Source organism: Lactuca saligna, chromosome 3 (assembly GCF_052625555.1).
Source record: "Lactuca saligna cultivar CGN05327 chromosome 3, ASM5262555v1, whole genome shotgun sequence".
Taxonomy (NCBI): domain Eukaryota; kingdom Viridiplantae; phylum Streptophyta; class Magnoliopsida; order Asterales; family Asteraceae; genus Lactuca; species Lactuca saligna.
This window is the reverse complement of record NC_136419.1, coordinates 5,440,693-5,584,871: the sequence shown is the minus strand read 5'-3', so window position 1 is coordinate 5,584,871 and position 144,179 is coordinate 5,440,693. Positions and strand designations below refer to the sequence as shown.

At 35.4% G+C, this 144,179-nt stretch overlaps 4 protein-coding genes across 6 annotated transcripts; all 4 read left to right on the top strand.

The window, feature by feature from the left end:
• Nucleotides 1–35,312: 35,312 nt before the first annotated feature.
• Nucleotides 35,313–37,044, top strand: LOC145035146 (zinc finger BED domain-containing protein RICESLEEPER 2-like). Its single transcript, XM_078983738.1, has 5 exons — nucleotides 35,313–36,046; nucleotides 36,131–36,435; nucleotides 36,509–36,599; nucleotides 36,692–36,758; nucleotides 36,850–37,044. Exons 1-5 carry the CDS (start codon nucleotides 35,313–35,315, stop codon nucleotides 37,042–37,044), a joined length of 1,392 nt encoding a protein of 463 aa, XP_078839864.1.
• Nucleotides 37,045–38,483: 1,439 nt separating this feature from the next.
• Nucleotides 38,484–39,319, top strand: LOC145035145 (zinc finger BED domain-containing protein RICESLEEPER 1-like). Its single transcript, XM_078983737.1, has 3 exons — nucleotides 38,484–38,936; nucleotides 39,155–39,197; nucleotides 39,294–39,319. Exons 1-3 carry the CDS (start codon nucleotides 38,484–38,486, stop codon nucleotides 39,317–39,319), a joined length of 522 nt encoding a protein of 173 aa, XP_078839863.1.
• Nucleotides 39,320–79,588: 40,269 nt separating this feature from the next.
• Nucleotides 79,589–82,717, top strand: LOC145033376 (uncharacterized). The gene is made up of 3 exons (XM_078982012.1): nucleotides 79,589–80,548; nucleotides 81,685–81,805; nucleotides 82,023–82,717. Exons 1-3 carry the CDS (start codon nucleotides 79,805–79,807, stop codon nucleotides 82,529–82,531), a joined length of 1,374 nt encoding a protein of 457 aa, XP_078838138.1. The 5' UTR covers nucleotides 79,589–79,804; the 3' UTR covers nucleotides 82,532–82,717.
• Nucleotides 82,718–84,001: 1,284 nt separating this feature from the next.
• LOC145033375 (UDP-galactose/UDP-glucose transporter 4-like) lies at nucleotides 84,002–86,393 on the top strand. 3 transcript variants are annotated; one of them, XM_078982010.1, is made up of 7 exons: nucleotides 84,002–84,141; nucleotides 84,321–84,474; nucleotides 84,635–84,663; nucleotides 84,752–84,953; nucleotides 85,074–85,316; nucleotides 85,448–85,747; nucleotides 85,844–86,393. In XM_078982010.1, exons 2-7 carry the CDS (start codon nucleotides 84,349–84,351, stop codon nucleotides 86,060–86,062), a joined length of 1,119 nt encoding a protein of 372 aa, XP_078838136.1. In that variant the 5' UTR covers nucleotides 84,002–84,141; nucleotides 84,321–84,348; the 3' UTR covers nucleotides 86,063–86,393. The 3 variants fall into 3 exon arrangements, with proteins under 3 accessions (XP_078838136.1, XP_078838137.1, XP_078838135.1); XM_078982011.1 differs by lacking the exon at nucleotides 84,002–84,141 and having other exon boundaries at nucleotides 84,148–84,474; nucleotides 85,448–85,549; nucleotides 85,640–85,747; XM_078982009.1 differs by lacking the exon at nucleotides 84,002–84,141 and having other exon boundaries at nucleotides 84,148–84,474.
• The last annotated feature ends 57,786 nt before the right edge of the window (nucleotides 86,394–144,179 follow it).

Sequence of the window (144,179 nt, the reverse complement as noted above, 5' to 3'; positions counted from 1 at the left end):
ACACAACCCTGGATGATTAGGGTTTCCTCTCACAGCGCCAACTCGTCAAGTTGGTCATAAAACTCATGCGGCCAAATCCTTCTCTACTCGACGAGTTGGGGCCTCCAACATGTCGAGTTGCTCAATAAAAAACATGAAAAATATGAAAAATTATAGTTGGGATTCGGGATGTTACAACAAATCTTCAATATTAATCTCTTTCGTGAAGACAATAAATCGAGTCATGTAAAATTTATTCCTCACAAAAGTGCTTCCGATTATGGGTTCGGTTGTGAAAAAAAATTGGTGTTAAAATAAAATAATTGGTTTTAAAATAAAATAAAAAAATAAATTGGTTTTAATAAAAAAAAAGGCTAAGGTATTTGTTGGGTTTCAGCAAAAAATTGGCCGAATAAAAAAAATTGGTGTAAAAAGAAAAATAAATGAGTGTTAATTAAAAAACTAAGGCCGAGAGGGGCTGATTTACGAGAAAGGGTTTGGGTGAAAGGGGTACCACGGAGGAGAAGGGACACGAGGAGGGAGGGATGAGGAAGTAATACCTAAGGAGTACAGGTCTACCGAGGAGATACTACCTAGGAGCCAAGGGTTAAACGCCGAGGACCAAAGTCTTAGGGGATGGCTAGTGGTGAGAGGATATGTGGTATGCGAGGGTCACCCAAGGATTGAAGTCAGAATGTGAGGTATTAGGTACTAGGTCAGGTCTCCATGTACGAAGGTCTTCCCGAGGATGAGAAGTCGGCTACTCCTCCATGTAAGGCAGTGAGATGACCCGCATATGATGTGCACCTGAGGTCCTCTCAGCAAACTTCAGTGAGGTTTTTGGTCCTCGGTAGGCTTTTTCCTTGTTAGGTTTTAGTCCTCGGTATTGAGCTCCAAGGATGAGAGGGATGACAATCAAAAAAGCTATTTTTCAGGTTCTGGGATATTGTTGATGATTTTTCTAGGGTTTAAAGTTTCGGTTGAAAGGTGGTTTAGTGAACCGTTGGTTTTTACAAAAAGTGGGTGGTGGGAGTCGATTGAACTGATGACTGACAAAGGTTATGGCATTTTGGAATTCTTCCTCATCATCTAGTTCAACATCTGCGTCATATGACTGCAGTGAGTTGTCATATGAATGTTAATGCCATGACTCTCCGGGATATGGATACTGAGGTGATTTGATGCCATATTGAGGAGTTCGAGCTATTAAAGCAAGTGATCCACCCATATCTGCACATTCTTTTAACACCGTGGATTCTTGAGCCTGAAGTTTACCGTAAAGTTTGTAAAGTGAAAGAGTTTGAATCTTCCTGTCTCCTTGAACCATCATTTTTGAAGTCACCAATGTCTTCCTAATCCATTCAGGAACTGCAGGTTCGTTTCGTGGTTTCTTCTAACATTATTAACATTTGAGAGTTTAGTGATGATGAGGTTGAATCTCTTGAAGGAGTCATCAAGACTTTCACCGGGTAGAGGTTTGAAGTTGGTGAACTCGTTGAGAGCAGTAGTGAGCTTCTTGTCTTGGGCTTGTTCAGACCCTTGGTAGATATTTTTCAGTACATCCTAAATCTATTAGGCAGATTCACAGTTGATGACGATGCCAAATTTGTCTGGAGCAACGCCATGAAATTTCATAGAAGGCAGTTGTATCTTTCTCCATCTTTTCGAGATCATCATTGGTAGGTCTATTTATGGCCACTGGACAACCTCCAAGTCTTGCATGTGCACCGTCAGCTGCAATGGGAGTGAGCATAAGGGCATAAGGTCCTTTTTCTACAAATCTCCAAACATCTCTTTTTGAGTCTTTTTAAATATCTTTCCATTATTTGGAACCAATGATGATATTCACTTGCAACAAATATTGGAGCTTTGTTAGACCCTCCAACAATGTTTGGAATGTTTAAAGAATAAGTTTGTGCCATTTTTCATTATTTTAATGAGCTTTAATGGTATAGAAGGCCTTTTAAATAAGAGCTTTTGTTGAAAAAGAGTTTCGCTTTTCTGAAAGGGGTTCAAAGGCAACCACTTTAACGATCAAAACTCATATAAAGAACACAAAGATGAGTAATCTGATAATTTTTCTAGAAAGAAAGGGATAAAAATATTACAATGACGTTCTCTTTAGATGGGGAGAGTCCCCATCCTCTCTCTCTCTCTCTCTATCTCTCTCTCTCTCTCTCTATCTCTCTCTCTCTCTCTCTCTTGATGACTACATTATGGTGCACACTTATAGCAATGACCATCTTTCTTTATTTATAGAGAGAGATACCTTATAATACAGTAAAGGAAAAATAAAATAATATATTACTCTTAATTTGTAGAGCATTTCCGTGCTCCAACACGCACCCTACTCTCTCTAGTCTTAGAGTGTGTTTGAGATTTCATTTTGAAGTTAGAAATGATTTTTGTCAAAAATGATTTATTGACTTATGAAGGTGAGAAAATGAGTTTTTTAAAAAGTGTTCGGATTAGTATTTTATTGGTAAATGTCAATACTTCGATAAATTAAAAAATATTTGGCTAAAAATTATCTTTTGTTTGGTTTTTACCTTAATAAGTTCTAAGTCATTTCAAAATGTTACAATATGTTACTTCTTAAAAGCTTCTTTTGAAAGGCTAAACAAAAAAGAGTTTTAAAAGTCCTTGTAATCCAAACACTTTTTTATTAACTTATTATTTTTTTTTTTTTTAAAATCAGTAAGCTAATAAGATGGTTTTAGATGAACACTCAAACACCCTCTTAATGACATCAAAGTAATAGTCAAGAAGAAAAATGGGAGAACATCAATTTATCTTGAATACATCTTGAGTTTTTTACTTCAAATTTCAATCCAAATCTTAAGGGAGACAATTAACCATATTCTATTATAATCTTAAAATTTCAATCCAAATCTTAAGGGAGACAATTAACCATATTATATTATAATCTTATATAAATCAACATCAACTAATTATTATGTCGTCGATACGAATTAAATATTATTTTTAAAAAGAACTTAATGATTATTTATAAAATTTATATATGAAAGAATAAAATATAATCTTTCAAAATCAAGAAAATAGATTTTCATAGCACCGCTTCTTATCAAACCATGTGAAAGAAACATATAATTAACGTGGACTCTTGCCTTTGTTAATAAGTAGATGAACCTGTAGTCTCTAACCTAAAAGGCATAACGAGTGTCGCTCTATATCCAACAGAAAACTAATTTGTTCTTATAGTAAGTAGATCAGTTTTATGAAAATTTAAATATCTGCAGAAATCGACTTACTTTGTTCATAAATCTTATGGTATAAGGAACCAAAGATATTGAATTACTGATATCAAGAAAATATATATCAACTTTTATTAGGGTTTTGATTAGCAATATTTGGTTCAAACGTTGTTGGTGAAAGTATTCCTGTAAGATCGAAGAATTGAAAGAGACACGGTGAGTGGGCTAAAAGCGTAAAGGAAACATCATCATGACATATGACAAGCATCGTAACCGATATTTTGTATTCATATAGAGTGGACGAATTCAGGCCTACATATATATTTAATTAAGCTAAGGGGCCGGTTGAAACAATCGAAAAGAAGAAAATCCATGTTTTTCGAATACGACCTTTTTCATTTGTTTAATAAAGAAACCAAGTGGTGCTTTCGTCTCATACAAATCTCTCAAACGAACGTAAGATTTTGTTTCACTTTACGTCCACAATCTTTGAACAAACATTGCATCATTTGACATTCCAAAATACGGCCGACATCTTACCAATATATAAGGATGAAACAGTGCATTTATCAAAATGTTTTACCCTCCCTGTCTCCGATCTTCATTCAATTTAGGGCCGACATCAGCAATGTTTATTTTAGGGTCTTCCATTTTAATAATATTTATTAGATTTACAACCGATTAATTATCACATAATTAAGAAATTCCTTGTGTTTAGTAAAAAAAATTATATACGTTTTGTAATTAAAAAATTACATAAATAAAAAATGTATAAAAACGCAACGCATTATGGGGAGAAAAACTCATATTTTTTTCATTCACAAAAAGACACATGACTTTTCACGACCTATTTGATTTATCCTATTTCCATTAAAAGCTTATTAAAAGCTTATTAAAGGGTTTCATTTATATGATGCCGCTTATTATTATTATTATTATTATTATTATTATTATTATTATTATTATTAAAAAATTATAAATTTAGCCAAATACACTAAGTACTTTATGGAAAATAACAAATAAAAAACCAAATTTACAATTTTAGCCGTTAAAATCGCAGATGGAAAGAAGCCATCTGCGATTTCCCTACCCCATCTATGAATGTACAAGTACCTGAAGCACGGCTGTGCTTTAGGCACTTGTACACTCGCAGGTGGTTTTTTTTTTTTTTTTTTTTTTTTTTTTTTTTTTTTAATTTCACTGTATATATAGGCCATTTTGCACCCTAAAATCGCAGATGGACTATGTTCATCTGCAATTTCCTCTGATTAACATCTGCGTTTTTACTTTTTTTTTTTTTTAATATGAAATTGATAGGGTTTGACTACGAAACAACCTTACTATATATTAACTTGTTCAAGAAATTTTCATTTTTGTTATTATTTTTTTGGAAAATTTGTTAAAAACCTCTCTAAAAAAATGTATGAATATTTTGTTTGCATTGTAATTGGTGGGAGGTGGAAAGTTTCTGAAACAAATCTTGAATACATATGTCCATGAGGAGGTATTTCTTAATTTTCTTTGATATTTCCTGAGTATATTACTTATAGTGAGTTTGTATCATTGGTGAGAATGAAAACCGATTTGTTAGACAAATATAAAATTAGTCTTCGTTTCCATCATCCTGAATTGAATCATTATATAGCCATAGTTGAAGACGTACATGTTAGAATGTTGGTCAATGTAATCAAATCGAGTGGAGGAAGGGTTATGAAAGTGTTTGTGGTGGTTGATGAAGGTGATGCGGTTACTGAGGGTGGTCAGCGTGGAAATGAGTCAGTTGGTAATTCATGCAGTGATAAAGGGAGCAACAATCCAATAAGTACTATCATGACTCCTAGTCATAGTGCTGAAAATGTTAATGTAACGTATTCACCTATTCACTATGTGGATCCTGAGAATTACAACTATGCTGGTGATGATGATGTTGGTACATATCTTAATGACGTGGGCGGTCGTTGTGTCGATGTTTCCGAACAAGTGAAAGTTATGAATAGGCATGTAGTAGGTAAAAGTAAAAAGAAAAAGGTTATGAATCAGACAGATAAAAATGTATATGGTTACGGGGATTATGTTGATGTTGCTGATGTAGGTTTAGATATAACCGACTTAGAAAGCAATTCTGGTGGAGATGAGCTCAGTGATGAAGTTAAAGTAAGATTCCCGATAGCATTTTTTTACGGTATGCCCCCTATACCAGCATGTCCAGTTGATGTCAATGAATATATCCTAGCACAGGTCAGATGGTAGATATCAACATTCAAAAGATTGAATGTCTCACTATATTTAACAACAAAGAGCTTCTAAAACGGGTGATTCAGAAAAATATCTTCGAGAAGGTTTTCAGACGAGTACAAATAGATCAACCAAATCAAGGTATGAGGTTGTTTGTAGGGAAAATTGTTCTTGGTTACTTAGAGCAAATGGAATTTAAAAAATTGGCGGACTTTTCCAAGTGAAAACATTTGTTGACGTACGCACATGTTCTTCAACAATTATGCAACCTAATCATCGACAAGCAAACAAATATATTTTAGGTGAGTATCTTGCTGAAGTTTTGGCTGAAGATTATAGTAGAGAATATATGGGACAAAATATTATTAATGAAATGAATGTTTAATTGAATATCAATATCTCATACCATCAAACTTGGTGTGCGAAGCAATATGCATTGTTGTTGTTAAGGGGTACGAAAGAGGATTCTTTTACCAAAATATTGTTTTATTTCCACAATTTTGTCCAACATAATCCGGGTACCGTGACACATATTCAAACAGATGGTGATTATCGGTTTGAGTTCTTGTACGTCGCACTTGGTTGCTCGGTTAGCATTATTATATTTGATTATTATTTGTTTTATTTCGGTGTATTTTAATAGATATACAATGTATTGTAGGTACGCGCTTTTGTTAAGTATTGTAAATCGACCCTTATAGTAGATGGAGCCCACCTAAAGGGCGAGTTCAAAGGTACCATGTTACTTGCAGTTACTAAGGATGGACAAAACCAAATATTATCGTTTGCATTTGGTATATGCAAAAATGAGTGTACAGATTCTTGGACATGGTTTTTTCAAGAACTATGTGATTGCATAGGCTATATGGAGCAGCTTAAAATTATATCTTATAGGTCTCCATCTATAGCAACATCTGTTGCCAACATTTTTCCTCGCGCTCATCATGGAATATGTGGTTTCCATTTGTATTTCAACATAGTAGCTAGATATGGGAAGAGTAAAACAGTCAAAGCAATTTTTTGGGAGGCCTGTAAGTGTATACAATTGATGCTTTTAATGCTGCCATGGACCTAACGCAAAAGACAAAAGAACTTGTATGGGAATACTTAAAAAGTATAAATCCTGCAACTTGGTCTAGGGCACATTTTAGAGGGAACAGATACAATCTTATGTCTTCCAACAGTGAGGAGTCTATTAACACATTATCTACACATGCATGTAAGGTGTCGATACTGACGTTAATCGACTTTTTTCATGCAACAATGTAACCGTGGTGGTTTCAAAGACGTAACTTTGCAGGTACTAAGTTTTAATATTAATGTTTTTATTAAATTTTATTCATCCTAACTGTATAAATTTTTTTATATTTTTTAGCGGAAGCAATAACAACATTCACCCATTGGGCCGATGATATTGTAAAATAAAAATAAAATAAAATTTCTTTTAGTAATTGGAATGTTCACATGATCTCAAGTATCAGATGTGAGGTAAAACAGAGGGCACAAAACGTGATTGTAGATTTCCAACAAAAGACATGTACATGTAGGCATTGGCAACTTTACGGCATACCTTGTGGTCATGTCTTACGAGCGTTAAGAGTCAGCAATTATCAAAACTGCTCGATGTTTGCATTAAATGTGTACCATACCGAAACATTGAGGAAAACATATGAGGAATAATTAAACAATTTTCCAAAGCCATCCAAATGGGAGATCCTCAATGATTTGATGATTGTTAAGCCACCTATAATGAATAAACGTCAGCCAGGCAGGCCAAGAAACACAAACTGCATTCTATCCCAAGGTGAGGGTCCAAGTAGAAAAGAGTGTTCTACATGCGGTCAAGCAGGACACACGAGAAACAATTAAACTGAAAGGGCGTCCGGTAGTTGATCACGTCACACGACATTTAATATTGGGGCTTGAGTGAGTTTCTCACAATCCTATGATGGCGATTTTGATTTAAAACAACCTTAAATTGAATGGATGTTAATTTTTTATGTATTGTAATGTTTTTTATTAAATTTTATAAGATGTTGTTATCTTTTATACTTGGAAAATTAATGGTAAACAAACATGTTAATATAAAATAAATACCAAAGCCAAGTCAAGATAATGTTACAACAATTTTTTAACTAATTATTAAACTCATGGAATTGTAATGGATACTTCTCTTTCTCGATTGTTATATAGTCATCCCTAACTCTCATTTTATCTTCCAAACGATCCTTTTGCACCCTAATTTGTATCATCTATGCGTTCTTGTCAGCAAGCCATTTTTTAGTCATTTTAATTGTCTTGTTAGTCTTTTTTATCCATTCTTCATGTTCTTTAATTTTCTTTTTATTGAGATATATCCATTCTTGAGCTTGTTTGCATTCTAATGCAATAACTTCACAACGTTCACTGAGAAGGCGGGATGCCTCTTTATCCTGTCACTTCACGACATACTATAACAATTTTTCAGCTTAAACGACAAGTATATACATTTTTTCAAATTATACGACAACTATACAAATGACCACTAACCAAACATATTGTAACCATTATTGTAAACAAAGAACATGCATTTAATTATACATAATTTGGAACAATTTTTTTTTTTAAATTTCAACTTAAAAAAACATATCTAACCATTTTACTAAATGTACAACAAGCCAATGCAAATTTTACGCAGTCTATACTTGTACATTAATACAACCACTAACAAAATACAGTTAAAACTTCAAGAATGCTAATAAATAATATTATATCTATCAAATACAACAAAATTACCCAATAACACACAATATAGTTTCATTTTCTTTTACAAAAACTAATAGAATAAATAACAAATAAATAAAACATACACTAAATAAATGTTGATTAAAAAATAAGATGCGTTAAAATCTTACCATATTTTCGGGATTGTTGAAAAAATCGTCCATTTTGTTGAAGAAATCGTCAAAGGAAATCGCAGAGAGAGATCACTTTGCTAAATTTGAGAGAGAAAAATGAAGGGAAAAAAACATTTATACAACATATCATTATAGCATTCTACTTTCCTAATATACTTAAATATACTGTTGGATTAGTGTCTAAGTCCATAACTATTTTGGTATGTACTTGACCCGATGGTGCATGGTCCTTTTGGGTTGCCTTCACCAAAGCAACTTGATTGGAGAAATGAATAAAGAGAGAGAGGATAATATGATTTATTAATATGTTATAAGAATAATATATTAAAGGAGAAATCATATTTGTTTAATTAATATTGGTCAATAATTAATTAAGAATTAGTTTTGTGATAAAATGTAATTAATTAAACTAGAGGGGCTGATTTGTAATTATGTGATAGTTACAAAATAAGGTAAGAATTATCTTATATATATGGTGAACGAATTTGAGGTGTAAATCCCTTAGAATTCGAGTATGATAAGGATTCAAGGATTATCTTATTGGTTGCTTAATGGATAATCAACTAGATAAGGATAATGACTGAAACCCTATCTCTACACCTATATAAACACCCCTAGGGCCATGAATTCGTATATCCCTTCCCAAGAGGTCCTAGATACGAATTCTAACCTCTCACCTCTCTCCTTATACCTTCTCCACTTGCTTATGGTGTTTGTGAGCCATTAGAGGAGTGACACTTGTGACTCTAAGCCTTCCAAAGTCAATACAAGGAGATTTGGGATTGTTATTGCTACATAACAATCAAGGTAACACTATAAACTTATTCTCATGTTAATATGATTACTTGTATGCTAGAATTAGGGTTTATAGTCTTGGATTCAAAGCATGTACAATAGAGAAACCTAGATCCAAGCATTAGGGTTTGTATGAGCACATAGGATGTTTTATGACCAAAACCCAACAGTGGTATCAGAGCCTAGATTGGTTTCAATTGTATTGATGCATATTTGATCGAAATAAGCACTGAAAATCGATTTTTTGAGTTTCTGAGTGTTTGACTCGCCGAGTCACTTGGTGAACTCGCCGAGTCAGCTGTACTCGACGAGTCCAGGTCCAGACTCGACGAGTCAAAGGGTCTGACAGCTCAGATTCGCGATTTTCTTCCTGTTTTGGTTTTGGATAATTACCATAAACTTGCTTTTGTGATAAAATCCGAATTTTTTCATTATTATGTGATTATCCTTACCAAAATAGAAGATAATTGTCAAAATTTAGATAATCACTTGTTTTATTAGATAAAGTTTGATTATTTGTAATTTAGATTTGAATTATCTCGTGAAATAATTTCAATTTATCCCTTTAAGTTTTATAGTTTAAATTTGAACCCCAAAAGTTTTGTTGTTTTGAAATTTAAATAGTTAAAACCCTAATGTTTTGAAATGTTTCAAAACTTGCCCTCAAGTTTTGGAATTTAAAGTTGATTAAAAGGTTAATTAGAAATGTTAAATTCTAAAACTCTAGTAATGTTTTGAAAAGTTCAAATCACACCTACTTATGGTTTTATTAATTAATTAAGGAGTATAATTAAAAGAGGTTTAATAAATCCATAAAAGTTTAGGTTAACCTTTTAATGGAATTAAAAGTGTAATTGTTAAAGTTAACCATATAGTATTTTAAAAGTATAAAGTACACCCTATACTATATATAACATTAAAAGTCTAACATTATATATATGTATAAGTAAAAGTCAGTCTTACCGTTAGTAGGCCTCATTCACGAAGCTGGTCTATAAGGGGTGTTTAAGGAAATTGCCTATAAAATGGCGATTGAATGGGTATCCACTCTTACCCACCGCACTCTTGACTAGTGGAGGGTCGTTAGCCGAACGGGTAGGATAGGACGAAACCTTCCATTATAAGTATAATGAAATACAAAGTAACTAAATGTTTCGCAAATTCCCAATCTTAGTTACTTAGGCAAAAGTGAATTGATGCAATTCCATGAAATTACACTTTGTGCCCTTGCGAAGACGTTAGTGGAGCGTGTGTGGTTTACCGGCACACTAAATGGTTCTAAGCAAAGGTAGCAAAGGGTGACTCAATGTTTGTCATAGTTCGGTGGAGCGTGTGTGGTTTACCGGCACATCGAATAGGTGATTGTAACATGTGAGGGCACCATGTAGTTTGCATGGTTATTCACACCCGCTTTGTGATCCTCGGCATCCCAGTCACAAACAAGAGGGGCATATCGAGATTTAAACATGCCATTGAAATGTTCAATGAATCTCAAAGGATCTAGGAGTTTTCATAGATTTAAAACTTAAATTTCTTTTTCGTTTTTCATGGTGAAAACTAGTGAATCGTCATTCACTTACCTTCAAATGTTCTGGGATTTGGGTTACGGCATCCCTCTCCCGAGTTGTAGGATATTGTGTTGGGTCCTAGCCTTGGAATTTCATTTGGGTGATTTACCAAGGACTCAATCAATCAACTAACTTGAATTCGTTTTTCTCCCGATGTCAAAGTTCGACAACTATGGTCTTCTCAATCCCGTGGAACAAGCATTCCACATGAAGATGATATTCCACGATTCGATCGAGGAACAAGAAATCATGCTTCACTTCCTCCTCCTCCTCCAATTATTCTCCCTAACCCACAAGATTGTAAAATTGAAAAGTTCAATATCACTCAAGCCCTTTTGGCAAGTAAACATAAAGAAGGAAAGTCGGTGTGTGCACACGTCCTAGGGATGAAGTCGCACATTGATAGACTAAGAATGATAGGATCCATTGTCGGTGAAGAGATGGCTGTTGATTGGGTTCTTCAATCACTTCCTAACTTATATAGTGAGTTCGTAAGAGAGTACTATATGATGAACCGTGACGTGACCCTTATAGATCTCACCTATATGCTTATTGCTGCTGAATCAGCAATGGTTTGGCGCAATAGAAAAGCAAAGTTGATTGGTGAATCTGCCTTCGAGACCTCTGTGGATATAGACAATGGCAATGAAAGACATGCAATGATCGAAAAGTTTGATCATAAGAGAAAGGCGATGTCTGAAGTAGTTCCATGTGTTGTTCCAAAAAGAGTCAATTTGCTTTTATTGCCAAGAGAAGGGGCATTGGAGACGAAGCTGCCCTATTTACCTAAGAGATCTAAGAGATGGGAGAGTCGAAACGTATGGCTCTAATTTAGGTAAAATCCATTGACTAACTCTTTTAAGCTTCATTCTAGGTTCTGAATACATAATGTGATAAGATTACAATTGATGTTTAGAAGGATCAAAGAAAAGAAAAGAAGCTTAAGGGAAGAAGTGAGCAGAATCTAACCGTGAAGGAATGGATTTCGATTGCGTTTCTCGAAGATTAGATTCTTGAGCTACTACTTAGAGTTAGAATTAGATTGCTAAGAAAGATGTATTCGCATAAGTTTTTCAATGAGTTGCATTGTGAAGGACAAATTTTTCCGCAATAAAATAAATTTTGATTTTATTTATTTATCCTTACAATGGCGTGTATGAAAAATTGATGTTAAAATTATTAGCAATAATGGATTTGTTTCTTATTGTGTTATGGAAAGTCAAGAATTTACCAAATAGGGAGAGTTTCTCATCGCCCAAGTTTCAATTGGACAGAAACTTGGAATCATGCAACTTGGTTGCATGATGAATGAGAAATTTCATATTTGATAATTAGACTAATTCGTTGACAAAGTGTCAAGTGAAGGACTAGGAGATCAAGTACACAAAGTTGTGTGTTGATCAAGTTCACCATAAGAATAACAAAGATATTCGTCATGATTTACTAAAAGGCTTAGTAAATATGATTATACTTACAAGATTAAGTGTAATTCTAAATTGATTAAAGGGTTTAGATCAATAGTAGAACGAATAAGAAGAATCATGTAGGCAGAAAGATAAGAGTTTCTCCATTCTAAGAAGAAGGGAGAGTGGCTTTTATGCTTTATGATAGGTCTTAATGATTAAGAACCATATCTCAATTGATCCTCTAAGTGAGTCTTGGTACAATTGTATGTCCAAGAAGAGGAATCAAAGATTGATGAAATGGTCAAATCAAGAAGACAATCATACTTTGTTCCAATAACAAGTCTTAAAGTTAAGATTGTGACAATGAGTAAAAAGTATTAAAGGTTTATAACATTCATCAAATGTGGAAAGTTGTGATGTCTTGGATAAGACAAAGACCAACTATGACCAATTTATGAAGTGTTTTGATACAAGCTACACTAACTCTTGAAAATTTGTTTGTCAAGAAATGTTTATTGACAAAAGAATCTTATATGTCAAGGAGTCAGTGGGAGTCTTAATGGTCTCAAAAAGTTTCAAGAACAAATCAAATAAACCTTATCGATCATCACTAGCACACGAGTTGAGGTTTACAACCTATCGTAAAGACATTATTTTGTTTCTGTGCCAATCCAATCGAGTTAATTATGCATGTGAGTCCTATGAGTTCTCATTTGAATGCGTAAAAGGCAAGGACCTTGATCAATGAAAGGTACATTGATAGGAAAAAGGTAAGATGCTTAACTACTTGGAAGACGTGGTGGGCAGCTGTGCTACCATAAGGCAAGAAATCAAGATTAAGAAATTTCGATCCATATGAGTTTGAATTTGTCGTAAACTTTGGTTTTAACAAATTCGCATGGATAGGAACACATACACCGTTTAAATCTAAGTGTCATAAGATTTCCTCCTTCATGAAAATGATTGTGAGAAAATGCTTTCACTAAGAAAGATTTTAAAAGATAGTGATTGTAAAATTGCATTCTCAAATTCGATCATGGTTACGGCATCCCTTTCCATAATTTGAATTGTGAGGTTTGGCAATTAGTCTTAATTGTTAAGACACACATATGAACTATCTAAGGCAAAAGTGTATAAGTTCAAGAAGCCTTGATAAAAGATTATCAAAGCACTAAGTATTAGAAACATGAACTTAAGAAATTCAATAAGTATTGTTTTTCTGAAAGTTAAGATGTTTATGAATACATGTCGAAGCTAGTGGGAGCATAAGTGTTATGTTTTATAATAATCATCATGATAGTGGGAGCATAAATGTTATGATTGTATGATTATTAAGGCACGTATTGCATAGTTAGCAATATTAATTATAGAAAACAAGAGTCATACTTTGCAAAGTTGTAAGAGTTGAAAGGTTGTTTTGCTATAATTAAGGGAGAGAATATTATGCTTCATTTCAAATCTAAAGGATTAGGTTGTGGAATGTTAATAAATTTAGTCAAAGGTACATAGTGTGTTCTTAAAATTTTGATTGTGATTACGGCATTCCTCTTCGCAATTCGAGTTTTGAGAACATAGCAAATAAAACATTATGCGTCGTGTCCCATACGCTTCGGGTATAGGATCGATTGCGAATGCTTTAATGTTTGACCATTCTAAAATTTTCCAAATGTATAGTGCATTTAGAGGGAAAAGGGACTAGAATTGGTTTTGACTAAAATAATTAAACAATTATCAAAGGACAATCCAAAGTTCGACGAGGATTGGTCGCTTGCGAGTAGTTGGAAGTATAGTATTGGAAATTATGGAAGTGTTTCCATATTGGATGGACGATATCGACATCATTACGAATAGATAAGATTCTATTAAGAATGAGTTGTCATATAGAAAATATGGAAGTGTGTCCATGTTGGGAAGTAAAATCTATGTCTAGATTAGAAACTTTATGCGAAAGGATGTTCAAAGGAATGTACTTTGAGTGAGAGACATCATATCTAAGGAATTGTCTTGTAACAATTTTCGATAGAGGAATTTGTAATATCATTGGCAATAGTCTTTGAGACTTTGGTGCAGTGACATTACAAAAGGATCGTTGCATAAAATGTTAGAATCTAGTGTATTCTATAAGTAACAAGAATTTGACATTCTTACACTTAAGAAAATGGATTTGGTGTTGTAAAATGAGAATGATTGGAAATGTGTTCAATTTGTCTATTTCGCAAAAGTAAGAACCATAGGTAAACATTGTGTGCATGCTAGGAGCATGGGACAAGTGTTGGAATTCAAATGCGAAGTTGATTACCCGAAACGACAAATAATAAGTAATCGATATGGTGATAAATAAAACGTGTTTGTTTATACTCAAAGGTTTGAGGCCATATGGGATTAGTATTATTCTTGTGTTTCACCTTGCATGTTTTGACTTCCAGAATAATTGAGTTTATTAAGAATAATCGAATTATTCAAACGGGCCACAGTCGTTCATATGTTGGAAGTAGATATGAATGAAGACTGTCGTGAATTGGTGTGTGGATTGTCTAGAAGAGTATTAGACATAAGCAAATGTTTGCTGCAACGTTCATGAGTGCTTATGAATATGATTTGAGCATTGGATTAAACCCACGCTCACTTGGATCACTCCATGAATTGTATTACGAGTGATTGGTGAGACGATAACATCTTATATTCTTGAAACCGAGATGTGTGAGTTGTATCTTGCGAATCGGTTGCACATTGATAATATGTAAACGCACTAGTAACTTGGTGTTATAAAACATATTGTTGTGTGTAATTCGGTGAGTGAGTGCAAGCAAGCATTGTATCAAAGTTTATCCGTTCCTTTTATCCAAAGTAGGATAAAAGCGATATCTTTGGGCCCCTCGATGGTTTAGTGATGACATACGTAAATGCTCGGCCGGGCTAGGGCTAATTTGATTTGTTCAATTAGTCTGCCGTCATAAATCGGAAATCGAGAAGTAGTACAAAGAGAATGATTAGATATCATGTCTCAGACGATATCAAGAATGGAGGAATATATGATCCCTTATCTAAGGACACGCGTATCTGATATGATCAGAGTTGACAGCGGCTTTGGAAAGCTACGATTGCAGATCAGGATCTGAAGTCATACGCATAATAGTTGTTAGACTTATCCAAGTGGGAGACTGTTGGATTAGTGTCTAAGTCCATAACTATTTTGGTATGTACTTGACCCGATGGTGCATGGTCCTTTTGGGTTGCCTTCACCAAAGCAACTTGATTGGAGAAATGAATAAAGAGAGAGAGGATAATATGATTTATTAATATGTTATAAGAATAATATATTAAAGGAGAAATCATATTTGTTTAATTAATATTGGTCAATAATTAATTAAGAATTAGTTTTGTGATAAAATGTAATTAATTAAACTAGAGGGGCTGATTTGTAATTATGTGATAGTTACAAAATAAGGTAAGAATTATCTTATATATATGGTGAACGAATTTGAGGTGTAAATCCCTTAGAATTCGAGTATGATAAGGATTCAAGGATTATCTTATTGGTTGCTTAATGGATAATCAACTAGATAAGGATAATGACTGAAACCCTATCTCTACACCTATATAAACACCCCTAGGGCCATGAATTCGTATATCCCTTCCCAAGAGGTCCTAGATACGAATTCTAACCTCTCACCTCTCTCCTTATACCTTCTCCACTTGCTTATGGTGTTTGTGAGCCATTAGAGGAGTGACACTTGTGACTCTAAGCCTTCCAAAGTCAATACAAGGAGATTTGGGATTGTTATTGCTACATAACAATCAAGGTAACACTATAAACTTATTCTCATGTTAATATGATTACTTTTATGCTAGAATTAGGGTTTATAGTCTTGGATTCAAAGCATGTACAATAGAGAAACCTAGATCCAAGCATTAGGGTTTGTATGAGCACATAGGATGTTTTATGACCAAAACCCAACATATACATCATACACAACATATCATTATAGCATTCTACTTTCCATTATAGCATTGTACTTTCCAAAAATTACCAAACTATAAAATATCAACATATCAAACCATAACCAACATATATCATTATAACATTCTACTTTCCATTATAGCTACTATACACTAAACAAACAATTACCAACATATCCTTATAGCATCCTAATTTTTTCGTTTTTCCATTATAGCATTATACTTTTCAACTTAAACTAACAATTACATGTGATTGTGGTGTCACCGGTTGTTCCGGATCATACATAGACACAATGATAGGAGGTTTACGCCCAATGCCTCTGATATGTCTGCGTCGAACAAACAATATTCTTTCAAAACATTTTCTTATATCAGTTGGTCTTGCTTCAGAAGAAGCTTAGGTTTGTTGGTTGATCTCCTGGAGTAAAGCATTATGTACTTTCAAAAAATAATAAAAATGAAAAAAAAAATAGATTACTAAATACCCTTGAAGATATAAACACTTATATGAAAATACAAATTAACCACTTACGTATTGTTGCTCAACTGCAGGACTATAAAATACCCCTTAGCGATTAGAATTAGCCTTACGAAAAGCTTCAATTTGACTGATATCCTATTTAACATTAAAAATCATATTACTTATACTTTAAATAAACCTTTAAATATATATCATAACTTACTTCTTTGAAACATGCATTGATGTACGAGCTCGACCCCCTTCTGTTTACAACTAGTTGTTTTGCATGGACTTCTGTGTTTGACGCCGAACACCTTCAAAATTCTGGCATTTGAAAATGTTCGACTGCCTTCGCCCAATTTTCGTGTGACATACCATTGGAGGGTTGTCTAATGCGGCTAAGATATATGCAGGCCCTCAATTTGCTTAAAATAAGAATGGACTTTACTTTTTCAGCCTCTGTAAACATTTACAAGACTTGAATCAATGCTCTGCAACAATTGAGCATGCTCCAGATCCAAGGTAACCTTATCCAAATCAACTTATTTTGCAATAAAAAAAAGTTAGTTAATTAAATAAAAATCACAACTAAACTTAAATTTTTATCCAAGTTACCTTTAGATGCACAACTGTTGCATTCCTTAATGCGGGGGAAACATTATCCCAACCAGATACGTTGAAAGGGACATTATTCCACAAATACCTTCCAATTTCATGTGTAAACCAATTATCAGGTTTCCCGACAGGGGAATATGTAATCTCACTATCGAAATCCAAATCCAAGGGCTTTCCCTTGTTTTTCCGTATCCACTTTCCTAGCTCGATATTTTTTGACAAGCCCCTTCTTTTTTTCGGAAGCTCGGCTGAAAAAATACAATTAAAAATATTATTCACGATAACTTATAATAAATTAATAAAAATAGCTAATAAATATATCATAATAAAACTTATCATCCTGTTCATGTTGACCACAACTAAAGCCTACTATAGGTGGTGGATCCCAGGCTCCATCACCTCAATGTCCAAGCCTCATAACATTGGCGATAAAGGCAAAGAGTATCGCCCAAGTAAACCTCATATGTAGCCTGTAAAATTACAAGATGTACAATATAGAAATACCATATAAATAAAAGTTAGTTACCCTGGAAAATTATAAGTATACAATATAGACAAACAACATAAATAAAAGTTAGACAAACAATATGAATAAAATGTACTCTTCAAATAAAGTCTTTATCAAAAAAAAAAACATTTGATTTTTTTAATCAGAATCTCCATCATATACTTAAGTGTCTTCTTCATCAGTATCATAATCAGAATCGTCATCATCATAATCCATCTCTTCCTCGGAAACATTATTGATTCTACCCGTTGGCGGATGTACTTAAGTCTCGTCCTCATCATCATAATCAACATTGTTTTGAAAGTATTATGAGAAATCGATAAAAATTCTAGCTCCAGATGAAGAGTTGTTTGAACTATGTCAACATTTTCGGCTTCCACATTATCGACATCTTGGACAAAGTCACTATAAGCATTTTGGACACGAGCATTGTCAGAGGGTAGATCCCAAATACTTCGATGATTAACATGCTCGACAACACAACAAGGTTAGTTGTTTTGGTTTCTTTGATGATTAACAGGCTCGCGGATGTAGAACACTTGTTTGGTTTGCGAAGCATATATGAGTTGATCATCTTGGTATGCTTCTTCTTCTGTGTTAATAATGATGAAATTATCATCAGGAATATCTCACGTATCGAACCACTTGCACCTAAATATTACAGTCGAATAATCATATGGATATCACACCTCCATAATCTCTTCTAACTGGCCATAATATTTCTCTCCATTCTCACCAACCTCACGACTAAGTACCATAAACCTAACACCATTGACTATGCATGCGGTGTAAGTATAAACATGCATTTATGAACCCATTGAAATGGCCAACAACTCTTTGTGGAATTCTAAAGAGTTTTCTTTTTTCCATCTGAAAAACCTATTAAACATATGTTGATGTGTTATGTATTCTTGATTCGTTATATTTATCAAACATATTTATCTGTTATATATTATTACATTTTCAAGAAACCAGTTGGGAAATTCTGTCTTTTCGTCACTTTCAGGATGTTCATATTTGAATTTTCTATATTGATAACAAAAACATATATATATATATATATATATATATATATATATATATATATATATATATATATATATATATATATATATATATAATTGATTGATGAATGGAAAAAAAATAATGAAAAATAATTAAAAATAAGAACACTTACTCGATGTATTGTCTGACTTCTGGACAACTATTTAGTATAAAACATTTTATCAAGATTTTTGATTTGTGTTGGATTGGCCGGTTGACACTTGCACTCAAACATCCAAAACTTTATTTTTTCAAAGACAACGTCGTTGTTTTTTAGGGCGATTGAATTGAGTATGCGCATCTCGATGGTACATCAAACAAAATGACAAAACTTCTTCAGCAACATAACCTTCGGTTATACAACCTTCCGGTCTCCCCTTCTTTCTGACATATTTTTTTAGTTTTTTCATATACATTTCGAACAGATACATCCATCTCATACATATCGGGCCTCTAATAATCACTTCATCATGTAAATGCAAAACTAAATTAATCATAATGTCGAAAAATGTTGGAGGATAAATCAACTCTAACTTGCACAAGAGTCTAATTATGTCTTCTTTTGCTTTTCTCATATCCTCCACCTTTTCTATTCTGGAGCAAATTTTCTTGAAAAACATACAAAGATTTACAATTGGTGTAGAAGTTTCTTTTTCCAATAACGCTCTAACTCCAATCAGTATCAAATGTTGCATAAGAATGTGATAGTCATGAGATTTAAACCTAATAATGTTAGTATCATTATCTATCACTTTCTTACTAATGTTAGATCCAAACCCATCAGGCAATTTAACAGCTCTTATAAATTGACAAAAGATTTTGCTGTCAAGTTTCTTGAATGAGTAGCTTGCATGTGGTCTAGTGAACTTGTTAGCCTTTTTTGCAACCCTTGATTACGCCGGATATTTAGATTTCTCACGTCCTCACGTACATTTGATGTGCATTTACTCTTATCATTCATCACAGAAGTACCCAAAAGACTCTAACCCATATTTTACTCGATATGCATAACTTAAAGTTGTGCTTCAGCTGCAGAGAAGACCAATACTCGAGCTTGAAAAATATGCTACGTTTTGACCAGTTCAACATGAATCCTTGCCGATCCATGTTTTCCTTGAGAGTGTTAGGATGTTTACCCAGTTTACAAAGTAGTAGACGACCTATTCGATATTGTATGTCTTTATTAGTAAAGTGTCTCGGAGCAGGTCTTATCTCTGGTGTCACGTTAAATTTCAAAGTCATCCTTAATGGATCATCAACATCTAAGAACAACGATGACTAATATAAACGAATTTATTTACTGCACGGTACAAGGGAGTGTCTTCATTGCAAGTCAGACATGCTCTATACCCTTGTCCGCTCTAACCCAACAAACTACTACGAGCTAGAAAGTCATTTATTGTCCATAACCACATAGCTTTCATCATGAAGAATGTGTTTGTCGTTGCGTCTTTAATACATATGCCTGAGTGCCACAAAACTTAAGCTCTTCGACTAACGGCCTAAGGAAAACATCTATGTCCTTTCCAAGCGCTTTAGGGTCGGGAATCAAAAAGGCCAACATCAATGATGACTATTTCATACAAAGCCATGGTGGTAGATTTTATGTGATGAGTACAACCGGCCACGTACTATGCAGATTACACATGTTACCAAATTGATTAAACCTATCAGCTTCTAACCCCAGGCATATATTGCAAGGTTCACTCGAGAAGTTAGTGTAATCCACATCAAATTTTTGCCAAGACTCTCCATCAACGAGATGACGCATCACACCTTCTTCCGATCTCTCGGTACTATGCCATATCATATTTTTGGAGGTGTACCTTGAACAATACAAACGTCGTAGTTTAGGGGTGATTGGAAAGTATCGTAACACCTTATGAGCCACCTTCTTACCCTTGGTGTTTTTATCAAACCACCGAATCTCTTTTACAAACGGGACAAATTTGCAATAGCTTGTGTTCCTTCCAGCAAAGAAAACAATCATTTTTGCACACATGTATTGACTTGTACCGCAAACCTATCTTTTTTAGTTTCTTTTTAGCTAGATAACATGAACGGGGAACCTTGCTATCTTGTGGAAATGATGAATGCAACAAATCAAGGAGTTGATTAAATGAATTATCAGTCCATTTTTTGTTGACCTAGATATGTATCACCTTTGCTAAAAATCAAGGAAAGAAAATGTACAACCATGATATAAGTATAACTTGCTTTTCATTGCCTCTAACAACTATTCAAAGTCATCATCAACACCACTACCCCCTGTATTCGAGTTTCCTTTATTGATATTGGTATCATTTTCTCTCGACTCCCACATAACATCGTCAATAACTTCATCCATCTCTTTACTTGGCGATATGATATCTACAACCGGAGATATTAAAGGTTCACCGTGATATATCCACGTTCTGTATGACTGACTGAAACCATATATAAAAACATGACGTCTCATTGCTTTTGCATCCATGAAGTAACAATTATTTTTGGGTTTTGTATACTACAACATCCTATGGTGCACATACAACTCTAAATGCTTTGGATCTGTGTTTTCTCTAATTATACATGCAATATTGTTTCCAAATCATGAAACCTATAACTAGCATACAACTGACATAAACAACATATAATTGATTTATAGAATCACCTCTGTGTTGTAGCTTGTAGTTTTGGCCTTTAAGAACTTAGCACCTCAAATGTGATGAATCAAAAGGTTCACAAACACCATTAACAAATGGAGGACTTTTGAGAGAGAATATAGAGCACACATAGGGTTATATGAACTCTTAGAACACATAGGGTCACAATTTTGGCTAAAGGGCAACATTTATATAGTGTAGGATTCCAAGAGTCATGGTAAACCCTAATCCATAAACTTGGGTTATGATCCATATCTCATGTGGGCTAACTCTTATGGATGCTTACATAAACCTAACCCAACATTAATCAATAGCAATCACTATATATCACTAATTTACATAATCAGTCCCCGTTAATTTAAGTAGTCTCTTTTGATCATTCAATTTCCAAATTAATTTTTGATCAATACTAATTAAATAACATGATTTCATATTAATTTATTATACTTGTAATATATTAATAAATCATAAATAACCTCTTTCTCAAATGTCCATCCTATTGGTGAAGGAAACCTAAATGGATCATGCTACTCTCGGGTCGAGTACATACCAATTATAGTTATGGGCTTAGACACCAAATCCAACAGTCTCCCACTTTGATAAGTTTAATAACTATTATTACAAGTATGACTCCAAAATTCCGACTAGCAATCGTAGCTCTTAAAAGCCACTGTCGAACGCTGACCCAGTCAAATGACGTGTCCATTAGATAAGGGATCATATATTTCTCCATTCTAGATATCGTATGAACTAAGACATGGATTATAATCATTCTCTTTGTTCATATTTTGTTTCTCGATTTCAGGTTTATGATAACCGACAAATTGAAGAAATCAGATCAGTCCGGGCTTGGACAAGCACTTAGGGTTGTCATCACTAAATCATCAAGGGGCCTACAGATATCGCTTTTATCTCTCTAAAGGTAAAAGGAATGGATAAACTTAAACTCAAATTCTTTCTTGTACTTACTCATCAAATCACACACACCAATATGTTCTATAACACCAAGTTAATGGTGCGTCTACATATGTCGATGTGCAACCGACCTGTAAATTACAACTCACATGTCTTAGTTTCAAGAATATAAGATATTATCGTCTCACTAATCACTCGTGATAAAATCTATGAAGTGATTCAGATGAGCGTGGGTCTAATCTAATACTCGAATCTTATTCTAGGATTACTCATGAACACTGCAACAAAATTGTGCTATGTCTAAAACACCTAGACAATCTACAGTTAGATTCATGACAGTCTTGCCTCAATACCTACTTCCAAAGTATGAACGATAGTGGATAGTTTGAATAACCTAGTTATTTGAGAAGTGAAAACATGCAAAGTGAACAAGAATAATCGAATCCAATATGGTCTCAGAAGTAATGAATATAAATAAAACACCTTTTATTTAATCACTATATTGATTACACATTATTCATTGTATAATGTTTTGATTAATCAACTTAATACTTGAATTAAAACAATAGTTACCCCATGCTCCAAGCATGCATACTATGTTTGCCTATGGTCATTTCTTTGTGAAATAGATTAATTGAACACATCTTCAATGAAACTCAGTTCACAATTCCAAATCCTTACTATAAATGTAAGAATATCAAATTTTGTCATCTACTGTAATCTGTGAGATTACAAACTTATATGCAATGATCCTCTTGTAATGACTATGCACAAAAGTCACGGAGACTTGGCAACAGACATTACAAAGTATTCCAATGGAGAGAAATCCCATGGAAACGAAGTCTCACATTTAAAGTACATTCCTTTGAACATCCTTCTTTAATTAAGATTTCTAATCTTACACAGATTTAAAGAATAACTTCCCCTTATGGAAACATTTCCATATTCCCATTTTGACTATCACTTCGGAACAAGAGTTACCTCTTCTCAGAGTAAGCCAACATGGCCCTTCGAATTTTACACTATACTTCCAACTGTCTATAAGCAACCAATCTTTAGTAAACCTCCTATTATCCTCGACAATTGCTTAACCATTTTAGTCATATCCAGTTCTGGTCCATTTTCCCTCTTAATGCCCTAGGCATTTGGAAAGTTCAAAGCACATAAATATTATAGCATATGCAATCGACCCTATAGCTGAAGCATATGGGATACAATCCATAATGTCTCACATAAAGACATGATACTTTACCAGTCTCTTGCTATAATATTTCCATATATATAATTTTCCTTATGTTAAATCTTTTCAACATAACATTCATATATATCCTTGACTAAATTTGATTAAAAACTCAATCTAAGCTTTTAGATTTGAAATGAAGTATAATTCGTCTCCCTTAATTATAGAAAGACAACTTTTCAACCCCTGCAACTTTGCAAATTGAAACCTTTTTCTATAATTAATATTGCTAACTTGCAACACTTACTATAATAATTGTGCTCCCACTAGCATAATAATTACATTCTAATGAGCATAACACTTATGCTCCGACTAGCTTTGACATGTACCCATAAATAAGTTAGACTTCTAGAAATCAATACTTATTGACTTCCTTACCAAAGTTCAGATTTCTGATACGAGATGCTTCGATAAGACTTTATCTAGGCTTCTCAAACTCATACACCTTTCCTTAGATAGCTCACATGTGTGTCTAATCAGTTTTAGAACTTACAAAAATAAGTCTCAAATGTTTAGACCTTTTTCATTTCTCTCACTTCGAACTATGAAGAGGGATGCGGTATTCATAATCAAATTTGAGAATGCAAATACCATAATTTATGTCTCTATATAATGTACTTGGTGAAAGCGTTTCCTCACAATCATTTTCATGAAGTGAAGAGAAACCTTATGACACTTAAATTTTATGGTGTATGTGTTCCTATCCATCTAAATTTGTCATAACTATAATCACAAGACAAGGTTAGTGACAAATCCAAACTCATATGGATTGAACTTGTTCAATCTTAATTTCTTGCCACTTGGCAGCTCAAGGGCCTACCATTGCTTCCAAGTTTTTATGCAAACAATTTAGCACTGATAGAACTCACATGCATAGTCATATTTAACTGGAATAGGCACAAAAACAAGAATATGTCAACACGATAGGTTACAAACCTCGAGTCATATGCTAGTGATTAACAACAGGTTTACTATTGATTAGTTCTTGAAAGTTTTCAAGTTCTTTAAGACTACCACTAACCTCTTGACATATAAGATTCTCTTTGTCAAGAAACTTTACTTGACAAACAAATATTCAAGAGTTAGTGTGGTTTCTTATCAAGACAAACACTTATGACAATCAGTCTTAGTTGGTCTTTGTTCACATCCTACCAATTTCAAATGTATAAGCATAAGAAACATTTTACTCTACATTTGACAAGTGTTATAAACCTTTCTTAAGATTATGTCACTCAAGGATCGATCTTGGAGTGTTACTCAAAGACTTGATTTTTGGAACAAAGTATGCTTCACCTTTTTTATTTAAATGTTTCAATAATTCATGATTCCTCTTCTTAGCCATACAAATGCACTAAGATGACCTTAAAGGATCAATTGTGATACGGTTTCATAATAACTAAGATAATCATAAAACACGATACTCAAGTACTCTCCCTTATTTTCAGATTGGAGAAACTTTTATCTTTCTACCTAATTTGATTCTTCTCATTCGTTCTGCTATACATTGAAACTTTTTCAATGATTCAAAATAATACTTAATCTTGTAAGTATAACCGTATTTACTAAACTTTAGCAAATCATAACAAATAATCATATCGTTCTTTGTGGTGCAGCTGACCAGTGCACAACCAAGTGTACCTGATCCCCTAGTCCTTCACTTGACTCACATATACATGTGAATAAGGGCATAGTCTTAATTTCCCAAAGATGAAGGTTCTCATTCATCACACAATACAACTTGCATGATTCCAAGTTTCTATCGAACTGAAACTTGGGTGATGGGAATCTTTCCTTATTTGGTAAATTATGACACTACCACAAACGAAAGAATCAAATCCACTTTCCAATATTGCTATCAGTGGGAACATATAAGCAACAATTTTCATAAATGTCATTGTAAGGAAACTTAAAATGAAATAAAATCAAATTTTTTTCTTTTATTTATAAAACTGCAGAAAAACTTTTCCTTACAATGCAAATACAAATGAAAACTATGTTGTTATCTATTCCGAAGCAATCTATCATAACTCTTAAGCAGCACCTCAAAATTATGATCATCAAGCCATGCGATCGAAATCCATCTCTTCGCGATCAGAATCAGCTTACTCTTCCATTAAGCTTCCTTTCTTTTCTTCAATTCTACAAAACATCAAAATGTAATTACAATACATCATGTATTCAGAATCTCCAAATAGGAACTTAATAGAGTTAGACAGTGGATTTACCTGAAGTAGAGTCAAACATTTTTACTTTACCATCTCTTAGATCTCTCAGGTAGTCAGGGCAGCTTTGCTTCCAATGTCCTTCTAAATGGCAGCAGAAACACATGGCTTCTTTCGCATTGGCACATGACACAATTCTAGAAATGGTCATTCTCTTAAGTTTAAACTTTTTGACTTTAGCCAATTTCTCTCTCCTAGGAGAAGAAATCATTTCTGGATTATCACGGTTGTCCATGGAAATTTGGGAAGTAGATCTTCTAATCAACTTTGCTTTACCAGTGTGCCAAATCATTTCTGATTCAACAACAATAAGCAAATAGGTAATATCAATAAGGGTCATGTCACGGTTTGTCATATAATAGTCCTTAATGAAACCGCTATATGACTCAGGAAGTGATTGAAGAACCCAGTCAACAGCCAACTTCCTCGAGACTTTGACACTTAACCCTCCCATCCTATCAATATATAACTTCATCTCCAAGATGTAAGCACATACATAATTTCCATATTTGTGTTTGCTTGCCAATAGGGCTTGAATGACCTTGAACTTTTCAAGTCTTTGAACATGTGGGTTAGGGAGAATAATTGGAGGAGTTAGAGGAAGTGAAATATGATTTCCCGTCCCACTAATGCACGACAATGGATTAATATTTCACCATGATCACCATGTGCGATATCATCTTCATTAGGAAAGATTTTACCAAAAGGATAAGGAAGACCATAGTTGTCAGAACTAGATATCTATTAGGGAGAAATTCAAGTTAGTTTATTTAAGTCCTTAATATAAAACCCAAATGAAATATTAAGGCTAGGATCCAACACAATATTCTACAATTCGGTAGAGGGATTCTGTAATCCAATTGTAAAATATTTGAAGGTAGGTAAATAACGATTTACCAATTTCCACCATGAAAAACGAAATTGATTATTAAATTTTAAATGAATTGAAATTCCTAGATCTTTTGAGATTCATTGAACTTTTCAATGACATGTTTAAATCTCGATTGCGCCCTTCAAGTTTGTGACTGAGATGCCGAGGATCACAAACAATCTGTGAATAACCATGAAAATTAGCTTGGTACACTTAATGTTACAGATCACCTAATCAGTGTGCTAGTTACCACACACACTCCATTTATCTATGATTAAAATCAAGCTACCCTTTGCCACACATTGTTAGTCCCATACTAGTGTGTCGGTTAACCACACGCGCTCCACTAACGAGTTAACAAGGTGCAAAGCGCAATTTCATGGGTTAGCACCAAATTCACATTTTTCCTAAGTAACTAAGATTGGGAATTTATAAGTGTTTAGTTACTTGGTATTTTCATTATACTTTTAATGAGAATTAATGTCCTATCCTACCCGTTAGGCTAACAACCCTCCACCAGTCAAGGAAAGGTTGGGTGAGAGTGGACACTCATTAAACCGCTATTTTATAGGCAGTAACCTTATACCCCACTTATAGACCGACTTTGTAAATGAGGCCTACTAACGGTAATACCGACTTTTTACTTATACATATAATATATTAAACTTTTAATATTATAATAGTATAAGGGTGTATTTTCAACTTTTAAAATACTAAGTGGTTTAATCTATTAATTAAACTACACTCTTAATTTAATTAAACTTAAACCATATCGTTATGGAATTATTAAATCGCTTTTAATTAAACACTTTAATTAATTTAATAAAGTCCATAAGGTGCAATTTGAACTATTCAAAAACATCAAGATTCTAAATATAAAAATTCAAAATTAAAAACTATCTAATTAATTTTGAAGTTATGAGCCCTAGAGTTGCACCTTTTAATTACAAGAGTTTTAGAAATCAATGTTTCATAATTTGAGACTTTTCAAATACCAAAACTTGAGGGCAAGTTTTGTAACTCTTGAAAACTTTTGGTTTTTCCATAACTTATGAGTTAATGTGGTTTTTATGAAAAATATTTCATGTTCCATAACTTTAGGACAAGTTATGGAAGACTTTAAAAAACATTTAAGATCAAATTTTTACCAACCAAAATTATCATATAAATTTTTTATGATCTAGTTAAACTCGTAAGTCACAACAACTCATATCAATAATTTACAAGAAATTAGTCTATCATATAAACTAATACAAATCTTTAAATTTTGACAATTGTCTTTTAAATGGATAAGGATCATCATTACCCAATCAGAAAATACAGTTTTTATGATTACAAAATAGTTTGCAGTAATGATCCTAGTCTAATTTTTTTTCAACTTTGAAAAATTAACAAGCATCAAATATAGTAGAAAACAATCCTAGACTTTGATACCACGATTAGGTTTTGTATACTACAACATCCTATGGTGCACATAGAACCCTAAATGCTTTGGATCTATGTTTTCTCCAATTATACATGCAATATTGTTTCCAAAACATGAAGCCTACAACTAGCATACAATTGACATACACAACATAGAATTGAGTTGTAGAATTACCTCTTTATTGTAGCTTGTAGTTTTGGCCTTTAGGAACTTAGCACCTCAAATGTGATGCCTCAAAAGGTTCAAAAAAACCATGAACAAATGAAGGACTTTTGAGAGAGAATATGGAACACACATAGGGTTATATGAACTCTCATAACACATAGGGTCACAACTTTGGCTAAGGGGCAACATTTATATAGTGTAGGATTCCAAAAGTCATGGGTAAACCCTAATTCATACACTTGTGTTATGATTCATATCTTGTGTGGGCCAACTCTTATGGATACTTACATAGACTAAGCCCAACATGGATCAATAACCCAAGCACTATATATCATTGATTTACATAATCAGTCGTCGTTAATTTAATTAGTCTCTTTTGATTTCTAAATTAATTCTAAATTAATTCTTGGTCAATATTAATTAAATAACATGATTTCATGTTAATATATCATACTTGTACTATATTAATAAATCATAAATAACCTCATTCTCCAATATCCATCCTATCAAATTGTTCCGGTGAAGGCAACCCAAATGGACCATGCTACTCTGAAGTTGAGTACATACCAATTATAGTTATGGGCTTAGACACCAAATCCAATAATTATCACATTGCTCACATGGACATCTGGTATCACCTTTACAATCTAGGTGTAACATGGATCTATTGACAAAAGAGATGAGTCCTAGCTGGAACTCGGGAGATTGACGATGTGAATTAGTAGTCCAAATTTTATTAATAGACATGATGCAACTGAAACATAGTGTAGTGGTTAAGGTTTATTTTATGGTAAACAAAAATCAAGTAGAGTATTTATAAAGTCGATGATTCAAAAAGTATCCCCAACACGGGAACACATGAAAAAATAATTAGAAATGGATAGATTATTCACAAAGGTAGGCTTCTAAACCAACTTTTTGAATACCTTATCTCATATGTAAACGTGTATTACATGATTGTATGTTTAAGAAAAATTCAGCAGCATTGCCCCTTAGCTCTCAAACATATATATATATATATATATATATATATATATATATATATATATATATATATATATATATATATACTCGAGGAGCAAAGAGAAGATGACTACCAAATATTTCTTAAACAAACAATCATGTAATACATGTTCACATCCTAAATATGATAAAGTATTCAAAAAGCAGTCCCAAAACAGGGACAACCCAAAATTAATTTCTAAATCAATTTCAGCTGGGTATTTCTAGGCTCTTGATGATTATGAAGAAGAATCTTAAACTAAAGTACGATGTTATGATAAAAATAAAATAAAAAAGTATAATGTTATAATTAAGAAAAGTATCATAATTGTGTTAATTATAACATCACACTTTTGTTTATTTTCTATTACATAATATTATGGTTTACAATTAATTTAATATTTTCTTTTTATTGATTTTTGTTAATTATAACAACATAATTTGATTTTCCAGTTAATTTAATATTTTCTTTTTATTGATTTCTATAAAATTAATTTAACTTTACTTTATAATTAAATTAAAATTACTAAAAGTATGTTCTATTAATAACCTAATTAATCTAAAGTTACAAGTACCAACATTAAGTTACTAACAAAATTAAGAGCATTAATTTTAAAATTAAATTAATTTTATTTTATAATTAATTTAAAATTTTCTTTTTTGATATTAGTTTTTTAACATTAATTTAATTTGATTTTTTAATTAATTTTATATTATTTTAATATTAATATTAATTTGATTTTATATTTATTTTAATTTAATTTTATAATTAATTTAATTTGATTCTAAACGTAACTTAATTTGATTTTATAACTAATTTAATATTTTCTTTTTTGATATTAGTTTAATTTTCTAAACTAATTTTATTTTATTTTAATAATAATATTAATTTGATTTTAAAACTAATTAATTTGATATTCAATAAATTTATTATTATTTTTAAATTAATTTAATTGTATTCTACAATTAAATTAAAATTACTAGAAGTACATTGCTATTCATAGCCTAATCAAGCTAAAGTTGTAATAACCAACATCAATTCACTCACAAAATTAAGCACTTTGGTTTTAAAATTAACTTAATTTTACTTTATAATTAATTTAATATTTTCTTTTTTGTTATTAGTTTTTTTAACATTAAATTAATTTTATTTTTATTTTATTTTATTTTATTTTAATATAAATATTAATTTGTATTTATAATTAATTTAATTTGATTTTAAAGGTAACTTAACTTAATTATCCAATTAATTTACTATTTTATTTTTTATTATTAGTTTATTTTTTAAACTAGTTTTATTTTATTTTAATATTAATAGTAACTTGATTTTAAAACAAATTTAATTTGGTTTTACAATTAATTTGTTATTCTTTATTTATTGATCTTTTAAAATTTAATTTAATTTTATTATATAATCAAATTAAAATTATTAGAAGTATGTTGCTACTAGTAACCTAATTAAGCTAAAATTGTAATGAACAACATTAAGTCACTAAAAAAATTAAGCACTCTGATTTTAAAATTAACTTAATTTTAGTTTATAATTAATTTAACATTTTTATGTTATTAGTTTTTTAACAATAATTTAATTTTATTTTATAATTAATTTTATTTCATTTTTATATTAATATTCATTTGGTTTTATAATTAATTTAATTTAATTTTATAATTAGTTTAATTTGATTCTAAACGTAACTTAATTTTATTTTCTAATTAGTCTAATATTTTCTTTTGTGTTATTAGTTTAATTGTTTATATTAATTTTATTTTATTTTTTTATTATTATTAACTTGATTATAAATCTAATTTAATTTGATTTTAGAATTAATTGATTATTATTATTTTATTTTTCATAATTAATTTCTTTTTATGTTATAATTAAATTAAAATTACTAGAAGTACATTGCTATTAATAACCTAAATAAGCTATAGTTGTAATGACCAAAATTAAGTCACTAACAAAATTAAGTACTTTGACCTTAAAACTAACTTTATTTTCTTTTAATTATTAATTTAATATTTTCTTTTTGTTGTTAGTTTTTTAGCATTAGTTTAACTTTATTTTATAATTAATTTATTTTGATTCTAAATGTAACTTAATTTGATTTTCTAATTAATTTAGTATTTTCTTTTTGTTGTTAGTTTTATTTTTTAAACTAATTTTATTTCATTTTAATATTAATATTAACTTGATTTTAAATAATATTTAATTTGATGTTACAATTAATTTATTATTTTTAATGATATTTTGTAAATTAATTTAATTTTATTCTATAATTAAGTTAAAATTACTAGAAGTTTATTTCTATTAGTAATGTAATTAAGCTAAATTTGAAATAGCCAACATTAAGTCACTAACAAAATTAAGAATTATTATTTTAAAATTAAATTAGTTTTATTTTATATCTAATATAATATTTTCTTTTTGTTATTAGTTTTTTAACATTAATCTAAATTGATTTTATAATTAATTTTATTTTATTTTAATATTAATATTAATTTGATTTTATAATTAATTTAATTTGAGTTTATAATTAATTTAGCTTGATTCTAAATGTAACTTAATTTGATTTTTTAATTAATTTTATATTTTCTTTTTTGTTATTATTTTAATTTTTTAAACTATTTTTATTTCATTTTAATATAAATATTAACTTGATTTTAAAACTAATTAAATTTGATTTTACAATAAATTCATTATTCTTTTTATTGGCTTTTTTAAATTAATTTAATTTTATTCTATAATTAAATTAAAATTACTAGAAGTACGTTGCTATTAATAACCTAATTAACCTAAAGTTGTAATGACCAACATTAAGTCACTAACAAAATTAAGCACTTTGATTTTAAAATTAGTTTAATTTTATTTTATAATTAATTTATTTTCTTCTTTTTTCTTATTAGTTTTCTTAACATTAATTTAATTTGATTTAAAAATTAATTTTTAATTATTTAAATATTATTATTAACTTGATTTTATAATTAATTTAATTTGATTATAATTAATTTTATTTCATTCTAAAGGTAAGTGAATTTGATTTTCTAATTAATTTAATATTCTTTTTTTTTTGTTATTAGTTTAATTTTTTAAACTAATTTTATTTTATTTTCATATTAATCTTAACTTGATTTTAAAGCTAATTGAATTTAATTTTACAATTAATTTATTATTATTTTATTTATTTTATTTAAAATTAATTTAATTTTTTTCTATAATTAAATTAAAATTACTAGATGTACGTTGGTATTAATAACTTAAGATAAAGTTGTAATGAACAATATTAAGTCACTAACAAAATTAAGCATTTTAAAGCATGTACAATACATTACTAGATGCACGTTGCAATTAGTAACCTAATTAAGCCAAACTGTTAATCCTAAATATCACATAATCATACATGTATACAATACATTCAATTCCAATTTTCATTTCATTTTAGACGTACAATACAACTTGCATATTCTAATTTCATACAATTAATCATACAATTTCAAACAAATGTATACATCTAATTTCAAACAAATTTTTATATCCAATTTCAATTTCATACAAATATATACATCTAAATACAAAATCAAACAAATGTATGTATACATCCAATTTCAATTTCATGCCAAATTTCATTTCTAAGCCAATGTGGTATAAACATAAATCTGAAAAGCATATACAAAATGTTGCATAAAGCTGAAAAAACATATATAATCCCACAAAATGCATAAACCTTTCCATACCTCAAAATACAAAGATAATCACTCAATAAAAAAGAAGAATACTACCGATATATCACCCAAATTAGCACTAAAATAGAAGAGTGATACAAACTAGGGAGGAATTCGACATTTAATCGTCAAAATTTTGGAATTACAGCTATAGGTCGCTGATAATCGATCTCTAGGTCATCGGTAATGGATGTTCGGTATGGCGGTCTTATGGCAGGAGCAGCTTGGGATGTAGGTCGCCGGATTGTAGCTTGGTCGCCGGGTTGTAGCTTGGTCATCGGTTGGGAGATTTCACAGTGAGATGTGATACACAGATACACACAGGAAAGAACGAAGCTGAAAAGGAAGCTGATGGGGGTTATCTGTAAAGACCTTTAGTGGCGACAAGAAGTTAATAGCGGCGACAAGTAGGTATTAGCGACGACACATTGGACGGAAAAGTCAGCGCGTTTTTTCGTTCCTTTACAACCTTTGGATTGAAAACAAATCGGACGGATATGGATCCTTTTATGCGAATCACTACTAGGTTTCCATTAAAGGCGACGCCTAGCGTTAGCGGCGACATTCACGTTAATGTCAGGGGTCGCCGCTAAAGGCGTCGTTGGTAATGACAACATTTCTTGTAACGATCATTAGACTAAAAGGTCTTTTAAGTTTGATATCTTGTAATGTATCAAGAGTTAAAGTCAATAAAATTCTGATATGGATAATAATCGGATATTACATTTTGATATATAATTGTTACATCATCTAGATACTTTATTAGTAATTTTTACCATAAATTTTGATAAAATTATTAAGTAAAAATAATGTGTTTCACAAAGAAACAAAATTATATATATATATATATATATATATATATATATATATATTTATATATATATATATATATATATATATATATATATATATATATATATATATATACATACATACTATGTAAGTTTTGAGACTCGTGATAAGCATAACACGTGGAGGATAATTTTTGTTATTTCGTTCATCATTATCTAAATGTTGGTAAACGTATGTACATAGTTATTATGGTAAGGAACTCTAAGTGTGCAGGTGTTATTAGTAAACAAACTAAGTTTATTGCTATATTGGTTAAGAAATGAAGGTACACTACTATTATAGATAAGGAAATGAATTCACATTGCTATTTTAGGTGAAAACTAAAGTACATTTTCTATACCATTAGAATAGTAACACATTGCTACCTAATCATACTTTCACAAGTTGAAGAATATCATGTGATTGGGGGTGCAAACGAGCCAAGCTACTCACGAGCTACTCGGGATCGACTCGGTAAAAGCTCGACTCGAGATCGGTTTTTATCGAGCCCGGGCCTAATTTTAAGCTTGAATATTAAACAAGCTCGAGCTCGAGCATGTGTAACAAAGATCGATTAGGCTTGCGAGCCTAAACGAGCCTATATATAAATATAATATATTTTTTATTTTTATATTTTGTATATTAAAATAGATATTAGGAAAATTATTGAATTAGGGTACGAGGGACTTTCATTCGTTTCAAAACAAAAGAAAAAGAACTGGAGCGGCACTATTCACGTCCTTTCCCGACTTCCCCCTTATGGTGTGATTCGAACAATCAGGCGCTTGTTATCGGCGGCGAGCCGGTGAGCACGTACCACGAAGGCACGATACCACCAGACGACGATCTCCCATCGTCTCCCATCGACGTATGCCTTCCAATCGAGTGTCGTTCTCCCTCATCGAGCACCATCATCTGACATTAAGCACCATCAGTCCGTCCGACCGCCAAACACTCATCTTTACTGCCATCCCTAACTCCGATTACCTCCATCGTGTTCTGAATATTGATGTAAGTTACAGTCATTTGTTATTCTGTTCCGTGATTATTAGTTTATTACTGATTTCCAATCATGTGTTACGATTACTTGAGTCTCCTGGGATATACAAACAGTGAATTACAGATATCATATGCTTGATCTACAGTCTTGTGGTTTGGATCAATATATGTTTCTTCGTGCTTCTTTTTGTCTTTTCTTAAACTGATAAAATAGTTAACATCTGTTTTTTTTTTCTGCTCAGTTGAAGATAGCTTCTGGGATATATGGGATTGTTGTCAATCTCTATTTTTCTATTTTTTGATTGTTAGTCTGGATATAATAACTTGATTTAATTGAAATACTACTTTTAATTGTTAAGTTTAGATTCTTATGAGATTGTGTTGTGGGTTCATATCTTTCTACTTGTTGGAATTATGAGTTCTAGTTTTAAGTTTGCATATTTATTATTTTGCTGAAGATAACTCATATTATTCATTGCTTATTAATTAAAAGATCCTTATCAGGAAAATTTATTGTTTAATGCTGATCAATTGAGAATTCTTATTAAATGTACATATTTTAACAAATGTTTTTTCATAAACCATGCTGTAGATAATATGGATGGTAATGTGAGTTCAGATCCAATGGAAGGGGTTGAGAATAAGGAGCAATCTGCTCCCATAAATGTACATGTTGATGAACAACCAACTCCTCAAAATCATATTCCAAGTGAAAAAGCAAAAATACACGCGGGAGAAGAGGAAATAGTAATGAAACGAAAACGAAAAAAAACATCAAAGGCATGGGACGGTTTCACTGTAGTGACTCTATCTAATGGTACCAAAAAAGCTCAGTGTATTCATTGTAAAACAAAGTTAACTTATGGTGATAGCGGGAGTACATCAAACTTAAAAAGGCATTTGCTTATATGCAAACCACATAAGGATTACGAAGAAAAACAGAATTTATTGAATTTTCCACTTATTAAATCTGATGGAGATGCAGGACATGAGAAGCTTCCTTCATTGATCAGGCCTGATGCAAAGTATGATGGTAACAAAATGAGAGAAGCAATAGCTACTTGGGTGTTGGGTACTGAGCAACCTTTTTCTGTTGTGGAGGATGATTTATTTGTGCATATGATGAAGATAGCTACTCCATTATTTGAGAAAACAAGTAGGACTTCAACCAAAGCAGATTGTTTTAAGATATATGAGCATGAGAAAAAAACACTGAAAGCTCTTACAAAAGCGGCCTCAAAAATCAGTTTGACCACTGATTGTTGGAAGTCATCTCATCAGAAGATTGAGTACATGGTTATCACAGGGCACTTTATTGATCATAATTGGAGGTCTGATTTCTTTTTCTATTTTTTAATAAGACATGTCCATTTTATTTAATATATTCATATTGGTATCTGGACTTGTTTTTGTAGATTACAAAAACGTGTCTTGAGTTTTGTACATGTTCCTCCTCCTCGTACCGGACTTGATATTGCTGATAGTATTTATAAATGTTTGAAGCATTGGGAAATTAAGGACAAGATATTCACGATATCTGTAGATAATGTTGCATACAATGATAAGGCGTTGAGAAGACTGAAAGAAATTTTTTCTAGAGTGAGAAAACTCACGTGTGGTAGGACGTTGTTTCATGTTAGATGTTGTGCACACATTTTGAATCTTCTTGTGAAAGATGGTCTTGCTATGATTGATTCTGTTATCGGGGAAGTTCGTGAGGGTATCAAATATACTAACAATTCTGGCGAGACTTCAAACATTTTCAAATATTGCACATTAACTACAAATACAAGATAGAAAGTTATTGCTTAATGTTCCAACACGATGGAATTCAACCTATGATATGTTGTCGGCTGCATTAAAATTTAAAGATGTTTTCCCAAGGTACACATTAGATTTTAATAAAATAGTTTTGAATGTTGTGATTTTCAGATTTTCAAATACTGCACATCACTAAGTTTTTGTGATTTTCATAGATTTGCGGAGTACAAGCCACATTTCCATCACCTGCCTAATGATGAGGAGTGGGTGCATGTGGAGAGTGTATGTGAAATCTTGAAGGTTTTCAAGGTGCATATTACCTTTATTTAAGTATTATTTTAAATATTTTATAACTAAAGCAACTTATTTTTAGGTATGCACAAATGTCATTTCTGGAAGTGATTATCCAACATCCAATATGTATTTGATTGAGGTGTTTAGAGTAAAAGAAACTTTGGATAAAGGTGTTGTATCAAAAAATGATTTTATTAAGACTATGGTGACTAAGATGAAGGAGAAGTTTGACAAATATTGGGGGAAGTTTGATGTGCACGAAAGTACCCATTAATTTTAATATTTATAACCTAACAAAATTAGACTAACTATGCACTTATAGGCAGTGTACCTAGTCAGATTACAGTATAGCTTAGGTAAGTCGGGTGTCGATCACAGGGAACGGTGGATTAATTTAATATACTTAATTATAAGTTACAGGTCACACAAAAAGAATAAAAGAAATAATTTAATAAATCTCAAACTAATAATTAATTGACCATTCTTGATAAACTAACAGGGAAGCAAATCTCTTCAGGTACTTCGGTTTAGACAAATTACACTTTAAAAACATAGACAATTGCATATACAAATTCATTTATTCATGTTCACCGATTCCTAAAATGATTAGATTTGCGTTCACTATAACTAATCCTTTAGCAAACAAGTCAATTCAAACAGTGATCAATTGGTTAAACTAACATGCTTCCTAGTGTTCAGTTCGTATCAAGCAAGACTTGTAAATATAGTTAACCAAATTAAACATTCAATTAACCTCTTGTTGATGGTCATCAAACAAGGCTCACACATTAACTTACTTATTCCCATGTTAATCCTAGTTTCACATTCGTTATTCCTAGACTTATAATCTCGATGGTCATCAAAATCATAAGAGACAAGCAATCAAGCATATGTTCATACAACTCAATTTACTTGGCAATTAACAGCAAATAATCATCATTAATACATAAGGATCTTTTAACAAGCTTGGCAAGATAAATTAAACACAAACAAACTATTTAATATAGCAATTAGTCTAATAATCAAAGCTTCATTCAATCATAAACACAAAGTAAAAGGTTTTTACACCCAAGTCAGAAACTAAATACAGGATAGTAACACAATGGAATGCTAAACATGGTCACGTTAACAGCCCATAGGATTACCGACACGTATCCGCTCTCCAACCCTTCTGATTTCCGTTCCCGTTAGCTTAACGGCCTTCCGGCCGCCTTCTAGACCCTCAAAACGGCTTAACAGAAGTTAATTGTCGACTAAATTAGGTTAGAAGTCGAATCCTCCTTCCTGGTTAGCTGAAAATCGACATTTATAGTCTTTGTAGCCGACCTAAGTACGTTGGGCGTACATAAGATTATGCGGGGCGTACACAGGATTACTACGCGATTTGGAGTTATCTGAAGGCACCCAGTACGCGGCGCGTACTCTTTAATTACGCGGGGCGTACGACGCTTTTAAGCACTACGCTGGGCGTAATGCAACTTTACGTGGGGCGTAATCCACTTCTTCAGCATATTTCATTCCTTTTAGCTCCTAAGTCTGGTTTCCGCTTCAGTCTTTTCTTTTGTGCTTTATTGACAACGAATAGCTACAAAACATAATTCAAAGTATTATGAGTACTTTTTAGTTCTAAAATAGAATAAATAAGGCCAAAATATTAAGATAAATTGCATAAAAATATATATAAAAATACACATATCACAGTTCCATCTTGTCATGGCTATAGCTTCAGTGTTAGATCCAAGATTCAAAATGAAGTTAGTAGAATTTAGTTTCCCAACCATATACTCTAATGTTGAAAAGAACATTGAAGAAGTGAAAAAAGCACTTTATGAAATGTATGAAGAGTATTTGGAAATACATGATGCATCAGTCCGAGAAGCTGCAACGCCTGCAAATGGATATGGAGGAAATGAAGTGTCAAAAAAATCACTCGGGTCCGGATGGGAGGCTTTTGGGGAGTTTATAAAAAATACAGATTTGGAGAGACCAGAAAAGTCAGAATTAGATATGTATTTGGAAGAAGGTGTTTATAGGGACCCGAGACAAAAAGGAATGGATTCATTCAAGGCTTTGGAGTGGTGGAATGTTCATAAATTGAAGTACCATGTTTTATCAAAGATGGCTATGGATGTGCTTGCGATCCCGATTTCTACCATTGCATCTGAGGTAACATTTAGTGCTGGGGGTAGAGTAATTGATCCATACCGATCTTCATTGGCACCAGACACTGTTGAAAAGTTGATTTGTGGAGGAGATTAGATTTGACATCGTTATGGAATCAAGAAAAAATTAAAGGTACATTTGATAAACTTAAAACACGTGAACTAACAGTTGATTATTTAAATTTATTAATATTTGATCATGTTGGTGGTTTCTTTTTACAGAAGGAGGAAATGATCATTGAGGTTTTATTACCTACAGGGACAAGTAATACTTAAAGGTGTAAGCCAATTTAATCTACTTGTAATCTTGTTGTTTTAATTACATTATATTGCACATCTCATAAAATGTTTTAATATGCAGATTTTGCTGGATTGAATTTGCTTTAAGGAAGATTAGCTTTTGAGTTTTGATAATATGTTATGTTCAAATTTAATCGTTTTTATAGTATTTTTGTAATTTGAACGTCCATGATAGGAAGACTTTCTTTTGGATGATTTAATTACATTTTAGGTTTGTATGTCGGAGTTTAAAACTTATGTAATTTGAAGATTTTATTTATGCATCTTGGTTGGAATTTAAGTAGTCTACTAGTCTGCACCTAGTTGAAAATTAAATAAATTCATGTTTATTATTTTTTTTATTTTATTATTTTTTTATTATTATGGAATTCATTTTGTAAACGAGCTTTTAACGAGCTCGGGCCAAGCTTAAGCTCGTTTAAGCTCAGTTAGACAAAACGAGTCGAGCCCGAGCCGATGTATTACTTTACGAGCCGATCTTGAGCTCTATTTTTGGGGCTCGAAACGAGCCGAGCTCGTTTGCACCCCTACATGTGATCTAGAATATTCTTTTATTTTTCCCTATTGTCCTAGTGTTGCTGGTGGTATTACCCCTCTTTATAAAGAACCATGTACCATTATAATTGACTCCGAAATTGACCATGGGCATCATACTTGCAAGAACTACAACGTAAAAAAAAACTAGCATCCTATTTTCAATAATCTAAGGGCGTACTTGTAATAGTAACATAAGAAGAGTATTGCCTCACCATTACAAGTTGAAGAGTAGTTGAAGGATTTGAGTCTTGGTGTAACACCCATAAAATTCAAGCCAAATTTAAACTTTTTAATACATTTTAAAACCATTAAATTATTACAGTTTATTTCCAAAATAGTTCAGACATCAAAGTATCCTCAGAATAAATCATGAAAATATGAGGAGGTGCACGATCACGCCTTCGCTTTCCCGCGATCATCAGAAATACCTAAAATAAAATCAACAACTGTAAGCCCGAAGCTTAGTGAGTTTCCCTAAAATACCAACGCCATACTAACTTAACCATATCATATAACCAACATAAAACAACATGCATAATGAGTCGTCAGCCTGACTGGACCGCCTCACAGGCCTTCAGTCTATATGGACTGTTCTCCGAGCCTTCGGCACATCTGGACCGCCTCGCAGGCACGAAGCAAGACCGCCTCAACCCAACCCCCAATCAAACTAACATGTGCACATAAATATCATACGCTAGCACATATCATATAACAGTCAAACCCATCTAACAAATCACTAATCATTGCAACATCCTAATAATGGGGATACGGACCTAACCGGTCACTAACATAGCATTATCCTATAACTAGGACAATCATTACACATAAATATCATATAACACTAGCATGTATATAAGGATCAAACTGATCTAATAGATCACAGAGCGTAGCAACAATCCATAACCAGGATACCGACCCAACCGGGTCACTAAAGCATAGCATATCACCATCCTAACTACCAGGATGTAAATCAGTAAGCATAACATGCAATAATCCGAATACAATCCATAAAGGGCCGGCCTTGGTGCCTTTGACCATGTTAATATAGTGAGGATAACTCACATGGACACTGCTGAAGTCTCGCCGATAAAACTCCAGCTGCTGGTTGACAGATTCCCGAACTGTCAACATCAAACAACACCCAATTAATAATTAGGTTCCAAGCCCAAAGTCCAACTCACACACTAAAGGCTCAATAGTCAAGTAATGGTCCAACGCCCAACATGTGGCCCAATTTTTCCAAATTGGGCCCAGACCTCAAAATGGTCTTTCCTTAAGGCCTAGTATCACATAATCACAAAGGCCCAATTATGGCCCATCTAAGGCCTAATTTTCCAAATTGGGCCCAAGTCTCTCACATGGGCCTTATCCTAAAACCCATTCATTATTCTAGTCCATTTTCTTAATCTTGGATGGCCCATTAATAATCTAATCATCAAGGCCCAAGAGAAGGCCCAATAATAAACCCAAGTAAAACTAGGGTTTCTCATAAAATGATGATTAGGGTTAAGTGTTTCTCACATAATCCATTAAGGACTTAATCCATTAAGTCCATTATTGCCTTAGGTTAATTTACCAATGATTATTATCTAATATTTCAAGTTATTAAATAATATCGTGTGTATCCCGATTAATTCTCAAAATTAGGGTTTTACGCCATTAGGTTTTTCCAAACCCTAATTAGGGTTTTCTACACCATACTAGCCCATTAGTTAATTGGTTGGGCTTCTAGGTCACTTTGGGCCTTATTGGACCCATTTGGGTTTTATTAGGTCAATATGGGTTTTTCTTGGGCCCATTAGGGCTTCATTGGGCCCATTTTGGCTAAGCATTCCCTAAACGAGGGTCCAAACGTGTAGCACTTGGTTTCCGGTATGTGAATTTTATTTGAGCATTTCCCTATTTTAGCCTTGGACTCGGCGAGTCATAAGGTCCGACTCGCCGAGTAGGGACAAGACTCAGGACACGTTTAAGTTGGCGACTCGGCGAGTCCATATCCCGGACTCGGCGAGTCACCGCTGCTGGATGAAACCCTAAATTTCAAGGGTTTGCACCCTATTTAAACCCTCATTCCGCCCCAACCTCGTCCCCATTCACCCCCAGAACTCCCAACCTCGCTTTTCCCTTATTTCCTTGAGAGATTGAAGTGTTTTTGGAGTGTTCTTGAAGATTTTGAGGAGAAAGAAGAGTAGATCAAGAAGAGGAGAAGGAGACCAGGCTTCTTTGTGTCATCCCAACGTTTTCCTTGAGGTATAGCTCGTTTCCCCCCTATTTTCAAGCTTGTAATCTCTTTTAGCTTCATAGGAGTCCTTCTTGGGCTCTTCCCCAAGCTTTTTTGTGCTTTGTGGGTTGTAATAAGTTGTTAGCCTTTAGATCTAGGCATGATTTAGTCCCTGGAACTTGGATCTAATGCCTTTATGGGGTCATATTGCATGAAAGCCCTAGATCTACCTCTTTTGGTGCACTTTGAGCCTTAAAATCCATATTGGTGAATATCTACACGTAAAGTTGGAAACTTTACGTGTGATTTGTGTCCTAGAAGCCCAGATCTGTGAATGGCATGGACTGGAATTGAGCAAATCGGCGTATTTGATGGATGCATGGCTGCGACTCGGCGAGTCGTATATGTGACTCGACGAGTCTGGTCGCGAGTCACTGGACTGGTCCCTTCATGATGTGTCGAGTTGAGCCGTGAGCCACAGGGGGTGACTCGGTGAGTTGGGAGCTGAACTCACCCATGTTAGGACTCGGCGAGTCAATGCCTTGACTCGGCGAGTCCAAGGCAATCTTCATAAATCAAGAATAGACTCGGCGAGTTGTTCATACAACTCGGCGAGTCTTAGCATATGTGTTCTTCGGATGAAGATGAACTCGACGAGTTGTTCATACAACTCGGCGAGTAGGATGAAGGAGTTGAATGACAGATTAGAAGGTGAGCTCGTCGAGTCATAGCCCAACTCGACGAGTAGAATCAGGGACCCAGGACAATAGTCTGGACAGGGACTCGGCGAGTGGTGATCCACTCGGCGAGTTGGGTCAACTAAAAGTTGACTTCGATTTGACTTAGGGCTAGACCAGGGGTAAAATGGTCTTTTTACCCAAAGGACAGTTAGCAGTGTATGATTAAGTATATTGTGGGAATTACAGACGGGGAGTTCCGGAGCAGCAGCAGAAGTAGTAGGTGATCAATTCCCACACAGACCAGCAGCTATTTCGAGGTGAGTTTCCTTCCAGTAGTAACGGGTCTAAGGCACCAAGGCCGGCCCGTATAGATGAGACGTTAGTATTATAGTGTGGGTCGGGCTCGTATCTATTAGTTGAGCTGATTATGATATATGCCAGTATGATAGCATTATTTACACTTGTTGTCTGTGCGATACTTGTATGATAAGAGTTGGCGGTTGAGTGTGGGCGAGGCCCGTATCTCTCCGAGAATGGAGTGTGGGCTAGGCCCGTATCTCCCAGATAGCGAAGTGTGGGCGGGGCCCGTATCTTCACGAGTGTGGGCGGGGCCCATATCTCCTAATTGCATGTTATTTGTTAAATGCTTGTATGGTATGGGGTATTATGGGGGAGCTCACTAAGCTTTGTGCTTACGGTTTCAGTTTTGGTTTCAGGTACCTCCTCAGCTAGGGGAAAGGAGCCGGCGCGATAGCAGCATGTCACACACACACCCTCTTCGGTTTCCGCATTTACGAGCTTTTCTGGGATTGATACTCTGATATTCCGAGTAGTTGTATGTTTTGGTTTTCGAACATGGTTCAGTTTATATTATGGATGATCGGATGATGTTTTAGTCATTAATATTTTCTAAAGTAATGTTTTTAAACAAATTTTTTTTTGTGAAAATTGGGTCGTTACAAAACGCAATCAAAGCACACCGCCACCCGACATGGCGGCCGGTGGCGGCAGTAGGCATCAACCACCACACTACGGTGGTGGTTTAGACTTTTCTTTCATTATTCCACTTGTTACATTATACAACACCATCCGCTTAACACACACACAACCACTAATAAACACACATACAAAAAATATTAACACCCTACAGAAACATACACACCCTCCATGGCAGTTCTTCAGGCGGCAGCCACCATGGCCGGTGGCCATGGTGGTTTTTCCTTGCCTTTCTCCGGCAGCAGCAGCCCGAGACACCCACCAGCTTGTAAGATACGGATGAGCACACACACCCATGAGCTTGAAACAACAACACACATAAACTCATGTTCACATGCACCCCGACTTCTGCTTGGAAAAATAAACCCATCACCCACCTCACGTGGGTGGCAACGACAACAGCTCAAGAAACGGGAAGCAACGGCGCTACACCGGAACGGAAATGGAGAAAGAGAAGAAGGACACGGTAGGGGGCTGGTTCCAGTTGGCAGCAGCAATTCCTAGCGGCCACAGCGGTGGTGGAGTGAATCAAGCATCTGGGAGCGATGTTGAAGCAGTTGGCGAAAAGAAGAAGCAACAAGGGAGCGACGATGATGGTGGCTTGTTCGACGGCAGCCTCAGCCTCGCTAACGGTTGTTGCAGTGAAGGAAATATGGTGGTTGTACCCCCACTGGGAAGCGACCGCAGTAGCCAATGCCCTCGGTTCCGCCGAGCGTCGATGGTCTCAATTCGCAGCAAGCATCGTCGGTGGTCTAGTCAGCCGGAAAACGGAAGTGAAAGGGGTGGCGGCCGAATACTTAATAACATCGTTCGCACTCTTCTTTTTCAAGCAAGAATTCCACCCACTTATTGAGTAGAAGCTCTTCACCTTGCTACTCACCTCTTGAACATTCTCCCATCTACCACCATAGCTAATGACACACCCTTTCATAAACTTTATAAGAGACATCCTACCTATGATCATTTGCGTGTTTTTGGATGCCTTTGCTTTCCTAACCTTATCACTCCTCACAAACTATCCCCTCGTTCTACACCTTGCATTTTTCTAGGATACCCCATAAATCATAAAGGGTACATTGTCTCAATGTTGACACAAATCAAGTCATTATCTCTCTCCATGTGGTCTTTGATGAATTTGTTATTCTTTTTAGATCAATGACACCAAATATTGCTCCATCCTATTGTTTTCTGGAAAATATGGAGATGGCCAACCCTTTATCTATTCCATCTCCTCCTAACGGTGGATCTCTTCTCGAGACCATCTTTCCCTCACAAATTTTGTCTGCTACCTCATCCCCGGCTCCATCTACTCCTAATCACTCGAATCCATCCTCATTGATCCCCACCACATCATCTCATGTCATTCCCAACAGCTTCACCAACAGTCCTCCAAATTTCTCTCCTGACTCTTCCACTATTTCTCCTAATGTCACTCACAGTTAGTCGCAACATCCTATGCTTATTCGTTCGAAACCTAGTATTTTCAAACCAAATTGAAAACTTAACCTTTTTGTTGATTCCTCTTCTCCTGTCCCTAAAACTTATTTTCAGGCATTTAAAGATCCTAATCGGCTCAACGCAATGACAGAAGAATATACTGCGCGCTCTTATCAAAAACAAAACTTGGTACTTGTGTCGCGACCACTACATGCTAATATAATTAATTGTATTTAGATATTTAAGAAAAAGCTTAATGCAGATAGCACTCTTTCTCGATACAAAGCTCGTCTGGTTGCTAATGGTTAATATTTTGCCTAATAAAGTCCTTTCAAAGCTTAATGCAGATGGCACTCTTTCTCGATACAAACCCGGTATAGACTGTGATGAGACGTTTAGTCTTGTTGTTAAGCCAACCGCTTTTCGCACCGTTCTCAGTATTTCCATTACTCATCAATGGCCTATTCGACAACTGGATGTCAATAATGCTTTTCTTCATGGGCATCTTCACGAGACAGTATATATGCAACAACCCCCTGGTTTTCGTGAGTCATCCAAGCCTACTCATATTTTCTTACTTCAGAGATCTCTTTATGGTCTCAAGCAAGCTCCTCGTGCATGGTTTCATCGGTTTGCCTTATTTATCTCACGTATTGGTTTTGTTCATAGTAGATGAAATTCATCTCTTTTTATCTATAGCCAGGGCTCTCATAAGGCAATCTTCTTTTATATGTGGATGAGATTATTCTCACTGGTACTTCTACTCCACTGTTGGCTCATATCACCTCATTATTAAGTGTTGAGTTTGAAATGAAAGACCTTGGAAATCTTCACTACTTTCTCGGTATTTCGGCTACTCGATCTTCTACAGGTCTATTTTTGTCTCAACATAAGTATGTAACCGAGATTCTTGATCGTGCCTGTATGCTTAATTGTAAACTGGCTAGCACACCGGCAGATCTGTCTGCCAAATTTGATGGATCAGTCCCTCCTGTTGCAGATCATACTTTATATTGCAGTTTAGCTGCTGCTCTGCAGTATCTCACGTTTACCAGAATCGACATTACTTATGTTGTTCAACATATTTGTTTATATATGCATGATCCTCGCAAGCCTTATTTTACCGCTCTTAAGCGAATTTTGCGTTATATCAGGAGTACTATTGATCATGGTTTTCAAATGTTCTCATCTCCGAATCATGATCTCATTGCCTACTCTGATGATCACTAGGCAGGGTGCCCAGTCACCAGGCATTCCACGTCTAGCTATTGTGTTTTCTTGGGTCACAATCTTCTGTCTTGGTCTTCTAAATGATAGAACACGATGTCACGTTCGAGTGCCGAAGCTGAATATCGTGGTGTCGCTAATGCAGTTGTTGAGACATGTTGGATACGTAACCTTTTGCTTGAGCTTCACTACTCTCCTCTCAAGGCCACCATTGTTTATTGTGATAATGTCAGCGCCGTATACATGTCTGCCAATCCGGTTCAACATCAACGGACAAAGCGCATTGAAATTGATCTTTATTTTGCTCAAGAAAAGGTCGCTACAGGTTATGTTTGTGTGCTTCATGTAGCCTCTTCCTCTCAATATGCTGACATATTCACGAAGAGTCTACCTTCCTCGTTATTTCTTGATTTTCGGTCTAGCTTGAACGTTCGGGAGTCCCCTCCCATTCTCACTATGAGGGGTTGTTAGTGATATTTATGTTGTATTTGTATTCTTGTATTCGATAGTTGGCTAAGGTACGGGCGTATGGCTCAATTTTTTATGCCCTCTTCTCTTGTAAACCATTTATACCCATTCGTTTAATGATACTAGAGATAGGAATTTAACAAAATAACTGTTATTTACTATGACAAATATTTAAAGTGAGGTTAGATTATGAACTTTTTATAGTAAATTATGTACGATGCGAAGATATGTGCTTCAGATAATGTTTTACATGATGGTTATAATGTAAACAAATGGTAAAGATGGCTTGATGAAAACAATTGTTTAGGCCCGAAAGTCCTTTCAAATTTACACCTTTACAGGTTTGTAAACTATCATGCCTTTATTTAAGACAACATTATAAAAATGGTCCCTGTGGTTTACCAAAAGTCACAAAGTCAGTCCCTATTAATTTTTTTGATGTAAATGGTCCTTGTGGTTTGCGAAACTTGCAAAGTTGGCCCTTTATACTAACACCGTTAGGAACTAAATCTGTAAGGGCATTTTCATCTTTTCAAGTATAGAATGATTGAATTCGTGACATTTGAGAAACCACATGAACCATTTTTGAAATTTATTTGAAAAAATAAATTAATTTGTTGAATGTACCCCCTTTATTTTATCAAAACCCCAGTTGAGCTGATTGCTCACTTGGTTATAACACCCTAAAACTAATTTATATAATAACAAAACGTTAATATTTAAATAATAGATAAATTATAAAAAATATTTTTTTACATAACTTTTTTTAAATAAAACAAAAGGTATTTTAGTCGTATTATAAAAAAATTGTTTTTTACAAATAATTTATAAGTATTTTTATGTATTTATTTTACATAAAATATATATTTTTTTTCTTTAAAAAAGAAGTTTTCGTATAAAAAATATGTTTTCATATATTATATTTTTTTTATATCTTTGAAATAATAATAATTAACACTACTCGTGATTTAAAAAGTATAGGTCGCTAGTTCTAAAACCGTTTCTCGGTTATATGTATTAAAAACAACTTAATAACGATTATATCTAAACAATTTATACGGTTTTTTTATGTCAAGAGTACTATTTATTATCGTTATTTTAAAAAGATGTATCATAATTTAAATAAGATATATAACCGAATAGGTTTTTTATGTTTTTCTAAATACATATAACCGAAAAACGATTTTCAAAAAACCGATTGGAATCAGTTTTCTGAAAATCGTTTTTCGTTATATGTATTTAAAAAAAGATGAAATACGTTTTTCGGTTTATGTCATGAGTAGTGTTAATGATTATTATTTCAAAGATATAAAAAAAATATAATATATGGAAACATGTTTTTTATACGAAAACTTTTCTTTTAATGAAACAAAATAATATTTTACGTAAAATAAATACATAAAAATTATTTGTAAAAAACAATTTTTTTATAATACGACTAAAATACTTTTTGTTTTATTTAAAAAAAAAAGTTATGTAAAAAAATGTTTTTTATAATTTTAATATTAACGTTTTGTTATTATATAAATTAGTTTTAGGATTTTATAACCAAACAGCTGGTTTAGGTTTTGGTCAAATAGAGTTTGGGGAGGTCGTGAACTTGAGCTTTCCCCTACGTTCACCAAATTAATTTATTTTTTCAAATAAATTTCAAAAATGATCCCTATGGTTTCTCAAATGTCACGAATTCAGTCCTTTTATATTTGAAAAGACGAAAATACACTTACAGATTTAATCCCCAACGGCGTTTTACTAACGGTGTTAGTAAAAAGGGCCAACTTTGCAAGTTTTGCAAACCACAAAGACCATTTGCATAAAAAAAAAAATTAATAAGGATTGATTTTATGACTTTTAATAAACCACATGGACCATTTTTATAATTTTGTCTTTATTTAAAGTAACAAAGTTTTAATTTCATTACATTAAATTACAGTTTTTGATCCTGAGTATTCATGATTCAATTCTTTCAATTATGGTTCAAAACTTTCTCTTTGAAATTTTTATCATCGTTTAAGGTTTTAGTGGCGTCTTTTGTTTTATTCCAAGTAAAAATGACTTTATTTTTGCTACCAAAATTGTAAAAATCAGTTATATTTATGGAACAAAATTACTTATTTTACTTCGAACAAGGACAAAATAGCTCAAATAAAAACCAAATTGCAAAGAAAAAAAGTATTAGGAACATAATTGCAAAAGAAAAAAAAATGCTCTACTTGGTATTGAGAATTTAATTTACTTTTTTCTTTGTCATTTAAAGTAAACAACTTTTAATTGTTATTATTATTTTTTTCAACTTGGTTGGTAGCTACTTTCAAGTTGACTAGCTACTTTCCAAAAAGACCGTTTGCGTATGTCAAAATATTGCTTACAACCACAAGATAGTAAAAAGTAATTCTAATAATAATAATAAAATAAGTGTTTTTTACAATAAAATTTTGTTTCTATGAAGTTAGTTACCTTAAATAGGAAAATGATCAAAGTAGTTGTTTTTTTTACAGTTTTCCTTTTATGAAATTAAAGTGGTCAGTCTCAACAAGTCAACAATCACAACACAGTCAATTTACATTAAATAAAAGAATGCATTATATTTCTGGTTCCGAGTATAGGAGATTTTTGCAATTATGGTGCCAAATTTTTATAGTGTCGGTTATTTCTGAAGTTTTTGTAACTTTTTTAGTCCCTATTCCATGTAAAATAACTATATTTTTGATCAAATTTGCAAAAATTAACTATTAGGTATACTTGGGGACAACAAAATGGTTTTTTTACTTGAGACAGAGACCAAAAATGTTACAAACATATCAAGTAACGACCAAAATTGCTAGAGAAATTTTAGGGATGAAAATAGACTGTGTTGCAACAAAGTATAAAAACTGAAAAAATATATGAAAGAAACACCAAATGGAGGCCTCTGTAAAAATTGGAAAAAGATATGAAAGAAACACCAAATGAAAGGGACAATGCATTACAACAACTAAATCGGTTTAAACAATATTTACTGGAAAAGGTTTTCACTTTTTATTTTCTTTAGATGTTTAATCTAATAAAAGTTTGATTAATAACATTTTTTGGTCACTGATTATAGTTGATTTGTTAACTTTTTTTTTTTTTTTTAAAGTTATCTTTTAATGCTGAAATAGAAGCTATGGTAATTTAGTGTTCTGTTTTCTATTCCTTTTTAATTTGTGTCACATATTTGAATTTGTGTTTATCGTTTGTACTTGTATAAGAATCATTTGGAAAAGGAATTGGCTTCTGCAAGAGAAGAATTGCTAAACTTTCTGAGCTTTTGAAGGTTGGTTTTAGAATAGATTACAATTTTGGTCTCTGTTGTTTAGTTAAAATTACAGATTTAGTCCAAGTTCCACTTTTGCTTCAACTTTGCCCGTAAAGAGATTTTTTTGAGGCCATTATGCTCGGCTTAGCATTGAATACACTAGATATTCACCTTATCAATTGGTATTGTCTTTTTTTGGTCCCTCATGAATTAATGATTTTCTCTATTCATCCCTATAAAATAGCATATTCTTAATTTTAGCCCATATATTTTATTATCTACCTTCATTGGGACCGCTAACTTGTGTTTTTATCCAAAACAATTAGAAATGAATTATAGGCTGATTTAAAAAATTATGAATGTTAATGTTTGAAAAAAAAATTATCAAGTAAATTCTGCAAGAGGTTAACCCCTCCTCCGGCCTGACTTTTAATTTAGTTTGTTGTATTGTGAATATGCTAATCATTGTTTCTTTTTATAATAGAATTGATGCTTTTATGGTTGGTTTTGTGAATTTTTTGTGAAGACATGTTTTGTTTTTATCTTTAACATAAATGAATGTTTTTTTTATCTTTTTTAAATTGAATAAACGGAATACACTGACCGATAGTTTTTATTACATTATATAACTTGAATTTGTTTTAAAATTATTAAATAATTTCACTTGAATGCCAAATAATAAAAATAATCAAGTTTTTGACCAAGAGGGAAGAAGCACCCCAAACATGGCCGACATACCCCCACTCCCAAATTTCTCGGTGTATAGCTTTAGTGTTCACTAGTTTGTGGCATGTCTTTACCCTAATTGATTGGCTTTTTGAAGTTATTTTTTACTTTGTTAGTTAATGGGGTGTTTGGATAGCGAAAAAAGTGGTTGTTTATTATTTATTGTTTATTCTCACAACAATAAGTTGAGTTGAAGTGTTTGGATAGGAAACTTAAAAAATCAGTTTATTATGGTAGAAATAAATTAAATAAGCTGATTTTAATAAGTAATGGGAAGAATGTTTATTGCTTATTGTTTATTGTGATAGGAATAAACTAAATAAGCTAATCCAAACATTTTTTAAAAAACTGTTTATTCCCACCACAATAAACTAATAAACAATAAACTAATAAGTTCAAAATATATTTGTCCAAACACCCCCTAAATAAGCCTTTTATTTTTTTAAAAACCTTCAAAAATACTTGGTTATAAGGTCATCCACAATAAGAGTTATATGAGGTTTAATAGATTAAATGTGAATATAATATAGAGGAGAGATAGTATGGAGTTTAGTGACCATTGAACAGTACAATAGAATTGTAATGAAAATTTATAAATTATTTAAGAATTAAATTGAATATGTATATCTTATTTCCTACATGACAATTCATACAACCTTTCGTGTGAATTTAATCTATTGGAGATGGCCTAATTATTACAGTTTATAATAATTAATACTCCTTCCGTTCCAAAATTATAGTTCATCTTTCCTTTTTGGTTTGTTCCAAAATAATAGTTTATTTCTAAAAATAAATAACATTTTTATCAAAATACTCTCTCATTATTACTTAACCAACTAAGCATTTAATGGAACATTAAATGCAAAGTAAGGACAAAACTGTCATTTATTATATAAATTTAGTGGTTTTTAATGATTTTTTTAATCTGTGTCTTTTTTATCTGTGGACAATAATATTGGGACGGAGAGAGGATATGTTAAATTCATACTCAAAAATATATTAAGGTTATCTATAAAAAGAGAAATTAAGAGCAACAATGTTACAAATAAATTGGTATGAAATGAGTATAACATACAATGAATATAAATTCATGTCGCAAAGTCCAAGGTTCTTTTATTATTTTACTTTTCCATAAAGGGTCAATAATTAGTGCTGCATCATATTAAAATTGGAAATTTTAGCTAAAGTATGGTTATTGTAAAGGGATTATTCCATTTTAGGTAGGACACATACTTTGGCCACCTTACCATAATTGAGCATATTATTATATTCGTATAAAAATAGATTTATGGGTGAAACAATTGCATGATTATATACCTACTTGTTTGTCCATATGCGAATTATTTAGTAGTTTTTTTCGTTTTATTTTTAGTGTTATTTGTGTTGAAAAAAAAAAACTCAAACCCTAATTATCTAGTCCTACTGCAATCTAAACTATATTCTAAAAGACTTGTTTTGATATAATTTTAAATTAAATTTTATATTTTTATGTTTTAACTTTTTAACAGCATAAAACTCCAAATCCTATGATATTTGGAAAGTCAACCCTATTATTGGAGTGTAATATCAAGTGATAACTACAGTGATTACAACTACGTTATCTTGATTGATTGTGGTTATCTTTTTTATGTTTCTTTTACTTTGTTGTTTGTAATAGGGTCATGTAACATTCTTAAATTTTTATTTAACAATTAGTTAGTCTATGATGATCAGACCGATGGTTGGCGATTGATTTCTAGGTCGATGCTTCCCCTTCATCGATCGGTGAAGGTGTGAGGTTTTCTTCCAGCTGCATGTCTTCTTTCCTTTTTTTTTTTTTTTTTCCATTGTTCGATGGCATATATGAATGAATTTTCAATGATCAACATAAAAGTAAACAACATGCTACTATACGTGAACAATGTTTGATCGACTTGGGCCACAAGGCAATCCTTTTTTTTTTTTTTTTTATCAACACAACTTCTATAAAAGGCACTCCTAGGAAGGGGCTAGGCATGCTAACAGAACACATACAAACCCCCCAGGGAAAATGGCTAACCTTTCCTTTGTCTTAGCATGATCATTAGTATAAGTGGAGTGTTGTAGTTGTACGTGTATATTTTCTGTTTCTATGAATGAGTAATACATAGAAAATTGTCCCACTGCACCTTGGATGCTATGTTGTTACTCTTACTGTGAGTATTGGTGTGTGTTTGATCCTGTGCAAAGCATGTTCCAACACTTGGTATCATAGTCATGATAGCATGGGAAGATAGCAAGCAACAAGGGAGATCATGTTTGTTGATCAGAAGAAAGATGCAGCAGCAGCAGCAGAAGTTTGTTATCTGTTAGCAGGCATTAATAAAGAAGAAGCAAATAGCAAGCGATCACTTTTGATCGAGAAAGAAAGAAAAGAAGCGAGCAAGGAGAGAAAGCAGAAATCAAAGCAAGAGACAGCAACAAGACCCGGATGAGATTTTAGCAAGAATGGCCGGTGGAAAATAAAGACGTGGGAGAAGAAGTGATCAGTCAGCAAGGGGGATGTTCCAACAATACGTAAGCAGCAAGAAGCAAGAACGAGATTCATACCGTTTTTTGGAACTCAAAAGTTTAGCAAGAATTGCCAGCAAATCAGGGCCGTTCCAAATATATTTTAGGCCTACGGCGAGAGAAAAAATGAGCAATTAAAATCATCAAGTTTTTTATAATAACTTAATAATTAAAAGAAAATTATTTTTATTATTTTCTAAATATAACAATTTCCATAAAAAATTTGAACTCTGGACGGTCGTCCCTATCGCCCACCCTTCTGGGACGAGCGTGCAGCAAACATGAGAACTATGTCAAAAGGAAGAACCGACTATGTTGTGGTGAAGAAACGGGTCATGAATCATCAAAATTTATGTGGTAAATGTTGGGTTATCTTAATGGGTTAAGCTGGGTTGGGTTACGGGTACCGGTTCGAATGGGTCGGTCCAGTTTCTTTATGCACAATTTAATAATGAATACTTAATTAGTCTAATAAAAGACCTGGTTTGATGGAGTTTCAATAAACGGAACTTAGTAGTGATCTTATCTTTGTGGTTTTAGCTAATAGTTCTCCTTTTTCTTAGCATGATTATTAGTATAAGCGAGTAGTTGTAGTTTCTATGAATGACTGATACACAGAAAATTGTCCCACCTTGGATCCTACGTTGTTACTCTTATTGTGAGTATTGGTGCGTGTTTGATCTGTGCAAAGCATGTTCCAACAGAGTAGTGTGATTTTTGGTATGGTTGCATGGAGTATAGGATTTTACAATATAAATATATACCACCAAACCAATTACATTTGAAGGGAGCAAGAAAAAAGATCATGGTGGGGCAGAGACTGATAAAAGGTGAATTAGGGTGGGATACGTGTAGGGGGAATATGCGACTGTCGAAGGCATATGCATGTACCCTAGGATTTTTCACATTAAGTCAGGACAGGCAAACATGTTTCAAATTGGTTTGCAAGAAATTAGACCACCAATTAAATAATTAGGCAAATGCATAAATTTATATAAAATATTATTTTTAACACACATCTCATAATTCTAATCATAAATCAACATATTTGTCCACGACTTGCAACCTTAATTAGTTGAAAGGCATTCATCCAATACACCAGATGCTATCGAGTAAAAGTATTTTGATATAACACTTTCTTTTTGATATTATGAAAATTATATTTAATCTGACGTATAAATTAACCATGCAAATATTAGGAGGAAAACTGCACTCAAAAAATTTGAGGTACCTATATATTTAATTATCCAGGGCCGGCCCTGAGGGTGTGCAAGGTGTGCATCCGCACAGGGTCTCGGAAAAAATAGGTTCCGAATTTAACAAAATTATATAGTTATAAGTATGTATATATCGTTTTGTTCAAACTAAAGTCAAAAATGTAAGTGAGCTTAGCTGGCAAAACCACATTCCTTAATCGTGCCTATTGTTGTTTGATGTGGGTTTGATCCCACGGTTATTCATATTTTCAATGAAATCAATCTTTTTTATTTATTTAAATAAATGGAAGTTATATATCAACCCCTCAAATTTAGTAGTTAATTCTATTTAATAAATCAATTTCCTTAACTTACAAGTTTGGTCTTCCAAATTTTTATAATTTCACATTTTGAGTAATTTAACAATTTTGTTTTTCATTTTTTAAATAAATAGAAGTTACATATCAACACTTCAAATTTAGTAGTTAATTCCATTTAATAAATCAACTTCCATAACTTACAAGTTTGGTCTTCCAAACTTTTATAATTTCACATTTTGAATAATTTAACAATTTTGTTTTTACTCGTACAATTTCATTGTGACATTTAGATTTATTTTATATATATATATTATTTTTATATAAACTGTTTTTAGGGTTTTTTTTCGTGTTAACCTTTATATATATATATATATATATATATATATATATATATATATATATATATATATATATATATATATATATATATATATATATATATATATAAACTTACTTTTAGGGGCTTTTTTTTCCGTGTTTGCACCGGGCCTAAGATAACTCAGGACCGGACCTGTAATTATCTATAAACATATAATTATTTATAAAATAATATATTAATTATTTAGATTTAGATTTATGTTGAGAGAGAGAGAGAGAAAGAAAATTGCGAGAAACCGAGAATTAAATGTACTGTTCCAAAAATACCAAGTGAAAATTTTATTTTCAAACATCAAAAATCATACATTCATTTGTTCAAAAGACCATCAGAGTATAAAGTGTTTTCAAACATGAAAGTAAAATTATAAGTCAGTACTGCGGAATAAAACTAAAGGTGATGGAGTACAGTCAAGCTGGACCTTCCTTTTAGAACCAGAAGTACTTGAGACATTTAAACATAAAACCGTAAGCAAAAAGCTTAATGAATCCCTCAAAATACCAAATAACCAAATAGGCCCTACTCACAAACATAACAAGCCTCTCCCAATTAACATAATGGGCCCTACCCAACTCACATATCAAGCCTCACCCATCGTTCATATCGTGCCCCCACCCAATTCACATAACAGATATCGCACAACATATATAACAGGCTCTGCCCAATTCACATGCAAGAGTCACAATGACAGCTAGCATCACACATAGTATATTGAGAAGACTCATCTCTGTTAGGACAAAAAAAATTGAGAGAAACACTTGAACAAATGTTAGTATAAGATTATAGTTGTGGAATAAGTTAATCTCAAATTATCATAAAAGCTCAACAATAATAAGAAGTTAGATTGTTAGATAGTTAGTTGTGGAATTAAAAGTCATGTAAAGTAAAGGAAATGTAAATGACAAGTTATATCAAGTATACACCAAACTGATTAATAACAAGGTTTGCACTCAAACATAAGTTAGTATGTGAGATCAATTTAAAGTGAAGAGGATCTTCGATGATGATCAGTAAGATAGAGATACGAGAAAAAGATATTTATATTTCAGAGAGAAAGATCAAAAGATCGCAGTGAAGAAGTGATAAGAGATGAGAGTGAATTTGATACAAGGCATGAGCACTCTATATATAGAGTCTCTAAAAGTTACATCCAGAATAAACAAATGAGAAAACTATTGACTAGTATGACCATGCAATGTCCATTGGATACATAAAGGTTATCACGCTAGTTGGACGTAACTAAGTCTTCACTATGGTGAGCAGGTTACGGTAGGGAGACTATTTGTGATAGCATAAAGATAGTTGCGGTAAGAGAAATAGTTGTAGTATGCAAAAAATTATTGCGGATATCCAAGTTTAAGATGGTCACTTCTTTGTCTTAACATTTTCCCCCTAAGTGACCTCTTCAACTTCTCCTTCATTACTTATTGAGCTTCAGAATTTTGATAAGAAGCCACCAAAACCTCCTCACTTCTCCTAACCAAGTGATTCTTCTCGTAATCTGATACTTCACTTCATCAGTTGTATGCTTAGTCCTCTGAACTGAAGCCAAGGTGACTTCAAGTTGTTTGCGGGTTAGTCGATGTATTGCGGTGATTGGGATGAAGTATTTGATATCATTGTTGGCTCTTTTTTACACAACTCCAAGTTCAAGGAAGTTGGTTGCTACTAAGGACCTTTCCTGAATCCATCAATGAATACTGGTGCAAGTTCAAGAGCTCGGAGATTGAACTTTTGGGAGAGTACAGGATGAATGTCTGCATCAATCTTAGCAAAATCACATATTGTTGACTTTAGAAATTCACAGGCTTTCTCATATGCAATCTTCATCTCCGGATGTTTCTCAAACTTGATTTGAAATACCCTTGCAATCAGAAACACTTCCTACGGAATCATGCAAGGAAAATCTGCTTGAGTCCTAATGCAGTCAGAAACACTTCCTACGGAAGTTGGTTGCTACTAAGGACCTTTCCTGAATCCATCAATGAATACTGGTGCAGGTTCAAGAGCTCGGAGATTGAACTTTTGGGAGAGTACAGGATGAATGTTTGCATCAATCTTAGCAAAATCACATATTGTTGACTTTAGAAATTCACAGGCTTTTTCATATGCAATCTTCATCTCCGGATGTTTCTCAAACTTGATTTGAAATACCCTTGCAACCAGAAACACTTCCTACGGAATCATGCAAGGAAAATCTGCTTGAGTCCTAATGCAGTCATCGCCTCTTCTTGTAAGCGTATATTGAATGATGTCTGTCTTCATGAACTTCCTTATCTTGAAACTTTTAATTGATGAAGGTCTATCATTAGACCAGATGCTCTCAAATTCAGATCCATGCTTAGCATGGAACCTATTCAGACGTTCAAACTCAAGAGGTAGCCTTTGATCATCAGGAAGGTTGCGGTCAAAAGGTTCAAATATAGAGAAACCTTTTGCGTTGGGAGAGATCAGAATATCCCAGTATCCATGCGAAGGTGGTTCAGCATAGGTTAGAATTGGCCTATAATCTTCATCAAGTAATCTTCAAGTGGGGTTAACCTAGGAATTGATCAGGGTTTTCATCCATGGTTGTGTCGAAACCATGTTCTCTCCAAATGGAGTGCTCAGAAGACATTGTTGATTCCAAATTCTTGAAGTGATGAGGAGTTTCTTGACGAGGAGGGGATTGATGTTGAACTTATTGTTGCGGGGAATCTTGTTATAGTGAAGGAGAATGATGATATTGCACCAAAGTTGATGTTTTAGGATATGGTTGCGGTGTAGATTGTGGAGTTAGAGGCTTGTTTTGATCCGAAGTTGGAGGAGTTTGATGATGAAATGGAGAGTGAACCGAAGTTGTCTTGGAAGACAGTTGTGGCGATGGTTGTGGAGTCACTATTCTTTGATGAGAATGACCAACAGTTGAGATTCTTGGAGGAGATTGATGTTGATGAGAGTGTTCACTTCGCCATTTTTTGGAAGAAACAATTTGTTGCTCCTCAAACCACTGTCCGAGGCCATCACTCTTTGAAAAAGTCTTGTCAAATTGAGACTTGATCAAGTAATAGATTTGAACGTTAGAGGGAATTTATGTGTTGAACTGCATGTTGTAGATCTCTTTGGTTAAGCGCATAATCTCGTCAACACTTGAATTTGTCATAAGAGAACGCCTCATGCCATTGATGTTTGATTGCAGAACTGAAAGAGCAGACTCATAAGCATTGTGATTCTCTTATACCAGTTTCTTTGAATGAATAGCTTGACTTTCAAAAGTAGACTTGATTTTTTTCTTTGATTGTGGTCACCTCTTTGATGAGGTTTCAGTAGTGGATAGGAACTATTTGTAATCCGCAGTACGACTGTTATCAAGGGCTCTAATACCCATTTCCACTTTCAATGATATTCTCTCTACAGCCAATCGCCCTCTGGTTTCTAATCATTCCACTCTTTCAGCCAGAGGCTACGGTCCAACTATATTGGATTATTGTTGTTGATGAATGGTGACTGCGGCCAAAATTTGGTCGACTTTGGATTGTAAAGAGAGAAATTGTTTTCTTGTCACTTCCAGCTTCTTCTTCTTCTTCTTCTTCTTTTCCTTAGGCTTTGAAGTGGAATGTTCAAATCCACTTGATTCATCTTCTTCAAATATCATCATGAACTCATCTAACTTCACAGGTTGATCAATTTCATTACCATCTAGATCATGAAGACCAAACATCGGTTATGATCTTATCTCGATTGCGGTTCCATCCTCATTTGATACTTGATTTTCAGTAGTAGAGGGAGGTTGAGATGGATCAGCACCATCTTGGAGATTCTGAGCTTGCTGCATCGTGGCTTCCATTTTTGACATCTATTCTTGAATCTTTAAGATATCATGAGCAATCTTCGCATTGTTAAATGTATCAGCCTAGTACTTAGATACGATTTGAATATCTTTCTCCCATTGCTGAAGTTTTTGAGTTTGTTGAGCCTTGCGTGCCTGAAATCCCTGCGAAAACCTTCATATTTCCTTATTCCGGATTCAGTGCTTGGTTAATATTGAGTCCAGGAATCATCAGAACGTATCTATCAAATCCTTTGGTTCACACCGGGGTGTCCCCCGGGTTCGTGGATCCTGACATAATTGTGCTTACCACGCCTAAACCACTTATATGTAATGGTGGTGGAGTAGGATTTACCAAGCTTCCTTGGTCTCCTTAAACTAAAGTCAAGTTTTGCCTCGGCTCGGTTCTGGCAGGAGCTGAAGAAGTGTCGTGCATTTGGTCATGTGTTTGTAGTGTTTGGGTTAAAGAAAGAAGGATGGAGTGCAACTCCTCAGGCTCGAAGACATGTATGTGACTGGCCCTGGAGACCTTAGGGCGATTTGTACCAATGGGATCCCCTTAAGATCTAACTGGGGGTGTGTCTCCATGTTCCGATGAAACAAATATATTTTCCGTATCTGAGTAGTTGGATAGGGTAGAAATGAGTAAGCCTGTGGGGGCTCCAAGGACTACCGGAGTCTTTTGAGAGACTACGATATACGTCCCGTCACACATTTGGTTATGTCTAGGGGTAAGTTTGAGTTTTTTGCGTCTGAAAACATCACTGGAGTCATGATAAGAGTCTTATTCAACATTAGCATGTATGTCTTGAGTTTTGGAGGGGGAAGGTGGTGCTTCATCCGAAGATTCAATGATTCTGGTCTTACATTTTTTTTGAGGGAGCTTCTCCCTTGTTAACAATGTTACGGGGAGCTTTCTTGGACGATACAATTTTCTTGACACGTTTGATTTTTGGTTGACTGAATGATTCTTCGGTACGAGAGACCGAAGTTGAGATAGGAGTTGCGGTACCAGTTGGACCTTGGGTTTCAGTAGGAGCTAGGATAGACTCACTAGGAGGAGGCGGGGAAGAATGGTATGTGTCAATACCATCCGTAGCCTCAACATGATCTGTGACTTCAAGAGAATTGAGTCCAATGGACTCCAAGATGTGTCTAGATAATCTCCTAAGGGGTCCAAAATAGATTGATCTTTAGAATGGGTGTACCTTTTTAAGTCGCGGGTGATAAAGAGTGTAGAATCATCACCCATGTCAAGATTTGCCTCCATGTGAAGATCAGAAATGCGCAGAGACCAAAAGCAAGAAAAGGTAAGCTCAGTTGCATCTTGTCGAGGAGTCTACTTTGGAATGTATTATAGGAAGTCATCCCACAAAATTTGACAAAAATGATTGTGTTTCTAGTGAATATACTCTATGCAAGCTCGAGAAGCTTGATCCCCATGTTTTCTGTGCCACCAGTTCTGCCGAACAAACTTTTGATGACAAAGTGGAAGACAAACTACCACACCACCGGTAACTAATTTTTCATAAATTCTCCGATCCCCTTCAGATTCTTTTGGTAACCCATCTGGTAAAGAGTGGTAATGATGTCTTGTCTGCTCGGAGAGAAGAAATTGGTATTGGAAGGAACCCTAAGGTTGATAGCTTCCAAAAACTTGTTCTTGGTGAGCACAACCAATGATTTGTCAATCAAGTGCAGGTGCACTTCCTGAAGGTTGTGGAGGGGACGATAGGCTGAAAAAGCGCATTTGAATAGAGTAGAGAGTGGAACAACATCATTGAAAGTGTCGAATTCACCAAACAGTGGATGGGATGGAATGAACTCGATCATCAACCAACTGGGATGGAATGAACCGCAATCATCAACCAACCGCAATCATTGATAGCTACCCCTAATGCCTTGGATTTCTTCTTGGAAATGTCGGATTTTACCATTTTTGAAAAGATTAGGAACTTGCAAAAAGCTTAGAGCAAGAAGATGAAAGAGAGAAGGATCATCATAAGGGTTTAGAAAGCGTAAAACCTTCTTGGGAAGAAAAGGGGATTTTATATGGCCGGATTTCAAAATTTTATCCAAATTAACTTATCTACAGTTGTTAAAAGTAAAAACCATTGGGTTTTAACCATTATCAGCTACACGAAAAATTAAATCAAAAAGAAAATATTTGCTTAGAGATCGGAGCATTTAATGACTGTCAGGCCCATGATCACACGTTTAAGGAATATGTGGTAAAGGGGGTTTATCCATTGTAAAAAAGAAGAAGTTGAAATGGAATTGATTTGTTTCATAGCCTAAAATAGGTCTGACACAGAAAAGTGATTTTGAAAGAAAATGAAATGATGTATGCTACAAAATGATTGTTTTGCTTTAATGAGTAATTTTATTTAATGAGAACCATTAAATAGCACACAATGTTATCCAGAAATTTATGAAGTAATTGTGGGATCCTTTATTGTGACTGTGGTGGAATGATGATGATTGCGGTTAAGATATGGTATGGTTGCGGTAGCTTGAGCTGAGGAAACACTTGATCAAATAGTTAGAAATAAAAGGAATTAAGGACCCGAAGAATATATAGATCATATGTGATTGTGGTATACAAGATATACCAAATGGACATATGATGAATATATTGTTCTAGAACCGCAATGAAGAGAATGCTTCAAGAGTTTTGTTTTTGAAAAGAAAAGAAGCATGTTCTTCACAGGAAAATGATTGCGGTAGCTATCAATTCAAAAGGAATTACGGGTCAGGATTCATCATTCCTAACATTTCTAGAAAGCTATTTAATTTTGTTGTGTCAAGTTCCTTTGTAAAAACATCAGCAATTTCTTGGTTAGTTGGAACAAAAATTAGTTTGATGTTACCTTTAAGGATATGATCCTTGATAAAGTGATACCAAAATTCAATATGCTTCATCTTTGAGTGGTGAATTGTATTGTGAGAAATTGCAGTGGAACTCTTTGAGTTACAGTAAAGTGGTTCTCGCAACATTCTGTAAACGTAGTCCATCAGTTAAGTCTTCATCCAAAGAACTTGAGAACAACTACTGGCTGCGGCCACATATTCTGCCTCTGCGGTAGACAACGAGACACAATTTTGATTCCTTGAAGACCAACTGACTATCTTCCTCCTAGAAATGGGCAGCCACTGGAAGTACTCTTTCGATCTAATCTACAACCGACATGATCTGCATCGGTGAAGACTTGTAGGATGAAGTCATTTCATCTGGGATTCCAGAGGCCTAGAGTTTTGCTTCCCTTGAGGTATCTGAAGATTTGCTTGGCTACGGTCAGATGTGATTCTTTAGGGTCATATTCATATCGAGCACATACGTCTGTAGCGAAGACAATGTCCAGTCTACTTGTGGTTAGGTACATCAACGACCCAATCATTCCTGGATAAGTATTGTGATCAATTGATTCTCCGGTAGTATCAGCAGAGATCTTGTATCCAAAGGCCATTGGAACTTTGGCTGAGGAGCAATTTCCATTTAGTACTTCTTCAGCAACTCTGAGGTGTATTTTTCCTGATGAATAAAAATCCCTTGAGGGACTTGTTTTACTTGAAGACCTAGAAAGAAATTGATCTCTCTATTCATGCTCATTTTGATATTTGTTTGTCATGAGCTTTGCAAAATCATCCACCATATTCTGGTCTGTTGAACCAAATATGATATCATCCACATATATTTGGACGAGCATTAAGTGGTTACCATTTGCCCTTCTAAATAATTTGGGATTAATCACACGTCTTTTGTACCCAAACATGACAAGAAACTCCGAAAGAGTCTCATACCATGCCCTTGGAGCTTGTTTGAGACCGTAAACCACCTTTTCAAGTTGTATCATTGGTTAGGAAATTCTTAACATTCGAAGCCTGGAGGTTGTTAAAAGTAAACCTCCTCCTTCAGTTTACCATTGAGTAAGGCACTTTTTACATCCATTTGATGAAATTTGATGTTCTTATGTGCCGCATACGCCAAGAAGATGCGTATGGCTTCCATTCGGGCTACAGGGGCATAGGTTTCATCGTAGTCAATGCCTTCCAACTGATTGTACCCCTTAGAAACAAGTATTTCTTTATTTCTCACCACCGCACCAGATTCGTCAAGCTTGTTCTTGTAAACCCATCTAGTACCGATGATTGTGTGGCCTTTTGGCTTTGGTGCTAGCTTCCATACCTTGTTCCTTTGAAACTCAGCTAGTTCTTCTTGCATTGCGGTGATCCAATAGGGCTCCATGAGTGCTTCTTTTATGGTTCGAGGCTTGCTTGCGGACATGAAGGCTGTGTAATGGCAGTGGTCAGTTAGATCCCTAGAAGATCAAGTTTCTAAGCCTGCGGACGGGTTACCAATGATTTCACCCAGTGGGTGATCCTTTGTCCAAATATGAAGGAGAGATTATCGGTGATCAGTTGCTACGGTGAAGGGAATATCTTCAATGTCAGAGCATTCTTCGGTTGGAGAAGGTAGTTCCCCCTCGACTTGAGAGCAGCCTGTAGAATTGTCTTAGACTGTACGAAGTTGATCCGCATTTGATTGAGGTTCTATTTGAACTGCGGATGGAAGTTCCTCTTGAACCAAGTATGGTTCCCCCTGGATTGATGATGGAGTGATAATTCTTGAATCTGTTCTTGTGTCTATTTTCTCTATTTCTTCATCATCAAAGTCTGAAGAGACATTTGATTGAGTTGTGACTCTGCAGGTAGATAGCAGAGCTGCGTCTTCAATAATTGGAACCTCAATGGTTGTCATTTGAATCAGAGTTGAGCTTTCCCCCTCAACCGGCAAGGTGGAAGTTTCATTCAAGAAATCTTCGGACAATGATGGTCCAAATAGTTTAGCATGTTGCTGTTGAGCTACCAGAGACACAAGAATTTCAAAGAGATGAGCCGTCTCTACGAGGTCAAATAGATCATCATAGTTAATTTCAACTATATTTAGGGGACCCGAAGAGACTGGGATATCACTTTCTAGGAGCAGTGTTGCGTACATAATAGTCATCAAATTTAACATCGAAGCTTTTGACTACCAGCCTTGTGCGTCTAATGAGAACCCGATAGGCCACTTTATTGGTGGAATAGCCAAGAAAAATGTCTTCATCTGATTTAGGTGCAAATTTGTTAAGATGATCCGTGTTGTTGATCACAAAACATTTGCATCCAAAAATATGGAAGAATCTGACATTTGGTTTGCGGTTGCTCAGAGTTTTGTTTAGACTCTTGCAAATGATGCTTCGGTTTTGAACAAAGCATGCAGCTGCAACTGCTTCTGCAAGAAGTATAGAGGAAGGTTGGTAAAATTTAACATTGATCTAGCTGCTTCAACCAATGTACGATTTCTTCACCCTACAACTCCATTCTGTTACGGTGTGTAGGGAGCTGAAAAGTTGTGACTGATGCCCTTAGAAACTATTCAAGTGTTGATTAGTAAATTCGGTTCCATTGTCACTTCTTATTCTTCTTACTGGAAGCTTGATTTAAAGCTCGGTTTCTTTGATGAAGTTAATCAGGACTTGCGGTGTATCCGATTTGAGTGTCAAGAAGAAAACCCAAGTGAAACGGGTGTAGTCATCAACTATAACCAGTATGTATTTCTTATGATGAAGAATGGATATGGTAGATGGACCATAGAGTTCAATATGAAGTAATTCCAACGGCTCCATAATTAAAGAACTGATAACTAATGGATGCCTTCCCTTTTTTATTTCCACACTCACACGTTGGGCAAAGAATGTCATTGTTATATTTCAGAATAGGAAGACCACAGACAAGTTCTTTGGTGACCAAGTTTTTGATATACCGGAAGTTGATATGAGCTAATTTGCGGTGTCACAGCCAACTAACTTCGGATACGAATTTGGATAGAAAACACAATTGAGGTTTGCCAATGATTAATGAGACATCCATAGGATACATTGTGCCCTCGGATTTAGACTTAATCAAGCAGGTGCTTCTATCACTTGTCAATATGTGGCAATACTCACTATCAAACTCAACTTTATGACCGGCTTTGCACAATTGACCCACACTTATCAAATTATGCTTGAGTCCTTCAACATAAGCAACCTTTTGAATTGAGAAGTTTCCCGTAGTCAGAACATCATAACCCCTGATGATTTCATTTGCATTATTACCAAAAGTGACATGTCCACCATTACAAATAGGGCTAAAATCGCGAAGGTACTCTAACCTTCCGATCATGTACAAGGAGCAGGCACTATCAATTAACCACTCTTCTTCTTGTTCCTTCTTGCACATTGCCTACAAGATTAATGGGTTAGTTTGCGTTTTGAGCATTCTAACACTCCTATGATGTACATGCAACCCTAGAAACCCTGGATCTATGCTTTCTCTAATATACATGTAAATACGAGTTTTCCAAGGTTCTCATTCTAACTAACATACCATGGGGTACTTGTAATATAAAAAAAATAGTAGAATAACATACCTTTCTTGTTTCTTGGATTCCTAAAGACCTTGTGATCCTAGCACCCCAAATGTGATGCCTTAAATACTTCACACAACACCACAACTCTTGGAATAACTTTAGAGAAGTATGCTTGAGCACATGATTTGGCTAGCCCTCACTTCTTGTGTCTAAGATGCCATTTTGATCCATATGAGGTTCCTTATATAGTGTGTTGCATGTAGGGTTACACCATGTAAACCCTAATGTGCATGGCTTTTCATTTCCCCCATGATCCATGGGTTTTAACCTCCATGGAGCATCCATGGAGAACCCATTGGGTCCTAGCCCAATCTAGTGAATCATGGATCATAAGCCCAATATATAAGAATGAAAGATTTACATAATCAATCCCCATATATTTAATTAGTCTCTTTTGATCACAAAATTAATTCCAAATTAATTCTTGATCAATACTAATTAAGTAATATTATTTCATATTAATATATTAGAATATATTAACAAATCATAAGTGTCATTATTTTCATATTATCTATCCAACTGTTGAGATGCCATGCAACCCAAATGGACTATGCCAAGTCAGGTCAAGTACATACTAAATATAGTTATGGACTTAGACACCTTATCCAACAGTCTCCCATTTGGATAAATCTAATAACTATAGTTACAGGTATGACCTCAAGATCCGACCAGCAATCGTAGCTCTTTCAAAGTCTTGCGGAACTAGGATGATGCGCCATTATAATACCTTAGAGCCTTGCATGCATGTAAAGTTTTCAATTTTACATGATAAACATGTCGTGGGAAGCTGGATCTGCAATATGGAACTTTAAGATCACTTAAAAAGCATCTGAGTGGATAATGGACTGAAGGGACTTGGTGAGTTGCATGGTTAACTCGGTGAGTCCGATGAAGATTGTCGTGGACTCAGCGAGTCAGTAGGGTGACTTGACGAGTCAGTTGGGGTTTTGCCGGTTTTTGGCACGCATGAACTTGGAGAGTTGCAAGGGAAACTCGACGAGTTGGCCAAGGAGTTTATGGCTGCAAACATTAGGAACTCGAAGAGTCACTCAATTGACTCGGCAAGTTCAAGAGTTATTCAAGGAACTCGATGAGTGGATAGTTGTACTCGACGAGTTGAGGTCAACATGAACTGTTGACCTTGACCATTGACTTGGGCTTTAACCAAAGGTTCACTAGTTGACTTCTAGGGGAATTTTCAAAAATTAGAAATTTATAGATATGGTTTTATGATGAATATAGGTGGTGGAGTTGTGACAGTGATCCGAGAGTGGAGCTTATCACTTCAGCGCATCATTTGTCAGGTGAGTTATCCTCACTATATCAACAGGGTCTAAGACACCAAGGTCGGCCCTTTATCGGATTTGTATCAGTGTATTTACTTGATACGTTATTAATCTGCTATATTTGTATCCAGGTAGTTAGGATGGTATTATGTTAGTGACCTGGTGTAGGTCGGTATCCTAGTATATAGGATGATGTTATGTTAGTGATCATTTAAGTCGGTATCCTAGTTATAGGACAGTTTCTAGGCTAGTGATCTGTTATATCGGTATGATTATTTGTTATATACATGCTAGCGTATGATATTTATGTGCACATGATTGTTTGATTGGTATGGGGTTGGGTTGAGGCGGGTCTTGCTTCGTGTTGTAGGCCAAAATACCCAGGGCGGACCGAATAAACTACAGGCTCAAGAGGGCACCTAGTCAGGCCGAAGACCCAGTGATTGGTCCATATAGTCTGAAGGCCCCTAGAGGGCGGTCCATACATGCCGAGGCTCGGAGAATGGGCCAGATAAACCGAAGGATCGGTGCGGGCGATCCAGTCATACTGTAGACTCAGAGAGTGGACCAGGTGGACTAAAGGCCCGATGCAGGCGGACCAGTCACACTGTAGACTCGAGATGCATGGCTATTCTATTGCTTATATGTTTATATGATATGGTTATTTGTATGGCATTGGTATTTTGGGGGTAACTCACTAAGTTTTCGGGCTTATAGTTTTAGTTTATTGTTTCAGGTTCAGCGGATGGCCGCAGGAAGGCGAAGGCGTGAACGTACACTTCCTTGATCGATGATAATGATTTCTGGGAACTCTGATGTTTAAACTATTTTGAAAACTATTTGTAACAATTGAATGGTTTTAAATGATTTTAAAGGTTTTAAATTGGCTCGAATTTTATGGGTGTCACAAGTTGGTATCAAAGCCTTGGCTTGAGTGAATGAGCGGAACACTCGTGTGAATCCAGTCTCGAATCAAGGAAAGATTTTCAAAATGATTTTAAATAGTTTTCAAAATAAGTAAAAGTGGATATGATGTGTACGATCAGCTAGAGCCAGTAAGTAGACCCCAAAATACCATATGGTTATTTAATATTGTGATATGTTAGAACAACATGCTAGTACTAAGCTAGGGATCTTCAGGAATAGCATGATAGAATTGCATGATTACACGATGCCTGCTAACCTAGGGTTTCCTTTATATAAGATTAACATCATTATTGTAGTTGTTTAGTGTATGCATCACGGTTATACATAATTAAGATTGTATAGCCTAAGAATGTTTGATTTGCCCTTATGTTCTGTTCTTATCTGATTGGGGGCTTAGGGTAGGATTGGATATTCGTAAGTCTATAGGGTCCAATGTTATGTATGACTAGCATACACTAGTACTATAAGGATGGTGGAAGTTTCATGGATGAGTGGGTTGTGTGGGATTGGTAGGTCAGTTGTGAGACAGTTAGCTTTCCTCTAGGAGTGAGGATTGAGCGCTTTCTATGTTTATGTATATTGTTAGGGTGTTGTGGTGATACTTGAGACAAATATGGGTAGGTGTGGAAGGTAGTATGGGCTCATACTACTGAAAGCACAGGAACCATACGCGTAGCAAGGAAGCCACAACCCCTGGAGTTTAGTTGGAAGTTGGTCCCATGATTATGGTATGGATTATTCGAGACGTTTTGAGACCGGATCCGGATCAGGATCGAGAGCTGACAGCCAGGATAGGCCAGTATTGTCAGAGGATCGTGTCATGGAGATCATCCGAGAGTAGGTGATCGAGATCATACAGGGACAGATTCCAGAGATGATTGGGTCGTTCAAGACCATCATGGTTGAGTATTTTATCGAGCGCCATGCAGCCATTATTGAGACGGCTGCTGCAGCAGCTTCAACAGTTGTAATGATAGTAGGGAGAGGAGCTGGTCGATTTTTCCACTACCAGGACTTGTTATTGGTACATATTCAGATGAGCAGAGGTTTGGATTTATCTGGGATCAGGAAGATGATTTGTACTAGTTATATTTCCACGGGTTGAGCAGGAGAGGATAGCACATGAGTTTTTAGATTTGAGGCTTAGGGGTTTGCTCAAGGCCAAAATATGAGTCACGGGGACTTCGAAAAGGAGTGATGATTATGTTCAGATGGGGTTTTGCAGTCGGAAGTGGAATGGTTAATTGATGGATTGGACTGTCGTTTTGTAGGGCAAGGATTGTGGCCTCTCAATTTTTCGAGCTTGAAGGAGTGAGTAGGCTTGTGACCCCAGGATCAAGTTGTATTCCAGCTTGGGGTCAGCTGGTTGCAGGAATAGGCAGCATTATTACAGCGTCGGTGAGCGCAGGTGGGTTTACATGGCATAAGTAATTATGAGGTCTGGTTTGCCTTGGATCTCTTGTATCATGCAGTAAGGATTGATTATGCAACCTATTGTACTTTTCGGGTTGTAGACTGTGTCTTGGGGGTAGTTTGTAGCCCGGTTTAGGGCAGAGGTTGTTTTAGCAAATGCAGTTCAATTTTGGACGTTTGAGCTGGTAAGTGAGTCAGGATGCGAACCCAGAAGAGGAGGATTTCTAGATCCCAATAGCGGGAAGCTTGCTTGGGACACCTTTGGAAAAGAGGATGATTTCTAGAGCCCGAACCCTAAAGAACATTCCAATAGTACGCAACTTTCCCAACATCTTTCCAGAAGAACTACCAGGATTACCTCCGCAACAACAAGTCGAATTCAGAATCGACGTAGTGCCAGGGGCTACCCCTGTAGCCAAATCACCTTATCGGCTAGCACCAACGAAGATGCAGGAACTATCTGGCCAAGTTAACGAACTGCTCAACAAGGGCTTTATTAGACCAAGCTTCTCACCCTGGGGAGCACCGGTCTTGTTCGTCAAGAAGAAAGACGGATCGTTTCGTATGTGCATCGACTACAAAGAACTCAACAAGATTGCGGTCAAAAATCGTTACCCTCTACCTCGCATAGACGATTTGTTCGACCAACTACAAGGGGAGAAATACTTTTCGAAGATAGATCTAAGATCCGGGTATCACCAGTTACGAGTGCTAGAGGAGGATGTCCCGAAGACAGCCTTCCGAACTCGTTACGGACACTACGAGTTCGTAGTGATGCCATTCGGATTGACAAATGCACCCGCAGTATTCATACTTAATGAATAGTGTATGCCATCCTTATTTTGATCAGTTCGCCATCGTCTTCATCGATGACATACTTATCTACTCTCGAAGTAAGGAGGAACATAGTGATCATCTACGACAGATCTTAGGAACCCTACAAATAGAGAAGCTCTACGCGAAGTTCTCTAAATGCGATTTTTGGATCCGAAGAGTTGAATTCTTAGGACACGTGGTTAGCGAAGAAGGAATCCACATGGACTCTTCTAAAATTAAAGCCATTGAGAACTGGTCAGCACCGAAGACGCCAACTGAAATTCGTCAATTTATAGGCCTTGCTAGCTACTATCGCAGATTCATACAGAACTTCTCACAAATTGCGAAACCTCTTACAACATTGACCCAGAAAGGCGTGGCCTTTGATTGGGAAAAGAAGCAAGAAAAAGCATTTCAAACGTTGAAGCGAGCCTTATGCATCGCACCGATACTATCCTTCCCCGAAGGGATAGAAGACTTCGTAGTATATTATGATGCATCCAATCAGGGGATCGACTGTGTTCTGATGCAACGAGATAAGGTCATTGCCTATGCCTCGAGACAGCTGAAGACGCACGAGGTAAACTACACCACACACGATCTTGAGCTAGGAGCAGTTGCGTTTGCTCTGAAGATCTAGAGGCACTATATGTATGGTACGAAGAGCACTATCTTTACAGACCACAAAAGCTTACAGCATATATTCGACCAGCAGGAGCTCAACATGAGACAACAACGGTGGGTCGAGCTACTCAGTGATTACGAATGCGAAATTTGTAATCATCCTGGCAAGGCCAACGTAGTAGCCGAAGCCCTAAGTCGGAAAGAATATTTTGGTCGAAGAGTCAAATCATTGACCATGACTATCCATTCGCACCTGTCCACGCAAATCAAAGAGGCTCAACTCGAAGCCTTGAAGCCCGAAAACGTGGCGGGAGAATCCCTGAGAGGGATGGATAAGAACTTGGAAGTCAAGGGTGGCGGAGCCTTATATCTCATGGACCTGATCTGGACATCGAAACATGGTGGCTTCAGAGACTTGGTCATGACTGAAGCGCACAACACTCGATATTCTGTCGACCCAGGTTCAGATAAGATGTATCTGGATCTTAAAAAGTTATACTGGTGGCCTAACATGAAAGCAAAGATTACTACCTTCGTAAGTAAGTGTCTTACTTGCACCAAGGTCAAGGTCGAATACCAGAAACCCTCAGGTTTACTACAGCAACCAGAAATACCAGAATGGAAGTGGGAGCGGATCACCATGGACTTCATAACCAAGTTGACCAAGACAACGGGTGGTCTCAACACCATATGGGTGATCATTGACAGGTTGACCAAGTCCGCACACTTCGTGCCTATCAAAGAGACAGACAATATGGAGAAACTAACAAGAAATAATATTAGGGAGATCGTACGGCTGCATGGTGTTCCTATATCCATTATCTCCAATAGAGATAGTAGATTCACTTCAAGGTTCTGGCAGTCGCTACAAAGTTCGCTACGAACGAGTCTGGACATGATTACAACCTACCATCCACAAACTGACGGACAAAGTGGGAGAACTATCCAAACCTTGTAAGATATGTTGCAAGCATGTGTGATCGACTTTGGAAAGGCATGGGATACTCATTTACCCCTTGTCGAGTTTTCCTACAACAATAGTTATCACACTAGCATCAAGGTTGCTCCATTCGAATCCCTCTATGAATGGAAGTGTAGATCCCCTCTGTGCTAGGCTAAGGTGGGTGTTACACAGTTAGCTAAAGGACGAGTTCCTGACAACTCTCTCACAGGCCCGGAGATCATTCGAGAAAAGACAGAGAAGATCGTTCAGATTCGTGAAAGATTGAAAGCCTCTAGAGACTGACAGAAAAGCTACGCAAAAAACCTTTGGAATTCCAGGTGGGAGCCCGCGTTCTTTTGAAAGTCTCACCCTGGAAGGGCTTGATACACTTCGGGAAGCGTGGGAAACTCAATCCAAGATACATAGGGCCTTTTGAGTTTCTCGCTAGAATCAGCCCTGTAGCTTCCAAACTTAACCTACCCTGCGAACGTAGTAACGTACATTCTACTTTCCACATCTCGAACTTGAAAAAGTGTCTATCCGACGAGACTCTTGTAATCCCACTCGACAAGATCGAGATTAACGAGAGCCTCAACTTCGTGGAAGAACCTGTAGAGATCATGGACTGAGAGTTCAAGCAAACAAAGCAAAGTCGTATCCCGATAGTGAAGGTTTGCTGGAAAGCCAAACGAGGACCTGAATTCACTTGGGAGCGCAAGGATCAAATGAAATTGAAATATCCTCAACTTTTCACTTGGTTATTTGTAACTTAATTGCTTAAACTCTAATTTCGGGATGAAATTCTCTCTAACGGTGGGATGATGTGACAACCCGAAATTTCTATCTTGTACAAACCATTCACTTCAATCAAAGTCAGACTTGTTTCTGCTAACTTTTAGCATTTTTTAGAGTCTGTTTGAGCATTCTGAGCCTAGTACATCAAAGGAATAAGTGTTTGGATGTTTCAACTTAAGTACCAAACCATCAAACAAGCCATAAACCCTCAAATGATGATTTTACGGCCAAGACACCATGAGTTTACGGCCGTAAACTCATGGTGGCCGTAAACTCCACCCTATAAGTATGAACCTTGGCTATTTTCTTCACTTTTCCCATTTGTAAGGCTTGGAATCCGATTTCTCTCCCAATGATCACAAGGTGTTTTCTTCCAAGCTTCAAAATTGTGAGTGATTTCCTTCCTTTGTGAGATTATACTCCTCTTATCCTTGATAACCCATTGATTCATACATGGATTTCATCTTTAAGACTAGATTTTCAAAGATCCTCAATAACATCAAGAACACTTAGGTGTTTTGGGTCGAAAACACCTTCCTTTTGACTTCAAATCGTAAGTATCTACCTCCTATACTTGTTAGTTAGTTAGGATGTTGGATTAAGGCCTAGAAAACATCAAGAATTCAAGAACAAAAGGAGTTTACAACCAAGACAATCTCCCTTGGCCATAAACCCTAATTAGTCGTGCACTTGTGCCACAAATCCCTCCTAAGGCTTAGACATGAGACTAAATCACTTCCTTCATGATTGTAAGACCTTAACACACACTACAAAATACCATGAGTTTACGACCGTAAACTCATTGGGTCGTAAACCCATGGGCCGTAAACTCATGGGGGTCTTACCATTTGGGTTGTAAAATCCAATGTAAGGCCCTACATTCCTTATATGCAACCATATGTGGGTTAACACTCCATAACAAGTGTTTCCTAGTCCCTAAGGTTGTTCCATTTCAAGATTAGATTTTATAAACACTAATTAGATACATATATGTGTCATTATATGCTATTTAGGATCCATTGTGCTCAAGTCTTCACTTGGCACTTAGCATCCTGCAAACCGATCTTTCATTCGTGTCACTCACTACAGTTGAGTTCATACCCCTTAACCTAACTTTTAAATGCTTTTAGGGGGGGGGAATACAAGTTGAAACATTATAGTTATTGTATCAATCACGTGTGATTAATAACTATCAAACAAATGGATTTACTATACTTTTAACTGTTTTATCAAACAAACTACTTCAACATGTTCATCAAACTCTTTTACATACAAACCTCTTTATCAAACTTGTTCTTATATGCCAACCCTTTTCTTTTAACTCTTTCAAACTTATATATTGTCAAAACCATGTCTAATGCACATATAGTTATATAAGTAAGGTTTAAAGAACTTAGGACTGATAACTCACTTTATTTCCTATTCCTTGTTTGGTTGTGGACTTAGAGTACCCTGTTGTTTGTCCAAGTGTCGTTTGATACTTAGTTATATATTATGTATATATGTATAGACATAAAAGCTTTTATCTCAGTCCAATCCCTTTGGGTAGCAAAGGTGTACAAACATGTTCATTTATACAAACAAGTCTACTAGTAAACTATAATGGGTATAATTTAGGAAGTCACTACTCACTATTCCTAGTACAAAGAAATATACAAAGAGTCAGTTCATACACGAGTCAATACATACTATTATGAGAAACAATACAAATATACTATGATGAGAAACTAAGAGAATATACTATTATGAGAAACATAACGAATATACTATAAAGAGAAATAAATATAGAATACTATAACGAGAAACAATAGATGCTATACACTATACAAGAGAACATATTATGATGAGAAACAAAGAGAACATACTACATACTAGACAAAGAGAACATACATTACACTAGTACATACAATACATATACAAGAATAATATAACATAAATGTGAGTCACTACTTTGGGGCATGGCATCACTGTTGTGGCTCGTTTTGTAAAACCAGAGTCTCCTGGAGGGGGAGCGTGAATTTGTGTATAGATCTATATGGGACTGACCGTCCTACACCTTTTTGCTAGCTACAGTAGGACTTGTAGGTCTACGGGTGACGAATGTCATACCATTTCGACGTCTTCGAGTGTCGTTTTTTACCAAGTTAGTCAAGTATGGTTACAATTATATCACATTATACCTTAATTAACAATTGGCTTAAGGTAGTTAGTACAACAGTAGTTACTATAATACAACACTACAGTACTTTATTATTTTTCCATTGCATTCACATTGTAATCTTCTCACATAAACGGTAATGTAAAAACTATATTTTGTTAATGATAGTCATACTTGGGAAAATACACACTTTTACAAGAAACAAACATACATAACATTTGATGCCTTGGTAGAAGGCTACTTTTACTAGAAAATATAGGATTTTCTAGGAGATACAAACATTTACTACAAACTTATACTTCAAACACTTACAAACATTTTCATACAAACAATGACACTAAAATGCTTATGAATTCACCAACTTTAAAGCTGATAAACTCTTTCAAAATAACTTGTATTCTCAGGTCATCAGTAGACAGGTACCGATGAGAAGATGGAGCCCGTTCAAGACTCATCTCTTATTTTGATTTATATTTTTGGTGTCTTATAACTATATAGAACACACTTGTATTAAATTATATTATTAATGCAATGGATGATATTGTTGCTTGTTTACTATTATGCTTTGTTGTGATATTGTACATGCCGTCCTCCGCCCCGGAACGTTTCCGCCGTTCAGGTTTTGGGGTGTAACAAATAGGTTGCATGTGCCCTAATCATTTGAATTGTTTAAATGTTTTCCGCTTAGTGTATAGAGATTTTGTAACCTACGTTTTCCATCACTACCTTCCCCTAGATGAGTTCTCTTATAACAACAGTTATAATTCTATTATTGGTGCACCACCTTTTAAGCTTCTCTACGGAAGGAAGTGTCATAAACAATGTGTCTGGAGAGAGGTCAACCACAAGGTCATGTGTAAGACTGAGGTGGTCCTTTACACTACCGATCTTATTCAACAGAGCAGGCATATGTTGCAATCATATCAGAACTGATAGAATAGTTACACCAATAAACAACAATCCAAGTTGGAGTTCCAGATTAGGGATATGGTATACTGAAGGTATCACCCTGGAAGGACGTTATTCCCTTTAGGAAAAGCGGAAAATTAGGGCCCTAATTTATCAAATCATTATGGGTGGTTGTTAGAGTTGGCAAGTTGGCCTATTGATTGGATTTTCCTAAGGAGCTTAGTCAGATTCACAACACCTTCCATGTTTCTTAGCTCCGTAAATGTGTAGTTGACGATGCGCTGGTGATCCCTTTGGATGACATTTAGGTTGACGAGTGCTTGAATTATATAGAGAGACTAATAGTGATTCTAGATAAGAAGAAGAATGCCTTGGGGAACAAGTTGCTACCTTTAGTCAATGTTTAATGGCAGCATCGGAAGGGTTTCGAGTAGACTTGCGAACCTGATGCAAAGATCTGGCAGCACTATGCATAGTTATTTACAACTGAGGACTTCAAGGATGAAGTCTGATTCAAGTAGAGGATAATTGTAACACTAAGTTTCGGGTATGTTTCTTTTAACTAATTTAATATTTTGGATGTTGGATTTCTGGTGGTCACGGTGTGGTGATGGATTCCCACGGCATGGCCAAGGCCAAAGTTTCATGGGCACCAAGCTAGCGCCATGTCGTGGCATCTATTTGCCATGTAGTGGCCCTTGTTTAATGGAAAACCCTAATCTGGGGTGTGAGCCCCTATTTAAGGGAATATGATGGCTAGGGTTGCGCACCCTCAGCCTCCAAGAGAAAACCCTAGCCTCCATTGCAAACCTTTGAGTTTTTGTGTGTTTGGTGGTGTTTTTAAGAAGAAGAAGAAGAAGAAGAAGAAGAAGAAGAAGAAGAAGAAGAAGAAGAAGAAGAAGAAGAAGAAGAAGAAGAAGAAGAAGAAGAAGAAGAAGAAGAAGAAGAAGAAGAAGAAGAAGAAGAAGAAGAAGAAGAAGAAGAAGAAGAAGAAGAAGAAGAAGAAGAAGAAGAAGAAGAAGAAGAAGAAGAAGAAGAAGAAGAAGAAGAAGAAGAAGAAGAAGAAGAAGAAGAAGAAGAAGAAGAAGAAGAAGAAGAAGAAGAAGAAGAAGAAGAAGAAGAAGAAGAAGAAGAAGAAGAAGAAGAAGAAGAAGAAGAAGAAGAAGAAGAAGAAGAAGAAGAAGAAGAAGAAGAAGAAGAAGAAGAAGAAGAAGAAGAAGAAGAAGAAGAAGAAGAAGAAGAAGAAGAAGAAGAAGAAGAAGAAGAAGAAGAAGAAGAAGAAGAAGAAGAAGAAGAAGAAGAAGAAGAAGAAGAAGAAGAAGAAGAAGAAGAAGAAGAAGAAGAAGAAGAAGAAGAAGAAGAAGAAGAAGAAGAAGAAGAAGAAGAAGAAGAAGAAGAAGAAGAAGAAGAAGAAGAAGAAGAAGAAGAAGAAGAAGAAGAAGAAGAAGAAGAAGAAGAAGAAGAAGAAGAAGAAGAAGAAGAAGAAGAAGAAGAAGAAGAAGAAGAAGAAGAAGAAGAAGAAGAAGAAGAAGAAGAAGAAGAAGAAGAAGAAGAAGAAGAAGAAGAAGAAGAAGAAGAAGAAGAAGAAGAAGAAGAAGAAGAAGAAGAAGAAGAAGAAGAAGAAGAAGAAGAAGAAGAAGAAGAAGAAGAAGAAGAAGAAGAAGAAGAAGAAGAAGAAGAAGAAGAAGAAGAAGAAGAAGAAGAAGAAGAAGAAGAAGAAGAAGAAGAAGAAGAAGAAGAAGGAACCATTGGGCTTTGTTTTAGCAAGCAACTCTCCATATCCCTCTTGTGTACGTTTTCTAGACTCTGGTAAGTACTTAAGATCCAATCTTTATGTTACTTGTCTCTAGATATAGTCCTTTTGTCCCTTAATCTTCATGGTGTGAAAATAAGAAGGCTGGATCTCATAAAGTTGGCAACTTTATGGAACCATGTGGTCATTTTAGTGTCATATGTTCCAGATTTAAGGATCTATGAAGATTCTGGTCCCATGCTCAAGCACTATATAAGGAACATTAGGATACAACCCTAGCCCTTTATCAGCCTCTCAGAGCTTAGAAAAAACCCTAGAACGTCTCATCCTCTCATTTTTGTGTAATCTTGATCTTGAAAAGCCCATTTTGGTGGTTTTAAGCTCGGAAGAGGAAAGAAGAAGTTGGCAAGGAAGGACTTGGGGTAGCTTGAGCTCATAGATCCGGGATATCATCATCATTTGGGACTCTTTGGATGTATAAAATTCATAACTTTCTTCAAGAATGCTTAGATCTAGTGTAGTGTGGTTTTGAATTCATTTTGGTCCAAAGTATAGAACTTTATGGTTCAAATCTGATTTCTGGACTTAGAGTTGCCACTCTCAATTCAAAATGAGTCCCTAAGGCAGAAAGTTGTCATCTTGAATGTCTTATTGGGTTCATGCATGAGTTAAGATCATCTATGAGAATGGAATGCTATTTTGGAGTTTAGGCTTATTAGGGTCATGCAAAGTCACCAAGTCAGTGACATTATGGATTAAGACGTTGAAAAGGACTTGGATCTATGATTGTAGCTTTTGGATTAGAGTATTAAGCACTTAATGCGAAAGTGACTTAATAGGGGAGTACGCTGAGCGTACATGCAGGTACACCCAGCGTACGTATCAGAGATGGGCCTTGTGAATTTTAGGTCTCGGTTTGGGCCAACCATTGGATTTTGGTTCTTTGGGCCTTAATGGGCCATCAAAAGTCAGATAATGTGGGCCAAAAAGATGTTTCGGCTTAGGGTAAGGCCAATTAGAGGGATTGGACCCAATTTAGCAAATTGGGCCATTAGTGGGCCACTAGTGGGCTTGGGAAGCCTACCTAGTGTTGGGCCTTTTTATATTATGGTTTGAGCCTTAGATATGGACCAAGTTGGACTAGAAGGTAAAATGGTCATTTTACCCTAAGGAGGATTATTGATTTGGACTAAGTGATATTTTGGTATTGATAGCTCGAGGAGTCGAGAGATCAGCAGTTCGGGGATCTGCCAGCTAGCAGCGAGGGGTTATTCGCAGGATTCTATAGTCAACTTTGCGAGGTGAGTTTTCTCCAGTAGGAACGGGTCTAAGGCACCAATACCGACCGATTTATGTATGTTAATGTATACTGGATTTAGATTCGATGTTGGGGTTAGCCCGATGCAGTTTATATGTATCGGATTTTAGTCTGATGTCGAGCGAGGCCCAAGAAAGGTTTATATACTTTCGGTAGCGGAGGGAAGAGCTCGGGATGACTGCATGACACACGCCAAGAAGTTTTAGCATGGGATGCTTACTCTGATAAAAAGAACATGTTTTGAGATGGTACTCTAATTTGATGTAACGATTTTTGTTTATGAACGAAATGGTTGATAATTATAGTTTTTATTAACGATTTAAAACGGAATTTTCGGATCGTGGGATGTTTCACTTTGGAACTATATTTTGTGTGAATTATGGATTTTGTGATTGTTTTAAAAATGAAAATGTCGTCGAAATTTTAAGATGTTACACATGGCTTAGGCAGCTTTGGCGTGTCAGCTATGCCTGGTGCTCTCCTGTCAGCCTTGTATGATACTCTCCAGCCAATCCTGCCTAACACTCTCCTGCCAACCTTGTCTGGCACTCGCCTGCAGCCTTTCCTAGTGCGCACCTCCTGATCGCACCTGGTGCCCCCGGACGACCTTGCCCAACTCCTTGGTGGTTTTTGACCTAATTGTCCCTATAAAGTGAATGGTACCTCCTCCATGGAGAGGATCTTTCCATGGGACCTTCCCTTTAGGATCTTCCACCACTTTCCACCTTCAACCGTCATATCCATACAGTACCACCAACACCAAGATTGTTCTCTCCGACTACGATGAACCATCTCACATCTACCAACCGGTCTAACTTGATTGTTGGGGCCTACTCCCAATGGCACGGTCCATAGAGTTGTTCTAACGACTTTGCTCTGTAATCATATATCCCCGCTGAAACAACAGTTCAGAAGACCTCCCGGAGATCTTAGTCGCATCACCCTTAATTATCTATTTTTGTTATAAAAAAAAAAAAAAAAAAAAAAGTGCAAGATCATAAAAATAGGTAAACATGGTTCATTTTGATTTTGAACCAAACAAAAGATAAAGGACCAAAGCTATCATTACCCAATATTGTTTTGAGTGGATTAAAATAAGTAAACTTAATATTCAAACAAGAAGCCAACTCCCTATTTCAAAAGCAGTATTCAAGCAATCTCTTTGTGATCTCTTCTCCCCATCACTGATGCTTCTGATATTCCATTCTTGAGATCTTCAATCAGAAGCTACCTAGATCTCTCTTACACCCCACCGGTGTTTATTTTGTCTCACATTTTCGCCCATACACTTAGGAAGGGTCTCAAATCTCAATCTCTAATCAAAACCCCTGATTCAATTTTAGGTTTTCACCACACTAATTCGGATTCTAGAGCAACAATGGCTGCAGCAAGAACTTCATTTTCTAACGATTCAAGGTTAGTGAAGGTGCCATTGCCGAAGTCTGTATTGCTCAAGGATTATCTGATCGATGATCTTAGTTCGTGTTCTTCTAATGGCTTCAGGTCGTATCCGCGCCGGCCATGTTGCACCAAGGTTCGTTACCTTATTGAAATCGATCTTAATAAACATATTAATCTTCGGCCAACGAAAAAAAAGTTTCTCAGAAGCAAATCAAAATCCTCGTCGGTGCTGCAAAAAGCTTCCGCCGCTGTGGTTAATGTTTTCAAACACTTCCAGTTCTCCGGTTCTGGTAAGCGTGCAAAAGCTAATTTCCTACCGAAGAATCTGTCTCGGAAGCTATCGAACTGGAAGAGAACTATCGATGGTCGTAACAAAGAGTTCAACAAAAGGTTGAATCCGTTAGACGAACCTGTCAAAGAGAAGAATAAGAAGAAAAACGTCCTACGTCCGCCGTCTAAAGTTTCAACCGCTGCCACCACTACTTCGGCGGAGGTGAACACCTCCACAAGTAACAGCAACAACTCCGCCTCGTCGGATAGCTACTTTACCACCACCTCCGTTTGTTCTACAACAAACAGTTCTTCGAAGATCAATGTAGCAATAAACAACGTCGTGGAATGTGAGCAGCACACAACGGAAAAGAAGAATACAGCAAACGGAATGAAATCTGGCGTAGCAACCGCCGCCACCGATTCTGATGTTATCACCAGAAATGCAAAGGTAAGTACAGATCACATGCATCGCACCCCCACAGATAACGCTACACTCATTTGATCAGGTTTCAGTTTAAAATTTTAATTTACACCAATTGCAGATTTTCTTCCATCTCCAAAATTTCACATCTCAGTAGAAATTTACGAAAAATATTACTAAAATTAATTACTTATTGGTACAAAATGAAATATTTGTTACTTTTCTTACAATATTTACACCGTAATTGTCGATGATTTGAAATGTAATTAATTTTCCCGTTTGATATTCAAACTGAGATTTAAGTTATTCAAATTTGAATTATTATTATTTATTACTTTTGGCAAAAGGCATTAATTTTTTTCAGCGAGGAAGGAGGAGTAAAGATAGCTGGGAAGGGTCGGTATAATTTTTATTTTATTTTATATTTTTATGAAGTGCATGTGTTGGTATATCTGATGCACGTGATCTACAAACTAGGGAATTTGCTTTAGATCCCGCCTACGTGTTATTGCTTTACTTAATCTGTGCCGTTAAAAGCTGCAGAACACCATGATATCCTGCTCTCTTCAGTACACGATCCTCGTGATATCTGATGAATAAGATTTGTTATATTTCTATAAGAATAATAAATTGTATATAAACAAAAACAGAATGGTATGGGAAATGAAAAAGATACATCATACATGGGAAGTTGAGGAAATATGGAATTCCAAGGTGTTTTAGTGTGGTAAGAAGATTTGAAGTTGATCGAGTGATTAAGGGCAGGTGTCATTTCATTTGTGTTGTAGTGAGTTGACCTTGATAAGTCAAAAATTCTAATCTTGGGATTTGGCTTACTTTACTTGGGAACCATCATGATTTGTCTTTTACTTAAGATTTGAATTTCATTTGACATTATATTGACCACCTTTGACCATATAATACTATTAATTTGTTACTAAAATATAATTGTAACTTACCATAACCATAAATCTTTGATTTGCTTGTATATATATATATATATATATATATATATATATATATATATATATATATATATATATATATATATATATATATATATATATATATATATATATATATATATATATATATATTGTCTTCTAGGCTCTAGCATATATATGAAATTGAAGAGTTGATTTCTTGATGGTGATAATTGACAGAAAGATGAGGAAAGTGAGAAGAAAGAGCAATGTAGTCCAGTTTCAGTGATGGAGTTTCCATGCGATGATGATGAAGATGAGGTTACTTCACCTTTCCAACATTCTCACTTATATGCGGAAGGTTGGACTCTTATCTTTTTTCTACGTAATTTATCTCAATATAATAGAAAACAATTATAACATAAAACGTTTAATCTAACCAATATATAAAACATACTAGATAAATGGTATCCAACTAAAAACATAAAAGGTTTTATTGTTCACAGTTGAAAATTTTGTAGGGTTTATTATTATATGTTTATAATAATGACATGCAAAATATGGTGTACATGTAACAGGAACCAAACGAAAAGTCATGAGCAAGGTTCAAAGGGTTAAGAGCCTTGTAAATTATAATAAGCTAAAGCCTGTCAGATTAGAAGATAGGATTGCATTATCAGAGTCTACAACTACAACGCCTGATTTGTTGTTACATGATGAATCATCCAATCAAACTAGAAAGAAAGCAACTGCATTGCTTCAACAATTTAAAGCAACGATGTCTTCTAGTAATCAATTTGAATCCATAATGACTCAAAATGTCTTGTTAGGGTTCTTTATAGAGCGAATTATGGAAGGAAGTAGTGCCTCTAACTTCGCATTACTGCAAGAAGCAAAGAATTGGATCAATGGAGATGGATATGCAAGAGAGATAACATTCGAGTATCTTGTAAGAGAGATGGATAAAGAAAAAATCAAATGGGACAAATATGATGATGAAGTAGAAAAACGACAAGTGTGTTTGGTGTTGGAATGCCAAGTTTTCACTTCTCTAGTTGAAGAGATGTTACTCGAGTTTTATATGTAGTTCATATATATAGGAAAACAAATATTATTGTGACATGATTTAAATTCTCATTGATCATGGTTCATATTGAGGTTAGTTTTTTTTTTTTTTTTTTTGCTATATTAATTTGAGCAAGATAGAGTAGATTAAGGGGTAGCGTTTACCCTTAATTTACAATAAATCAACTTTAAATTGGGTTAAGTGCTACTTTATGTACAACATTTTATAATTTTTTCAATTTAAGCGCAAAGTTGTTTATTAGACAAAATATTCACATGCAACATTGTAACCATGAAGATGTCGCTTTATGAATAAATTTTAGTTTGTTGAACAAATTTAGTTTTGTTTATATCAGTCTGCAATAAATTTTAGTTTGTTGAACAAATTTATTAAAAGAAAGGAATTATACAATCATGTTTCAAGTTATTATACATGTTAATATGATGCATGTTTGATGTATATATAATAAAACGTTGTTGCATATTTCATAAAAAAAAATGAAGTTGAAAAGGAATAAAATGTTGACATATAGTATTAATCACTTTTTAGAATCTATATTATTAAAGCAAAAAAAAAATTCCTCTTAATCATGTACGAAAATGTACCAAATTTTATAGAACTCTGAAAGGCCTAATCCTATAGTTGTTACGTTACAAGTAAGATAAACATATTTATTATTTGATTTGATACGTGAGTCTAAGAAATTCTTCTCACGTGTAATGTTTAGGTTAAACATTGACACAAACCTTTGTAAGTAAACACAAAATATACGTTATGTTGAAATGAATTTGACCCAGCCTTCTATCTAAATCACAACAAGATTGCCTAACTACGGTTACAAAAAAAATAATAATAATAATAATAAAATAAAAAAATTAAAAAAAAAAAAAATGTAAGTTGTAACCATGCTTCATGTTAAAAGTTTGAGTAATTTTCAGTTTTGGTCCCTAAATTAAAACTATTTTGTTCTGTGTTTATAAATAGTTTTAATTGTTTATTTTAACCCTTTCCACTCTATCATTTACAAATCCTTCTACCCTCAAAAAAAAATTCCGTTCTCTCTTTTTTCTTTTGTTTCTTTTTCTCGTTCTCGGAATATATATCCATTTCTCTATATACTGTTAGGCAAACCACATCATCAATTATGTATATAACCTCACATGACATGAGATAGTTAAAGCCTAAAGGTAATCAAGATTAATTAATGGTTGTAAAAATCCTAATTGCTAAAATGATTAAGAGATCGAAGTTAGATTTTATTACGAATATAATTGAAAATATGTTGCAATAATCATAATCATCGTCCATAATAAATTAAGTGTATTGGTATTCCCTCAATAAATTTAACCGAAAGTTTACCAACGAAACATTAAAAAGTAAAACTAATTTAACCAAACTCAAAGTCTAGAAACAAATTTCAACTTGAATTGAACTCATCTATTATATTTATTAACATCGTCGGATCACTTTATGAAAATTATAACCATTTTATAAATATAATTAATAATACTCGTCTTAAATCTGATTTAGGATGCCAAATTCTTACCTTCAAGATTCCTAATTTACTCTTAATTCTACTAAAGGGTCACCACGTGAAGTATACGCACACAATGATACTGATAACTCCATATGTACCCCTCTCCAAACTCTTTCATTTCCTATTTCCTTTTTTCAAGCCATCATCCTTCCAATTCCATGCTAGTTAACATAGATACGAATATAAGGAGATGGAATTAATGAAGGAATATAGAGAACCAAATTTTCTCAGAAACTTGAAATTGGTTCTCTTCTTTTTATCATTGTTTTGCAGTTTATGTGCTTAATACATTTCCTCGGAGATGAAAGGAGAAGAAAAATCAAGATCTTTGTTGGGGATTTCTCTTACAGATAGACCAAAATGGCAACAATTTCTCATTTGCTCTTCTGGGTTCTTCTTTGGGTACCTGGTTAATGGCATTTGTGAGGTTGACTTTATCAATATTCATTTAGATATATACACTTAGATGCATTCATGAATGCATGGATTAATGTACCTTGTATATGAATGTGTGAGACTTCTTGATTTCCTACAGAATACATGATAGGATATATACTAACTGATAAGCCTGTCTTTTTGTATTGCAGGAGTACGTATATAATAGGCTTAAATTCAGGTATATTAATGAGATTATGATTTGAACTTACTCTTTTATGACCAAAAGATGTACAAAAAATTATGGGTTTTCTTTCCTAAATTTTCAGCTATGGATGGTATTTCACGTTCGTGCAAAGCGTTATCTACTTGATACTCATATACATTCAAGGTTTCACCCCTAAACAAATGGTGAATCCGTGGAAAACATATGTTAAGCTCTCAGCTGTTCTTATGGTTTCTCAAGGATTGACCAAAGGGTCTTTGGCTTTCCTCAATTATCCTGCACAGCTCATGTTCAAATCCACAAAGGTACTTTGAGTGTTCTATCTTATATGTTCTATGCATGCAAGTTATTAATTTTGTTCTTTTTGTAGTCTTCTTTTTACTAATTAGGGTTTAATTTCTATATGATATTGGGGTTAATTATAGGTGCTACCAGTTATGATAATGGGTGCCTACATTCCTGACTTGAAAAGGAAGTACCCACCACATGAATATCTTTCCGCTGTTCTTTTAGTTGTTGGTTTGATACTCTTCACTTTAGCCGATGCCAATTCTTCTCCTAATTTTAGCGTCATTGGTGTTGTCATGGTTTGTGTGTCGTTAATCATGGATTCCTTTCTGGGTAATTTGCAAGAAGCAATCTTTACCATTAACCCAAACACTTCACAGGTAATAATTAATTAATTTCTCATATAATTAACTCGTCTTTTTAACTTCAAGATTGATAATGGGAATTTTTCTTTTCTGTAGAAAATTTTTAGATGGGTTTTGATCTTTTCGTGTTCTTTCGTATCTTTCAGATGGAAATGTTATTCTGCTCAACCATAGTCGGGTTGCCTTTCCTAGTTCCACCAATGGTCTTAACGGGAGAAGTTTTCAAAGCATGGAATTCATGCTATGAAGTAAGTCCTTGTTACTTAATAAAACATTGCAAGATTAAATTAACCATTAAAAAGTTGATCTTTATATTACATTTGTTGTTAAATTTACAGCATCCTTATGTATATGGGATCTTAGTGATTGAAGCTGTGGCCACTTTTGTGGGTCAAGTATCTGTTCTATCACTCGTTGCTCTTTTTGGGGCTGCTACAACTGCTATGGTGATTGTAACTCCATTTTCAATTCGATCATAACAAAAATGATTGATTTATGTGATGATATATATAATAATTAATGATCAAACAATATATTTTCAGGTAACGACTGCAAGAAAGGCGGTGACTTTATTGCTATCGTATATGATATTTACAAAACCATTAACCGAACAACATGTGTCAGGGCTAATACTGATAGCCATGGGTGTGATCTTGAAGATGTTGCCACATCATAATGTTCAACGGCTGCATACGAATGTGAAATTACACCTCAAGGGTAAAAAGAGTGCCGATCTCGAAGAAAACAGGCCTCTGGTGTAACACGGTCAACGTTTTGACTTTTGATCTTTTGAAGCTGATTGGTTGATCAGTCGTATATTATGTAATGATGATGATGAATTGATGATGGAGATTGGAGAAGGTTTATGAATTATGATGGCTTTAGGCTTTAGCAGTTTAGTAGTTGAATCTTGGATTGGGCCTTCATTTGTGTCGTTTTGGGCCTTATATTGAAGCAAGCGATTATCTTCATTATCCCTTAATGACTTTAGCTGATCTTGAATATGTTGCCATGAGCCCATGAGGTTAAATATGTAGAGTTTTTCTTAGAAACTATTTTACACATATGTAAGAGTTGAATCATTTTGGAATAACATAGCTTTCACATGTTTGGCTTGGTACAAAGTTAATGAAACTATAAAAGTATTATAATATGGACCAATGTCTAAAATGCTATTTAATAAGATTAAAGAAGATATCGATCACAAACAAATAAGAAAATGTTATATTTTCTTGGACGATTTTAAGATGGTAGTTTTTAAAATTAGAGTATAATATTTTTATGATATGTAACCAGGGTTGGAATATACAAGTTGATTTGGTTGATTAGGGAATGATGTTTACCTTTTCAGGTTAGATTTTCTTTAAGTTTGGTTTTTTCAATTTAACCATAAACGTTTATATTTTCATATTTTAATGACATGAAATAAACTAGGGGTATTTTGTCATTTATGGGTTTTCGGTAAAAATTACATCAAACTAAAGTTAAATAATCTTCTTTCTTGTTCATATAAATTTAAGTAAATTGTAAAATTGGTTCATGTTGGTAACTAAAAAATGAAGTTTGAATTAATTTTTTGTATTTGCATAGTGAGTCCAAAATTAAAACTTTTATGTCAGATTTAGTGTCCCAAAAAGTGCAGATTTGGATCATCAAGTTAACAGTCATATAAATAAAAGGACCCAAACTGTACATTTTGGTATACTACATTGACCAAATTTGCATGGAAATTCCAATTTTTGACTAACCAAGTAACCATAGGAAGAAAAAAATGAACGAGAACGAAATTTTATAACTTACTCTATAAATAAAAAGCAGTCTTTGTAACATACATATTTGTATATCAACTTGAATAACTTACAAATGATATATTACATTGAATAACTTACAAATGATATATTACATGTTTAGTATTAGTATTGTTTAAAGGCTTAAAATCATACTAAAGGTATAGTGTTTAATAGGGTAAAGGGAGACCTGACAAGCGTGTCGTGTCGTGTCGGGTTCGTGTCGCGTCAAGACAAAACGGGTTGAAAGGGCTTGACCCTAACCCGACCCGTTTAATTATCGTGTTGTGCCGTGTCAACCCCAAAGTCGGTCCTGAAAAATGAAATATTCTTAAAGGCCAAGGACGAATAAGAAAAAAATGGCCCTTATCTTTATTATAATTTTGTATTTTTAAATAAAAATATATAATGAAAAATTTTGGGCCCTGTACAGCTGTCCACTTTGTCCCACTCTAAGCCCCCCATCGTCAACTCGTTTATTTTTGTGTTGGTTTTGTGTCGGGTTTCGGATTAAGGTTTAGGCCTTGTAAATATGTTGTGTCATGTCAGGTTGAAATATTTTAAAGGTTGGAAAGTAAGAGTTGCGGAAGAAAAAAGAAAAAAGTGAAACACTGGAGTTTGAGATGGAGTGACAAAATTTATAGTAAGTTTAGAAGGAAAAATGAAAAGAGTTAAAGTTGGGAGCAAAAGTAATAGGTGGTGAGAATGACTAAAATTAACTAACTTTGAAAATTTGAAAATGTTTAAAAATAGTCTTTGAACTCTTTTCATATTTATTTGACATAAATCAGTAAGTTTTAAGTATATTTTATGTTAAAAGTGAATAGCTAGCACAAAATTTAAAATTACAAATGAGTTTAATCTACTAAAATCAAATTAATGATGATTAATTAGTTAAAATTTGAAGAGTTGTTTAAGTTTCAAATCAATATGATATAAGAAATCAATAATGAAAATAAATTTTATGTTGGATTTGAAGAGTTGGAATTAAAATTAAAATTAAAAATGAGTTTAATTACTAAAATTGAAATTGAAAATAATTAATTAGTTAGAAGTTAATGGGTTGTATATGTTTCAAATCAATAAAAGAGTTTAGTGTACTAAAAATTTAATTAATGATAATTAAGTAATTGGAAGCTAAAAAGTTAATATGTTTCAAATCAATTTGTATGTGAAATCAATAACTTAAATATGTATTTTATGTGAAAATTGAAAAGGAGACACTTTCTTTATAATTACAAATGAGTTTAATGTATGCAAACTAAATTAATGGTAGTTAATTAGTTGGAAATTAATGAGTTGTATAGTTAAAATTCATATCATAGTTTTGAAATATATGTTGGTAAATTATGTGTGCAAATATTAATGTTTTCTATAATTATTTATTTAGATAATCAAAATTTATCAAATGTTTAAACAAAAAATATTAATATTAATATTTTAGATAATTGAAACTCACTCAAAACTATCTTCAACCATTGGTTTTGTTATAACTAGTTATCTAATTTTAACTATTTATCTTAAATAATACAAACACTCATTAAAACTTTTATAAATCCAAACACCATTTACTATTTTTGTTTTGTTATAACATAAATCCAAACACTATTTATATATATATATATATATATATATATATATATATATATATATATATATATATATAACACCAAACAAACATTAAAAATAGTTTTATAAAGTTATAATTTTTAACTAAAAAATTACTTTTGTAAAGTATAGTATATAACTTAAATAAACATTGTTAATACAATAACCAACTTTGAGTTATTTATATTTTTTTAGGATGTATAGATCCAACTTAAAGTTCATTTTGGATATATAAAAATATGATTGAGGTAAATGAAAAAAAAAAAAAAAAAAAAAAAAAAAAAAAAAAAAAAAAAAAAAAAAACGTTTTACAATACCTATTTTTCGGTTGATTTTTATTAACTATGTTGTTTCGAATTTAGGTTGAAAAATTAATCAAAATTATCTTCCAAAACATTATAATTTTGATTATATGAAATCGAAAAACATGAAAACATGAACATATAACATTAGCAACAATTCATAAACACATTGCATTAACTCTTAGGGCAAGAATGTTTTTAAGAAACCAAGATAGATATATAAATATTATGATTGAGGTAAATGAAAAACATTTTACATTACATATTTTTGGTTGATCTTCATAAAATATGCATCTTCGAATTTAACTTGAACGATTAATTAAAATTTCCTTTCAAAACATTACAATTTTGATTATATGAAATCTGCAAAAGAAAATCATGAACACAAAATGTTAGTAATTGAAGTTTTATAATTCAGTTTTTCTGCTTTAATAAGAAATATACTAGCAGTCTAAGGAAATATCCAAGTTTCTTTTATTCCTTTGTCTATGGTTCTTTTTCCTTGTTCATAATAGGGGACTCATCAAAGTTGAATCCAACATATGGATATGGATTTGATTTTGCTTGAATATTATGCAACATCTCCAATAATCCATGCAATTCTTCATTTTCACAACCATCTCTAATTTCTCTTCTCCAAGCCCATATCCAACCATCTTCTTCACACTAATGGCTTACCAAACATAGTGATTATGTTTCCAACCTATGTAATCAATCAAATTCTTGATGGTGCTTTGATAAACGAAGTGTTGGATTGGTATAAAAAGAAAAAAAAAATAAACAAAATGATGAATTTTAAAATTGACTTCAAAAAAGTATACGACTATTGTTTTGGAATTATTTAGATTATATGATGGATTTGCTTTTTGGGTTTTGGTGAAAAGTGGAGAGGGTAGATTCTATCAGCATCTAGTAGATAATAATGTCTAGCTTATTTCTGCATGTTGCACAAAAAAATGAAATCAGGATAGGTTTAATAGAAGAAATCCAAGATTATAATACCATTTATAATATTAATCATATTTTGATAATATATATAAGTCTATGTTTTACTATAAGTATTTATTTATGCACAACATATAATGTTCGTCTAATTTATATGAATATAGTGAAATTTATATGGATTTTTTTTAAAGAATAGTCAACCAAGTAAATATTATAATATTTTAAAACTACATATTTTATGGTATTTTATTTTGAGACATATAAATTACACTGCAAATTTTTCTACCTACAACAGATTCGCTAGGTTATCTGTAAGCCAATTTTGCTTAGGTTTACTAAACTTGTGTGAGAGCACGCATCGTGTGGGTACGAATGCACCAACGGTCAACCAAAAAAGTTCAAGGACCTTTTTTGCAATTATTTATTTCAGTTAACAGTTACGAAACGAATTAAGAGCCATTGATCAAAGATTGTTGTTTATTTCTTGATTAATTGTCTTATTTAATTGTAATAGTTACGGTTTCGTTTTAATTACATCAGTTACATTGTGTAGTACAAATACAACGCATATGTGACCGATTGAGACACACCGAATGAAACGAAATATCGCTCTTCCACTCTTACGATTTTGCTTCATCTTCCATCCCTTGTTGTAACCAATGTATAATCCGGCCAAATAAGGGTTCATACAATCTAAAAGAATTGTTTTCTGCTGTTGTATCCTGGGAAACAAACACTCATATAAAGTGAATTTGTTTTAAGGAAACTATGTCAAACATAGGCATCAATAACAATTTATTGTTTGTTCTTTCGTGCAGATCCTAGGGTTATATTTTTCCTAACAGTCTAAAAATAAATCGTCTGTCAATTGAAGAAAATAAATAATCTGCTTCTGTCTTCTGTTGCAGTTCTTGTATTAATCAAAAAAAATTCCTTTACGATTCTGTCTTCAGAAATAGTTTTCTGAGACGGTTTACATAATTCTTCTATTGTGGATTTCTTTTTCTGCTTCTTTTTTCAATTATTTTCTAAAACAGATTTCAAGGAAACAAAATTGTCTTAACAATTCTTAGAATCTGTTTTCCGGAAAAGACTATCATTTAACAGTTTTACTTATATTGATTGTGTTATAATCTTTAACTGTTTTATTTTGGTTTAACTAAAATGTTGGTTTATATATATGTAGTAAGACCGGTGAAAGCTCTCACCCACCAAAGACTAATGGTATTCCTAATGTTGAAGGAGCTTCAATGATAACCATACTTGTTAATCATGCTGAGAAACCATAAAACTTTACGGGCTGCACTGTAAAATGTGGCAACACAAGATGCTATTCTACCTTGCGACATTGAATCTTGCTAGATTCTTAACTGTAGAGGCTCTAAAACTGCCTGAAGGTGAAGAAGATGTGCAAGTTTTGAGAGTTATTGACGCTTGGAAACATTCGGATTTCTTATGTAGGAATTATGTTCTTAATGGTCTTGTTGATCAACTTTATAATCTGTATTGTGTAGCAAAGACAGAAAAAAACTATAAGACTCATCGGATAAAAAGTATAAAACTTATAATATCGAAACAAAGAAATTTGTGGTTTCCCGATTTATTGACTATAAAATGGTTGATGAAAAAATGGTTATGTCCCAAGTCTAAGAACTACAAGTCATCCTACATGACATACATGCTGAGGGTTTGGGGTTTAATGAGCCATTTTTTGTTGCGTCCATGATTGAGAAGCTACACCCTAGTTGGGTTTATTTCAAGAATTACTTGAAACATAAGAAAAATAAGATGTCCATTGAGGATAGGGATGAGCATAGGCGGGTACCCGTCTCATTTGGCGAGAACCGGAACCGACGGTTCCTAGAAAGTTAGAACCGGAACCAAAAACCACTCTAGGCGGTTCTTAAATTTTTGGAACCTATCCCGAAACCGACGGTTCCGGTTCCGGGAGCGGGTAACCGGGTTACATTAAGTTTGTTAACTTTTTTCGATAAAAGTGCAACTTAGTTCGATCCAAATCGAATTAATTCGGACCAAAGAGGGACAAAATCGGACCAATATATTCTAAACCGGTCTAAGTAACACGCACATATTTATATATATATATATATATATATATATATATATATATATATATATATATATATATATATATATATAACCGGTTTCGGTAGGTACCCAGCGGGTAGCGGTTCCGAAAAAATGAGAATTGGAACCGGAACTGCTTAAGGCGGTTCCATAACTTTAGGAACCGGAACCGGAAACACTTAAGGCAGGTCCAGTTCCAGAACCGGTAGTTCTGAGGCGATTCTGGTTCCAAAAGCGGGTACGCAGTTCCGATGCTCATCCCTAATTGAGGACATTATTGTTCTCCTTCGACTTGAAGAGGACAATAAGATGGCTCAAAATAGTAGAAATAGGGTTACTTTTAAGAAATATAATGTGGTGGAGCATGGTCAAAATTCTGGGAAGAACAAATAATGAAAGGGAAAATTCCAAAAGAAAGGCAAGGATTCAAACTTGGGAGCTAAAGGTGGAGCTTTCAAGAAAAAGTTTCAAGAAAACTACTATAATTGTGACCAAAAGGGTCATCAGACTGCTAATTGCAAGCTTCCAAAGAAGGGAAAGGAGGAAAATGTTGTGGAGAAGATAGTCAAAGATGTGTCTAACATCGATCTGGCAGCGGGCGTTTCTAGCATTCCAAAATCACTACATATATTTGACATGTTGCCTTCGATCAGATCAAACTAAACTTGTTTTGGACATCCTTTGAGTGGATCAAACTATGTTTTCCTCTATAGCTTATATTAGTTATGTGTTTCTTTCTTTAGTGTTGTACATAATTCAGGTTAAACTATCATTGTACCAGATAATTGTGCTATTTAACCACAACAAAGAGGACAAATCTTGTTGATATAAGCATTATTCTTGCCCCTTGGTGTCTTAAGTAGAATTAGAAATCTTGTGCAAAAGCATTAAGTGCCTGATTTCATAAGTCTCTAAGATGCACTTGTATTTTTTTTTTTTATTACAACATCGTACGTTCAATTCCTTCTTATTGAGGAATTGTTACTTTATGAAATCTACCCAATAATGGCAATGGACTCTCTATTTCCTCTTATTAGGAAATTATACTCCAAAAAAGTATCTCTGGTCATAGCTATGAAATTATTATATCTTGAAGAGATTGTTATAAACTGATAATACATTGTCTTGGAAAATTGTAGTGTCATTTTGAGGGGTAGGATCAGAGTGCAACGAGTAACCAGATAGTCATAGGAAGCAGAGGAGATATCAAGTGATGCTCAAGAGGTAATTCATGTTCATCCTAAATAAATAATTGGTCAAACATGTTACCAAACAGATTATAGATTCATTACTTTGGCAATAGTGTATTGGAGCAATTCTTTCATAGCTAAAGTTAATTTAAGATATGTAAGTATTATTAATTAAACATTCCATAAGAAAAAAATTATAGTAGTTTCTGGCAGGGTATATTGATAATGTGGCAGTTATGGAAGTTGGGTTTCTAGTAGATGCAACCTGCAAGAGCACTATTATGAGTTCCCTGATTATTATTATAAAACTATGATGAATTAATAATTCAAATTTTGGGGGTTTTTTGGTTGTTTAGATTGAAGTTAAGTAGAAAGAAGGAAGATTGGTTGTGATTGTGTAGAGCTTGACACCTAGCATAAGTGGTGTTCAGTGAAATCTTTTAGCCAACACATTGTGTAACATCCCGACAATGAGATATTTCCAAATTTAACCATTAAGTATGAAGGTTTACGGTATTCAGCCCTTGTGTATGTGAAAGCTTATAAAATGGCCCATAGTGGAATTTTTGTAATTTCAGGTTGAGGTCTAGTACATTGGGCGTACGTTGTGTACCTTGGGCGTACATGCAAGGGTTTAGTACACAGTGCGTACATGCGAGGTTCTCAAACTCTAAATTTTAGGGTTTGGACCCTATTTAAACATCTTTACGGCCTCCAACCTCATCTCCCGTCAACCTCCAACACCTTCATTCGATTTTAGCAAACCCTAGCCACTTGTTTGAGCATTCTTGACCCTTGTGTGTGTGTGTGTGTTTGGTGATCTAAAAGGAAAAAGGAGGAAGTAGAACCACCTTGGAAACTTGAAGAAGCTTTCGATCTGGGATCTTCACATCTCTAGCAACCTCCAAGACGTATAAAGTTTCAAACTTGGCTGATATTTCCTTAGATCTTGCTATGTCCTTGATTATTGAGCATTTTGTCTAGAGTCTTGACCTTTTTGGAGTATGGTATGCTTTAGTCCATTCTAGCTATCCATTCATATGTTTTGAGCGGTTTAGAGGCATAAAAATAGGTTATTGGCTCTTAATCCTTCTCCATGTATGTGTTTGTTTGTCTTAATGGGTTAAGAGGATGGGTTTTTTAACATTTAGCACTTATTAGACATGTAAGACCATAAAGTTGAAAACTTTATGGTCAAGGATGATATTTGGGACTTGGATGAGTGGATCTACAATTTGGTCATAATAGCTTAAATATTAAGCTCTTAACTCATTAAGAAGAAGTACAACTACATACGTAGTTCAAACCCCGAATCCTCAGATAGTGAGTATGCCCTGCATACATCCAAAGTATGCCCTATATATGAGGTCTGGGTCGACTCAGTTGAGTTGACTCGGCTAAATTGACTCGGTTGGGTTGACTCGGATGATTTTGTTGATTTTAACCGATTTTGACCATGGCTATTTTGGGAAATTGATATTTATTTAGAATGAGAAATTTTTTATTATTAGGAGTTAGGTAGAGTCGGTTTTTGGAGCAGACATTTGTTCAGCCAGTATCTGGACTGAGAGGTGAGTTTTCCTCACTATACTTACGGGTCGAAGGCACCAATGCTGGCCAATTGGATTATATATCTTGATTTATTGTATGTTGCTGTGCGGATATATGTGGTTATTAGTTATGTGATTAGACTGATAGATCTGTAAGACTACATGTGTTTGTTGTTATCGAGTGATAGTGTCATGTATCGATATGTTATAGTTTACTGGGTTGAGGCGGACCAGCTGATACTGAAGGCCAAGATACCCATGACGGTCCGGATAAACTGAAGGCCTACGAGGCGGTCTAGTCAGGCCGAAGTGTAACACCTCGACTCCCAGGTACAAATTTAAAAGCATTATATACATATTAATGGACCTACTCGATGATTTGGTTTCCCAACTCGTCGTGTAGAGGTGGGTTATCTCGTATGAATCATTGGATCTACTCGACGAGTCGGAGGACTTGGATTCAACGAGTAGGAGCTGGGAGATGAAACCTTAATTTTTAGGGTTTTCACCCTATTTAAAGGACCTTAAGTCCCTTCCTCCAGTCCTTTACCACCCATTTGACAGCTGAGAGAAACCCTAATCACTATTAACCGTGTTCTTGAGTGATTGTGAGGCATAAAGAGTGATTTTGGTGCTTTGTGTGAAGAAGGTGTGGAGTATAAGAAGCTTGGAGCAAAAAGGAGCTTGTAGATCTGACTCTACTTCATCTTTGCATCATTTTGAAGGTAAGAAGTCGTTACCTTGGTTTATCTCTAGCTAAATCTCTTTATGTTTGGGGTTAGGGCCACCTTTAGCACATTTGGGGAGTCATTTCGAGTAGTGGGACAAGAACTGAAGTTGTAACTTCAGATCTAGACTTCCCTTAGTCCCTTTAGCTATAAAGTTATAAGATTTGGCAATCATGGACCTTTCCCTTTGACTTTACCTTTCCTTTAGTCTAGTTTTCGCATTTAGGACCACGCATGCACGTAAAGTTTGCAACTTTACATGGAAACCATGTCCTAGGAGGTTGGTTCTGCAATATGGAGCTTCAAGGTGGCTTAAAACATTTGTATAAGTGATGGACTGCATGAACTCAACTAGTCACTTAGCCAACTCGGCGAGTCGGATGAAGGTTTCCTGTATTTGATTCTGCATGAACTCGACGAGTGAGTTAGGGTTTTCCTCGACATTTGGACACACGTGGACTCGATGAGTTGGTTGGAAACTCGACGAGTCAATTAGGGTTTTGGATGACTTCCAAGTTCTTAAGGAACTCGACGAGTTGCTAGTTGCACTCGAAGAGTCGAGTCAACATAGACTGTTTACTTTGACCGTTGACTTTGATTTTGACCAAGGTTTGACCAGTTGAATTTTTGGGGTATTTTGGTAATTTGGGAACTTATGGAATTAGGTCATTGGTGGATATAGGCATTGGTGTTGCAGCTGTATTTGGAGGAGATTGATACTATCATTTTGAGCTACTTGAGAGGTGAGTTGTCCTCACCATACTAACAGGTTCGAAGGCACCAATATTGGCCTTTTACGGATTTATATCTGGGTTATTGCATGATATGCTTATTGATTTATATCTTGGTAGTTAGGATGGTGATATGCTTAGTGACATAGTTAGGTCGGTATCCTGGTATATGGGATGATGTTATGTTAGTGATCAGTTAGGTCTGTATCCTAGTTATAGGATGTTGCTATTATTAGTGATCTGTTAGATCAGTTTAACTGTTATATATGCTAGATTATGATAGTTATGTGCACATGTTTTTTTTATTGTGGGTTGGGTTGAGGCGGTCCTGCTTTGTACTGAAGGCCAACATACCCAGGGCGGTCCGAATAGACTGAAGGTTTGCAAGGCAGTCCGGATAGGCTGTAGGCCCTACGAGGTGGTCCATACGTGCCGAAGGCTCGAAGAGCGGTCCAGATAGACTGAAGGCCTGCGAGACGGTCCAATCAGGCTGAAAGCTCATTATGCATGTTGTTTTCTTATATGTTATTGATATGTTTTATGGCGTTGGTATTTTAGGGGTAACTCACTAAACCTTCGAGCTTACATTTATCGATTATTGTTTCGAGTACTTCTGATGATCGCGGGAAGGTAAAGGCATGATCGTACAACTCCTCATATTTTAGGATTTTTATGATTTGATTTTGGGATACTCTGACATTATACTATTTTGAAAACAAGTTTTGTAACATTTTTGGTTTTGGAAATGTTTTGAAAACTTTAAATTTGGCATGATTTTGATGAATGATACACGAAGTCCCAGAGAGCGGTCCAGATATGCTGAATATCCGGTGAGACGGTCAAGTCATGTTGAAGCCTTTATATACATGTTGTTGTTTGTTATGTTATGTGGTGGTACTTTGGGGGGAACTCACTAAGCGTTGGCTTACAATTTTAGTTTTGTTTCAGGTACTTCTTAGGACCGTGGCAAGGGAAAGGTGTAAACATACACATCATTCAGTTTTATGTTATCCGGATTTTTAGGGCACTCTGATTTTTAAGAAACACTTTTGAAACATTGGTTTTGTAAACATTATGGATTGAATTTTTTTTTTTTTTGAAAAGTTACAATTTTCTATGATTTTTTCGATGTTAAAAGGTATCAGAGACTTGGTCTGAGCGAATTAGAGAAGCATCCGTGTGAACCCAGACTCAAACTAAGGAGCTGCAAAAGTTTTAAAATGGTTTTAAAAATTGTTTTCAAAAGTGACCAAGGAAATATGTGATGTGTACAATCAGCCGTAGCTTAAAAATATACCCAAAGTTACCATACTGTTATTTAATATGATGATTATGGTAGAACAACATGCTAGTAATAGGCTAGGGATCTTCAGGTATTGCATGATAGAACTGCATGATATATGATGCCTGATAGCCTAGGATTACTTTTTATGTGAAATTGACATCATTATTGTAGTTGCTTAGTGTATGCATCACAAATATACATAACTAAGATTTTATAGTCTGAGAATGTTTCGTATGGCCTTATTTCCTGTTCCTTGTTTGGTTGTGGGCTTAGGGTAGAATCAAGTATTCAACTGTCTATAGGATTCAGTGTTATGTATGATTAGCATATGCGAGTGCTACAGGGTTGGTAGAAGTTTCATGGGTGAGTATTTGCGTGGGCATCCAGTTAGAGGAGAAATGTTTAGCCACTCTTGATAGGGAAAGGATAGGATGTATTCGTATCCTAGTTGTTGTATCTTTTTGGGCGGTTGTGATGATTGTTGAGATAATTATGGGTAGGTGTGGAAGGTAGTATGGGCCCGTACTACTAAAAGCACAAGACATGTACGCGCCTCAAAGAAGTCACAAACCCCGAGGGTTCGTTTGTCATGAATGGTTGTGATTATATGAATTATGGAATTCTGATATGCTCTAGTTTATTTTCATTATGGTGTTTACGTGGGGATCAGGTTCTGGATCTGGAGCAAGCAGCCAGGATGAGCCGAGCATGACTGATGACCATATTCGAGAGGTCATCGCCACTTAGGTGGTTGCTGTTGTCTGGCAATCTTGTCAAATATGTTTGGGTCTATCAAGACCCATATGATTTATCTCTTTGATGATCGAAACGCTACTCTTTTTGAGGTTGTTGTTGTTGTAACTACCACAGTTGTTGCTGCTATGGTGAATGGTGGGGGGATAGCCTTCCAGTACCGGGACTTCGAAAACACGAAGCCCCCGAAGTTAAATGGAGTTCATGATCCGATCGTGGCGATGAGGTGGTTAACTAATGTGGAGGGTTGTTTCATCACGTGTTTTACGTTGTTGAACATAAGGTCAAGTGCGCCCTGAACCTTCTTCGTTCACGTGCGAAGGATTAGTGGATATTGGTTACTAGCTCGTATACTACTAAATAGAGGGTTGTTGTTACCTGGGAGCAGTTTGTTTAGATGTTTCGCTCGAGATATGTCCCTTTAGTGGAGAAGGAGAGACTGACACAGGAGTATCTGGATTTGAGGTAGGGGATGGAGACGATGTCTGAGATCACCAAGATGTTTACATAGAGGGTTATTTTCTGCCCTGAGTTTACTGCTTCTGAGCAGGCTCAGATGACCCATACTTGAGTATGCTCAATATGGATATCTGCCAGTTTATGTCCACTCAGTGATATGGTTCACTCTTTGAGTTACAGGAGGCCGCGAGGAGGCGGTACATTAAAATGGAGCTCCAGTCGAGGGAACTGAGACAGGTCCATGTGCAGTCACAGCCTGTGGCAAAGCAGTTCAAGTTCAGTAATTCGAGGTCTGGAGGGTAAAGGGGCCATACTTATGGGAAGCGTGGCAAGGTTCATGAGGGTTCTTCTTGATCATCTGCTAAATGCCACAAATGTGGCAAGGAGGGGCACTTTGCAAGGGATTATCACCAGCTGGCCCTAGTACCGCATGTCAGGATTTGTTACCATTGTGATCAGGCAGAGATGGCAAAAAAACTCGTACCCGATGGGTACCCAAAACCCTAACCCAAGTTAACCAGGTAAATCCCCGCTTTGACCGGGGATGAGTATTACCCGAATGCAAAAATCTAGGATAGGGATAGGGATGGTTCTACCTGTCGGGTACCCATACCCGTACCCAAAACTGACCCCAATGGGTACCCGATATATATATATATATATATATATATATATATATATATATATATATATATATATGTATATATATATATATGTATATATATATATATACATATATATGTTTTTATTTTTTAATCAAACCATAAATCATAATGCATAAGCATAAGTAAATCAGTAGTCATAGTACGGTTTTTCAAAAATCAAACTTGTAATTTTTGGAAGACTTTTTTTTGGCAAAAAAATGGTTTAATTTGTAAACTTAAATGTTAGTGTTCATGTTTGAATAGATTCAGTGATTATAGTGCTTTATATTATTATTTTTGAAAGAGTGCTTTATATTATTTCTATTAGTTTTTGTTTTGTTGGTTAATATATAACTATGCATTTTTTTTCCATAAAATTTCAAAATTTTATAACGGGGAAAATACCCGATTACCCATTGGGGATCCCCGTTCCCCATTGGGATGGGGATGGGGATAGATTTTTAATCCCCGATGGGGATGGGTTAGGGTATAGGGATTCGGGTATGGGGATGGGGAAAATGAAACCCAATATACTCGTACCATTGCCATCATTGTGATCAGGTTGGCCATGTGAAGGCTAACAGTCCATTGCTCGCCGCCAAGTCGGCGCAGGCTCCAGCACCAACCACTTTGAGGATCACCGATGGACACCAGGGTAGAGCAGATCCCCTGAGGGCTCGAGGTCATGTTTTCCATATTACCACCAAAGAGGCCAGGGTAGTGCCAAACATCGTTACTGGTATGTTTCTATGTATTTTCTATCGACTTATTTTATGATATGCTTATGTTTACGATTCTATTAGGTATCTTTTTAGTGAACTCTTTACGTACTCTTGTGCTTTTTGACTCATGTGCAAGTCGATATTTTGTATCCTAAATGTTCATTAGGGGTTTGATATGCCTATTGGGGAGTTAGAATGTCCGTTGTTGGTTTCTATCACCAGCGAGCACAGTGTTTTTGCATTCAGGGTTTATCAAGGTTGCTTTTTGGAGATTTTTAGGACCTTATCTGATTGATTTGATTCCTATACCTATAGGGGATATGTGTGTGATAGTGGGGATGGATTGGCTGAGCAGGTTTGGTGTTATGATAGACTGCAAGGATCAGTGAGTGATAGTTCGAACCCCACTAGGGGAAGAATTGGTCATCTACGAAGAGGGTACCAGGATTGCATCAGCTTTTTGTCCTACTTACAGGGCTCGTCGGTATATTCACCATGGTTGTATGGGATATCTTGCATATGTGATTGATAGTCGGGTTGGGAAGCAGACATTAGTTTCAGATGTGTTGGTCGTTAGGGAGTTTACCAATGTGTTTCCAGAGGAGTTACTCGGTGTGCCTCCCGATACGCAGGTTGAGTTCAGGATTGATTTAGTTCTAGGTGCGGCTCCAATTGCCAAGACATTGTACCAAATGACACCGCCTGAGATGCATGTGTTTTCCTCTTAGCTTCAGGAGCTATTAGGAAAGCAATTCATCAGGTCGAGCAATTCCCCTTGGGAGGAACGATATTGTTCTTCAAGAAAAAGGATGATTCACACCAGATGTCATTGATTACCGGGAGTTGAACAATTTGACGGTGAAGAACCGTTATCCCCTTCCACGGATTGATGACCTCTTTTATCAGTTTCAGGGTGCATCTTTGTTATCAAAGATCGATTTAAGTTCAGGGTATCATCAGGTGAGAGTTAGAGATGAGGACATAGAGAAGACCACGTTTCAGACTCGTTATGGTCATTACGAGTTTGTGGCGATGCCATTTCGGCTCAGTAATGTGCATGCGATATTTATAGATTTCATGAATCAGGTGCTCAGGACGATGCTCGATTAAACAATTATTGTTTTCATTGATGATATCTTGGTGTATTCCAAGATTAGGGATCAGCACAAGGAGCATTTTCGAGATCTTCTAGGGGTCTTGAGGCGAGAACGGTTGTATGTCAAGTTCTCAAAGTGTGATTTTTGGTTACGAGAGGTCCAGTTCTTGGGGCACCTCGTTAATTAGGATGGGATTTTGGTCGATCCAGCCAAAATCAAGGTTGTTATGTAGTAGGAGGTCTCGAAGTCTCCTTCGGAGATCAGGAGTTTCTTAGGATTAGCAGAGTATTATCAGAGATTTATTCAGGATTTCTCCAAGATTGCAGTACCCTTCACTCGTCTAACGAGGAAGGGTGTGGATTTTCGTTGGGGGCTTGGGCAGCATGATGCATTTGAGACACTGGGGTAGAACTTATGTGAGGCACCGGAGTTGACCCTCCCTGAAGGTGTTGAGAACTTTGTGGTATTTAGTGATTCATCCATCACCGTTCTGGGAGTGGTGCTTATGCAGTGCGGGAGGGTTATTGCTTATGCTTCTCGACAGCTGAAGTTGCACAAGGTCCGTTATCCTACTCATGATTTAGAGTTGGGAGCAATGGTGTTTGCTCTCAGTATTTGGTGGAATTATTTGTATGGAGTCCAGTATACTATTTACACGGATCACAAGAGTTTGATATATCTCATGGATCAATTGAATCCGAATATGAGACGGCGTAGGTGGCTTGACGTGGTCAAGGGTTATGACTGCGAGATTCTGTATCATTTCGGGAAAGCGAATGTGGTCGCGGACACTTTGAACAGCAAGACGGCTAGTTCTTCTATTGAGAGTTTGTGTATGAGAACATAGGTTGATCCTTTGCTTCTTGATATGATTAGAGAGGCTCAGACTAAGGGAGTCAAGAAAGAGAATTGGAAGAAAGAGAGATCACGGGTGAGGTTGACAGGTTCGTCACTGATAGTCGGGGATTATTGACCCGGTATGGACGGGTTTGGGTGCCAGATTTTGGAGGGGTCAGGCAGACTATGTTGGATGAGGTGCACAAGTCTAGGTTTTTGATACACCCCGGAGACACCAATATGTATTATGATTTGAGGCTTAGTTAGTGGTGGTGGTGGCAATGCATGAAGAAAGAGATATCCTGGAATGTTGAGAGGCGCTTGGCCTATCGGATGGTCACAGCCGAGCACCAGAGGCTACATGCCAAGCTGCATCCATTTGAGGTTCCCATGTGGAAATAGGAACATTCACAATGGATTTCATCACCAAGTTGTCACGGACAGCTATGGGATTTGACGTGATATTGGTTATTATGGACCACCTGACCAAGATCGCCCACTTTCTAGTCATCCGAGATAGTTCTTCAGCCAAGAAATTGGTCGATTATATGTGTGCGAGATTGTTGCTCGACACGATATGCCAATCTTCATTGTATCTGATTGAGATGTTCAGTTCACATCTCGTTTTTGGCAGAAGTTCCATGAGGAACTGGGTACGAGGTTGCATCTTAGCACTGCCTATCATCCACAGAATGAAGGTCAGAGTGAACGGACCATTCAGACACTTGAGTACATATTAAGAGCATTTGCCATAGACTTCGGTGGGATATGGGACTCCAACCTTCACTTGGTTGAGTTTTCTTACAGCAACAGTTATCACTCCAGTATTAGTGTGCCGCCTTTCGAGCTTTTTTATTGAAGGAAGTATCGTACCCTAATATGTTGGGGAGAGATTAGAAATAGAGTATTGGGAAGGACCAAGGTATTCCTTCAGATGTTAGAGCCCATTTAGTAGATTAGATAGAGGTTGCAGACAACTCAAAGTCAATAGAAGAGTTATACCAACAAATGTCGATCTGAGTTGGCGTTTAAGGTTGGTGACATGGTTTTCTTGAAGGTATCACCCTATAAAGGTATAATACGCTTAAGAAGAGGGGAAAATTCTCCCCCCCCCCCACCCCCAATATATTGGGCCATTTCGAGTGGTTGCGAGGGTAGGAAAGGTATATTATAGGTTGGATTTACCTGAGGAGCTCATTCAGATTCACAACACCTTCCATGTTTTACAGCTGGAGAAGTGTGTGGCTGATGATTCAGTGGTTATTCATTTGGATGATGTTCAGGCTAATGATCGACTGAATGAGAGTCCAGCGGCAATTTTAGACCAGAAGATGAAGGCCTTACGCAACAAGGTTGTATCTTTGTGAAGGTTCAATGGCAGCATCGGAAGAGTTCCGAATGGACATGGGAACCCGAGTCTCAGATGCGGGAGCATTACCCGGAGTTGTTCACAGCAACAGACTTTGAGGAAGAAGTCTGGTTTAAGTGGGGTAGAATTGTAACATCCCGGAGATGAGGCATTTCCAAATTTAACCATTAAGTATGAAGGTTTGTGGTATTTAGACCTAGTGTATGAGAAAGCTTGCAAAATGGCCTATAGTGGCATTTTTGTAATTCCAGACCAACGTCTAGTACGCTAGGTGTACATGCAAGGATTTAGTATGCAAAGCGTACATCGCGTACGCAGGGCATATGTGCAAGGTTCTCAAACCCTAAATTTTAGGTTATTTACCCTATTTAAACATCTTTATGGCCTCAACCCTTATCTCTCATCAGCCTCCAACACCTCCTCTCGATTTTAGCAAACCCTAGCTACTTTTTTTTGCATTGTTGACCCTTTTTGGAGTATGACATTCTTGAATAAGCTTTGGATTTGGGATCTTCACCTTTCCAACAACCCTCAAAGAAGCATAAAGTTTCAAACCTGGCTTGTATTTCCTAAAATCTTGCTAAGTTCTTGATTAATGAGCATTTTGTTCCAAGTATTGACCTTTTTGGAGTATGACATGCTTTAGTCCATTATAATTGTCCTTTTAGATTTTTGAGGGGTTTAGAAGCATAAAAATTGGGTTTTATGTAACATCCTATAATTTAAGTTAAGGCTCTTAAATTAATTAGGATATTTAAATAAAGGAGGATTTACATAATTAAATACTTTAAATGATAATCATATCATTATTCAATATGAAGCTTACAAAATTCAAGGTTGAGATGTTAACATTTCAAAGTTAAGGGACCAAAAGTGTAAATTTAGAAAAAGTATGTTTGATGAAGGGTTGAATCACCAAGGTTAAATGGATGAGAAATGTTAAGTATGGGATAGCCAAGGACTCATTATGTCAACAGTTTAAGCAAATGTGAAAATGAATGGAGAAATGGTAAATTTGGCAAAAGATGTAAACTAGAAGGACCCAATATGACAAATCAGAAAATAAGAATGCTTTCTCTTCATTTCAGCTAAATAAGAACTATAGGAGGAGAATAGAGGAGGTTGGATGGCGATTCACACTTAATAGAAACCGTACGGGTCGATCTCAATCCTTCTTGGTACATTTGGTGCAAGTTGTGAAGAAATCAAGTGGTTCGAGGTATAATTTCTTCTCTTTCAACCTAGAAATTCAAATTTATGAAGTGGGTTAAACCCCAACATCGAATTTGGTCTCAAATGATGATTGGGGCTTGGTTTTCTAACCTCCCTTGAGTTGTTTTGATGATCATAATCTCAATCCATTCATCTCATTAATAGATTTGAGGATTTGGGTGAAAACCCTCATGAACCTTAGAAATTCAAATTGGGTATTTCATGTTTATATGTTAGATTGGAATGGATTCAATGACCTAGATGATATTTAGAAGCAATAAATCCAATTATAATGCTCAAACACATCTATGATGGGAGAATGTTGCATAAACATGGAATTTAGATAGTTTTGGGGAAATTATGATGAAACAATGGAATCCTTTGAATATGAGGATTTGATGAGTATATGATACTCATAATCATGAATTGATATTAACAACATCATTTGAATGCAAAAACTTGGAGAATTCAATGATATCTAGTTGAATTTATAGAGTATTTGGCCATAAGGTTATTTTAAGAAATCTAGGAATAACTACATGGTGATTGACATCTAAGAGGTGAATGACATTCATGGATATGAATTGACACTTTAGAGATGGAATTGGAACATAAACATGAAGGATGTCTTGATCTATAAGTGGTTCCAGTGATTGTTTTAGCCTAAAGGGCAATTTGGGAAACATGGAATGGAATTGAGGATTCCATGGTTAGTTTAAGTACCTGCAATGAGATTAATGGTGGTTTTATCTACTTGACAACACCCATTGATGTATTAAATGATCTGGGAATAAGTCATATTAGTTAAAGAGTGTTTTTGAGCAATTTGAGCTCTTAACTGTTTCATTTGAGTGTTTGTAAGCATTATGAACTTAGCATTTTGATTGAGGAGTTAATGAATTAAGTTAAATGTTTTGACATGATAAAACATTCTCTAGTAGTGCTTGAATACCATTATAGGTGTTCCAAATGGTTACCTAAAAGACCAAAACCATCAAAGAAGGTTTAAAACTCAAAAAGTGAGTTTTTGAGGGTGTTTTGGCTGCTACGGGACGCGACCCGTGTGGTCAGGCATGCGGCCTGCGCACAGAGAGCAGAGTGCCTGACTAGACAAAAAATCTTAACTTTAGTATTTTCCTCATAACTTTTGCATACAGACTCGGATTTATACATGATTTTCGCCTACATTCATATTTTTTTTTATAAGGAATAGTATGAAGCAATAAAATTTAGTATTTGAACCTTTTAGGGGTATTTTGGTCATTTTAATGACTTATGTCCATATAAGGTGTAGGTAGTGTTTGAAGAGGATTACTCCAGGGAAAGGAACTAGAAGAGCACTAGCTAACCTACGTGTGATTGAGGTGAGTATGTGTTGGCATTTTCCCACTTTGGGGTACATGGAAAAAATTATTTTATGATAATGAAACACAAATGTTGATATATGAAATGTTTTTAAATGAAAGTGTCAAATGTTTTTGGAAATGATAATTTGAAAGAATGCCATTAAGGTAAGAATGTTTTTGAAAGTAAAAAATGTTTTCGAAGATTGAATGTTTTAAAAAGGTGTTTGAAATGTTTTGCAATATAGATTCTTTACTTTTGAAATGAGTATTTTGATACTAACATATGAAATGTGTAAAGCTTGGAATGTAATGACAAGAAATGAAAAGTAGTGACAAGAATCAGAAAATAACAAAAAGAAGACTGTATGGGCCATGATACTTCGTAAGAGGCACTAGAGGAATCTATCGGGGTGGTGTCTCCCCTTCGCGAAATAGACTTCCTAATGGAAATGATGCTTGGTGGATTGATTTGTTCTTTCCAACTTGGTCTAGACTTGGGAGTGGTTCCTTTATTGGACATAGACCCTAAGTATAAAAATGGAAATGGTTAATACTGAAATTAGCCATTAATGATAAAATAAAATGGAATATGGAAATATGCCCTTGAAATGAAATAATAAGATATGAAATGAAATGAAATGACATTTATGATGCATATGAATCCAGGTTTCCTTGAAAATGGTTGAAAATGTGATAAATGTTTTAGGTCACAAACCCACGTAGCTCAAGAGACATTTTTATCTTATGTATCTCTTTTTAATGTCATGTATTCCAGGTTTCAATTAAGGAGAAAATTGATAGATGGAAGTTAGAAGATTAAGATATAGACAACGGAATGGAATTTGTTATGTTCCTTATTTAATGCTATTGTTGTAATTCATATCTGGTAGCTATGGTTGTATGATGCTTATTGGTAACACCCAATGTTTTAACTATAATTGTTTTTTTGGGACCGGTTTTATGTTAAATGGGAGTTAATACCTAAATCATCATATCATCATACATACTTATAAAGCTAGCATTTTTTCTTGAATCTCATGTATTTGAAACCCCCATTCTTTTTTCCTTTTACCACATTCATTTAAAACTCTCATGACTTTTCAATTTCTTTATAATAATAATTATAATTTGGTAATTAGGTTAAATAAATATCAAATCTAAAGTGTAATCATATATAATCAATATTTCAATATTAAAATAATATTTTTACTTGTACTTATAAATTTATGTTTTATAACTTTTAACATATTATAATTTATTTATTAGTTTTAATATATTGTTGGATGTAAACCATTATCATTTTTAAGGTATAATTTTTGAACAATTTGTATAAAATACTTAAATTATTAATTAAAAAATAACATTATAGGCTCAACTTAAATATAAATTTTATTTAACTCAAACAACCCAAAGATTATTTTATAAATAGTTAAAAGTGATAATTTGTCGTGTCTTTCTAATAATGATTGTAAATTGGTTAATAAGGTTAAATAAATATCAAACCTAAAGTGTAATCATAAATATACTAAATTTTAATTTTAAAATAATATATTTACTTCTATTTATAAAGTTATGTCTTTAAATTTTAACATATTATACTTAATTTATTATATTTAAAATGTTGTTGCATGTAAATCATTATTAGTTTAAAGCTACAACTTTTGAGCAGTTTTGACAAAATACTTAAATTGTTAATTTAAATATAACATTATAGTGTCAACTTAAATATAAATTTCAGTTACACTAAAAAAACGAAATAATATGTTTTAAATAGTTAAAAGTGATAAATTATTGTGATAAATGCAAAAACTAAATTGTAATATCAGTTTAACTAAAATATTTCCTAAATATATATTTTTATAATCGTTAAAATTTTTCAAATAAGTAGCTCAAAATAATTTATAATAACAACTATTAAAAATAACTCTATATAAACGATTATATTGTTGTCTTTAAAATCAAAAAATAATGTTTGATGTTTTAAATAATTATAATGATAGAAATTAAAACATTAACCAAATAAATTTTAGAAAATTAGTTAACAATAACAACTATAAATAATATTAAACCATATATAATATTTAATTTTATTGATGTGTAACTCGCAAGTAGAAGTCATTCAAACGATTGAGATTATGACGTTATAATAGATATATATATTATCATATAATTCTAAATAATCAATATATTATATCAAATTAATATACGAATTATTATATCAAATTTAACAACAACGTTAGAGTTATATTTAAAAAAGTATGTGTGTGTGTGTGTGTGTATATATATATATATATATATATATATATATATATATATATTTGTAAAGACTTCAACTATATAGGTGTTTTTGCGCATTACAATGTCAACTCAGATATAATTTTAATTCCATTTAAAAAACTAAAGAATATTTTGTAAATAATTAAAAGTGATAAATTGTAGTGATAAAAACAAAAACTAGTTAAAAGTGATAAATTGTAGTGATAAAAACAAAAACTAAATTGTAATCTCAATTTAACTAAAATATTTCTTAAATATATTTTTATAATCGTTAAAAGTTTCCAAATAAGTAGCTTAAAATAACTTACAATAGCAATAGTTAAAAACAACTCTATATAAATGATTATATTGTTAGCTTTACAATAAAAAAACGATGTTTGATATTTTAAATAACTATAATGATAGAAATTAAAACATTAAGCAAACAAATTTTAAAAAATTAAATAACAATAAAAACAACTATAAATAACATCAAATCATATATTATATTTAATTTTATTTATGTGTAACTCGCGCGTAGAAGTAATTCAAGCGATTGAGATTATGAAGTTATAATAAATGTATATATTATCATATAATTTAAAATAATCAATATATTATATCAATTTAGTATAGACAAATTATTATATCAAATTTAACAACAACGTTATTGTTATATTTAAAAAAAAATATATTTGAAAAGACTTCAACTATATTGGTGTTTCTGCGCAACGCTCGGGCATTCGCCTATAACTATATTATAAAGGAAGCATTTTTTCTTTCACTACATTCGTCTGAAACTCCCAACTCTTTATATTTCCATATAATATATTTAATTTATTAACTTAAATATTTATTTAGTTCTAAACATTGTTATAAAAGGAAGACTTTGTGACTTATCAATATGATATACTTAATTTGTTAACTTCAATATATTGTTAAATAAATAACGTACATTAATATATCAAATAAGCTTTAAAATTTTGTTTAAAATTTAAAACCTAAAGTAAAATATCAAATAATGTTTAAAAAAATTCAATACATATATATATATATATATATATATATATATATATATATATATATATATATATATATATATATATATAAGGAAAACATTAAATATAATAAATATAAAAGAACCAAAATAATCGAATTAACTAAAATGTGTTTGAAAACTACATTTTATAATAACTAAAATTCAATTGAGTTGTTTTTAAATTAATTTATAATAAGAATAGTTAGAACTAATAGAAACTTAGAAATTAATAAGAATAGTTAGAACTAATAGAAGCTTAGAAATTAAATTATGTTAGATTACGAACTGTTTTTGATAATTTGATAATCATGATGATGAAATTAAAACACCGTCAATTTTTTTTTAAAAAAAAATTAATAAATCATAACAGTATTAAATTAAAATATTTGACAAATATAACTAATGTTATACACACGTAAAACATGAGTAAAAGACCATTAAATGATTTGATTTTAACAAACGTTATTTTATCTATTATTCAAATTAATTATAATTTTTATATAAAATAAATGTAATAATTATTATTTTATAGTTAATATAAATGATATAAATATTTTTAATAACATAAGATTACCAAAAGTTTTAATTTTATTCTGCACAGATATTGACCTAGCGTTTTTATTTGAAAAGGTTTTAAAAATTTTAGGGTGTTTCATTTTGGCTATTAATCCTTCTCCATGCATGTGTTTATTTGTCTTAATGGGTTAAGTGGATGGGGTTTTTAGCATTTAGCACTTATTGGTCATGCAAAACCATAAAGTTGGAAACTTCAAGGTTAAGGATGATATGTAGGACTTGGATCTTCAATTTGGTCTTAATAGATTAAGTATTAAGCTATTAACTCGTTAAAAAGAAGTACAATTGCATGCGTTGGGCGTACCATTCGTTACGCTGAACGTATGCAGTTCAAGCCCTGACTCCTCGGACAGTGAGTACGCCCCACGTACGAGGTATGGGTCGACTCGGTTGAGTTGACTCGATTCGGTTAACTCGGGTGATTTTGTTGATTTTGACCAATTTTAACCTTAGGTATTTTGGGAAATTGATATTAGTTTCAATGGGAATGTTTTGATTATTAGGAGTCAGGTAGAGGCGGTTTTTAGAGTCGATATTCATTCAGCATGTATTTGGACTGAGATGTGAGTTTTCCTCACAGTACTTACGGGTCGAAGGCAACAAGGCCGGCCGATTGAATTATATATCTTGGTTTGTTGTATGTTGTTACGCAAAGATATGTGGTTATTGGTTTTGTGATTAGAATGGTAGATCTGTAGGACTACCTATGTTTGTTGTTATTGATTGATAGTGTCATGTACCGATATGTTATTGCTTACTCGGTTGAGGTGAACCATCTAATACTGAAGGCCAAGATACCCAAGGTTGTCTGGATAAACTGAAGGTCTGTGAGGCGGTGCATTCATGCCGAAGGCCCAAAGAGTCCATCTAGGCTGGAGACCCAGTGAGGCGGTCCAGTCATGTTGAAGACTTTGTATGCATGATGTTGTTTGTTGTTTTATGTGGTGGTACTTTGGGGGAAATCACTAAGTGTTGGCTTACAGTTTTAGTTTTGTTTCAGGTACTTCTAAGGATTCTGGCAAGGCGAAGGCATGATCGTGCACATCCTTCGGTTTTATGTTATATGGATTTTTAGGACACTCTGATTACTGAGGAACACTTTTGAAACAATGGTTTTGTAAACATTATGGATTGAATTGTTGTTTTTGAAAAGTTAAAATTTTTTGTGATTTTTTAGATGTTACACAGTGAGATTGTTAAGAAGAATAAATTGCAAGCGGCGTAACAAATTGAGGAAACTTATTGTTGAAGGATTATTGTTATCGACTATGATGCTTGAATTTGTAAATCACGTTGGGACCTGGCAGAGACCATTGGGTCAAGGTATGGAATCAGGGATCCCGGGAATTATAGAGCCAAGGGTAGTAATATGGATAGATCAATCTCAATAGCCAAAGTTATCTTCGGAAGTCGTGGGAGCGACTAAGAGGGTGTTCATTAGCTCAGCAACCGGGTAGGAATTTGGATTCCAGATAGTTGGCAGATAATTTGGGAACTGGGAGGTCTCAGATCATTCAAAAACTGGATAAGAGGCAGCATGTAGCAATGTAAGGATTCTTGTGTGTGGAGTAGCTGGCGGACCAAAAATGCTAAGACACTTACAGTTGGATTAAATAATCTCATAGTAATTGAGTTGACCCTGTTGTGCAGTTCTCGTGTAAGTCTAATCGTCATAGGGATGAATCTTCTACTCGAACGATTATATGAGCCTTCTGTCAAGTATAAGTATTCTACAGTTGTTACGGGCAGTGATTTTGTTCCTGATGGTAGCATCGAGATAATCAAGAATGAGAAGTGATTGTGGGTCAGATACACGATGAGAATCTATGTGGTTCGGTTTCGATATGAGTGGTGTGTCGTGAAGTTAGATCAATGTAAGGATTCTAGTTACGGAAATGCAAAAGTGGTTTTGTGCCCTAGACAGAGAATTTATCTTTCCTAAGATTAGGATAAGGTCTTGTTAGTTGGGTTCAGTTGAATTATGAAGGCATTGTGTGGGGCGATGGTTCTAACCCTCAGGATGATGGATATCAGTACTTGTAGGAAATACCAGTGGGTTCAAGCAAATGGAGGGAGTCACGGACTTCGAGGACAAAGTCTAGTTTAAGTGGGGGAGAGTTGTAACACTCGGAATCTAAAAGGCCAAATAAGGAAAAAGAAACCAGCATCTATAAGGCCAACTTGTCGAGTCCAAGGGGGAGAACTCGACGTGTATTTGAGAATCAACTCGACGAGTTAGACGGGGTTTGGGAAACCCTAATTTCTGGGATTTGCACCTTATTTAAACAACTTAAGCTCTATGGTTTTGGCCTCATTTCCATCTTCCACTGTCCTAACCATAAATCTCAAAACCCTAAGATACTTTTGAGTGATTGTAAGCCATATTGAGAATTCTTGTGGGTGTTGAAGCTCTTGGAAGGAAGGAAAGTTTGAAGGAACAAGGAAGAGTTGCTAGATCCAGAAACCCCAGTCCATTTTCATCACTTTCTGTTAATCAAGCCTCAAAATTGCCTAATAGTTTATTAAATCTCCTTCTTAGCACCTTTTGCTTGTTGTTTGTCCAAAAGATATAGTTCTTGAGAGTTGGACATCCCAAGTGGAAAACACTTCAGATCTAGAGTCTTGAAGGACTTTCATGGCATAAAGGTGCCAACTTTATGGGCATGGAAGTCCCATGCAACCTTTAGACCACCATTTTGGCCTTTTGAGCTTATAATGGCCAAACATGTAAAGAAATGTGGAGACTTTATGTGATTATCTAGTCTCTAAGGTCCAGATCTATGTTCTTATGTTCTATCTTCAAGTTGATGGCTTTTGGATTTATATTTAAGCCTTGTGGGGGCTTAGGGTTAAGTTTAATCCCTTTAGGAGGGGAATTAATAGGTAAAGTTGGAAACTTTACCCTTCTAGGTATAAAGGCTTAACGCATTAAGGAGGAGTTAACAGACTGAAGAACTCGACGAGTTCATGGAGGAACTCGGTGAGTTGAATCGAAGTATTCCGATTTTATTGAAAAGAAGGAACTCGGCGAGTTGGAGGAAAACTCAACGAGTTTGATCACGATTTCACGATTTTGTGATTTATGGGAACTCGGAGAGTTTAGGAGTAAACTCGACGAGTTGAGTCAACTCGGAGCATTGACTTTGACTTTGACCTGGACTTAACTTGACCATAATTGGCCATAAAGGGTTATGAGCATGAAATGGTATATAAGGGGTGGTTTTGGTTCAAGAAGTGAGTAGAAGTTGATTCTATACAGAGATGCTTCAGCTATCATCCGACATTTGAGGTGAGTTTTCTGTTGTTTGAACCGGTCGAAGGCAGCAATGTCGGCCCATATGTATGATTGTATGTTTTATGGACTAGGGTCCAATGTCGGGCGGTGTCCGATATAGGTTTATATGTTTTCCCGGATTTTAGTCTGATAAGGGGAAATGCCCGAGGAATGCTTATATGTAGATTTCCGGACTACGGTTCGATGTCGGGTGGTACCCAAGGAATATATGCATGTTTAGATATACGTGTTGTATATGTGATACTTGTATATGCCTAGCGGGAAAGTAAGTGTTGGCAGGATCCTATATCTCATTATTAGATGAGTGTGGATGGGGTTGCATATCACATCATTAGCAAAGTAGGGGTGGGGCCCGTGATAGGTGAGACCTTAGGACTGGAACATGTAGTATTGTGTATGATTCTTTATGTGCCAGTATGATTATATGATATTGGTTGTATGTGTATAGTAGGCGGGGCCTGGGAGAAACAGATTTGTATACCAAGTGGGGCCTGATGTTGGACACTATCAGATGTCAAGTGGGTCCCCAGTATATGTGGTTATGTGTATGGTATGTGGTAGTATGGGGAACTCACTAAGCTTCGTGCTTACGGTTTTCAGTTTGGTTTTAGGTACTTCCATTTGCAAAGAGAAGAGCTCGAGATGACTGCATTACACACACCATGATGTTTGGCCTGGGATGTTTACTTTGATGTTATGATTTGGAAACTCTAATAATAATGTTTTTGAGATACCATGATTTATGTTTTGATGAGATGATTTTGATAACTAAGGTTTTATTTGATAATTAAAAATGAAATTTTTGGTCTTGATTTTTGGGATGTTACAAGTTGGTATCAGAGCCTTGGTTTGAGGGATTCGGGCACACTCTCGGGAATGTCTGAACTCAAACTAAGGACTTGGTATGAAAATTATCAAAAGAAAACCATTTTTATAAAAATGATTTTAAAAATATAAAATGGTGTGGTGCATGCAATCCGCCAAGCTTAAGTAAGTTCTCCCAAATTACACATACACGTTTATATTATGATATAAAATGTGAATATGTGAACTGCATGCTAGATTAGGGATAAGGATGTAGGAAGGATGTCTTATATGCCTACTGTATGAGCTTAGTGAACTGAATGCTAGTGTTGATTACTCAATAATATGATGGTCTGATTAGGATATGTCAAGTTTTGTTTACTTGATGCACGGATGATACTTGCTTTGTGCTTTTAGGAGTTCTAGTTATATTTAACTAACTAGTCAACAAATATGTTCAGTTACATATTATGAGGACTAAATAATTTCAGAATATTAGGTTTAGCCTTATTTCACAGCTCTTGTTTGAGTCTAACCGTTGTAGGGAGAGACCTCTCATTTAAAGAATTATTTGGTCTTAGTAATATGTAATGGTATTCGCGAGCTAGTTAGGGAAAGGTAGCAGGGACTTCTTATGCAGCTAATGGTGGAGAGTGGGTCGGAGATTACCCTAGGGTAAGCCTAGGATGAGATTAGTGTTGGGAGCAGTAGTAGTGAAAAGGACTTGGTGGAGTCAAGGAGATTCTTGAGGAAAGTACGGGTAGATGTGGAAGATAGTATGGGCCCGTACTACTGAAAGCAGAGGATCCGTACTCGAGTCAAAGAAGGCTGAGATAAAACCAGGGAACTTGTAGTGTGTGATCCCTCGAGATAGGATGAGTATCTTGATGGTTATTTGGGTGTATTTACAACATGATGATGCTACGTACTAGACCAGTTAGCAGTTCTGGTGTCGGCGAGGGATCAGGCTCGAGCTATGGAGTCGGGCAACTTGATGATTAGATAAGAGAGTTTATTTCAGCTGAGATTACGTGCAATATCATTGACCAGACTCTTGTGATATTTTGTACGGTCAAGGAGGGTATCTTAGATATTCTTGATGAGAGACTGAGTCCGTTCCACACTAAGGTGGCGGCCATGAAGGGCCTCGCACATTGATATTCCGGGAGTTCAGAGCTTGTGGAGCTCCAGACTATCATGGGGTTAAGGACCCCATTGCAATCAGTCGGGGTTGGTAGATGTCACCAACGATTTTTGTACTAGCCGGTGTCGCAATGAAGACAAGGTGCGACTCGCCTCCTGTCTTCTGAAGGACAGAGCATGTGATTGGTGGTAGGAAGTTGGAAATGCTATTGGAAATGATGCCGCAATTGATGCGATGACATGGAGTGACTTCTCGACCAGGTTCAGGGTCAGCTTTGCACAAGTGATTGAGGCGAAGCAGTTAGCACAAGAGTTCCAGGACCTATAGCAGACTACGGAGATGGTGGTTGAGATTACCGCTAAGTTTAGGGAGAAGGAATTTCTTGTACCGTAGTATGTGGCAAACGAGGAGATAAAGAAGGTCTGATATCACGAGATGCTGAGGAGCGACATCAGGCAGTTTGTGAGCCGGTCCAGCTGCAAGACGTTAGAGGATATGATCGCTCAAGCCATGGAGAGGGAGATCGACTTGGAGGCGGAAAGAAAAAATAAGATAGACGGGGTTCAGATATCCGCAAGATCAGGCAAGAGGCCCAGGGTATCAGATTCTATATTGAGGGGTCAGTAGTATCGTAGCCGTTGTGGCAAGTACGACATGACATACGAGGGTGCGTGTAGGAGTGGCAGTGGTGGTGATTATGGCTGCTTCGAGTGTGGCCAGATCGGTCATTATAGCGGGGATTGTAATGCTACCACCACCCAGGTATCAGAATAGATCTTCTTTCATTGCAGTTAGCGGGGCCACAAGAAGGCCCAATATCCGAGTTTGGCTGCAGTGGGACAGGTGATGGCACCTGCCCCTACGATATTAAGGATCACCGATGGCCTTCAGGGTCAGGTATAGGTGCCTGCGGCAAGGAGAAGGGCTTTCCAGTTGACTACAGAGAGGCGCATGTGGCTTCCGATGTTGTAGGTGTGTATCCTTTAATTTCTTATCAGCTTTTATTTACGATATTTTGCTATTGTCTTGCATCAGTATGAGTAAGGGTATCTTGGAGTTATATTGTTGCTTATGTTGGGGATATATGCCATCTGCATACCATGAAACTTAGAGCAGTGGTTCGAGATCGTCTCCTTATATAGTGGGTTCCCATGATGCGATAGTTGTAGCAAGTGTGATTGGAGCTTGGGAGGTGTTTTGTTTGTCTTCAGGAGTTGTACTACTTTAGGGTTGGTTAGTTTTAGAACACTAACAGTGGTAAGCATTGGTTTCCAGCAGATTGATCATTGGATGGTGAGAAGGATTGGGAATTCTTCTAGTCTTGTGTGCTGTGAGATGTTAGTTGAATCAAAGTGTAGGAAAATCATTCATGTATCCAGGAACATAACTAGATGTGAAACTATGATCATTTCGCATTTCTGCTGTGGAGGAAGACGACCCCAATGACTGTTTGGGTCGAGGAGTGTGTAAGTTAGGAGTTTGGGAACCTTCCTAACATTAGGTTCGCGTCTTCTTGATGTTTGATTGTTGGTATTGGGGAATCAGGTTGGGAATTCCCATCAGGGCGCGAGTTCATTCAGGATGCTAGACCACGTCAGTGCTCGACTTTGGATGTGTTTGGATTGGTAATCAACGGTAAGACCATGGTCAGCGGTTGAGTTAGCGTGGGAAGTGTTACTGCAGGATAGACGTAGCATTCACCAAAAGCCATATATCATGGAAAGTATAGTACGACTGCGGGACAGTCGTAACATTCTGTTGGGTTTTGAGCATTCTAACACTCCTAAGTGTACATGCAACCCTAAATACCTTGGATCTATGTTTTCTCTATTATACATGCAAATAAGAATATCCAAGGTATTATCCTAATCTATCATACAAAACATGAATATAACAAGATAGAATACATACCTCTTTGATGTAGAAAGTCTTCATGAAGCTTGAGTGCCTAGCCCCAATAGTGTGGAAGCCTCAAATGGAATCACAATCATCAAAACTCTTAGAATAACTTGAGAGAGTCCTACACTTCATGAAATCGGCTAGCCCTTTGTTACACTCTCTAGTGGCCGATTTTTTGTCAAGAATAATATCATTATATAGTGTTACAATTAGGGTAAATCCTTAATTGTCATGGCTTTCCATTTCCTTGGATCCATGGGTTCAAATACACCATGGAGCACCCATGGACCATCCTATAGGTTTTAGCCCAACTTGATTATCCATGGAGCATTAGCCCACTATATAAGTATGGATGATTTACACAATCAACCCATATATTTAATTAGTCTTCTTTTGATCACTTAATTAATCCTAGATTAATTCTTGATCAATACTAATTAAATAATCTTATTATTCTTATTATTAATATACTATAAATTATAATATATTAATAACCATAAGTGTCTTATTTCTCTCATTATAGTCTATCCAAGTGCATGATGGTATGCAACCCAAATGGACCATGCCGGGTCGGGTCAAGTCTTACCAATTATAGTTATGGACTTAGACATTAATCCAACAGTCTCCCACTTGGATAAGTCTAAAACTATTATTGCGTATGACTTCAGGAACCAACCGGCAATCGTAGCTCTCAAAAGCTTCAGTCGAACTCTGACCTTGTAGATGAACTTTGACCTTGTCAATGACTTGTCCATTAGATAAGGGATCATATAATCCTCTGTTCTCATGATATCAGCCGAACAAATACATGGAACAACGTCGTACTTATTATCCAGCAGTTTGTTTCCCGATTTTCGATTTGTTTGACAAAGAACTTAATTGAACACATCAATTCAGTTCTGACCGGCCGGTACATAGGTCACAACAAAATCATCGAGGGGCCCAGATATCGCTTCTATTTCTAGAAGGAACAGATAAACTTCGACTCATATGCTTGTTCTACTACTTGTTGAATTGTACACAAAGGCACGTTTTATAACATCAAGTTACTGATGCGTTTACGTGCAATTAATGCACAACCAACTCATAGGTAACAACTCATATCTCTAGATTTGAAGATTTATATGATATTACCGTCTCACGATCACTCGAGATAAATTCCATGAAGTGATACAAGTGAGCGTGGGTTTATTCCAATACTCATAACTTATGAGCACTCATGAATGTTGTAGCAACCATTGCCATGACTAAACCCATTTAGCCATCTACAAACCCGATTCATGACAGTCTTGATTCATACCTACTTCCAACATATGAACGACTGTGGAGTGTTTAAATAACTTAGTCATTTAGAAAGAATAACCTAGCTATTTTGGAAGTCAAAACATGCAAAGTGAAACACAATAATAATCGAATCTAATATGGTCTCAGAACCCTTTTGAATATAAATAAAACCACCTTTTATTTATCACCATATTGATTACACATTATTCAATGTTTCAAATAATCAACTTAAGACTTGAATAAAACAACAGTCGTCCCATGCTCCTAGCATGTACACTTTGTTTTCTAAACAATAGTTATGCCATACCCCAAGTATGCACACTATGTTTGTCTATGATCCTTACATTGTGATGTAGATCAATTGAACATGATTCCAATGATACTCATTTCACAATCCCAAATCCTTATTGTAAATGTGAGAATTCCAAATTCATGTCATTTACTGAAATCTGTTAGATTCTAAACTTATATGCATTGATCCTCTTGTAATGATTATGCACGAAGTCAGAAAGACTTGACAACAACCATTACAGAGCATTCCAAAGGAGATCAGCTCCTTGGGAACATCCTTCTTGCATTAAGTTTCCTAATCTTACATAGATTGAATAACTTCCACCTATGGAGACATTTCCATAGTCCCATTTGACTATCACTTCCGAACAAGAGTTACCTCTTTTCAGAAAATGTCAATATGGTCCTACCAAAATTATCACTATACTTCCAATTGTCCTTGAGAAACCAATCTTTGGTAAACCTTAGATTGTCCTCGATAATTGTTTAATCACTTTAGTCATATCCAGTTCTAGACTTTTCCCTTCTATATGCCTTAAGCATTTGGAAAATTTAGAAAGGATGAATATTATAGCACGTGAAATCGATCCTATATCTGAAGCATATGGGACACGATTCATGATGTCTCACATAAAGACATGATACTAGACCAGTCTTTTGCTACAATATTTTTTATTTGCCATGTTTTCAAAGTTTAACTATGAAGAGGGATGCCGTAATCATAATCGAATTTTGAAAACACAATATATATAGAATTTTCTTAAGTCGAACCATTCAAACATAAAATTCTTATACATATTCTTGACTAAAGATGATTAAAATCTCAATCTATGCTTTAGAATTGAAATGAAGTATAATTTCCTCTCCCTTAATTATAGCAAAACAACTTTTCAACCCCTGCAACTTCACGAATTGAAGCTTTGTTTTCTATAATTAACATTGCTAGCTTTCAATACTAAACGTAATAATCATGCTCCCACTAACATGATGATTATCAGCACAACACTTATGCTCCCACTAGCTCTGACATATTTCCAGAAATCTGCTGGACTTCTAAAATTTAGATTCATACACCCTTTCTTAGATAGCTCACATGTGTGTCTAAACAATTTTCAGAACTATGAAAAGGGATGACGTAATCATAGTCTCAATTGCTTAGGCATTTGCCATTTCTCACAAGTCCATGTTAGTGTGCCGGTTAACCACACGCGCTCCACTAATGACTTTTGAAAATGCAAATGACACAATTGATATCTACTTAAAATCCATTTAGTGAAAGCGTTTCCTCACCATCATTTTCATGAATCGGAGAGAAACCTTATGACACTTAGATTTTATAGTGTATGAGTTCCTATCCATGCGAATTTGTCAAGACCATAATCACAGGATAAGGTTAGTGACAAATTCAGCCTTACACGGATTAAACTTGTTCAATCTTAGTTTCTTGTCACCTTGGTAACACAAAGCCCACCAATGCTTCCAAGTTGAACTCTGATAACTCACATGCAAATCCAACTTATTTGAAGTAGGTACAGAAATAAGAATTATGTCAACACGATAGGTTGCAAACCTTAAGTCGTGTGCTAGTGATAAATTACAGGTTTCGCTCTTGATTAAATCTTAAAACTCTTTCAGGATCTTTAAGGCTCCCACTGTCCCCTTGACATATAAGTTTTTCCTAGTCAAGAACCATTCCTTGACAAAACAAATATTCAAGGGATAGTGCGGATTCTTATCAAGACTAACACTTCACACAATTGGTCTTAGTTGGTCTTTGTCTCATCCAAGACATCACAACTTACCAATCTCAAATGTACAATAGTAGAAACATTTCACACTACATTTGATAAGTGTTTTAAACTTTACTTTATGTCACTCAATGTTACAATCTTGGAGTATGACTCTAAGAATTGTGTTGGAACGAAGTATGACTCATCTTCTTGATTTTAACCAATCCAACAATTCATGACCTCTCTTCTTAGCCATAACAATGCACTAAGACGTCCTTAGAGTATGAATTTGTAATATGGTTTCTAAATCATTAAGATGATCATAAACTGATACTAAAGTACTCTCCCATCTTTTCAGATTTGAGAAACTTTTATCCTTCTGCCTAATTTGATTCTTCTTATTCGTTTTCTCATACATTGTATCCTTTCCAATGTTACAGAATTATACTTAACCTTATAAGTATAATCATATTTACTAATCTTTAGTAAATCATGACAAATCAATCTTTGTGGTGGACCTTGACCAGCGCACACCTAGTGTACCTAATTCCTTAGTCCTTCAATTGACTCACATATACATGTGATCAAAGAATTAGTCTTAATTTTTCAAAGATGAAAATTCTCATTCATCATACAATACAACTTGTATGATTCCAAGTTTCTGTCCAATTGAAACTTGGGTGATGAAAAACTTTCTTCATTTGGTAAATTCAGACACTACCACAAATGAAAGAATCAAATCCACTTTCCAATATTGCTATTACTGGAAACATATAAGCAACAATTTTCCACCGATGCCATTGTAAGGATATTTTTAAAATAAATAAAATTAAAACCTTTTTTTCCTTTTATTTTAAAACTTTGCGGAAAAACTTATCCTTACAATCCACATGAAAAACTTGTTGTTATCTATTCACAAGCAATATATTATAACTCTTAAGAAGTAGCTCAAGAATCCGATCTTCAAACTACGCGATAGAAATCCATCTACGCGATCAGATTCAGCATATTCTTTCTTTAAGTTTATTTACCTTTTCTTTGATTCTTAAAACATCACCATGTGACCCAATCACATCATGTATCAAGAATCTCATAATAGAAACTTAATAGAGTTAGACAGTGGATTTTACCTGAAGTAGAGTCAATCTTATCAACTTTAACATCCTTAGGTAAATTATGGCAGCTTCGCAACCAATGCCCCTTTCTTTGGCAATATAAACATATGGACCCTTTGATAATGGTACACGGGACTATCACAGACTTAGTTTTTTTTTCTTTACCATTTGGTCAACCAAGTTGACTATGGCCGATCCCTTTCCATTGGGAAGAGAAATGCTTTTCTAGATATCCAATGCTACCATTGCCAATGTCCATTTAAGGTTTGGGAAGTTGATCTTCTAACAAAATTTGCTTTACTAGTGTTCCAAATCATTGCTGATTCCACAGCACAAAGAAAATAGATAAGATCATTAAGGCTCGTGTCATAGTCTGTCTCATAGTAGTCCCAAAGTGACCCGCTATGTTACTAAGAAAGTGATTGAACATCCAACTTTCACGAGACTTTGACACCCAACTCTCCTGTCTTGTCAATATGTGACTACATCTCCAAGATGTGACCACACCAAGACCTTAACTTGCCAATAGGGCTTGAGTGACTTTAAACTTTTCAAGAACTTGTGGGTGAGGGAGAATAATTGGAGGAGATAAAGGAAGTGAAGCATGATGTTGAGGAACATCATCTTCAAGAGATTTGGGAAGATCATAAATGTCTAAACCAGACATGTTTTGGGAGATATTCAAGATAGTTGATTTAAAGTCCTTAATATGACACCCAATATGAAATATTAAGGCTAGGATCCAACAAACAATTTTATAACTTAGAAGAGGAATGCCGTAATCCAAGCTATAAAATATTTGAAGGTAGGCGAATGACGATTCACCAATTTCCACCATGAAAAACGAAATAATTTATTAGGTTTTAATTGGATTTGAAATTCCTAGATCTTTTGAGATTCATTGAACTTTTCAATGGCACGTTTCAATCTCGAGTGTGCCCTCTCAAATTTTGTGACTGGGATGCCGAGGATCACAAAACAAGGTGTGAATAACCATACCAATTCACTTGGTACCCTTAATATTATCACCTAATCAATGTGCCGGTTAACCACACACGCTCCATTGATCTATGAAAAACATTAAGTCACCCTTCGTGGTCCTTACTAGTCCAAGTTAGTGTGCCGGTTAACCACACACGCTCCACCAACGACTTGGTAAGGTACAAAGTGTGAATTCCATGGGCTAGCACCAAATTCACATTTTTCCTAAAGTAACTAAGATTGGGAATTATTAAGATTTTAGTTACTTTAGTATTTATCATTAATACTTTTAATGAAGGGAGAATTTAAAGTCATTGTCCTACCCGTTCGGCTAACGACCCTCCACCAGTCAAGCAAGCGGTGGGTGAGAGTGGACACCCATTAAGTCACCATTTTATAGGCAACAACCTTATACCCACCTTATAGACCGGCTTCGTGAATGAGGCCTACTAACGGTAAAACGACTTGTTCTTATACATATATATAATAATTAACCATTAATGTTATAAATAGTATAAGTGTTGAATTTTAACTCTTTAGAATTCTAAGGGCTAATTTGGAATTAAAGTATTCATAAGTGAAAACTTTTCAAATTCCAAAACTTGAGGGCAAGTTTTGAAACTATTCAAAACTAATTAATTCCATAACTTATGTGTTTAAAGTAGCTTTAATCCAAAAAACTCTTCAAGTTCCATAACTTATGGAAAACTTTAAACTAATAAAAGAATTAATCTTTTCTTTATTTTTATAACTTATGGAATTAATTAAGGTTACACTTTATTTATTTATTTATTTATTAATGAAGTGACTCTTGAATTTCCATAACTTGAGGACAAGTTATGGAGTCATAAAAAAAATTGAATGACACAAGACTCTTCATTTTGTAACCATTACCAACTTTTATGAGTTTTATGAGTCTTTAATGTGACTCTTCATGTAACTTGAGGACAAGTTACACAAACATATTTTATACTCAACTCTTAGATTAAAATGGATTGAAAACAACTATTTCAATTAACTTTTCTATTAATCTAAGCAACTCATAAGAACAAGATAATTCATATCAAACTTCTTCATGTAATTAGTCTAAACCTTAAACTAATACAAAACATGAATCTATTGACAATTATCTTTGAAAATGGATTAGCATGAACATTACCACATTAAAAAACAAGTTTATAAGTTCAAAAACAACGTAGGACAATGTTCCTAGTCCATTTCTAGCCAAAAACCTCGAAAATATGCTGTCTGGGGTCTAACTCGTCGAGTGCATGAACAAAACTCGGCGAGTTGGATGAATTTTGCCTTGGACTCGTCGAGTCCCTTCTTGGACTCGGCGAGTCTGCTGGGCTGACAGCATCAAAACTCGATTTTTCAGCTTCTATTGCAAGTATAACAAGAAAACAAGCCTAGGCTCTGATACCACTGTTGGGTTTTGAGCATTCTAACACTCCTAAGTGTACATGCAACCCTAAATACCTTGGATCTATGTTTTCTCTATTATACATGCAAATAAGAATATCCAAGGTATTATCATAATCTATCATACAAAACATGAATATAACAAGATAGAATACATACCTCTTTGATGTAGAAAGTCTTCATGAAGCTTGAGTGCCTAGCCCCAATAGTGTGGAAGCCTCAAATGGAATCACAATCATCAAAACTCTTAGAATAACTTGAGAGAGTCCTACACTTCATGAAATCGGCTAGCCCTTTGTTACACTCTTTAGTGGCCGATTTTTTGTCAAGAATAATATCATTATATAGTGTTACAATTAGGGTAAATCCTTAATTGTCATGGCTTTCCATTTCCTTGGATCCATGGGTTCAAATACACCATGGAGCACCCATGGACCATCCTATAGGTTTTAGTCCAACTTGATTATCCATGGAGCATTAGCCCACTATATAAGTATGGATGATTTACACAATCAACCCATATATTTAATTAGTCTTCTTTTGATCACTTAATTAATCCTAGATTAATTCTTGATCAATACTAATTAAATAATCTTATTATTCTTATTATTAATATACTATAACTTATAATATATTAATAACCATAAGTGTCTTATTTCTCTCATTATAGTCTATCCAAGTGCATGATGGTATGCAACCCAAATGGACCATGCCGGGTCGGGTCAAGTCTTACCAATTATAGTTATGGACTTAGACATTAATCCAACACATTCTTCATGTGGTCAGATAGTTTGGGTGAGTGTTATTAGACTGCAGAATAAGCCTTAGCATTCACAGAATCATTCAGATAAGTTAGGCCAGTGAGGGTCAGTTCGTGAGATCGTGGAAACGGCCACAACAGGATCGGAATTAGGATATGATATGTCAATGGGATTCAAATTGGAGTTGGACATGTGTAACCCTAGATAGGTGGGACGTGTGGGAAAATTTGCTTCGTGTTAGGGTTTGGGTGAGACTCGTATGCTTATAGGAAGGCAGGTAGGACCTGGCAGAGACCTTTGGTTCAAGGTATGGGATCGGGGATCCCAGGAATTACAGAGCCAAGAGTGGCAATATGGATAGAGCAGTTTCGATAGCTGAAGTTTTCTTCGGAAGTCGCGGGGAGCGACTAAGAGGGTGTTCATTGGCTCAGCAACCGGGTGGGAATCTGGTATTCTAGATAGTTGGTAGATAAGTTGGGACATGGGAGGTCTTAGATCATTCAGAAAGTGGATAAGAGGCAGCATGGTGTTCAGGTAGAAGTAACGATGTGAGGATTCTTGTGTGTCAAGTAGCTTGTGGATCGGAAATGCTAAGACATTTACAGTTGGATTAAATAATCTCATAGTAATTGGTTTGACCCTGTTGCACAGCTCTCGTCTGAGTTTAACTGTCAAAGTGATGAATCTTATACTCGAAGGATTATCTGAACCTTCTGTCAAGTATACGTATTCTACAGTCGTTACGGGCAGTGATTTTGTTCCTGATGGTAGCATCGAGATAATCAAGAATGAGAAGTGATTGTGGGTCAGATACACGATGAGAATCTATGTGGTTCGGTTTCGATATGAGTGGTGTGTCGTGAAGTTAGATCAATGTAAGGATTCTAGTTACGGATATGCAAAAGTGGTTTTGTGCCCTAGACAGAGAATTTATCTTTCCTAAGATTAGGATAAGGTCTTGTTAGTTGGGTTCAGTTGCCTTGGGATGGCCATGAATTATGCGGGGAGATGGTTATACCGCTCAAGATGGCATATGTCAGAACTTGTGGGAAACATCGGTGGGTTCAAGCAAATGGAGGGAGTTGCGAGTGTGGTGCGTGAGCTGCTTTAGAGGTAGTGACTACAACGGACTTCGAGGATGAGGTCTAGTTTAAGTGGGGGAGATTTGTAACACCTGGAATCTAAAAGGATAAATAAGGAAAATGAAATCAACATCTATAAGGCTAACTCGTCGAGTCCAATGGGGAGACCTCAACGTGTATTTGAGAATCAACTCGACGAGTTAGAGAGGCACAACTCGACGAGTTGGACGGGCTTTGGGAAACCCTAATTTATGGGATTTTCACCTTATATAAATAACTTAAGCTCTAGGGTTTTGGCCTCATTTCCAACCTCCACTGTCCCAACCCTAAATGTCAAAACCCTAAGCTATTTTCTATTGATTTTGAGCCATTTTGAGTATTCTTGTGGGTATTGAAGCTCTTGGAAGGAAGGAAAGTTTGAAGGAACAAGGAAGAGTTGCTAGATCCATAAACGTCAGACCATTTCCATCACTTTCTGGTAATCAAGTCTCAAACTTGCCTAATAGTTGATTAGATCCCCTTATTAGCACCTTTTGCCTATTTTTGGTCCAAATGATATGGTTCTTGAGAGTTGGACATCCCAAATGGAAAACACTTCAGATCTAGAGTCTTGAAGGACTTTCATGGCATAAAGGTGCCCACTTTATGGTCATGGAAGTCCCATGCAACCTTTAGACCATCATTTTGGCCTTTTGAGCTTATAATGGCCATGCATGTAGAGAAAGCTGGAGACTTTACGTGATTATCTAGTCTCTAAGGTCCAGATCTATGTTCTTATGTTCTATCTTGAAGTTGATGGTCTTTGGATTTAGATTTAAGTCTTTTGGGGGGATTAGGGTTGAGCTTAATCCCTTTAGGATGGGAATTAAATGGGGTAAAGTTGGAAACTTTACCTTTCCAAAGGCATTTCCAGTCGAGATCTGAAGTATAGGGTTTAGATATGAAGGATAAAGGCTTAATGCATCCAGGAGGGGTTAACAGACTGAAGAACTCGACGAGTTGAATTGAAGTATCCTAATTTTATTAAAAGAAGGTACTCGGTGAGTTGGAGGAAAGCTCGACGAGTTGTATCGCGATTTCACGATTCTGTGATTTATGGAACTCGGCGAGTTAAGGAGTGAACTCGACGAGTTGAGTCAACTCGGAGCATTGACTTTGACTTTGACCTGGACTTAACTTGACCATAGTTGGCCATAAAGTGTTATGAGCATGAAATGGTATATAAGGGGTTGTTTTGGTTTAGGGAGTGAGTAGAAGCTGATTCCGGGCTGAGACGCTTCAGGTATCATCCGACATTTAAGGTGAGTTTCCTCCTGCTTGAACGGGTCGAAGTGACCAATGTCGGCCCGCATGTGGGACTGTATGTATTCTGGACTAGGTTCCGATGCCAGACAGTGCCCAGTGTAGGTTTATATGGTTTCCCGGATTTCGGTTTGATGTCGGGCGGGATTCGAGGAATGCTTATATGTAGATTTCCGGACTACGGTTTGATGTCAGGTGGTACCCAAGAAATGTATGCATGCTTAGTTATACGTGTTGTCTATATGATAATTGTATGTGTCTGGTAGGGAGGGGAGTGTGGACAGGGTCCCTTATCTCATCACTAACTGAGTGTGGACGGGGTTCCATATGTCATCATTAGTAGAGTAGGAAGTCCATGATAGGCGTGGCCTTAGGACTAGAACATGTAGTATTATGTATGATTCTTTATGTGCTAGTATGATTATATGATTTTGTTTGTATGTATATAGCGGGCGAGGCCCAGTGATAGGCAGGGCTTGGGAGAAACATATATGTATACCGAGCGGGACTTGATGCCAGGCGAGGCCTGATGTTAGACATTGTCCGATGTCGGGCGGAGCCTGATGAACGGGCATGGGCCTAGTATATTTGGTTATATGTATGGTATGTGGTAGTATGGGGAACTCACTATGCTTCGTGCTTACGGTTTTCAGTTTAGGTTTCAGGTACTTCCAGTTGGAATGAGAAAAGCTCGAGATGAGTGCATTGCACACACCATGATGTTTGGCCTGCGATGTTTACTCTGATGTTATGATTTGGAAACTCTGATAATAATGTTTTTGAGATACTATGACTTATGTTTTGATAAGATGATTTTGATAACTATGGTTTTATTTAATAATTAAAAATTAAATTTTTTGTCCTGGTTTTTGGAATTTTACAGAAGTTATAGACGGTTTCTAACATATATGTGTGATTACGTCAAGTTCAATCACAAAAAGGAAGATGTTGTTAGCGGATATTCAACCCTTTACAAAAGCAATGATGAAGCAATCACATGATTTGTCTTCTTTGAAACAATTATACTGATAATCAAAGCCTTGGTATGATTTTGAACAAAAAAAGTTGCAAACAAATATCTTGTAAACTTCAGGAAAAAAAAGAGTAGGCTCCGTTTAGTATTATACTCATATTTTTTCGGTTTGTAACCTTTCGGCTAATATTGGTAGAAATCATCTTTTTTTTACTATGGAAATGAAGTATTAATGGGGTACCAATATCAACAATGTAATTTCATTTTCTTAACTATAACAAAAGTACACTTTCAGTTTTTTACCAATAATAGCAACATATTTGTTCTTTACTAATAATAGATAATAGAAATGTTTTTAAAATTATTTACATATTATAGCAATGTACTTATGATTTAATCAATGGTGAAGGAAAAACTCATATTATCTTTCCTGGACCATGCTTAGCACGGGCCTCAAAACATAACTAGTATATGTATGTATGTATATATATATATATATATATATATATATATATATATATATATATATATATATAGGGTTCGTATCCAGTAGGAACCCAAAAATTGGTAAGAACCGCAATGACTATTCCCCACCAATGATTTCGTCAATGGCACAAACGTCAAACTCATTTACTTGATCGTGACACGTTCACATGCGACGTACATGCATGGAACGTAATATAAAATCGATAGAATAATCATGTGCGACGAACGTCCATGAAACTTCTTTAAATAGGTTTTCCTTTTCTTTTACATTTTTTTGTTCTTTTATTATTATTTTATTATTTTTCGTTAAAAAATTTAATTTTTTTTCTTAAATAGATATATGCATGGTTTTTATGTTTTTTTTCGTTTTTTTTTGTTTCATTTTTTATTTATTTTTTCATTTTTTTAAATTGTTTTTTTTCTTGTTTTTTTTTATTTTTAAACTAAATATCGGGTTGTTATTTTAATGTTTAACAATTATAAAATTTTAATGTAACATCCCGACTCCTATGTATAAATTTAAATTATTTTTTATTCATTTTAATATGGCAACTCGACTAGTTGAAGGCTCAAACTCGTCGAGTGGAGATTTAAATAGTCGCGTGAATTTTAGAGACAACTTGACAAGTTGGAGGTCCCAACTCAACGAGTAGGAGCTGAGTGTGAAAATTCTAATTTTAATGGTTTGTACCATATTTAAAGGACCTTAAGCCCTTCATTCCGCCTCCCTAATCACTTTAGCATCCTGAGAGAAACCCTAAACAAGCTGGTATCATCTCTGTGTGTATGTGTGTGTGAGAGAGAGAGAGAGAGAGAAAAGCTAAAAGTGTGTGATTTGGTGCATTCTTGGAAGGATCTTGAGGAGCAGAAGGCTTAGAACAAGAATCAGTCCTTGGATCCAACATTCTTTCAGTGTTTATAGCTATTTGGAGGTAAAAAGGTGCTAACTTGATCATTTGTTGTTAGATCTTTTCATTAGGATGTTTATGGCCATTTCTACCTTCCCTGTGAGTCATTTAGTTGTTTGAGCATGCCTTGGAGACGAGACTTCAGATATAGACGTTATTAGGTTCCTTAGGCCAAAAGATTCAAGCTTTTATCAAGCTTTGTCCAACTTCCATGCCTTAAAGAGCTTTATTTTGGCATATTGAGCCTTAGATGCCATGCATGGACGTAAAGCTTGCAATTTTACGTGCTACTCCAGCCTTAGAATGCTAGATCTAGAGTTTGAGACCTTAGTCTTGCTTAAAAACATCTGAATGAGAGAATGGATTGAGGGAACTCGACGAGTTGGTTAGGGTTTTCCCCGATAGTCTGGACGCATCACAAAATAGGCGAGTTGGTGAAACAACTCAGCGAGTTGAGTTGGATTTTTCCCGATTTTTCTAAGAACAGGAGGAACTCGATGAGTCGCATAGATGCACTCGACAAGTTGGGTCAACATAGATTGTTGACTTGAGCGTTCACTTCCATTGACTTTTAGGGTTTGGCCAAGTGTGAACTTGGGAGACCATGGAGGGGTAAAATGGTCTTTCACCCTTTTCGAGAGTTAGTATAGGAGTAGTTTAACATTCTTGGAGTTGTTATTATAAATTGTTAATTAGAGATGAGTATGACATATGTGGGCGGAGTCTAGACCAACCGTTGAGTACGAGACATACTTGCTTACTTATGAGGTGAGTCTTCTCACTATACTTACCTGAGTGGTAACACTGTGTGACCGGGGGGTCTTATCTGAGTTATTGACCGGAGGGTCTTATGTGCTTACACTGAGTTATGTGATATATATTATGCATTATGTCTTTGTGATTTATGTTATATATTATTCTGTGTCTTATTGAGTTAGGACCGAAGGGTCCAAACCGAGTTGTGAGATCAGAGGGTCTTCAATGAGACACATGACCGGAGGGTCCTTATCGAGCATAGCCATGAGAGGCTAATTATTTGCGTATGGTATTTTGGGGAACTCACTAAGTTTCGTGCTTATAGTGTTGTATGAAATGTGTTTCAGGTACCTCTCAGGATCGGGGAAAGACGTCGGCTTGATTGTACACACAAGTTAGAGATTATGTTTTTGAGGATTCTGTGATATTGTCAAACATTTTTATAATCTTGTGTTTTGAACAACTTATAAACTTGTGTTTGAGAAATGTGAAGATGTGTTTTGTGTGATTTTAAAAATGAAAATTTTATTTGCAAAAATTAGAGTGTTACATTTAAATATGAAAATATTAAGGATCATAATATTTTCTATTCATATATTTTTTTAATTATATTATTTTTGAATCATAAAAATTTGAATCAAAGTATTTTGAATCATAACAACATTATGCATGATACATTTTTAAATGATATCAATTTTGACCATATTAATTTAGATCATTTTAATTTGGATTATAATATCTCGAATTAAATAAAGTTTTTGTTCAATACAATATTTGGATCATTATAATTTTTGAATCAGTTAATTTTAAATCATAAAAAATATAATAGTTAATTATCATTAAATATTTGAATGAAAATATTTTTAAAGAGTAACAAGTTAATGATCATAAACATATTGAATTATAATATTTTTGAATCATAAATATTTTAAATCATCTCTATTTGCATCATATTATGTTCAACATTTTTTTCAAAAAAAAATTAATCTTTTAAAATCAAGTTTAGTATCTAAAACACATTATTTTTAAAAATTCATTTTACATGTGTTGAGAGAGAATCTAGGTGCGTTTAGAGCGTTCTTACGTGTGGGGAGGCGTGTCTAAATCCCATCTATTCTCATCTGAATCCTTAATTGACCATAATAACCCTTCGAATTTCTTTTAAAAACCCATCACTTTCTGATTTTTACAGAAACTACACCTATACTCTTAGGATTTAATTGTTTTTTTATTTTTAGTTACAACCACCAATTTTTTCAGATAAACGAATGAGATTTGTCCTTGCGGTTCTTTTATATATATATATATATATATATATATATATATATATATATATATATATATATATATATATATATATATATATATAATAAATATGAAAATTTTAGAACTCAGATTGATCCAATGGTTGGATTGGAAACCGGTTACCAAACCGGCTCAACTAAAAATGTGATTTTTAAGTATGATTAGAATCCTCCTTAATAAATGAATGTTTTTTTTTTTGCTACTTGTCAATCTCTCATGAGTTTTAACACTTGTCATTTTGTGATAATTTTGAAATAAATATTATCCACTTGTCAATTTTTTATTTGTTTTAGTTTTTAATTAAAGTCATATACTTATATATGTAAAGTATTAAAAATCATATATATGATATTAAATTGTAATAAATACGTTTCTTTCTTATTTTAAAGTTGTATATTAAAAAATATTTTATTTTTATACTTTAAGTTTAATCATTTTTCAAATCAACCCGTATAATATACGGGTCTCACACCTAATCACTTATAAAAAAAAGTTATTTAATCAAGGTTCGTTATTCGTTATTGTGAAAACATATTCGAAAATTTAGCGACCTACTATAATTTGCACCGGAATGAATACATGTTCATCTTTAATATTTAATTAACATATTTTTGTAGTTAACAAATGTCAAATGAAGACAACACAAAAAACACTTACCCGTGACAAGTAAAAATAAAGCTGTCTTGTGATTCAGTGAGCCTTATGATGTTGGGAACCTATGAATTCTTTCGGGGTAATTATTATAATTTTGATTTTTGGTCGCTTAAATTTAATAAGTTGTGTTTATTATAATATATATTTGCTTATACTTAAAAATTTTCATAGTCTTTTGCATTCACTCTAAATGAAAATATATATTTAGATCGTTAAATCACAAATGTTATATATATATATATATATATATATATATATATATATATATATATATATATATATATATATATATATATATATATATATATATATATATATATATATATATATATATATATATATATATATATAATAGAAAACTAAATTTCAGAAGAAAACTTAAAATAACATTTTTACTACGATTTTCAACCAAAATTTACATGTGTATTATGTGAATATAACCAAGAATCGAAAAGTAAACATATACACGTTTATGCACATGTGTGTATTGGTATAAAACCCGAGAGTGTTTGTGGAAAGATCATTCATTCATTTTTTGTTGTTGCGTTGGTTTTTTCATTATTTTTTTTCCTCACCAAATCCCACAGATGTGTATGAGAAAATCTCACTCTTTTTTAAAAAAGAATTTTATATATATATATATATATATATATATATATATATATATATATATATATATATATATATATATATATATATATATCATACAAATATTATATTCATTTTGTAGGGAATTAAAAACTATAAATTTTGATATATATTTTATAATTTTTCAATAGGTTTAGAATTTAATAAATATTAAAAAAGCTGAAAAAAAATATTAACCAATCACACAAGGGTGTGAGTGAAGGATAAACTCCACTCACTCTTTTCCCTCATCTCCGGTATGGTGTTCCAAGGTACGGGAACTTTCTTTTCTCAAGCACACATACCGGCCTAAGTGAGAGAGTAAAATATATTGATATTTTTGAGTTTCATTAAAAGAAAAAACTGGAAAAAAAAAAATGATTGAATGTCATTTTCTCTGCTAACTTTTCTTATGATTTGAAAATATTCTGAAAGAAATAATAAAATATTTTAACTTTTTTCTACTTCTCTTAAATTCGAAAACACAAATAACAAATTTCTTTCTCTTTCATTCTCTTCTTTTATTTCCTTACTTTTGTAGTTTTGTTTTCTCTTCTTTTTCTTTTCTCTGTTACAACTTGCGAAATAATGAAGCGTAATAATTGAAAAACTGCTAGTATTGCAATAATATAAATGATCTAATAATTTTAAGATACACATTTGTTGGGAATATTTTTCTTATTTGACTAAACCACTTCACTTAATTTTTTGATTAAACAAGCCATCTAAAATAATTAACTTTATTTAGATTCAATAGAGTGCGCAGATGTACAAGTAGATTAGACATACTATCTTTCGGCTCTATTACCTTTGAAACAGCGCAACTTTTTTTTAATTATTATTATTATTATTATTATTATTATTATTATTATACCTTTACTACTACTTCTTATTATTATTATTATATTATTATTATTATATGCCTTTACTCCTTAAATTACGTTGATTAATAATAAAAGATGATGTTAATAAGACATTCCATTGGTTTTTTATAAAAAAATCAACCTATAATTAACTATTTATAATCAGTTTTTCGAAAAACAATATAATTTCAACATATAACTAGCTGAGACACCCGCTATGTGGGGTGCATAATTGTTCAACCAATAGCGGGGTGCGGAATTGTTTAACCAATACAATGTATGTTGGTTTTTGGTAAAAAATTTAAATAAACATTTCTATTTAGTATATATACCACCTAAATCTAAAAAAATGTACCAAATGGCGAACCTGTTGACCAATTTTTTAATCAACATAACACCTTGTAGTTATTACATATTGTTGTCCTCATTATCATCACTACAAAACATATCACAACTAATAAAAATCATAAAATAAGCAGCTTATTCGCCTCAAGACGGGTTTTTTTAACAACAGAAAAAATATAACCTAATTGGTTAAATTGTAATGGTATCTGAATGAAAGTAACGTTGCCATCTTAAATATAAGATTTGTGACCACAAATCCAGATAATTTTCAAACCTGCAGTTTTATGTTATTTCCCAATCGTAAATAATTGATTTTTTTTTTTCTAAATCCAAGGCAATTAACGTTGTACCTAATTATAGCATCATAGTTAGATCAAAATATTTGATTAAAAACTTATTTTAAAAGTGTTATGGTGTCCGATTTTGATTATATCCCTACAATAAGTATGCAATTTTAACCCGTAGAACTAGTTACCGGACAGGATACCATTTCATTTTTATTTTTTTTGTTTTTTGCTTATGTGGCAGTCCAAATGATGATGATGTGGCAAACGATTACCACATTTTCCAATAACAACACAGAAGCAAAAAACTTCAAAAAAAAATCCAACACATTTGATGCTATAAATGGATGTAATTCGGAGACTATAATGCGTAACTAGTAAATATTTGAAAGTGTAGTGCTATAAAAAGCAGAAAAAAGTGGAATATTACGGCATAAATTGGTATATGTGTGAAACAATTCAACTTGCCTTTTGTCGTCCACGTGGTGTCATGTTAGGCACAAATAGGATGGTTTCGATGTTTGGGTGAAATATTGGTGGACCCCTGCACCACAAACAACAAATCAACAATAGCAACAACATTAATTGTCACCACTCACTTTAACTAAATAACATAACACTACCTACCCATCATCATAATCCAAAGTATGTATGGATTTAAGATTACAATTAGATATGAATTTCGTATAAAAGTTTGGATTTCTTTTTGTGTTAGGGTTGCAATGCAGATCAAGTTGTAAGAATATTTAATGGTGTCTGCATGAGAAATTTAAGGTTATTAGCCTAAACCCATGAGAAATTTAAGGTTATTAGTCATAACTTACCGAAATTTTCTTATTTATTCGAAAGTACAAGGGTATTATGGTCGAAAAAAGTAAGTATACTTGTGATTTACCAAATGACAAAAACATATACATACCTCTGCCCCAACAGGGATATTCTGCTTCCATAAGTTCTCCTGTAATAGCATTAAACCATTATAACATAAGATAACATCATAAAACAGTGGAAAAAACTCATGTCCTGATGATAAGACAAAAAGAAACTTACTTGAGGCGACTTTGAAGCTGTATAGAAGATACATCAGAGATTCAGAACCACTCAAGGGATGTTATACTGCACAATATACCTTTCAATTCCAACGTGAATTAAAAATCATATCCCAATTGTATATTGACAAATTGATTTGTAGAGAAAAGACTAATAGTTAAAAAAAAAAAAAAAAAAAAACTATTTGTGTAAATTGTTGTGTGGATAATAGTTAAAACTACCTTTACAACAATTTTTTCCACGGACAAATGGTAGCTCATCCTTTTGCCTACGGACCACAATCGCTAAACACAATTTCACATCTCGAGGTATATAGTTCTACAGCAGTAAAAAAAACCTTATTTGTAACGACCCAATTTTTTTACGTCCGAAAATTTCATTTTAAAATATTACTTTAGGAAACATTAATAAATAAAAACATTGTTTGATCACACCATGACACATCGTAACCATGTTCTAAAAGGTCAAACCATACATCCCATCAAAATATCAGAGTACAATCCCAGTAAATCTCGTAAATGCGGAAACCGAAGAGTGTGTGTATGACGTGCCGCTACCGCGCCGGCTCCTTCCCCTTCGATGCAGAGGTACCTGAAAACAAAAATGTAAACGTAAGCACAAAGCTTAGTGAGTTCCCCCAACGTACCACATACCATACAAACACATAACATACGTACTGCCAGGCTATTCTGGGGTGCCTGACTACCCGGTACGGCCATTCTGGGGTGCCGACCTACCCATACGGCCATTCTGGGGTGCCGTCTTACCCGTGTCAAGCCATTCTGGGGTGCTGACTACCCATGTCAAGCCATTCTGGGGTGCTGACTACCCATCGGTCCTAACAACCGATCCTCGGGGACTATTTCACCCCCCTACTACTACTATCACATATAACATAACAAGCCAGCATGCAAACATATCATCACATACTGTCAGCCGTATCTGGGGTGTCTGACTACCCTTCGGTCCTAACAACCAAACTCTACTACTATCACATACAACATATCATGCTAGCATATAACATATCAGGTAGTAGCAAACTTAGATGATATCACAAAGACAATCATCTATCATACATCTCCTACTGGTGGGTCGGCATTGTGGCCTTAGACCCACTGCTACTGGAAGGTAACTCACCTCAAAGTAGCTGCTGAACTGATCGGGAACTAACTGACTGCTGCTGCTCCGGGAGTCCTCCGGCTGCAATTCCCACAACATACTCAATCAAACACTGCTAACTGTCCTTTAGGTAAAATGACCATTTTACCCCCGGTCTAGCTCTAAGCCAAAGCTAGAGTCAATTTTCAGTTGACCCGACTCGCCGAGTGGATCTCCACTCGCCGAGTCCCTAGCAAACTATTGTCCTGGGTCCCTGGTTCTACTCGTCGAGTCGGGCTATGACTCGACGAGTTCACCTTCTAACTGGCATTCAACTCCTTCATCCTACTCGCCGAGTTGCATGAACAACTCGTCGAGTTCATCTTCATCCGAAGAACACTTTATGCTAAGACTCGCCGAGTTGTATGAACAACTCGCCGAGTCTGTTCTTGATCTATGAAGATTGCCTTGGACTCGCCGAGTCAGGGCATTGACTCGCCGAGTCCTAACATGGGTGAGTTCAGCTCCCAACTCACCGAGTCACCCCTGTGACTCACGGCTCAACTCGACACATCATGAAGGGACCAAATCGGTGACTCGCGACCAGACTCGCCGAGTCACCTATACGACTCGCCGAGTCGTCGCCATGCATCCACCAAATACACAGATTTACTCGATTTCAGTCCATGCCATTCATAGATCTGGACTTCTAGGACCCAAATCACACGTAAAGTTTCCAACTTTACGTGTGGATATTCACTAATGTGGATTTTAGGGTGCAAAATGCCTCAAAAGGGTAGATCTAGGATGAACAAGCCACATGGGGCCATAAAGCTCACAGATCTGAGCTCCTGGAGCTCAATCTTGCCTAGATCTAAAGGTTAATCCACTTATTACGAAACATTAAGCACAAACAAGCTTGAAGAATTGCTCAAGGGTGTCCCAAATGAAATCCTAAGCATAGAAACAGGGGAAAAACGAGATATACCTCAAGGAAACTGTTGAAATGACACAAAGATGGCTGATCTCCTCCTCCTCTTCTTGATCTACTCCTCTTTCTCCTCAAAACCTTCAAGAACACACCAAGAACACTTCAATCTCTCAAAGAAATAAGGGAAAACGATGTTGGGGGAGTTCTGGGGGTGAATGGGGACGAGTTGGGGCGGAATGAGGGTTTAAATAGGGTGCAAACCCTTGAAACTTAGGGTTTCATCCAGCAGCGGTGACTCGCCGAGTCCAAGATATGGACTCGCCGAGTCTCCCACTTAAACGTGTCCTGAGTCTCGTCCCTACTCGGCGAGTCGGACCCTATGACTCGCCGAGTCCAAGGCTAAATTAGGGCAATGCTCAAATAAAATTCACATACCGGAAACCAGGTGCTACATTATTAAAAACACCGATATGCATTGAAAATTCAATTTCACAGTTAATAATTAAATAAATAAAAATCTGAGCCAATTTACGTGTATATACATTAGGATCCTTAGCCTCATCATCTTTACCAGGAGAAAATGCAGTTGATAAAGCTGAAAAACGTTCTTCTGGATCCGTGAAATTAATCAGATACACTAGTACCTTTATTTCTTTTGGTGCTATACTCTTTAAACGACTCTTTGTTGCTTTATACAACTCATACATTATCCATTTCAAACAAAAAGCTTACAAACTTTACGTATCTATGTAACGGCCCAAAAATCATGACTAAAAAGTCCATTTTTTTTAAACGTTACTTAAGCCACATTTTTCAATCCATAACATAAATCGTAACATAAAATCAGAGTGTTAATCCGAAACATATTCTTATTATCAGAGCAACACATCCCAAGATGACTAAACAATGGTGTGTGTCATGCGATCACTCCGAGCTCTTCCCTCCACTACCGGAAGTACCTGAAACCAAAACTGAAAACCGTAAGCATGAAACTTAGTGAGTTCCCCAACCTACCACATACCATGCATAATCACATACTGCAATCACTGGGCCACACCCGCTATTTCGGGCCTCGCCCGATCCGGGGCCCCGCCTGTCTCTAAGCCCCGCTCGGTATACATATTTATTTTACTTTACGCCCCACCTGTCTCTGGGCCCCATAAGCTAAACGCATGCAAACATATAAGCATAGCACATAACACAAAAACTAAACATACCCTACTAAATTACTGTCCTAAGGCCTCGCCTATCTTGGAACCTCGTCCATACTCCTCGTCCATACCCTGTCCTACTACTGATGAGTCTTGCAACCTCGTCCATACTCCTGTTGATAGTGGGATATGTGCCCAACCCACACTCACTTCTTTCCTAACTCGGGCCTCGTCTATGTCCGACTACTAATGAGATATGGAACCCCGTCCTTACTCTACTAATGGTGAGATACGGGACCTTGCCCATACTCACCTCCCTACCAGACACATACAAGTATCACACAGACAACAAGTATACTCTACCATGAAAACCATTCCTTGGGCACCCGCCCGACATTGGACCTTGGTCCTGAATATCATACTAGCAAACAGTGCCCAGGGCTAACCCCCGGGTCTTCATACTCATAACTACATGGGCCGGTATTGTGGCCGTAGACCCATTCACACAAAAGGGAAACTCACCTCGCACTGTTGAACCCTATTGATACTCCTCTGGCTGCTGACTGGCAATTCCCGAACTACTGACCCTTCGGCTTCTCGACTACCAAAACCAAACATCACTTAGTCCAATACAATAACCCTACCGAGAGTAAAATGACGATTCTACCCCTAAACCAACTTGGTCCATATCTAAGCCCCAAGACTAAGGCCCAACACTATTTAATCTTCCCAAGCCCACTAGTAGCCCACTAATAGCCCAATTTGCTACATTGGGACCAGTGCATTTATTGGTCCTTACCCTAAGACCAACACATATACTTGGCCCATAATCACTAACTCCTGATGGCCTACTATAGCCCAAAGACCTATAGTCCAAAGCACAGCCCACACCGAGGTCCAAATGCTCAAGGCCCAAACCTGGCAGCGTACGCGGTGCGTACTTCTAGGTACGCTGAGTGTACTGGCTAATGGCTTGTACGTTGTGCGTACCTCCGTGTACGTCCAACGTACAACCATGTTAAGTCAACTTTCTATTAAGTGCTTAATACCCCGATTTAGAAGCTACAAACTCATATCCAGGTCTTATTCCGTGTCATAAACCATAAAGTTGATAACTTGATGGATTGCATGACTTACATAAGCTCAAAATCCAAAAACAATAATCTATTTCCATGGAAAAAGGTCTTAACTCATGCATGAACTCATTTGGACCTTCAAGATGACAACTTTACTACTCATGGGACACTTTTAGCTCTGAGGGTGGAATCCCAAGCTCAAGGATGAAGTTTTACCATAAAGGCCCAATCTTTGGACCTAAAAAGGTCCAAAACTCCTTATACCTAGATCTAAGCTTCTATGAGGAAAGTTGGAATCTTTTTACCTTCATAGTATCTCAAATGATGATGTTATCCCATATTTATAAGCTCTGGCCTCCAAGGTTCCTCCTTACCACTCTTCTTCTTTTCTCTTCCAAGCTTTAAACCACCAAACTAAGCTTCCCAAGGTCAAGATCTCACACAATGAAGGGTTGGGGCATTCTATGGTCTCTCTGGAGTTGGGGAGGCTGATAAGGATGCTATGGTTGGAGCCATTATGCTCTTTTTATAGTGGCACACCCTAAAAATAGGGTTTTGAGGCTCTGAGCGTACGCTGGGTGTACGCCTCTCAGCACCACGATCACTTGCTCCGCTATGTTAGGCGTACCCATGCGTGTTCCAAAAATGCATGCATGGCCTTCCATGCGAACTTTTCTCCTTAAGGGCCATTATTGCCAAAATCTTCAAAGTGTCATACTTCGTCATTCTAGATCCATTTCCGATGAACTCTATATCTACGGAAAGGTGGCGAAAAGCCCTACGCTTCTAACAACACACCCCGCCCAGAAACCTTCTTAAATAAAACTCAAAACCCATATATGACCAAAATGCCCCCTAGCCTTGATTTCTAGATCCATAAATGAACGCTTTTCTGAATGGGGTGTTACAACTCTCCCCCACTTAAACTAGACTTCGTCTTCGATGTCTGCTATGGTCAACTATTTTGTACTTTGCTCACCACATGCCTTCCTGATGCATACATCTCCTGCTGAATTAATGGCCTCCTGTCCGGTCATTCCGGCTAAAACTAGTCCTTGTACATAACAACCTCGAGTGCACTCTAATCTTGTCAGTCCTGAGAACACAACTTACTCAATCGACAATCCTTCTGGTACTCCCCGAGTACTTATGTTGAACATCCTAGGGATTCACCCTTCTTTTCCTTGCGCGTTTTCTGGCCTTCCCAAGGCAATGTTCCATAACTAACCACCTCCTCTACCACTGTGAAGGACATATCCTTCACGGTATCCATTACTCCAGCCACTCCCAGTGCTGCTCACTACTGTCGATACACACTGAATACTTTTTGCTATTATAACTTAGTGTTGAGCACCCAACCTAGCAAATGGATTAGAGAATCCTTCGAGTAAAAGATTCATCCATGTAATGGATAGACTCATACGAGAGCTGCGCAACAGGGCCAAACTCTTCCCTATGAGATTATTTAACCCTGTTGTGAAAGGCGTTGCACTCCTCGGTCAACTAGGTGTCTCACACCAAACTCCTCTTATCATTACTCTCTCTGACTGAGAACCCTACTATCTCTTTATCCGCCTTCCGGATAAATTGATACCACCCTGGTCCTAACTAATCTTTTGATAACCGGGTTATCAGAATCCTACCGGTTACTACCCCCATACACAACCTCTCAGTCGCTCCCAGCGACTTCTGAAGAAACTTCGGCTATCTACAACTACTCTATCCACCCTGCGACTCTGACCCTGCAAGTCCTGGGATCCTCGATCCCCTATCCTGACCCTACGGCCTCTACCAAGTCCCACCTGTATCACTATAATTACATGGGCCTCGCCCATGGGTATCACCCGAACCATTCTACTGAGCAACTCTGCTCCCAGGTCTCACCTTATACTATTACAAACATACGGGCCTCGTCCACGAGTCTCACCCATTCGTATCTTGGAGCGGCCTCTCCCAAAGTCTCACCTCTCTAGGGCTATGCTGGCCAACTCCATACTAAATCCCAACGAACTACCCTTTCTTGATCCCCACTTTGTTATCTAGGAGATACGGGCCCACGCCCACACTCCTATGACTTAGGAGATACGGACCCTTGCCCACACTCCTCTAACTGGTTATTAATAAATGCTACGGCTATCCCGCAATCTTACCACACTCTCCATACTATCTCAACCACCGACTACTAATCTGAAGGCATCCCAAATTGAACTTAATCCCGCTCCTGACTTCTAGAATAGTTCTCCCCCACTTCGATTCGACTAAACCCCTACATTCCCCAACATAGGAAGGATTCCCAATCCTTTTCTCTATCAAAAGAGGTCAATCTGCTGACATCCAACCCTTACCACTGCTTAGTAACCACCAATACCATTACTAAGCCATACTATAAATCTAATAAGGCACTTCCCGAACCCCCACTCACACCTGCTACTGCGATTGCATCTTAAGAACTGGCTAGAAAAGAGGGTACTACTATGAACTAGCGACCAAATCCCATGGTATGCATCTTGGCATATAATCCGAACACAACAGGAAAATCATCACATACATTCACTTAACATAACTGCAACACCATAACAATATAATCAAGAATAAAACTAACATGAAATCAAAAGATACTCACCTGCAATGTCCGATGCTGCTCGCGCCTCCACTATAGACAACTGGAAAGATCTGCTCCCTACCGCAGATGCCTCTGCTCGGCACTGACAGCCATCCATGATCCTCAAGGTCGCAGGGGCAGGTGCCATCACCTGTCCCGCCGAAAGCAAACTCGAACACTGGGCCTTCTTGTGGCCCCTACAAATCTCCCCCACTTATTTTAGACTTCGTCCTCGAAGTCTGCTGCCTGGTCCTGAAACAGCTCGGGGTAATGCTCCATCATCTCGTCCATCGGTTCCCAAGTCCATTCCGAACCCTTGCGGTGCTGCCATTGCACCTTTACTAGCTCTACCCTCTTGTTTCTCAACGTCTTGGTCTTTCTGTCAAGTATTGCGACTGGGCGCTCAATGTAATTCAAGCTGCCATCAACCTGAATATCCTCCAACGGTACTACTGTTGAATCGTCCACCAGACACTTCCGCAGCTGCAAAACATGGAAGGTGCTGTGGATCTGACTGAGCTCGGCTGGCAGATTCAGCCTATACGCCACCTTGCCCACCCGGGCTGCAACCCTGAACGGCCCGATGAACCTTGGGCCCAACTTGCCCCGCTTCCTGAATCGAATGACACCTTTCCAAGGCGACACTTTCAGGAGGACCATATCCCCGACTTGGAACTCCAAGTCGGATCGACGTCTATCGGCGTAGCTTTTCTGCCGACTCTGTGCAGTCTGAAGTCTGCTCCGAACCTGCTGGATTTTCTCGGTCGTCTCTAGCACCACCTCGGTACTTCCCATGACTCTCTGGCCAACCTCCCCCCAACATATCGGGGTTCTGCACTTCCGTCCATACAACATCTCGAACGGGGGTCGATCAATACTCGCGTGATAGCTGTTGTTGTAGGAGAACTCAGCCAAAGGAAGATAGGTATCCCAGCTACCACCGAAATCCTGTACACACGCCCGCAACATGTCCTCCAAAGTCTGGATGGTCCGCTCACTCTGACCATCTGTCTGCGGGTGAAAGGCGGTGCTGAAATGTAGACGAGTGCCCAACTCGTCATGAAATTTCTTCCAGAATCTGGAAGTAAAACGCACATCCCTGTCCGAGATTACCGATACTGGCACCCCATGCCGTGCCACAATCTCCCTGATATAGATGTCGGCCAATTTTTCGGCCGATATGCTCTCCTGAATCGAAATAAAGTGAGCACTCTTGGTCAATCTATCCACGATGACCCAAATCGAATCCACTCCCCGTGCGGTCCTGGGAAGCTTTGTGATAAAATCCATCGTGATATCTTCCCATTTCCACAGTGGAATGTCCAACGGCTGCATCTTGCCATGCGGCCTCTGATGTTCGGCCTTGACCTTCCTGCAGGTCAAGCACCGCTCGACGTACCATGCCACATCCCGCTTCATGCAAGGCCACCAATAATCCGGACGAAGATCCCTATACATCTTCGTCGCCCCGGGATGAATAGAAAAGCGGGACTTGTGCGCCTCCTCCATCAGAATCTGACGCACGCCACCGTGATACGGCACCCACACCCTACGGTGTAATGTCAAAAGTCCTCTGCCATCATAATCAAAGGAGGAAACCTGACCCACTACACGCTCGCTCTTCCGATGCTCCTCCTTGATAGCCTCCTGTTGAGCCTCCCGAATCTGCTCCAACAGGGGAGTCACCACCGTCATCCTCAAACAGACGTCCCTGATCGGCACCGTCTTGCGGCTAAGCGCATCGGCCACCACATTGGCCTTCCCCGGGTGGTAAAGGATCTCGCAATCATAATCCTTCACCACGTCCAACCATCGCCGCTGCCTCATATTCAGATTCGGCTGGTCCATGAGGTACCTCAAACTCTTGTGGTCCGTGTAGATGGTACACCGAACTCCGTAGAGGTAATGCCGCCAAATCTTGAGGGCAAAGACCACCGCCCCCAACTCCAAATCGTGCGTCGGGTAATTTGCCTCGTGAGGCTTGAGCTGCCGCGAAGCGTAGGCAATGACATGCCCCCTCTGCATCAGAACTGTGCCCAACCCTGAAATGGACGCATCGCAGTAAACCACAAAATCCTCTACGCCCTCAGGCAGGGCTAGGATCGGTGCCTCACACAATTTCTGTCTCAGCATCT

What these genes read in the sequence shown, in the direction of transcription:
- LOC145035146 (XM_078983738.1), top strand. Translation starts at nt 35,313, where the DNA reads ATGGATGGTAATGTGAGTTCAGATCCAATGGAAGGGGTTGAGAATAAG. An exon ending in TATCGGGGAAGTTCGTGAGG is followed by an intron (nt 36,436 to 36,508) that starts GTATCAAATATA and finishes TACAAATACAAG; the next exon opens with ATAGAAAGTTATTGCTTAAT. An exon ending in TTTAAAGATGTTTTCCCAAG is followed by an intron (nt 36,600 to 36,691) that starts GTACACATTAGA and finishes TGATTTTCATAG; the next exon opens with ATTTGCGGAGTACAAGCCAC.
- LOC145035145 (XM_078983737.1), top strand. Translation starts at nt 38,484, where the DNA reads ATGGCTATAGCTTCAGTGTTAGATCCAAGATTCAAAATGAAGTTAGTA. An exon ending in TTTCTACCATTGCATCTGAG is followed by an intron (nt 38,937 to 39,154) that starts GTAACATTTAGT and finishes TTCTTTTTACAG; the next exon opens with AAGGAGGAAATGATCATTGA. An exon ending in TTTATTACCTACAGGGACAA is followed by an intron (nt 39,198 to 39,293) that starts GTAATACTTAAA and finishes TTTAATATGCAG; the next exon opens with ATTTTGCTGGATTGAATTTG.
- LOC145033376 (XM_078982012.1), top strand. Translation starts at nt 79,805, where the DNA reads ATGGCTGCAGCAAGAACTTCATTTTCTAACGATTCAAGGTTAGTGAAG. An exon ending in TTATCACCAGAAATGCAAAG is followed by an intron (nt 80,549 to 81,684) that starts GTAAGTACAGAT and finishes GATAATTGACAG; the next exon opens with AAAGATGAGGAAAGTGAGAA. An exon ending in TTCTCACTTATATGCGGAAG is followed by an intron (nt 81,806 to 82,022) that starts GTTGGACTCTTA and finishes TACATGTAACAG; the next exon opens with GAACCAAACGAAAAGTCATG.
- LOC145033375 (XM_078982010.1), top strand. Translation starts at nt 84,349, where the DNA reads ATGAAAGGAGAAGAAAAATCAAGATCTTTGTTGGGGATTTCTCTTACA. An exon ending in TTAACCCAAACACTTCACAG is followed by an intron (nt 85,317 to 85,447) that starts GTAATAATTAAT and finishes CGTATCTTTCAG; the next exon opens with ATGGAAATGTTATTCTGCTC. An exon ending in GGGCTGCTACAACTGCTATG is followed by an intron (nt 85,748 to 85,843) that starts GTGATTGTAACT and finishes ATATATTTTCAG; the next exon opens with GTAACGACTGCAAGAAAGGC.